Source organism: Pristiophorus japonicus, chromosome 16 (assembly GCF_044704955.1).
Source record: "Pristiophorus japonicus isolate sPriJap1 chromosome 16, sPriJap1.hap1, whole genome shotgun sequence".
NCBI lineage: Eukaryota > Metazoa > Chordata > Chondrichthyes > Pristiophoridae > Pristiophorus > Pristiophorus japonicus.
The window spans coordinates 107,918,757-108,062,935 of NC_091992.1; the positions used below are offsets into that span (position 1 = coordinate 107,918,757).

The following is a 144,179-nucleotide window of genomic DNA, read 5'->3' on the forward strand; positions in this document are numbered from 1 at the left end:
GAGAAAGTCGATAAAGGAAAGCTAAGGCGAAAACGGGCAAACGGTCTTGTGACATTCAGTGCATTTTATTGTGCCCGGAAAGATGAGGAATTAATGAGGCAGGAGGCCAGGGTGATACAAGATTTAAAAGAATTGCAAGTAAAAGAAATTCAACTAAAAGAAAGAGACGGAAGGTATAAAACAACAAAAGGAAGAAGGCCTCCAACTTGTGAAGCAGTTAAAAGAGGGAGAAATACAGCAATTAAGACTAGAAATTGGTCGATTAAACCAAAGTATTAAGCAATTAGAAAGAGGGCTGAACAGGCAGCTTCATTGCTACAACAACAAAGTCTCTCAAATGCCACAGCAGCCATTGTTGAAGCAAATGAAATCAAATTAGAGTTAAAAAAATATAAATTGGAAAACTTGAGGCTACAGCAAGAGATAGAAGATGCTAGGGGAGCATTAAGGGAAGTAATTAAGAAGCCACATAGGGAGACAGATCACTCCCAATGCCAACTAGAAATAGCGAGGCTAAAAAGTAAGTTAGGGGAGCAGCAGGCCCTGGTATCCGCAGTAACACGGGGAGCCATAACAGAGACAGCAGAAGGGGACAAGGGGGAGACAGATTGGGAAAAGGAAGGCAGTCAGTATAATTCCCAGGAGGGTGGTGTAGGATTGGATATCTTGGAGACGCAAGAGCCAATCGTAGCCGTAGTAACCATTTCTTTACGACCTAATACGCACTGTCACATCACCAGTAACCATACCAACTCATGGCCCATATCTGGTGCTAATGCCATGGGGTCCATTAATGATGGGGACAACCCACTGAAAGTTAACAGGAGGTGGGCAAATTTCAGGAGGGGTCACCCCGAGTTGGAAGAAAGAGATTTAACACGAGACCTCCTCTTGGCCTGTTCCACATCCCTAAAAGATAATCTGCCAGACGCAGTCCTCCAGCCTGGCACAGCGGCCGATGCAGTCATGACCGAGATCCTAAACCATATTGGGATCCAAAACTTGAACTTAGTGGCTCAGACCAAGCAACACCCAGAAGAGACCCCTGGAGCCTTCAGTAATCGCCTGTACGATATCTATCAACGTAACCAGAACCAGGCACCCGCAAATGCTACAGTAGGAAAGAATCAGGAATAATTTAAATCGATGTTCCTGACCCAACTCCACCCTTTAGTTAAAACCACCCTCGGCATAGCCATGAGGCCCACCAATCAGTGGAGAGATATAGAGACCAGCGCTCAAATAGCCTGGAAGATGGTAAAAGACCAGTTAAAGGTGAAGTCACCACCCACTGCAAATAAACTAGTGTCAATGGTGGAGGAATCTCGAAACTACCCCTTTAAGGGACAGTGCTTTAATTGCAAGAAGATAGGCTACCTAGCAAAAGACAGCAGCAGACCCAGATCAGCACCGAACCATGATGCAACATAGATACCTCCCGAGGGACAAATCCGAGCCATCTGGAACAGATCAACGATTGGACCAGTTAATAACCCTCATACAAACCCAAATTGCCACGGGGAGGATGCAGAATCATTTACCGGTGCACACAATTGCCGATGCACACTCATTAGGGAGACCCATTCAAGGATCGACCGTATGACAGGGTCCGGCCCCCAAAGATTGGTCGGAAGTGGGGTTCCGACGTGATGGTAGTGAGAGATCAGTAGTCCTTGTTGTCTTAAAAGAGGGCAGGCAGCAGATTATGCTTATCGATACTGGTTCAGCCGTTACCATCATCCACACCCCATACCTTGAACGCTACGCAGCGGCGGGCAAGCATTGTATGACCCTTAAAGGGTTTAACGGTGATACAACCACCACATATACAGGGAAGGCCACTGAACTTCAGTTGGTCCCAGCGCCGATGCTGATGACCACCCCCGACGGTAGGGGAATTTTAGGGACTGATGTGTTGGATCAGTATGGCGCGGTGATAGATTATAATCATGACTGTGTTTGGATGGGATTGAGAGATAAGGCAGGACTGATAAAAATTTCAGATGTTCACTCGGTTTTTGCCATCTGAGTATGACCCTCCAGGGAGCGAAAATGAAGCTGCGGCAAAACCACTTCAGGAACACCTAGCGGTGTTTGCCACATGCAAGCACGACTGGAAAAATGACAAGCGAGGAATCTATTGAGGGACCCTCCCACTCATTCACTAAACAGTACCCCATCCCTTACATCCGAGACACCATAAAATCCCTAGTCGAGCAGGGTGTTATTAGGACAGGCACTTTCACAACCAATTCACCCACATGGCCGGTTAAAAAGCTTGATAGCAGCTGGTGACTGACTATTGATTACAGAAAGTTAAATTCCGTAACACCAACCTGCTCACTGGTAGTAAGAAAAACTCCCACCATATTATCTCAAATTCTTGCTGGTTCCGAGTACTTCTCGACCCTCGACATCGCCAATGGATTCTGGAGTATCCCTGTTAAGAGGGAAGACCAGTACAAATTTGCGTTCACATTTGAGGACCAGAGCTATACCTGCCTGCCTCAGGGGTTCCACAATGCCCCCACGATATTCCACAAATGAATGGCTGCAATTTTAAAAGACTTTTCCCGCCCTACCTGCTTGCTACAGAACGTAGACGACCTACTGCTGGCAACCAACGGTATTGAGGAGCATCTGTCCCTTTTGCATAAACTTTTGACATTGTTGGCTCAGGCGGGACTAAAGGTGAATCCCCGTAAGGCTCAATTAGTAAAAGAACGGATCACCTTTCTAGGAGTCTCCATTTCTCCAGAGGGATCATCCCCCGAATCTCACAAGGTGGAGATAATATAGCGACTGCCATTACCCACTTCCAAAACAGCCCTACGATCATTTTTGGGTTTGGTGGGGTACCAAAGGAACTTTATCCCAGGCTTTGCAGAGTGTGCAAAGCCCCTGTATGATTTAATAAAACTGCAGGGTGATGACATACACCTGGCATGGACTGATGCCCACACCCAGTCCGTGGCTAAATTAAAAACTGCAGTGATACAGGCCACATGTCTGGTCCGTCCTGATCCCACGCAGCCCTTCCATTTGGAAGTTGGGGCCACAGAGCAAAGCCTCACTGCAGTTCTGTGCCAAATGCGAGCTGATCGACTATAGCACATTGCATATGCGTCTCGAGTCTTGCAGGGGGCAGAAAAGACGTATACCGCATGCAAGCGCCACCTACTGGACATCTTCTGGTCGTTTCATCACTTTACCTTTATTTCTGAGTTACAGGCGACAATCCTGCACAGCAGACACACACCTCTGAAGCTACCGATGAAACCTGGAGATTCGCTATTTTCCTCGCAGCGCCTCAGCAAATGGATATTGGAATTTATGGAAAGAGACATTGATACCGTTTCCGAACCCACCACTTTGTTGCCACAATTTCTGATCTATGAGGGGACCCACATGAATGTCCGCTACCCCCGATTAACTTTGAGACCCATCCTGTGCAGAAAGAGCCCGGACAGGGTGCCCCAGATCTCTACATCGATGGGTCCTCATATCACATTGAAGGATCCCCTCACACCGGGTATACTGTGGTATTGCCAGAAAGAGCCATCCAGCGAAGATGCAACAGACAGTCTTCACAATACGCAGAAATCGCCACACTTCAAACTGCTGTGAAGGAAACCTCAGACCCGTGAATATTTTGTCCGATAGTACCTATGTTATAAACACCATGCTCTCCCTGCCCCTACACCACAAAAATGATTACTGTACAATAGACGGTAAGGCCCTGGTCACGTCTGCTCTGGTCATACCTTAAACAGCGATCCCAGCCCTGCTTCATAGGAAAGGGCGTCCACATAGTGAGGGAAATTCCAAGCAGACAAAAACATAGAAACATAGATACATAGAAAATAGATGCAGGAGTAGGCCATTCGGCCCTTCGAGCCTGCACCGCCATTCAATAAGATCATGGCTGATCATTCACCTCAGTACCCTTTTCCTGCTTTCTCTCCATACCCCTTGATCCCTTTAGCCATAAGGGCCAATTCTAATTCCCTCTTGAATATATCCAATGAACTGGCATCAACAACTCTCTGCGGTAGGGAATTCCACAGGTTAACAACTCTCTGAGTGAAGATGTTTCTCCTCATCTCAGTCCTAAATGGCTTACCCCTTATCCTTAGACTATGTCCCCTGGTTCTGGACTTCCCCAACATCGGGAACATTCTTCCTGCAACTAGCTTGTCCGGTCCCGTCAGAATTTTATATGTTTCTATGAGATCCCCTCTCATCCTTCTAAACTCCAGTGAATACAAGCCCAGTCGATCCAGTCTCTCCTCATATGTCAGTCCTGCCATCCCGGGAATCAGTCTGGTGAACCTTCGCTGCACGCCCTCAATAGCAAGAATGCCCTTCCACAGATTAGGAGATCAAAACTGAACACAATATTCCAGGTGAGGCCTCACTAAGGCCCTGCACAAGTGCAGGAAGACCTCCCTGCTCCTATACTCAAATCCCCTAGCTATGAGGGCCAACATACCATTTGCCTTCCTCACCGCCTGCTGTACCTACATGCCAACTGTCAATGACTGATGTACGATGACACCCAGGTCTCGTTGCACCTCCCCTTTTCCTAATCTGCCACCATTCAGATAATATTCTGCCTTCGTGTTTTTGCCACCAAAGTGGATAACCTCACATTTATCCACATTATACTGCACCTGCCACGCATTTGCCCACTCACCTAACCTGTCCAAGTCACCCTGCAGCCTTTTAACGTCCTTCTCACAGCTCACACCACCACCCAGCTTAGTGTCACCTGCAAACTTGGAGATATTACACTCAATTCCCTCATCCAAATCATTAATGTATATTGTAAATAGCTGGGGTCCCAGCACTGAGCCCTGCGGCACCCCACTAGTCATTGCCTGCCATTCTGAAAAGGACCCGTTTATCCCGACTCTCTGCTTTCTGTCTGCCAACCAGTTCTCTATCCACGTCAGTACATTACCCCCAATACCATGTGTTTTAATTTTGCACACTAATCTCTTGTGTGGGACCTTGTCAAAAGCCTTTTGAAAGTCCAAATACACCACATCCACTGGTTCTCCCTTGTCCACCAAATTAGTTACATCCTCAAAAAATTCCAGAAGAGTTGTCAAGCAGGATTTCCCTTTCATAAATCCATGCTGACTTGGACTGATCCTGTCACTGCTTTCCAAATGTGCTGCTATTTCATCTTTAATAATTGATTCCAACATTTTCCCCACTACTGATGTCAGGCTAACCGGTCTATAATTACCCGTTTTTTCTCTCCATCCTTTCTTAAAAAGTGGTGTTACATTAGCTACTCTCCAGTCCATAGGAATCGATCCAGAGTTGATCAACTGTTGGAAAATGATCACCAATGCATCCACTATTTCTAGAGCTACTTCCTTAAGTACTCTGGGATGCAGACTATCAGGCCCCGGGGATTTATCAGCTTTCAATCCCATCAATTTCCCTAACACAATTTCCCACCTAATAAGGATTTCCTTAAGTTCCTCCTTCTCACTAGGCCCACTGTCCCCTAGTATTTCCAGAAGGTTATTTGTGTCTTTCTTCGTGAAAACAGAACCAGAGCAGCCAAGAACGCTGCGATTGATGGGGAGATAGAGGGTATAGTTGTTGAGCCTGCAATGCTGTTAGCAAGGCCTCCCCAAAAGATCACCTAGACTTAAAATCCCTGCAGCAGCAATACTGGTCATATGCTGTTGTAAGCGCCTGGCACGAGAAAGGCAGACCCCTTCCTCAACTAACAGCCTGGGCTCCCAATACCATACTAGCCACTGACCCTGATTCCGATGAGCAGTTGCTGGGACCAGTACAAACCGGACGGTCTGCACCTGGGCAGGACCGGAACCAATGTCCTAGGGGGAGTGTTTGCTAGTGCTGTTGGGGAGGAGTTAAACTAATATGGCAGGGGGATGGGAACCAATGCAGGGAGACAGAGGGAAACAAAAAGGAGACAAAAGCAAAAGACAGAAAGGAGATGAGTAAAAGTGGAGGCAGAGAAACCCAAGGCAAAAAACAAAAAAGGTCACTGAATATAAAGGGGCTGCAGGAGGGGTCAAAACTAAAAATCATGGTTTAAAAACTAGTATTAAAACACTCTACCTAAATGCACGCAGCATTCAAAATAAAGTAAATGAGTTGACGCCACAAATCATTATAAATGGGTATGATTGGTGGCCATTACAGAAACATGGTTGCAGGGTGGCCAAGACTAGGAATTAAACATACAAGGGTATCTGACGATTCGGAAAGATAAACAAGAAGGGAAAGGAAGTGGGGTAGCTCTGTTAATAAAGGATGATATCAGGGCAGTTGTGAGAGACGATATTGGCTCGAATGAACAAAATGTTGAATCATTGTGGGTGGAGATTAGAGATGGTAAGGGGAAAAAGTCACTGGTGGGCGTAGTTTGTAGGCCCCCAAATAATAACTTCACGGTAGGGCGGACAATAATCAAGGGAATAATGGAGGCATGTGAAAAAGGAATGGCAGTAATCATGGGGGATTTTAACCTACATATCGATTGGTCAAATCAAATCGCACGGGGTAGCCTGGAGGAGGAATTCATAGAATGCATATGGGATTGTTTCTTAGAACAGTATGTTACAGAACCTACAAGGGAGCAAGCTATCTTAGATCTGGTCCTGTGTAATGAGACAGGAAAAATAAATGATCTCCTAGTAAAAGATCCTCTCGGAATGAGTGATCACAGTATGGTTGAATTTGTAATACAGATTGAGGGTGAGGAAGTTGTGTCAGAAACGAGCGTACTATGCTTAAACAAAGGGGACTACAGTGGGATGAGGGCAGAGTTGGCTAAAGTAGACTGGAAACACAGACTAAACGGTGGCACAATTGAGGAACAGTGGAGGACTTTTAAGGAGCTCTTTCATAGTGCTCAACAAAAATATATTCCAACAAAAAAAAGAAGGGCGGTAAGAGAAGGGATAACCAGCCGTGGATAACCAAGGAAATAAAGGAGAGTATCAAATTAAAGACCAATGCGTATAAGGTGGCCAAGGTTAGTGGGAAACTAGAAGATTGGGAAAATTTTAAATGACAGCAAAGAATGACTAAGAAAGCAATAAAGAAAGGAAAGATAGATTACGAAGGTAAACTTGCGCAAAACATAAAAACAGATAGTAAAAGCTTTTACAGATATATAAAATGGAAAAGAGTGACTAAAGTAAATGTTGGTCCCTTAGAAGATGAGAAGGGGGATTTAATAATGGGAAATGTGGAAATGGCTGAGACCTTAAACAATTATTTTGCTTCGGTCTTCACAGTGGAAGACACAAAAACCATGCCAAAAATTTCTGGTCACAGGAATGTGGGAAGGGAGGACCTTGAGACAATCACTATCACTAGGGGGGTAGTGCTGGACAGGCTAATGGGACTCAAGGTAGACAAGTCCCCTGGTCCTGAGGAAATGCATCCCAGGGTATTAAAAGAGATGGCGGAAGTTATAGCAGATGCATTCGTTATAATCTACCAAAATTCTCTGGACTCTGGGGAGGTACCAGCGGATTGGAAAGCAGCTATTGTAACGCCTCTGTTTAAAAAGGGGGGCAGACAAAAGGCAAGTAACTATAGGTCGGTTAGTTTAACATCTGTAGTGGGGAAAATGCTTGAAACTATCATTAAGGAAGAAATAGCGGGACATCTAGATAGGAATAGTGCAATCAAGCAGACGCAGCATGGATTCATGAAGGGGAAATCATGTTTAACTAATTTACTGGAATTCTTTGAGGATATAACGAGCATGATGGATAGAGGTGTACCGATGGATGTGGTGTATTTAGATTTCCAAAAGGCATTCGCTAAGGTGCCACACAAAAGGTTACTGCAGAAGATAGAGGTATGCGGTGTCAGAGGAAATGTAATAGCATGGATAGAGAATTGGCTGGCGAACAGAAAGCAGAGAGTCGGGATAAATGGGTCCATTTCGGTTGGAAATCGGTGGTTAGTGGTGTGCCACAGGGATCGGTGCTGGGACCACAACTATTTACAATATACATAGATGACCTGGAAGAGGGGACAGAGTGTAGTGTCACAAAATTTGCAGATGACACAAAAATTAGTAGGAAAGCAGGTTGTGTAGAGGACACAGAGAGGCTGCAAAGAGATTTGGATAGGTTAAGCGAATGGGCTAAGGTTTGGCAGATGGAATACAATGTCGGAAAGTGTGAGGTCATCCATCTTGGGAAAAAAACAGTAAAAGGGAATATTATTTGAATGGGGAGAAATTACAAGATGCTGTGGTGCAGAGGGACCTGGGGGTCCTTGTGCATGAATCCCAAAAAGTTAGTTTGCAGGTGCAGCAGGTAATCAGGAAGGCGAATGGAATGTTGGCCTTCATTGCAAGAGGGATGGAGTACAAAAGCAGGGAGGTCCTGCTGCAACTGTATAGGGTATTGGTGAGGCCGCACCTGGAGTACTGCGTGCAGTTTTGGTCACCTTACTTAAGGAAGGATATACTGGTTTTGGAGGGGGTACAGAGACGATTCAGTAGGCTGATTCCGGAGATGAGGGGGTTACCTTATGATGATAGATTGAGTAGACTGGGTCTTTACTCGTTGGAGTTCAGAAGGATGAGGGGATCTTGTAGAAACATTTAAAATAATGAAAGGGATCGACAAGATAGAGGCAGAGAGGTTGTTTCCACTGGTAGGGGAGACTAGAACTAGGGGGCACAGCCTCAAAATACAGGGGAGCCATTTTAAAACCGAGTTGAGAAGGAATTTCTTCTCCCAGAGGGTTGTGGATCTGTGGAATTCTCTGCCCAAGGAAGCAGTTGAGGCTAGCTCATTGAATGTATTCAAGTCACAGATAGATAGATTTTTAACCAATAAGGGAATTAAGGGTTACGGGGAGCGGGCGGGTAAGTGGAGCTGAGTCCACGACCAGATCAGCCATGATCTTATTGAATGGCGGAGCAGGCTCGAGGGCCTACTCCTGTTCCTAATTCTTATGTTCTTATGTTCTTATATTCAAAAGAAAGCCAAACGCCTGCCCGGTGGTGTGTGTTCCACCAGAGGTGGGTCAGGAACTGCTCTCCCTCTTTCACTCCCACTCCACAGCAGGGCAGTATTCAGCCCTGGTAACCTTCTATAAGGTAGCATCCACAGCTTGGTGACCTTCCATGAGGGAAACAATCAACCAATATGCAGCATGATGCCTACTGTACCTGCAACACAATCCTCCCGCATGCACTAACCGAGCCTTGCTTCAAAGCGCACCCCCACCTCAAGGGCCATGGACTCGCCTCTAGATAGACTTCATTGGGCCACTTCCACAGGTGCAAGGCAATTTTCAGCATGGCCTAGTGGTGGTGGATCAATTCACTAAATGGATCGAAGCATTCCCCTGCCACTCCAACACCACAATCACAACAGCCAAAACACTATTGAATCATGTGTTTTGTAGGTGGGGAATAGCAGTACAAGTGGACAGCGATCAACGTTCACACTTTACCGGTAAAATTTTTACCTACCTGCAGGAAATGTTGAGGATAAAACACAAATTACATATTGATCACCATCCCCAGTCGAAAGGGGGAACAGGACCCTCAAGTTAATGTTAAAAAAATTGTGTGTGGATCACCCCACTCAATGGGCTAACATGCTGCCAATGTGCTTAATGGTAATGAGGACCACACCTCATAAAACAACAGGGGTCTCCCCATATCAGGCCATGACGGGGAGGCTCGTGAGAACACCAGGCTAGCTAACACTAACAGGGATGAGTCCCCTGACAATGAAACCATGTAGTTCCAAGTGGCTGAAACAAGTGGTAAATCACACCAATCAGATCAATCGATTTGTGGCCACCAAAGTGGGGAAGTCAAGAAGACAAATTAAAAGGTACTTTGACAAGAAAGTACGTCCCTTTGAATACGAGGTAGGAGACTCAGTAATGATTCCAAATTATGGGAAAAAGAAGCTGCCTTTGAGCCCAGGTGGTGGGGACCACATACGATTATAGACCGATTGAACCCCGCGGTTTATTTGATTCCATTACCGGGGAAAAAGGGCGTTAAGTACAAGAAGTGGTTTCACATTAATCAGTTAAAAACTGCCAAAGAGTAAATACTGCACTGATCTTGTTTCCCACAGACCATGTTACGGATCCTCACGATTGTCAGGATGATACTGGTCACGGCCGAAGCCGAGGGAAGATGGAGAAGCGGGAGCTGCAGCATGACTCACGAACATCAGCAATCATCAATGTACTTTGAGAAGCGACGGTGCACTGAAGATACAGGAAGGGAAACGTCTCCGCTGGATATGTTATTGTGCTATAGTAAATCCCCTATGTGTGGCATACACCTTATGAGGTGGGGTGGGGCCAAGTCAGGCCATCCACTTTTCTCTCTCTCTCTAAGTTTAAAACCCATAAAGAGCAGAACTATCAGAACCCTCTCAATGTTTATGATATGTAATCCCTGAGGAGATAAACCATATGAGGGGTCAATAGGGATATTTCCCCGTCAAGGTGGGAGTTTGTAAGAATAAAAGTGTTTAGTAATAAAATTGATTCTGTGTATGTATAAATGTTGAAAGTGTAGACTATTCGAAAAAACAGTTGAAAGATTCAAAATGAAAACTCACAGACCTTCAGCATGGTGTTTGTGTATTGTGTTAATTGGAAAGCCATTAACCTAATCAAGGAATGCATCCAGACAGACACATGGGTGAGGAGAGCCAATGAGGAACAATGGCTTTGAGAGGTATAAGAACTCAAGCCAAAGGTTTTTCTCGCTCTGCTCCTTGTCTCCTGAGCACACGGCAGACCTCCTGTTGAAGACCAGCCGAAACAGCAGGCCGTGTGCTCAGCCAGCCAACCAGAGGAAAGTGACGTATAGCTTTTTATAAATCATTATTGTAAGATTGTACCTGTTGTAACTAGTAACTGACGACTGCTGATGGATGTGCATGTGTGTATGTTTAATAAACTATTCCAAATTGTTTTAAAAGAATCAGTCTCACTGTCAATTTAATGCCAGAGATTTAGAAATCTTAAAATGATACAGGATTTCTAATATCTCATTCCCAGCTTATAGTTATTGAATTTATGCACAGTCTGCTTTTGCAGTTAATAATTTTATATTTACAAATCATCTGTTCAAGATCTTTAGTATTGCCTACCAGAATGGACATGTCAGTAGCTTAAAGTGAAAGCTTAATAGCAATGGCCACTCAGTATTTATCATGCTGGTGTGTTAAGCGGTACTTTTCCGATTTCCTGCCCCCAGCAGGTAACCTGGCCTGCTGCAAGCACAGAATGGAAAGTCAAGCGCACAATCCGCACAATTCTCTGACCATGAATAGTTGTGAAATTACGCACAGCATGCCTGAGTGTTTCTGGTGGGCAAGGCTCCGCACTCCGAGGCCGCGATCTTGCCAATCGTGGCCAGTCCGGAGCGGCCAGGGTTGGTGGTGGTAAGCGACCCCGCTCCTGACTCCAGCCCGCACTGTGTGAAGAATCTTCTGCTGATGGGGCTTGTTAAGCCCACCCTGCGAGGTTCCTGGTCAATTGAAAGGAAGAGGATCTGATGATGCCATTTGATGATGATGTCATCAGCCGGTTTCCTTAAAGGGACCATGGCCACATTGATTTTGACGGTTCTTCTGTCGGTGTTCTGCAGCAATGAGATGCTGCAAACACTGACAAGCACAGCACAAAGGTGCACGGCTGCGTCCAGGCTCTCCCATAACTCCCTCCAGATGCTTATGGAGGGAGTCACAGCACACAGGGACGTTCTCTTCCCTTCCAATGAGACCTACCCAGGACACCAATGCAGCCTGGTTGCACAGTTCACATGCGGGCACAAACAGGGATGTCGTCAGGATGACCTGGCTGCAGTGGAGCAAACCTTTCAATGATCTCAGTAGATCATGAAATGTTACTATAAAGCCAGACTCAACCTCATCCTGCTGTGTCACTCATCACATCCCCATCACTCTGCTTTCCCTACCCTACTCCTGCACATCCTTACTTGCACCAACTTAGCTTGCACCTCCACCCATCCCTCTCTCTCTATCTACATTATCACATCCCCATCTCACTAGCCACCCCTCACACTCACTCTCATCCTTGTCAAATCATACCAACTAACAACACACAAGGTTAGGCACTCAGGTCTTTTAGCCATTGGTCATGTAGAGTTTCTGCCAATGTGTTGTCAAACATTGAAATCTTTATTGTGAATACCTTGCGTTCTTGGACAGATTTGTGTGAACCTTTGAATGGTGAGATATAATTGATTTTGACAGTTGTTCTGTCAGTGTCCTGCAGCATTGAGTTGCTGCAAACACTGACACACACTGCACAAAGGTGCACGGCTACATCCAGGCTCTCCCATGAGCCCCTCCCGATGCAATGGTGATGAATGTGAAAGGAATGGCTTGGGCATTGCAGGGATGCATTATGGTGCTGGTGTGGGTGGTGCCAACCTAGCACATGTGGCAGCCAGGGTGTACAGCATCAAGTGAAGTAAATCTGGCCATGGTGAAGCCATTCCTGGCATCCCAAGCAGCAATGTGGTCGGGTGCTGATGTCCTGTGCAGCATCAGGTGATTGTGGAGAAGTTTGGTGTCGTTGGTGATGATACTGGTGTGTTCAGTGATGTTGGTGTTGGGCTGATCATTGTGGGATTCTGAGGACCAAGGTGAGATTTTTTTCAATGATACCAATGCTGTTGGAATTGATGGCAGGTGAAGTAGGGATGACAGACGCGATCTGTCAATGGTCAGTGAGGTTGCTCCAAGGAGGTAACACTGGATACAGAGTTCACTACAAACACTTCCAACCTGCATAAAGCTCAAAAGTGTCTTCCAAATCCTGAAGGCTTCTGAAATTGGAAAGTGAACCACTGTGAAATGGTAGCTTTTATACAACTTCTGCAGCTGTTGCCTAGTCAAAGCAATGGAGAGTCTTTGAGAACCCAACACACTTGCCTGACGTGTTCCCCGAGCAACGGGAAATTCCTGAAAAAGTTGGAAAAATGTGAGGTACCTGGTAAAATTCTTTTAAAATACCCTTAAAGTACCTCTTAATGTAAAATGGATGGCCCGTCACTTAGTGTCGGGTCTGTGAACCACAGCCAGAATCAGCACTTTGGAAACTGACACGGAGACGGGTTCAAAGTGGGATCTTGCCCCACTGTCAATCAGTGCCATTTTGACAGCGGGCCCGCCTCCAAACCCTCACTCGCAGGGCTGGTAAGATGCCGGCTAGAGTGTGGTCCAAAAATGACCCCTTTAATCTGTGCAATAAGACATCTTTGAAAAAGGAAGCACTGCCAAATGACAGATGTTGATAAATGTTATACCGCTGTTCGAGAGAATACAGAATAAAGCCAAGAAATTATACGCCAGTTAGTTACCTCAATTGTGAATAAACATATGATCAAAGGATTCCTTTTTAATCGCACAAGACTTCACCAAGGCTTCCACTTCATGCACTGGTGGCACAGAAGGAAGGCAAGTGAGAGCAGAAGGAGGTGAGCCTGGAATTTCTCAGATGCCGACCTACAGATCCTCTTGGATGGGATCTGCCAAAAGAGAGATTGCTTGCAAGAAAGGATGTCACCAGAATTATGTTGAGGGAGATGGAAGTGGCAGTGGCACAAATATAAGGGAGCTCAATGATTTTGAGGAGCAGGCTATCGAGACCCTGAGAGGCAAGCCAACTTGGCAGTCGACAGGTCAGTGCCAGCTGCAGGTGAGTGGATGCAAGGCAGAACCTGTACCTGCGAGGGCACTTTAAAGATCCTAACTGCCTTGAACTCCAGAGCCATCACTTTTTCTTGTCACCCTGCACACTCATTCGGTCCTCATTTCTTTTTCTGTTTGGGGAAGCTGGAGCAGAAGAGAAGGAAGATAATGAGGATGAGGAGGAATAGGAGCAAAGAGATGAACTAACCATTGGAAGATTTTGATAAGGATAACGACGACGACCATCCCAGTAGTCTGAGGTGCCCCTGAACACCTTCCCTTGATTTTACCTTTAACCTTTGTCACCTGCCTTTTCTATCCTATGCACCACCTCAGAGACCATCACCTGGGAGGGGGCTCTAAATGGTGGGGATGAGGCAAGTACACATGGGAGCACAGGGGTAATTGAAGGAGTGAGGAATGGATGAGGACTCATCCCTTCCCCAGTGGAGATGCTTCCATTGGAGATGAGGTCATGAACCTTCCGTGAAAATGAGGATGTTCAATGACCTATGCGTGATCTAAAAGGAAGCTTTTCTTCATTGCAGCACGTGGCAGCGACACTAGAATCTGCGACTGCTCCCCATGGTACCTGTATTGAGAAGCCCACTTGTTCACACAACTAGTGCTATTCATGGCACATTAACTTAGTGAATTTCTCCGTTAGCTGCACTATTCAAGCTGAATTACTAGCCGGTTATCTATACCTAGAAGAACATCCATGGAATTGATCACAGACCAGATTATCTTTCTCATCAAGGAGGATATTATGGAGGTAGGAGGTTAAGTGGAAGAGAAATTTGATAGCAAAGACTAAAATGTCTTTTAAAGTCATAAATGATGATCTCCTCAGTGCCCTATCATACCCTTTCTTTGCAAACTACTCACCAATCCCACAATGGGCTGCAAAGCCTTTGTCGTAGACTCTAGTGTGCATCGTCCTGTGCAACCAAACATATGGAAGAGATTGGATCTAAATGACTACCAATTATCTCAAAGTTATATGCCAATCCCTTGTATATGTATTCAGTAATCAGCATTCAAAGTTAATAATTTGACTTACTCTCTTTCACAAAAGATATAGATGTTCAATAGCTTTCTCTTGTCCATCAACAAATGGATATGTATACACCCCTTCTAGAACATTCATCATACAACAACAACTTTTATTTATATAGAGCCTTTAATGTAGTAAAACATCCCAAGGCGCTTCACAACAGTGTTATAAGACAAATTTGACACCGAGCCACATAAGAAGAAATTACGGCAGGTCACCAAAAGCTTTGTTAAAGAGGTAGGTTTTAAGGAGCGTCTTCAAGATGGAAAAAGGGATAGAGAGGCGAAGAGGTTTAGGGAGTTCCAAAGCTTGGGGCCCAAGCAGCTGAAGGCATAGCCACCAATGGTTGAGCGATTATAATCAGAGATGCTCAAGAGGGCAGAATACAGTGCAGAGATTGCCTTTCTCTTGGCCATTGAAGAGTAATGTATTCAAAATCAATTGGATACTTCAGAATTCTCTGTATTTAACCCTATGCAACCATTCTATTAGATTGCCACTTCACAAACTCAAGTGACTCAGCTGTTTTGACTCCAGTGCTGTACACGTATGACAAGCAATGGAGTCATCTGGCCTTTCGGGACATTTGCTGAGCTTTCAAGAACGTCCAATTCAACATTTTGATTGGCATTCGGTAGATCATAATAATCAATTTTATATTAATTTTTTGCTCTATTGGCATCCCATCTATGAACATTCTTCTCAATTTTTGTGGGCATCTCCAGAAATTCTTGAATTTTGAAAAGCCATGAGAAGCTCAATCTGTAAAGTTGTATTCTACCCTCTGGAATTCTTTCCCTAAATCCTTTGCTATGCGGCTTCCTATCCCACCCTTGAAAGCCTCCTCTTTTCATCCATCCCTCTTAATTTACTTGAACGCAGTCCTCTCCCTACTAGGAGTTTTTATTGCAGTACAGGCATTACGTGAATGCATTGTGTTATTATTATTTGTATTCTTTTACTTGCATGTGACATCAAGAATGCATTTATTTCTCTCTTCCAACTTACCATGCCTTTCTGGTTGTGAGGGCAGTTTCTGTTTCTTACAAGAGACTGATGATCTCTTCACTTTCCCATTCCTTGCCCGAGTGATTCTACCAATTTCCGTCATGGCTGCTTCGCTTACAGCAATTGTTAACTAAGGCAGCTCCTGTTCCGTATATTTGTAATGACCAGCCACAGCTGTGAAGCAGCTACAAAGGTTATGATGTATAAATTAGTCTGAGCGAAAGGCCTGTGTTCACATGACTGTAAACTCATTTTCACCCACATTTTAATTATAGTTGCTTTCAGTACCAATGACCCCTGGAAATTCTTTTGCGGGGGGTGGGGGGGGTGCGGGAACTGAAAGATTTTTATAAACTGTTGTGAAGAAAGTGCAGATGTTCAGTTACAGAACAGGCTGCAATGAGTTTAATGACAGTGTTTTCATCTGCAATTTGCAAACTAGTTTTGAAGGATTAGAGAAGGCATACAGATTTCACTGTAATCTATACATTACAAAGCTAGGCAGATTTGTTTTATATGCGAGAGTCCTTGACCGAGCACAAGAGTGAATTGATTAGGATCATTATAGAAATACAGGAATTTACTGCATCAGAAACTGCCGTTGCAGTCCATCTGGCCAGTCCTAGTGTTCAGGAGCTATATCCCGTGATGCTCCTCTATTAGATTTTACCATCACCTATTCAATACTCTCTTCGACTTACTGATACAGTCAGCCACCACTGCCACCATAGGCAGTCCTCTAGTCTCTGCATAACATAGTTAATTTAAACTGACTTTTCAGCCTCCATCTTTCAAGTTTGAGGCCATGCCCTCTTGTAGAGAATAACTATGTTAATATTTATCTTGTCCATACAATTTAATATCTTGACTACTTAATAAGATTACCGATAAACCTTTTCTCTCCAATGTAAACATTCGCAGCTTCCGCAGCCTCTCCTCATAACTCAGGTGCCTAAACCCAACTAGAAATGCAGTTGCTCTGTGCTGTGCTCTCGCCAATGCATGGATATCTTTCTCAGAATACTGTGACCAGAGTTGCGCACAGTATTCCAGGTGGGCCCAGACCTGCACTGTCTGTACAAACGCAGAATCGCTTCCTAAGATTTATGGTTTATTCTTCTAATTGTACAGCTCAAGCTCCTATTTGCTGCCTTTCCTGCTGCCACACACTGTGCGGGCAGCTTCAGTGATCTATCTAACAGTCTCCCCACAGCCCTCTCCCTGGATGCTGGGAACGAGGTGAGTTGGCAACTCACCCGCTGCGAGAGAAATCAGGTCCGGCCTACTTAAACTCCTGGGCCTAATTAACAGGCTGCCGGTCCACTTCCCACCCAGGTGGGGAGCGGCTGCTGCCTCGGGGAAATCAGGTGGTCTATGGTCACTGGCATTCAGGTGAGGGTGAAGAGGAAGGGGGAGGGGAATCCGGAAGGGAAGCCTAAACTAGGAGGAGCAGGAGTGCTCCTCGACGCCCCACAAAAGGAAAGTAAAAATCTTACTTGTTTGGGTCTCTGTATCTTCCTGGTAGGCATTCCCACTCAGGCCCGAGATAAAATTACAGTCTATGTCAGCCACGGCTCAGTGGGTAGCACCCTCGCCTCTGAGTCAGAAGGTTGTAGAAACATAGAAACATAGAAACATAGAAAATAGGTGCAGGAGCAGGCCATTCAGTCCTTCTAGCCTGCACCGCCATTCAATGAGTTCATGGCTGAACATGCAACTTCAGTACCCCCTTCCTGCTTTCTCGCCATAACCCTTGATCCCCCGAGTAGTAAGGACTTCATCTAACTCCCTTTTGAATATATTTAGTGAATTGGCCTCAACTACTTTCTGTGGTAGAGAATTCCACAGGTTCACCACTCTCTGGATGAAGAAGTTTCTCCTCATCTCGGTCCTAAATGGCTTACCCCTTATCCTCAGACTGTGACCCCTGGTTCTGGACTTCCCCAACATTGGGAACATTCTTCCTGCATCTAACCTGTCTAAACCCGTCAGAATTTTAAACGTTTCCATGAGGTCCCCTCTCATTCTTCTGAACTCCAGTGAATACAAGCCAAGTTGATCCAGTCTTTCTTGATAGGTCAGTCCCGCCATCCCGGGAATCAGTCTGGTGAATCTTCGCTGCACTCCCTCAATAGCAAGAATGTCCTTCCTCAAGTTAGGAGAACAAAACTGTACACAATACTCCAGGTGTGGCCTCACCAAGGCCCTGTACAACTGTAGCAACACCTCCCTGCCCCTGTATTCAAATCCCCTCGCTATGAAGGCCAACATGCCATTTGCTTTCTTAACCGCCTGCTGTACCTGCATGCTAACCTTCAATGACTGATGTACCATGACACCCAGGTCTCGTTGCACCTTCCCTTTTCCTAATCTGTCACCATTCAGATAATAGTCTGTCTCTCTGTTTTTACCACCAAAGTGGATAACCTCACATTTATCCACATTATACTTCATCTGCCATGCATTTGCCCACTCACCTAACCTATCCAAGTCACTTTGCAGCCTAATAGCATCCTCCTCGCAGCTCACACTGCCACCCAACTTAGTGTCATCTGCAAATTTGGAGATACTGCATTTAATCCCCTCGTCTAAATCATTAATGTACAATGTAAACAGCTGGGGCCCCAGCACAGAACCTTGCGGCACCCCACTAGTCACTGCCTGCCATTCTGAAAAGTACCCATTTACTCCTACTCTTTGCTTCCTGTCTGACAACCAGTTCTCAATCCACGTCAGCACACTACCCCCAATCCCATGTGCTTTAACTTTGCATATTAATCTCTTGTGTGGGACCTTGTCGAAAGCCTTCTGAAAGTCCAAATATACCACATCAACTGGTTCTCCTTTGTCCACTTTACTGGAAACATCCTCAAAAAATTCTAGAAGATTTGTCAAGCATGATTTCCCTTTCACAAATCCATGCTGACTTGGACCTATCATGTCACCATTTTCCAGATGCACTGCTATGACATCCTTAATAATTGATTCCATCATTTTACCCACTACTGAGGTCAGGCTGACCGGTCTATAATTCCCTGTTTTCTCTCTCCCTCCTTTTTTAAAAAGTGGGGTTACATTGGCTACCCTCCACTCCATAGGAACTGATCCAGAGTCAATGGAATGTTGGAAAATGACTGTCAATGCATCCGCTATTTCCAAGGCCACCTCCTTAAGTACTCTGGGATGCAGTCCATCAGGCCCTGGGGATTTATCGGCCTTCAATCCCATCAATTTCCCCAACACAATTTCCCGACTAATAAAGATTTCCCTCAGTTTCCCCTCCTTACTAGACCCTCTGACCCCTTTTATATCCGGAAGGTTGTTTGTATCCTCCTTAGTGAATACCGAACCAAAGTACTTGTTCAATTGGTCTGCCATTTCTTTGTTCCCCGTTATGACTTCCCCTGATTCTGACTGCAGGGGACCTACGTTTGTCTTTACTAACCTTTTTTTCTTTACAGACCTATAGAAACTTTTGCAATCCGCCTTAATGTTCCCTGCAAGCTTCTTCTCGTACTCCATTTTCCCTGCCCTAATCAAACCCTTTGTCCTCCTCTGCTGAGTTCTAAATTTCTCCCAGTCCCCAGGTTCGCTGCTATTTCTGGCCAATTTGTATGCCACTTCCTTGGCTTTAATACTATCACTGATTTCCCTAGATAGCCACAGTTGAGCCACCTTCCCTTTTTTATTTTTACGCCAGACAGGAATGTACAATTGTTGTAATTCATCCATGCGGTCTCTAAATGTCTGCCATTGCCCATCCACAGTCAACCCCCTAAGTATCATTCGCCAATCTATCCTAGCCAATTCACGCCTCATACCTTCAAAGTTACCCTTCTTTAAGTTCTGGACCATGGTCTCTGAATTTACTGTTTCATTCTCCATCCTAATGCAGAATTCCACCATATTATGGTCACTCTTCCCCAAGGGGCCTCGCACAATGAGATTGCTAATTAATCCTCTCTCATTACACAACACCCAGTCTAAGATGGCCTCCCCCCTAGTTGGTTCCTCAACATATTGGTCTAGAAAACCATCCCGTATGCACTCCAGGAAATCCTCCTCCACCGTATTGCTTCCAGTTTGGCTAGCCCAATCTATGTGCATATTAAAGTCACCCATTATAACTGCTACACCTTTATTGCATGCACCCCTAATTTCCTGTTTGATGCCCTCCCCAACATCCCTATTACTGTTTGGAGGTCTGTACACAACTCCTACTAACGTTTTTTGCCCTTTGGTGTTCTGCAGCTCTACCCATATAGATTCCACATCATCCAAGCTAATGTCTTTCCTAACTATTGCATTAATCTCCTCTTTAACCAGCAATGCTACCCCACCTCCTTTTCCTTTTATTCTATCCTTCCTGAATGTTGAATACCCCTGAATGTTGAGTTCCCAGCCCTGATCATCCTGGAGCCACGTCTCCGTAATCCCAATCACATCATATTTGTTAACATCTATTTGCACAATTAATTCATCCACCTTATTGCGGATACTCCTTGCATTAAGACACAAAGCCTTCAGGCTTGTTTTTTTAACACCCTTTGTCCTTTTAGAATTTTGCTGTACAGTGGCCCTTTTTGTTCTTTGCCTTGGGTTTCTCTGCCCTCCACTTTTCCTCATCTCCTTTCTCTCTTTTGCTTTTGCCTCCTTTTTGTTTCCCTCTGTCTCTCTGCATTGGTTCCCATCCCCCTGCCATATTAGTTTAAATCCTCCCCAACAGCACTAGCAAACACTCCCCCTAGGACATTGGTTCCGGTCCTGCCCAGGTGCAGACCGTCTGGTTTGTACTGGTCCCACCTCCCCCAGAACCGGTCCCAAAGCCCCAGGAATTTGAATCCCTCCCTGCTGCACCACTGCTCAAGCCACGTATTCATCTGCGCTATCCTGCGATTCCTACTCTGACTATCACGTGGCACTGGTAGCAATCCCGAGATTGTAGGTTCAAGTCCCACTCCAGAGACTTGAGTACAAAAATCTAGGCTGACACTCCAGTGAGGAAGTGCTGCACAGAGTGCTGTCTTTCTCTCAGGTGGACGTAAAAGATCCTACGGCACTAATTCAAAGAATAGCAGGGGAGTTGTCCCCAGTGTCCTGGCCAATATTTAACCTTCAATCAACATCACTAAAACAGACGACCTGGTCACATTATCACATCTGTGGAAACTTTCTGAGCACTTCCTATATTACAACAGTGTCTACACTTCAAAAGTACTTACGGTAATTGGCTGCAAAGTGCTTTGGGATGTCATGAAAGGCGCTATATAAATGCAAGTCTTTCTTTCTTTTCGATGACATCATTGGACTCCAATCTGTATATTTAAAGAACTCCACCAGCTTTGGAGGGGGGAGGGGGGCATAGCCCTCTGTCCAGAAGCCATATTAAACAGCATCAATGTTGCTAAACATGTAAAATAGTGAGTTATTACAGGAAAACAAGATATAGGTGACAGTAATATGACAGAACAAGGGAGCTAAGCCTTGCTCCAAGCCTGAAAGTACAATATCTACACAGGAACAGAAGCACAACTTGGAAAAAGGATAAAAGAAGAAACTGCAGGTCCAAATTGCAATACATTCTGAGACATTAAATTAACCACAAGTGCACCAAAAGTATATCCTGCTATTTTTTCCATACATTACTAGTAACGGAGTCTAGAGTTTTTCCAATTATAGTTTGCAATCAAAAGACATAAATAACTTTAAAAAAAATGAAAACAGTGCAGTCATATCTCTCAATCCACTGACAATAATGATTTAAATGTTTTTAGTATATTATTTGCTAGATAGCTATATAGTTGCAGCATCTACATATGCCATACTACTACAGATACAGGTCTATTGCTTTATACAATACCTGCAATGAAGCTGGACTGATGCCAGTATGGACTACTCTTTCTACTTCAGATCTAAAGAAGAACTTCTAAAGATTCTTCTCCAAATAAATATTCAGTCTGGTGTCCTGCAGCTAACGGTGTGACACATGACAGTATAGTTGGGACTCTGCAGTAATCACTGACTCTTAAGGTAACTTATTATACTTCACTTAGAAACTGGTATATTTCCCACAGCGTTGCTTGCAGGCTGAAGAGAGGAGGGCCATGAGCTTATGACCGTCAACATAGAAACATAGAAACATAGAAAACAGGTGCAGGAGTAGGTCATTCGGCCCTTCGAGCCTGCTCCGCCATTCAATGAGTTCATGGCTGAACATGCAACTTCAGTACCCCATTCCTGCTTTCTCGCCATACCCCTTGATCCCCCTAGTAGTAAGGACTACATCTAACTCCTTTTTGAATATATTTAGTGAATTGGCCTCAACAACTTTCTGTGGTAGAGAATTCCACAGGTTCACCACTCTCTGGATGAAGAAGTTTCTCCTCATCTCGGTCCTAAATGGCTTACCCCTTATCCTTAGACTGTGACCCCTGGTTCTGGACTTCCCCAACATTGGGAGCATTCTTCCTGCATCTAACCTGTCTAAACCCATCAGAATTTTAAACGTTTCTATGAGATCCCCTCTCATTCTTCTGAACTCCAGTGAATACAAGCCCAGTTGATCCAGTCTTTCTTGATATGTCAGTCCCACCATCCCAGGAATCAGTCTGGTGAACCTTCGCTGCACTCCCTCAATAGCAAGAATGTCCTTCCTCAAGTTAGGAGACCAAAACTGTACACAATACTCCAGGTGTGGCCTCACCAAGGCCCTGTACAACTGTAGTAACGCCTCCCTGCCCTTGTACCCAAATCCCCTCGCTATGAAGGCCAACATGCCATTTGCTTTCTTAACCGCCTGCTGTACCTGCATGCCAACCTTCAATGACTGATGTACCATGACACCCAGGTCTCGTTGCACCTCCCCTTTTCCTAATCTGTCACCATTCAGATAATAGTCTGTCTCTCTGTTTTTACCACCAAAGTGGATAACCTCACATTTATCCACATTATACTTCATCTGCCACGCATTTGCCCACTCACCTAACCTATCCAAGTCACTCTGCAGCCTCATAGCATCCTCCTCGCAGCTCACACTGCCACCCAACTTAGTGTCATCCGCAAATTTGGAGATACTACATTTAATCCCCTCGTCTAAATCATTAATGTACAGTGTAAACAGCTGGGGCCCCAGCACAGTATCTTGCGGTACCCCACTAGTCAGCCTATGATCAGTCATTACAGATGCAAACAATATTATATAGACAGAGAATTCATGAATTATCACTAGGTTGCCAGATATCACAGACTATTGCTATAATATTGGCATCTGCAGCAGTGCAGTTTCCACATCAGCAAGCACCCGAGCCTCTGCAGTAAAATGCCTGCACCAGTACAGGTCCCATATTTTTCTTGTCCATCACTATACAGCTTCACTTTGCATCTCTTCAGCCCCACCCATTCCATGTTAACACCATAGATGAGCTCAGCCATCCTGGGTACATGATTACTGTTGAGCACAAGTTAATACTGAGAAGGATATGCTGATCGGGTTAGATGAAGAGGGGTGGGAGGAGACATGGGTGAAGCATAAATGCTGACATGGACCAGTTAGACCGAATGGCCTGTGTCTGTGCTGTGACTCGATGGAATACCATACAGATGAAAACACGGCTATGATTCTGTGACACTCCATTTGAAAATGTACAGCAGTTCTGGAACAGAATTAAAGAACAACTCTAGGTTCTCACTTGTGTAGCTGTAATTGGAAATTCAATCAGCAGTCAAAGCCCCTCCATATAGTCACTGCTCCAACTCTGGATCGAATCCGGATTAGCAATCATGACTCTTTATAAAAAAACTTGTAGTTCACACTGCAAACAACTTTGCATTCCCTCAACTGAAAAATATTCAATCCTACAACAGCATGGAAATTTTAGCAGTAATCCGACTGTGGTTTAATTATTTGTTGGGTCTCTGAAATGTACAGTTAGAGACCTGTTGGTCTTTGAAGGACAAAAACGTTCTACTAAGCATTTGAACTTTGTTATGGAAACTGCCATTAAGTCACTGACTATGTCGAAATACACCAAATGTAATCTGATTACAACACGGAATTGAAAGCCCACCAAAATTAAAATGACTTTCCTTTGTTGTACGACCTTGACTCTCTGACCTCATCACAACTACAGACTGGTAGTTCTGCCAAACCAGTTTAAATCAGTGTTGCAATTGCAGAGCAATCCGGCAGAGGGAACCATTTCACGGAGGCAAACTGTTAACACATTCAGGTGGTGGAGCAGTATCGCATTGGCCGGCGTTAAAAGATAAAATGTAAACGATGGAGGAATGATTGGATGTTAAAAGTAGTCATTTTAAAAGATTGCTACATCTGGCGCCTTATAAAATTAACTGACCCAGGATAGAATAAAACTACCTCCACTAAATCGCGTAAATACTATTTTTAGAAAAACAAATACACAGGAGCGATTTCAAGGATGTTATTTTACCTTGGGGTTCACATAACAATTAATAAGCTGCTCAATATTTGCACTTGTTATTTATGAAGCCATGTGAACAGTTCGCTGAGATTATTGACTTGTAACCACTATGGACTAGACACTAATCACTGTTTTTTTTTAAATCAGAAACATTACACACAACAGCCACTTTTATTATACCCTTCTGAGATTCATGCGATGTTATTCTTTCTGGAAGTCGGATTTAGTTATCGTGCACTTTTATAAGCATCAACAATGCTGCCAACTAGCATTCACATTCTCTTCACAGTACGTAGCTTCCTCGGTGGCACAGCTTGACAACATCTGATTCTAATTTAACTTTTCTCTATTTAACAGCATAGTTGGGATATATTAGAGAAAGTGCTGTGCTAAAAGTTCATCAAACTTGAAGTTCTGCAGAAATTTAAACAATTACATGGTTTAAAGAAAAGAAAGACTTGCATTTATATAGCACCTTTCAATACCTCAGGACGTCCTAAAGCGCTTTACAGACAATGAAGTGCTTTTTGAAGTGTAGTCACTGTTGTAATGTGGGAAACGCAGCAGCCAATTTGCGCACAGCAAGCTCCCACAAACAGCAATGTGATAATGACCAGATAATCTGTTTTAATGATGTTGATTGAGCCCACAGACACTGGGGAGAACTCCCCTGGTCTTCTTCAAAATAGTGCCATTGGATCTTTTATGTCCACCGTAGAAAACGGACGGGGCCTCGGTTTAACCTCTCATCCGAAAGACGGTTTAGATCAGAAGCCTTTGAATCAGACATGCGAGAAGGGGCTAACAAAGTCTCAGCCCCGTTTTCCATGTCCCTCTACATTAGGATTGCCAATTCTCCAAGATTGACCTGCAGTCTCCCCTGGGCACTGCTGCAACCCAGGAGAAAAGTCATAGGTGGAGTAAAAGGAAGTGTGCTTTTTTCCCCATTTTCTTTGAACCCTCTCGTTTAGTAATTATAAAAAGAGTGGAGATGGGGGAAAACGGCTCTTTGATTGGGTGGGGCTGTCGGAGGCAAGAGGTCACGTGACAAAACCACCAGGACTTCGACCAAACAGCATTGTTAATCCGACTCTATCGACATCCACTCTTTCACCAGCAGCGCATCTAAGTATCACCAACATTATTTGCTTTAATGCAATTGTTTCTCCGCAATGTATTCCAGCGTCTGTGTAATGTGTTTTGTATTTATTTTCCAAAGCAATTATCAGGAAAGTGTTTAGAATGTTATGCTACTTCCCATGAAGAACTAGGCCAATGGGTCCATGAGGCCGACTGAACAAGAGTTGGCAGGTTTACCAGCTGCCTTGCACCAGACCCATCAGTTGACGATGACCTGTTCAAGTGGAACTGATAGAACAGCTTGAAACTTTCAGATTGAATACACAGACATTGCCACTGTTCTCATTTAGAGCACTACACAACAGTATAGAGTAGGTTGGTTCCAGGCTCGAGCCTTTGCAATGTGTTGACTGAGTCAGCTGACATCAGCCAGTCCCACAGCAAGAGTGTTACAACTGGCCCCAGGGTCCCTGGCTAGGAGGGGGAAGAGGAAGAAACTCTCCCCCCCACCCACCCACCCCCTAAACTCTCTTCCCCCTCCCCACAGAGCCTGTTTCTTTCTTTTTTTCTCCTTTTCTCTAATGGCAGTTGGTCATTATCCCACCATTCACACCCTATCCTGACTAATGTTTTCTAACTCCTGGCATTACCATTTGAATTTGGGCCACCATCCCTTTTGTCTCTCTAATCTCTCCTGTCTTCCAACCTATCACAGACCTTCCCTTTTGTTCTTTCTTCCCCTCCCCCTTTCAGTGCTTGTTAAGAATCTGTCCTTTCCGAACACTCTCCAGTTCTGACAAAGGGTCATCGACCCAAAACGTTAACTCTACTTTCTCTCCACAGATGCTGCCTGACCCGCTGAGATTTCCAGCCTTTTCTGTTTTTATTCCAGATTCCAGCATCTGCAGTGTTTTCCTTTTGAAGAAACTAAATCTGCTGGGGCTCCCACTCTGGGTCTCATTGCAGTGACCTCCTGTACTGCATGTGTGGGAGTTGGACCAGGTTTATGTATGACAAGGTGTACTATCTACTGCTTGGTAATGCACACCAACGCAGCATGAATGGGCATTTAGGTGAAGTACCAGAGGGCTGTAAGTGCTCATGGAACTGACCTCCTGGACTGCATGTGTGGGAGTTGGACGAGGACAGGTTTATGCATGACTAGGTGTACCATCTACAGCATAGATGATTGTTATAAAAATAACCGAGTTGTTTTATGTCGAGATCCACTGCGAATGATCAAAGATGACTGTGAATATGACCAAATTGACAGGTGCATGGGACTATGGGCCCAAGTTTCCACACGCGCCTAGAACAGCGCAGTCCCAACCTGGACGCCCGTTTTTCGCGCCACAAATTGTGCCTAAAAAAATCCTCCGTATTCTCCACCTACCTGCAGGTCTTCTGGCCCTCGGCGCAGCCAGCACGAGATGTGGGGGGGGCGGAGCCAGGTCCCTGCGCTGAAAACAGTGCCGGAACCTCTGCACATGCGCGCTACAGTGGGCACGCAAGTGCAGTAGCTCCAGGCGCCCGAAGCACGCAGCCCCTAGCCCTGGCCGAATGGCCTCACTGGGGCTGCGTGAATAAGGCTCCTCCCACGGCTAGCTCCTGCTTCCCCCCCGACCAGACCCGACCCCCGCTCCCCCCCCCGCGCCCCTGCCTCCGGACCCGACCCGACCCGCGCTCCTGCTCCCGATCCCCCGCTCCCCCGACTGGACCCGGCCCGCGCTCCTTCTCCCGCCCCCCCCGACTGGACCCGACCCGCGCTCCTGCTCCCGCCCCCCCGACTGGACCCGACCCGACCCCCGCCCCCCCCGACTGGACCCGACCCGCGCTCCTGCTCCCGCTCCCCCCCCAACTGGACCCGACCCGCGCTCCTGCTCCCGCTCCCCCCCCCGACTGGACCCGACCCGACCCGACCCGCGCTCCCGCCCCCCGACCCGACCCGCGCTTCTGCTCCCGCTCCCCCCCGACTGGATCCGACCTGACCTCCCCCTCCCCGACCTGACCTCCCCCTCCCCGACCTGACCTTCCCCATCCTCTCTCTTCCCCCCCCTCTCTCTCTCTCTCCCTCCGTCCCCCCCCTCTCTCTCCCTCCCCCCGACCCGAACCGAACCGAACCTCCCCGACCCGACCTACCTGTAAATCTGATGCTGGGGACGGGCCCTGCCCGAAGTCTCGGGCCGGCCCGTTCAGCCTTCGGTCCCGAAAGGCCTGCCTGAAGCACTTTCACACAGGTAGGAAGATGGTTTATTTAATCTTTTCTTTGCTTATAAATGTTTATTCAGGTTGGATTTATTTGTATAATATTTGTATAAGTATAAATAAGGATTTATTATAGAATTTAATGAGTTCCCTTCCCCCCCCCCCACCTCGTTCTGGACGCCTGATTTTTTTTATGTGTAGAACAGGTTTTTTCAGTTCTACAAAAATCTTCACTTACTCCATTCTACTTTAGTTTGGAGTATGTTTTCACTGTGAAAACTTTGAAATTAGGCGTCAGTGGCCAGACACGCCCCCTTTTGAAGAAAAAATTCTGTTCCAAAGTAGAACTGTTCTACCTGACTAGAACTGCAGAAAAAAAAATGTGGAGAATTGCGATTTCTAAGATAGTCCGTTCTCCACCAGTTGCACCTAAAAATCAGACGCAAATCACGAGGAAACTTGGGCCCTATGAAACTACCGCTGTTCCACGAGGAAATGGGGAATGGTGTCTGAGCACCACGGCGACTGAGATGACGGTCACAAATAAAGGAGGAGATACTTCATGCTCCATCATGCATACTGACTTCTGCTTTACCCCACTTGACGAGACACATTTAAATGGATACGTTATAAACCCTGAACTGAAAGAGGAAACCATCAATGAGAAAATGATAGGCACTATCCGAGAAGGATATGAGAAGGCCATCAGGCCGCAAGGAAAACCGATACTCGAACTGAAAGAGGAACAAACTCGACTGGAGCAGTGAATTGTACACAATGAAAGAGAATATCCGAAGCAACATAGAGAAGACCCCAGGTGGGGGATGATCAGGAAAGATAGAAGAAACAGAGGATACCCCAGGCGGGGCAGAATTCAAACACTTGAAAAATGTTGGCTAGCCAGGCATGGTACACAAAATTGTGGAACGCTGGGCTCAATGTGCAAGTGCATCCGTGGATACGGATGGTGTCACATGTACTGGTTGTAGTGCAAGGGATCATATTGGTCATCTTGCTATTTTTAGCCTGTAAAAAGTGTAACCGATGTAAGAGACAGGCCATAGCCCGAACTATAGTTAAAACATTGAATAGAGGGAATATAGACAATCCGGCAGAAAGGACTTATTTAGTATAACCTTGATGAGAAAGCCAACAGGTGGGTCCTGCAGTTCGGGAAGTAGCACTACCCAAGCGAAAGGACAACCCTGGAGGCTCACCCATGAGGAATTAACTGGGAAATGGCCTATCTTGGACATATAGCCAAGGGCCATAAGGGAGGATTGTAAAGGGATAAAAAGTACACTTGAGTAAGAAGCATAAAGGAATGGCATGGAATCAGGTTAAAGGGAATCAGGTTAATAGGAATAGCTTTGCTTGTGTGTTTATCTTTAAAAAATACAGACCAAGCTGAAAAAGCCAGAGCAAGGTTAAGACTGTGGAACAACACATTCCAACAGACTGAGATGCTATGGGAGATGGGCAGGTTGGGAAACCACTCAGCAGCCAGTCTGATAAGGGTCAACGAATCAATGAAGCTCTGCTGATAAGCTGTCGGCCAACCGGTGGTCATAGAAGTTTCGTAGGAGGGTCACGCACCTCGAAAAATCATACAACTGTACATGTAGAATTCTTGTACTTTGAAATGTTCATCGGAACCTTTCCCCTGCATGCTTGAATAAAAAATGGTTGAACCAAGGTTTCGTCCGAGTGATTCCGTGATCCGCTATACGGGCGGGGATATGGGCAGGTGTCGATTCCTTATATCAGGGAGTTCACCTTGAAGAAGGGAAGTCTTCTTTTTACCCTAACAGTAATGCACAACTAACACAGCAATAATGGGCTTTTAGATGACGTACCAGAGGGCTGTCAGTGCTCATGGAACTGTACTCAAACAGGAGTCAGTGCCTTCAGCCGAAAAGGAGAGAATTACTGGGAAGCCAAATGAAAACACAGCAATGAAATGACCACCCAGTAGCACGAAGAACCATGCAGCTTTGCAAAGAATTCAATCAGGCTCAGCTATTACCAGAAGTGAGAAAGGGTTAAAACACACATCAGTTAATGAGCCACAAAAAGGCACTTTAGCTTTCGTTCGCCCCTTGAATGAGATGCATCTCTGGCTGGCTGGGTGGGACGTTTGTTCAACCCCTGACCCAACCTCCATTTCTGGCTCCGAGGTCATTTGCGCAAGAGGAGAGCCTGCACCTGACAGTCACTCCAGCCTGGGGGGACGGAGAATTAATTTGGCAGGCCTCAGAAGTGGTGGACAAAGGCGATTGGCAGGCAGTCTGTTTAAGAACGGCATTTTGTTCCCCACCAAAAAATGTCGAATTTCACTAATGCATTCGAACACTTGAGAACATCAGCTAGGAAAAGACCAGCTGGTCTAACTAGCCTGTCCCATACAGTTGTGACACCTGATGCATCAGTTCAGGAGACCCTTTACCCCCTGGGAGCCATGTTGTTTCCTGGGAGAAGCAAACAAAATAAAACAGACCAAAGACACAAGGTCGATCGAGGGAGAAAAATATCTGGAAAGCTTTTCTCTGATCTCTCTACGTGATCAAAACTAGTCCAGGAGGCCACACAACATATTATTTGGTACCTACCTCTAGTACGACATAATCTCTGCCCCAGTCAGGAAGCGATTCAGCTTTCTCAAAAAGTAGATAGTGAATCAGCACCTACCACACAAGCCACCAACTCGTTCCATAGGTCTGTTATTTTCTGAGAAAAGAACCATCTAACATTTACCCTATCTCTTCCCATCCGTAATTTATACATACAAGAACATAAGAATTAGGAGCAGCCTGCTTCGCCATAGAATAAAATCATGGCTGAACTTCTACATCAACTCCACTATCCCACCCTCGCCCCATATCCTTTGATTCCCTTAGTGCCCCAAAATCTATCGATCTCAGCCTTGAATATACTCACCGACTGAGCAGCCACAGCTCTCTGGGATAGAGAATTCCAAAGATTCACAATGCTTTGTGTGAAGAAATTTCTCTTTGGTTCGGTGTTAAATGGTTGGCCCCTTATCCGGAGTCTAAGACCCCTAGTTCTAGACTCTCCAGCCAGGGGAAACAATCTCTCAGCATCTACCCTGTCAAGCCATCCAATATTTTTATCTGTTTCAATGAGATCACCTCTCATTCTTCTAAACTCCAAAAAGTATAGGCCCAATCTATTCAATCTCTCCTCATAGGACAGCCCTTTCATCCCAGGAATCAATTTAGTGAACCTTCATTGCGCTGCCTCTAAGGCAAGTATAACCTTCCTTGCTCAGGAGACCAAACTGTACACAGTACTCCAGGTGTGGTCTCACCAAAGCCCTATATAATTGCAGCAAGGCTTCCTTACTCTTATACCCCAACCCTCTTGCATTAAAGGCTAACATACCATTTGCGTTCCTAATTGCTTGCTGTACCCGCATGTTAACTTTCTGTGATTCACATGACACCCCCAGTCCTCCCCAGATGTGGTTGGCAAACTGTGGTGCACAGGCGCTCTTCCAGTTTTTGCTGTGGAATCCCCTCCGCCAATCTCGGAACACTGGAGGTTTTGACCGACAGGCAGCCCCTGTATCCAACCATCCACAGGGATGAATAGCAGGAAACACTGGCCATATATAATCGGGCACAGTTTGTCCCAGCGGGACGAGCCTTAGAGAACAGCAGGCAAGCTGACATGCAGAGGAGCATATCCACTGTGTCGGCTGTGGCTCTATGGGTAGCACTCTCGCCTGGGTCAGAAGGTTGTGGGTTCAAGTCCCACTCAGATTTGAGCACAAACATCTAGGCTGGTACTCCAGTGCAGTGCTGAAAGAGTGCTGCATTGTTGGTGCTGTCTTTCAGATGAGACATTAAACCGGGGCACGGTCTATTCTCTCAGGTGGACGTGAAAGATCCCACAGCACTATTTTGAAGAAGAGCAAGGGAATTAACCTCGGTGTCCTGGCCAATATTTATTCCTCAATCAACATCGCTCAAACAGATTATCTGGTCATTATCACATTGCTGCTTGTGGGAGCTTGCTGTATGAAAGTTGGCTGTTGTGTTTCCTACACTTCCAAAGTACTTCATGGGCTCTAAAGCACTTTGAAACATCCTGAGATCGTGAAATGCGCTATATAAATGTAGGATACGTTTATTTGTACTGCCAAAATGGCCACCGTGTCTCTGATTGGCTCTCCATTATCACATGACCTATTGTTAATTGGAGGATAAGCAACACCCTGAAGTTCCCCTGGAATATGTAACTGGAACCGCCCAGCCCAAGTTCTGACTGACTTTCCAATTTGTAATTCAATCCATTTTGACTTCAGAAGCCACAGAGGATAAATCTCCCCAAAAGCCACCAAATTTCAGCTGAAGTCCCTTACCCCAGCGCATGTCCATGATATTAATTCCCCCCCCCCCCCACCCCGCCCACTGCCTACCCGTCATTGATTGGGCATTATGTGTGGGTCACAGATTGTTAACAGGTTTATTGGGTGTGAAGTGAACAGTGACAGCGTTGTGACTTCTGGATTTCATGCACTCCCACGATGTCCCTTGTAACACAAGCTTTCCGAAAATTGGGTGTGGGTGTAAAGGGGGATTGGAAGAACGTGATCCGTCTTCCTTGAGTTCCCTCTCTCTCTTCTTCTCCACCACAGCCCCCCCGCACCCCACCCCACCCTCACGGCACGGCTCTCTCTCCCACCCGGCTCTCTCTTTCCCCCCAGTCTCTCTCTCTCTCCCATCCTGCCCCCCGCCCCCCCAGCTCTCCCTCCTCTGGCTCTCTCTCTTTCCCCCCAGTCTTACTCGCCCCCCACCCCCAGCTCGCTCACTCTTCCCCCCGCCCCCCCAGGCTCTCTCTCCCCCCAGCTCTCTCTCTCTCTCTCTTCCCCGCCCCTCAGCTCTCTCTTCCCCCCCCACCCCCAGCTCTCTCTCTCTTCCCCCCCCCCGCAGCTCTCTCTCTCTTCCCCCCCCAGCTCTCTCTCTCTCTTCCCCGCCCCCTAGCTCTCTCTTCCCCCCCACCCCCAGCTCTCTCTCTCTCTCTCTTCCCCCCCCCTCCCCTTGCTCTCTCTTCTGCCTCCGGCTCCCTCTCTCCCTCCCCCTCCCCCCGCCAGCTCTCTCTCTCTCTTTCGCCCCAGACTTTCTCTTCCCTGCCCCCCCCCCTCCCGGCTCTCTTTCCCCCCCCCCTCCCTCCCTGGCTCTCTCTCCCCCAACCAAACCTCTCCACCCCAGAGTCTCTCCGATCCCCCCCTCCGCTCTCTCTCTCTTCCCCCCTCCCCGCTCGTGCCCTCTCCTCCGAGGCTCTCTTCCCCCTCACCCCACTCTCTTTTCCTTCCTCCCTCCCCACTCTATTTCTCTCGATCCGCCCCACTGCTTCCCTCCCCCACTCCTCTCCTGGCAGTCTCTCTCGCCACCACTCTCGCTTCTCTCCCCACCCTCCCCGTTTCTCTCCCCCCTCCCTCCTCTCCCTGCAGTCTCTCTTCCCACCCACCCCCCTGCTGCTTCTCTCCCCCCCGCTCCTCTCCCCGCCCACTCCGCCTCTCTCCCCGCCCCCCCGCTTCTCTTCCCCGCCCCCCCTCCTGGCAATCTCTCTCACCTGCCCTCACCCCCCCCCACCTGCTTCTTTCCCCACCCCTCCTGCTCCTCTCCCTGCAGTCTCTCTGCCCACCCACCCTGCTTCTCTCCCCCCACTCCTCTCCCTGCAGTCTCTCTCCCCGCCCCCCCCCCCTCTCCTCCCTCCCGGCTTCATTCCCCGCCTCTCTCTTCGCGACCCGCTGTACCTCGCCGCTTCTCTGCCCACCGCCCACAGCCTCTGAGGAACAACGTGGTCGGACTGATTGTGGGGCCCCACTTCCGGTTCCAGGTGGGAGGCAAGGGGCAGAGTTGAGAGGATGCAGGCGCAGAAGGACAGAAAAAGGGCAGTACAAATAGCCAGTCCCATAAGTCTTCAAGTCTATCTTTTTTGCGCCTACAACCACCCAGCTTTCCTGAACAATGGGCGGGGGGTGGGGATTGGGGGGTGGGGGGAACCTAGGTCCATGTTGCAGAGGCGTTACCCGGGGACTTAACACTCCAGCATTACTGCATAAAAAGAACTCCCTGGCTGCACTGACAATAGCGATGCAAATTCCGGAAGGAATACCTCTCCAAGCTTCATTTAAAAAAAAAAAAATTTTCCATTCTGAAGAATTTAATTTCCATTAAGTATTAATATATCAACATTTTTGCTCTTCCAAAAGCTACTTCATATTAAAACAAATTCGTCGCCATCATTTATGTTTCTGTAGGGTCAATTTGTATGCTTGCTGATTGGTTCAAAATATGGCTTGTTGATGGTCAACCAATAAGATGCCACAAAGGAATAAGGAAGGGGGAGAGGGGAAAGCTGCCAAATAAATACTTTCAGCTGCCATTTTATTGCCCTGCCTCCACTGGAAGAATCCATAGCACGAGCAACTAATAGATTTCAGACAGAAAGATATTAAACTTGAAGGATTTATAGACTGGAAAACCTCTCATTGAAGTCCGTGTGATCTTAAATAGAATTACTGCTGGAAGTGTACCTTGCGATGCTTTTCTACATTAAAGGCACTATTGAAACCTAGCTCTTTCACCAAACTTTTCATCATCTGCCCTAATATCTGCTTATGTGACTTGGGCAGTGTAAAATAATGCTCTTGTGAAGCGCCTTGCGACATTTTACGACATTAAAGGCGCTATATAAATACAAGTTGTAAATGCAAATTGTTGATGCTGTTTGAAGAAGCACAGGATTTGATTTATAATCAACCCCATGAAGGAGTAAGGTGCACTCAGTGTTTGTGTTTACTTTCACATGTTGTCTGTGAGTAATGTGATGGAAGGGCCACTCCTATTTAGATTTGGGGCCACTCCTATTTAGCGCGGAGGCCCCGGCCTGCGAGGGAACGTCAGCAGCAGGTCGGGGCCATAAAAGGAGCGGTGGGCAGCGGCCATGGGCAACGTGGAGGCCACTTCAAGGTACAGCGCGAACTGGTGCAGGAAGGCGACGGCAGCGAAGAGTGACGTCATCAAGATCCAGGTCGGTGATTGGAGCGTGGGCAGCGAGATCGGGGTGAAGGAGCGGCGAGAGACTGTGGAGGGCCGTGATCGGGGCTCAGGGGAGGTGTATGTTCAGGGCCCAGGGGCAGCACGGGCCAGCCCACGCTGCAATACGTGCGCGCACTAGGTCCGTGCAGCAGAGCTGGTCTCCAGTTGTCTTGGGTAATCCTTGCCACTGGACCAAGACCTAGCTCTGTCAAGCCCATGTGGTGGCTGGTGTGCAACGGCCACAAACACGTAAAAAAAATCCACACACAGGCATCTTCCACCCTTCAACATGTGGTTCGGTTCCTTCATTGAAACACCTGTAAACCCGTCCTTTTTTTGGCATGGGAAGCAAGTCATGCCAAGTCGTTTCGAGGAACTGCCTATGATGATGATGACGATTTAGATTTATTTTTAAAATCTCTGCATACTAACCGGGTTAGGATGGCCACACACAAAGAATTGTATTCCAAAGTTGTTTTATTTAACGCGTCACTCACCTCCTTAGGATAGGAATTTTAAATTTAAAAAACCTTCAGCGCGAGGAAATTAATTCAAAAAGAATATCAAAGATCGCTGTCACTAACCAGGAGCGAGTCACTGAAGTAAGGACTATCTGCAACAATGCACGAGGCACATGATTCACAAGAGCAGGAAAAGATTGAGGTTTGGGGTGCTTTGTTTTCCTGGCCTCACAAAAGCAGTCACAGGAAGCCAATACAGGTCAACTGGCTACTGGAATTTTCCCGTTATAAACACACAAATACAAACCAATACAGGACTTTGGATTTATTATCTTTCAAACAGCAATAGATGGACACTACTGTACATCACCTCTTCAGTCTGGTTGTGTGTAATTTAGTCTTAACCTTCCCCATGCTGACTGAGGTACTGAAAAACTTGCCGGAGTCACCGGCTGAACAAGAAACTCCACCTGACAGGACTTTCCCACTGGAGCATTGTGAAGCTGCAAATGCACCACACGGTAAAGGTTTGCACTTGTTCGACCTACGTGAATCATCTCAGAGTCCGCAACCTTTCGGTTTTTGTGGTAGTATAGTCCTCGACAGTATATCTTGAAGTAACTCGCTGTGTTTGGAGGATAAGCCCACTGCAGTGTGGCACTTAGGTTCAGCTGGTCTGTAGCTTTAGGGACCCTTTTCCACAAAATATTGAAGACAGTAAGTTTTTCAACTGAATTCTGTTCCACACTCAGTCTTGCAGCATCCAGAATCTTAAACAAAGCACATCATTCACATGAATTACTGAATACTTTTTTTTTTACAACTGCAAAATAGGCATATTTTCTATTATGAACAACTGCAAGAATGGTGTGAATCATCCTTAATCTATTTATATTTTCATCCCATCTCCATTTACAATCTAAGGGCCGGATTTTCGCCTTTTGGGGTTTTTCGGCAAAAACGGTAGCGATACGTGAAACTTACTGTTTTCACTGCGTTACCGTTTTTAGCCCGAACTTTCGGCCTTTACGTCTGCGCCAGGGGGGCATTGGTAAGGGAGACGTTGCACAAGCATTCACGGCGCAAAACGCGAGTTTCGGCAACTTTAGTCCGGGACCGGGAGTGCTCTGAGAGAAGCCTTGGGAGGGGGGGGGGGACAGAAAAAGAAAGCTCAAAAAACATTCCAAAAACATTTACAAGACCCGTAACTATCTAATGGCTGCAAAAAAATGAAAAAATAAAAACTTTAACTTACCTTTTTTGCAGGTTTTCATACTTACCGCTGCCGGCAGAGCTACACCGACAGGCTTGACCCTGTCGTTATTCTGTCGCGCGAACAGGGTCGGGAGAGTGTCGAAAGTCCGACGCAAACGCAATCTGCATCGTCGCACGTCAGCGCACCTCTCCCCAGCGGTACTTGGAAGCACCGCCGCAAACAGGATCCCGCCCAGACTTTCGCCGCGGAGGTTCAAATCGTGGTGAACACTCGGTCGCAAACCTGCCGAAAATCCGGCCCAATATTCTTTACAAATCACTGCTTAGGCCTCAGCTGGAGTACAATGTACAATTCTGGGCACCACAATTTAGGAAGGATGTCAAGGGTCTTGGGGAGGGTACAGAGGCGGGTTACCAGGATGCTACTAGGGATGAGGGATTTCAGTTGTGTGGAGAGATTGGAGAAGCTGGGATTGTTCTCCTTAGAGCAGAGAATGTGAAGGGGAGATCCAATAGATATATTTATATGAGGGGTTTAGATTGTTTCTCTCTACTTGCTCTGTTTCCTCTGGCAAGTTGGTCAGTAACCAGAGGTCATAGATTTAAAATAATTGACAAAAGAACTAGAGGGGAAATGGAGAGAAATGTCTTCACATAGAGGGTTAAGATCTGGAAAGCACTACCTGAACGGGTGGTGGAATCTATGTAAATAAAATATATGCTATGTACAGAATTGCACAATGGCCGGAGTTAGTTACAAGGCTGTAATCACTTGGAATTTGCTTTTTGAGTTTATAACACAATGCCGCATTACAATTGCTTATTCTTTATAATCTCAGAAATGTATATACTTTCTTGTGCACGAAGTCTAGGCTGATACTCCAGTGCAGCACTGAGGGAGTGCTGCACTGTTGCAGATGCCACCTTTCAGATGAGGTATTAAACCGAGGGGCCTCATCTTCCCTCTTAAGTGAGTGTAAAAAATCCCATGGCACTATTTCGAAGATCAGCTGGGCCAATATTTGTTCCTCAACCAACATCACTAAAACAGATCATCTGGTCATTATCTCATTGCTGTTTGTGGGAGCTGGCCATGTGCAAATTGGCTGCCACATTTCCCTACATTACAACAGTGACTATACTTACAAAGTACTTGTGCTATATAAATACATGTCATCTTTTCTTTTTGTGGTGCTGCTCAGGGCAAGTCGGAGGATGTCCTGTTTGACAAGGACAACAATATTATACTATGTATTGCAAAATAAATTAGTCTGGTGCTAAAGTGCATGTATCTGAGTGTGTCCCTTTTGGCCACAAGCTGTAATTGTCTGTCTTTCTGTAATTAATTAGAGGCTAACTGGTCTTGGGTAGGTCCTTGGATCAGAGGTCAGACTGCCTTTCTGCTCTTTATTTATTTATTGTGTAAAAATCCTGAAATTTAGATTTTTTGATGTTGGTGAGCTTCATTTACAAATCGGAAATGAACTGGCTTTCTTCTCGATAGTTAAAAAATGTATAACAGAAATTTGCATATGCGGCACCCATAATGTGACATATTCATCTTTTCTGTTGACCTCCTATGGCATTGCTCATTGAGAGACAGATGCTACGCTGTTTTTTAAGGACTGGGGCATTGTATCATGTAATGCACAATGCATTATTCTGTTACTAAAGTGAAGGCATGTTCCTTTAAAGCTACGCATTCTAATTGCTGTGAAGTAAACACTGAATGAAGGCAGTTCTCAATTGGTCTTCAGGTTACAAAAAAGAACCCAGACTCTCTTTCTTTAAGTGTTACTGGCAAGGCTGGTCAAAGATCATGCCAAAAAACACACACGCGCAGCCTTATTCACTGGCCAGTATTAGAAGAGACAATTGTCCTTTCAGCTCGTTTCTAACATTAGAAACGCAAGACGGCCCAGCAAACTTCCCCTTCAGGTAAAAAGCAAGCCACCTGGCCTCAGTTGATCATCGCTGGGTCAATAGCCTGGCCAGTTTAAAAAATCACACACAAATAACACATACTCTGGTCTAACATCAATCTGCATCTCGAGACAGTGGGTGATAAAAAGCTGCACCACACTAATCGTCGGCAAGGACTATAGCAGTTGGGAAGAATTGCAGGCTGTATCAGATAAAAGATAGGTATGGGCATGCTCACTGTGCAATATGCTCAGATGTGGATGACTATGCAAACTGCTTGAGTTTTGCTTTTGCAGTTTACGATGCTATCTGAACCTCTCGAGTGCATCACAGGTTTGTACCACATTTCCAGCCAGCTGTTAGTCTATACCCAGTTACACTTCATCACATCCATAATAGTTCAGTGTAGTGTAGGATCCAGATAAATGTATGCTACATTTCCCCAAATTCATTCGTACAGCAGCCTGTTTTATGCAAAATAAGTAAATAACAACCATATAATTCGGATTTTCATTTTTAATATTGAAAATGTGTTATTCATCTAATCCAAAAATCATACTCAAGACTCTTTGACCAATCCCAAGCTTGTTTTAAAAAGAAAACAAAACTTTCCCCCCGCCCCCACAAGTTATACATCATTTATATTTTTGTATGATTACACACACTTATAAAAAGAAAAATATATAGTTTTACAAGTGTGAGCAGTCAGTATCGAGTTATACTGTCCTCTTAGGCGGTCGCTCAAATCAAGGATGACTTGCTTCCACGCCAAAAAGGGATGAGTTCAAAGAGTTCACAGGTGTTTCAATGCAGGACCGAATATTTCAGGTCCGGAACTGCATATTGAAGGGTGGAAGATGCCCGTGTGTGGATTTTTTTAACGTGTGGTGACCAGCCACCACACGGGCTCGACAGAGCTAGGTCTTTATCCAGTGGCAGGGATTAGCCAAGTCGACCGGAGACCTGCTCTGCTGCACGGACCTAGTGCGCACACATATCGCAGTGTGGGCTGGCCCGTGCTGCCCCTGGGCCCTCGCCTCTCCTGAGCCCCGATCACATCGCCCTGCAATCTCTCGCCGCTCCTTCGCCCCGACCTTGTTACTCCTGGTGTACCTGCCCACGCTCCAATCACTGACCTAGATTATAGTGATGTCCAATCCAGTCGCTCTCTTCACAGCCATCGGCCTCCTGCACCAGCTCGTACTGCTCCCTGGAGTGGTATGCCGCCACGCTGTCCAGGGCTGCCACGCTGCTCCAGGGCCGCCGCACACTGCTCCTTTTATGGCCCCGACCTGCCGCTGATGTTCCCTCACAGGTCGGGGCCACGACACACCGCATCACTCTCAAATCAGGGGAAAGCAGAGCTCTGCATATGCATTCTTTAGCACATGCACAGAGCTCTAATCATCGGCCAATAACATTTTTAATATTAGAGAAGAGTCAACTGTCCTTTCAGCTCTTTTCTAACATTAGAAATTTAAAGGAAGATTTCCCCTGGTGAAGACTTTGAGCAGCCAGTTGGGAGAGGGCACCTGGCAATCAGCCGTTAGACCCAGCAGAAGGCCAGGTCCATTTGAGGGCCGGGCCTCATTAGCATTCAGCCAGCGGACAGTAAATGAGCAGTGTGTCGGCTCTGTGAGGCTGCTATATGGGGCTAGCCACCTCTGGGCTGGTAACCAGTAGGGTGGGTTTGGGGGGCTGCGGGACCCATGCTCCTCCCAGCCCCACCAAAATACAACTTACCTTTGGGCTCCTGTTCGACTGGATCACCAGCTGATACTAGGTGGAGTCTGTGTGGTGCACACTCCAAAATTGTCCTAAAATGGCAAACAGGATAGTGATCAGCTTATTGAAAGGGCCTACCGTCTAACTCCGGTGGGCACGCAGGCCTCCCAACTGTAGGCCCGGGGGAAGATTGTGGTGGCCATGACGATGGCGGGAACATGGCAGTAAGTCATTCCCCATCATTTTCCAGGTGATACTGCCCTGTTTCCAACGGGAAAGAGGCCTCATAATCCCCTATAGGCAATCTAGCAAAGTCAAATATGAAGCAGGTCATCTGGGCTTAGTTCACCATCGCTGGGTCGGTATACTGGTATTCTCTACCTAATACCATTGAGGGAGTACCATTGCCATAAGGACTGCAGCAGTTCAAAGAGAAGACCAACCACCATCACCTTCTCACAGCAAACAGGGATGGGCAATATAATGCGGCCGTGCCAATGTTGACAGAGAATAATTTTTTTTTAATTTATACTTTAAAGTATATCTTCCTCAAGCTGGGCTCATCCTTAATGCAAAAAAATGGATATTGGTTTGTTTGCTGTTGCACAGTTCGCCTTGTGTAACTGAAGCAGGAAACACCGTGCATGCAGTAGCACTGCACCATGAGAGAGGCACTGAAGGGAAGGCAAAAACATCATAATCAGTGTCTCCATCAAGGTAAAAAGAAGCCGAGTGGTGTAAGCCAATCTGTATCTTTAAAATGAGCAGCTAAGGCAGAGGGACAAATTCCACGCTGGCTATTACCACACCCCTGTCAATTGGTGACACTGTGGCAGCTAAAAGAGCTCTAAGAATCCCAAAGAACTTTATTCCAAGGACGCAGTGTATTGGAACAATAAAGATAGTTTCAATTGACCAATTTGAAAAAAAAAAGTAAAATGGTGACTTTATTTCTTTGAAAAAATAAATATGAAATTTTTAAAAATACTAAAATTTACCTCAAGAGCAAATCTGCTTTAGTGATTCTCCCCCCCACCCCCCGCTCCCTGCCACTTTCCCTCCATTAAAATGCATATATATTCAAAAGAACCATTTAGGGAAGGAATAAAACCAGTTGGACACCTTCAATTAATCAGATAGAAAAAGTACAGCAGGCCAGTTAGCATTGCAAAGGAAAAGTCAGTTCAACATTTCTGGAGTTCCAGTGAAGGAGGTGTCTACTGTGCATTTCCGGTTTTTCCTATTAATTTCAGATTGGTAGTATACACAGCTTTTCATTTTATCTCGGCCCTCTAATACACAATTTTTAAGTACACAATTGCGTGCACAATTCTAAAAGTAAAATGCACATTGGAAACAGTTGCGTTGATTTTGCAAACTGTATGAGAGTTGTGCAGACTGTGCAGAACAAGTTGGAAATAAATTATTTGCTAGGAGCCGATTCCCACAGAAACCTGTTTAAATGGAGTTAAATTGCCTGGTTGTCATATGATGATGTAATCAAATGATCCGCTCCATATACCTTCCCAAAGTGTCACATTTGATCAATAGAATGTTTAACATTTTCAATCTTCCTCAGCGTTTGCAAAGTACCTTCCTTCCCTCAAGCACTACACGAGTCAGACAGTATGAAATTACACTCTGACGCACATGCCTTCTTGTATTGCGCGGAGGAAAACAAATGAGGACTTAAATCAGACCACTGACATGACCGTAATTTGAAACCTTGTGATTTTGCAGACGGTTTAAAAAACAGGCATGAGGAGATGGAACTGTTATTCTCTCATATTTATGCAGTGCACTTTAATTGACAACAGCTACAAAGATCAAACTCCCATGGCTGCTGTGGAAACAGGATCTGCAAAGTCAATGGGGCCGAACTTGGTGGACTTGGTGAACTTGCTGCCGCCGAGTTTTCTGGGCGGTCCCCCCTCCGAGCGAGTTTGGTGGATGCCTCCCACCGGCAGGGAGGGAAGACCGCTGGAGACCGCCCGCTGGCACGCAACGCATGCAAGTGTCCTCCCGCCCGCCGAGCTGGCAGTTTGGTCTGGGCGGGAGTCCGCTGCAGCAGGGGGAAGGGCCGCCACTTGGGGGCAGGTCTAACCTCAACGGTAAGTATGAAGACCTGCAAAAAAAGGTTAGTACACTTCTTTTCTTTATTTTTTTTCCAGCGATTCAGGTGGATGGGGGTCTCCTGAAGGTTTTCTAGTGTGTAGTTTTTTATTTTTTGGAAATTTTTAATTTTATCTGTTCAGCCCCTCCCTGGGCCCGACTCAATTCTCGGCAGTACTTTGCCGAGGATTGCATTTGCCGCCAAGAATGGGAGCTGCCGCCCAGATTCAGGGCACAAGTCCTTTTTTTGCCGCCGGGCGGTCTTTCCAGGACTTTTTCATGAAACTTCCACCCAAAATACCGTCCGGTATCACAGCGGTCCTTTGGGGGGCACTTGGGCGAAAATTAGCTTCCACCAAGTTCGGAGCCAATGGCTCTCAAGTACAGGTATCCTCGCAGCTAACAAAACACCATCGAACAGCACTAATATACAGATATGGCAATTCTTCATGAGCATTTAATTGTGATTTACTGGAATTTATTTTAAACTTTAGCAAATGTCCCAAAGTTACCTTGATTTCTCCAATTTTGAATTTAAACTCTACGTCCTGTTCATCCTTCAGTTCATGAGTAACGTTGACAGAGATATCCTGGAGAATGCAATCACTCAGCTCCAAGACAAAGAAGCTGAAAAATAGGAATACTGTTATTAACTGCAACAAAGAATAGTTTCGGTAAAGCTACAATATAGCAAAGTGATCAAAAAATGTGTGCAATGAACCAATCTCAGCCAAGACAATATTCTTGACTTGTGTGCGGATACTGGAAGACAAGGGGATTAAATGCATTCTGTAATGCACTCCACTTCAGGTTCACAAATAAAGTATGGCCGCTCGGGCGAGGAGCCTGAAGGTTGCCACCACCTGTGCACTTGTATCAAAGTCATTACTGCCTTCACAGGAGGAATAAGGGAATAAAATGATCGGGAAAAATGGCAGCAGCAAAGAAAAGAACTTGTGTTGATATAGTGTCAGCTGTGGCTCAGTGGGTAGCACTCTCGCCTCTGTGTCAGGAGGTCATGGGTTCAAGCCCCACTCCAGAACTTAAGCACATAATCTAGGCTGACATTCCATTGCAGAACTGAGAGTGCGCTATATTGTCAGGGGTGCTGCCTGTCGGATGAGATGTTAAACCGAGTTCCAGTCTCAGGTGGATGTAAATGATCCGATAGCACTATGTGAATAAGAGCAAGGGAGTTATTCCGGTATCCTGGCCAATATTTATCCCTCAACCAACATCACTAAAACAGTGGCTCATTGCAATTTGTGGAATCTTGTGTACAAATTGGCTGCGGTGTTGCCCTACACTTCAAAAGTAATTAATTGGCTGTGAAGCGCTTTGGGATATCCTGAAGTTGTGAAAGGTGCTATATAATGCAAGTTCTTTGTTTTTTTTTTACTATAGTTTATCTACAAGTAGTCATCTTTGATGTATGTTATTTTTAACTCTGGATTATGAGAGTGTGCAGACATGATGGCTGAATAGCTGCTTGCGCTGTATAGTGTAGTTCTCCTGCCTCGATTTCAAAATTCTCATCCTTGTTTACAAATCACTCCATGGCCTTGCCCCTCCCTCTCTCTAATCTTTTTCAGCCTCACAACCTCACAAGATGTCTGCGCTCTTCAAATTTTGACCTCTTGAACATCCCCCATTATAACTGCTCAAGCATCGGTGGGCGCGCCTTCAGCTGCCTGGGCCCTAAGCTCTGGAACTCCCTCCCTAAACCTCTACGCCTCTCTACCTCTCTTTCCTCCTTTAAGACGCTCGTTAAAACCTACCTCTTTAAACAAGCTTTTGATCATCTGCCTTAATTTCTTCTGTAACTCGATGTCAAATTTATCTGTTTGTCTGTAACACTGTTGTGAAGCACCTTGGGACATTTTACTATGTTAAAGGTGCTATATAAATAAAAGTTATTATTACTATTATTTTCCTCAAAGTACTTAAAGTGGGAATTAATGTTCAGTTGATTTTAATTGTAATTATGTTGACATTTGTTCAAGAAAAGAATGACGTGCATTAATTAGGTCATTAAGAAAGTGTAAATTACACCCAATGACCTCTGTAGGACTTTGATATATGGCACCAATGGGAGTTCATACGAACTCGACTGAAACAATGCTGCCAGCTACCTTAAGGTGACTTCGACTGTGATATTATTTCTGTAACTTTTAACAACACATAACAAAAGCTCCATTGGCATTAAAAAGAAAGTACATTATGCAAATCCTTGCATTTTAATAATTAAATAGGTTTTAATAAGCTACAAAGTCAGAAGGTTTAACCAGCTCCATAGCGTGAGCTTTGGGAAAAATCCTTTAGGCTGATCCAGGCTTATGGAAACACACTCTAATGTAATTCTACCCACAGGAGCACATCAAAAGCAATTTAGCAAAGTATTTCAATATGATGTTGTGTGGAATAACCCAGGTTATTTATTAAAAAAGGATCTTTGCAAAATTCTCTTAATGCTCAATGCAGGTCCTGGCTATCTGGGCAGTACGGGGTTAAAACCCCAAGATCATTTTCAATGGCTGTGAAATGCAATCAGTCAGACATTTGCTGATGTAACGAGCCTAAAATTGTGGTCGGAGGCTTCCTTTGTACGAATGCCTCTGACCCGAATAAAATCTACGAAAGTACCTAGTGGTCCCGGAGGAACGTAAGACCCCGGTCGGAGGCCTAAATTCGCTATGCAGCGCACGGGGAGATGCCTTTCAGGTACATAAGTCAAGTGGGCCTGGCCAACCAATCACAATGCAGCATTCTCATTGATAAAAATGGGAACTCCATTTGTACGAGTTCCCATTACTATCAATGAGAAAACCTCTAAAACACCCAAACACAGAATAAATAAAACACCTCACATATTTAAAATTAATGAAATTAAATGTAATTAAATGTTTTAGAAAAAAATATATATTTGTTGGAATTTAAAAAAAAATGTTTTAATAGTTTTAAAAATAAACTTACCTTAATGGACAGGATTTTTACTATAAAAATGTGTATTTAAATTTAATTTTATATGTTTTAAAACTCTTATGCTGATACAAGTAGTCTATAAGTTTGAAGGACATTCACTGGCAAATAGCCCAATCCCTGCCGCGCGGAGGTCCTTCTCCCAGGGATGCCAAGGATCTGTCAAGAGAAATCTTTGACAGGTTGGAAAAGTCCGTTTTTGGCACATGCGCATCGCGCCCCGAAAATTGGCTTTTGTGAGGCCTCGGTGGGTCTGTGCGCACTCCGTATGGACCAGGTGAGGCCGGAATTTTAGGCCCAATAATGAACAAAATTGCATTTTTATAGCACCTTTCATGTCCTCAAGACTTCCCAAAGCACTTCACAGCGAATTAATTAATCTGAAATGCGGTCACTGCTGGTTTGAAGGAAAGCACAACAGCCAATTTGCAAACAGCAAGCTCCCGCAAAAGCAATGAGATCAATTCTCGTGGGGTTGGCTGCATAGTGGTTATGCGCTGGACCAGTAACCCAGCATGGCTGTTTGTGAATTTGAATTCAGTTAATTAAAATAAATCTGGAATCAAATGGTGACCATGATGCTATCGGATTGTCGTAAAAACCCAACTGGTTCACTAATGTCCTTTCAGGATGGAAACCTGCCACCCTTACCCAGTCTGACTCCAGACCCACAGCAATGTGGTTGGTTCTTAACTGCCCTGTGAAATGGCTGAGCACATCACTCAGTTGTAACAAACTGCTACAAAAAAAAGTATCAGAAGAATAAAATCGGACGCCCACCCGGCACTGACCTCGGCTTTGGAGTCGGACGCGTCACAAAGTCCTCACCAGTAACGTCTGGAGACTTGTGCTAAAATTGGGAGAGCTGTCCCACAGTCTAGTCAACCAACAGCCCGACATAGTTATGTTCACAGAATCATATCTGTTAGCAAACGTCCCAGACACCTCCAGCACCATTCCTGGGTATGTCCTATTCCAGATCCACCAGGTGGGGGGTGGGGGGGGGGGGGCACAGTCGTATTCAGTCGGCAGGGAGTGGCTCTAGGAGTTTTCAACATTGACCGCGGGCCCCATTAAAGTCGCATATCCCACACTCTACCATTACCATCAAGCCAGGCGATCAACCCTGGGTTCAATGGGTGTAGAACAGCATGCCAGGAGCAGTACCAGGCATATCTAAAAATTAGATGCCAACCTGGTGAAGCTGCAACACAGGACTACATGCATGCTTAAACAGTGGAAGCAGCATGCTGTAGACAGAGCTAAGCAATCGCACAACCAACAGATCAGATCAAAGCTCTGCAGTCCTGCCACACCCAGTCGTAAATGGTGGTGGAAAATTCAACAATTAACAGGAGGAGGAGCCTCTCTAAACATCCCCATCCTCACGATGGCGGAGCCCAGCACATGTGCAAAAGACAAGGCTGTAGTGTTCGCAACTATCTTCAGCTAGATGTGCCAAGTGGATGATACATTTCGGCCACCTCCTTCCTGTGGTCACCACCATCACAGAAGCCAGTCTTCAGCCAATTCGATTCACATCACTCCACCAATAACCTTCTCACAGAAGCTCAGTTTGGTTTCCGCTCACCTCCAGACCTCATTACAGCCTTGGTCCAAACATGGACAAAAGAGTTGAATTCCAGAGGTGAGGCGTGAGTGACTGCCCGCGACATTAAGGGAGCATTTGACCGAGTATGGCATCAAGGAGACCTAGTAAAATTGAAGTCAATGGAAATCAGGGGGCAAACTCTCCACTGGCTGGAATCATCCCTAGCACAAAGGAAAATGGTTGTGGTTGTTGGATGCCACTCATCTCAGCCCCAGGACATCACTGCAGGAGTTCCCAAGGGCAGTGTCGTAGGCCCAACCATCTTCAGCTGCTTCATCAATGACCTTCCTCCATCATTAGGTCAGAAGTGAGGATGTTCACTGATAATTGCACAGTGTTCAGTTCCATTCACAACTCCTCAGATAATGGAGTAGTCAGTGGCAGCATACAGCAAGACCTGGACAACATCTAGGCATGTAACATTTAAGCCACATAGGTGCCACGCAATGACCATTACCAACAAGAGAGAGTCTAACCAGCGCCCTGGCATTCCATGGCATTATCATCGAATCGCCCACTTTCAACATCCTGGGAGTCACCATTGGCCAGAAACTTAACTAGACCAGCTATATAAATACTGTGGCTGCAAGAACAGGTCAGTGGCTGGGTATTCTGCATCGTGTCTCACCTTCTGACTCCCCAAAGCCTTGTCACCACCTAAAAGGCACAAGTCAAGAGTGTGATGGAATACTCTCCACTTGCCTGGATGAGTGCAGCTCCAACAACACTGAAGAAGCTCAACTCTATCCAGGACAAAGCAGCTCACTTGATTGGCACCCCATCCACCATCTTAAACATTCACTCCCTCCACTACCGGTACAACATGGCTGCAGTATGTACCATCTACAAGATGCACTGCAGCAACATGCCAAGGCTTCTCCAACAGCACCTCCCAAACCCCAACCTCCACCACCTCGAAGGATGAGGGCAGTATGGCAACACCACCACCTCCAGTTCTCCTCCAATCAGAAACCATCCTGACCTGGAAATATATCGCTGTTCCTTAATCGTCACTGGGTCAAAATCCTGGAACTGCCACACTAAAGCATTGTGGGAGTACCTTCGCCACATGGACTGTAGCGGTTCAAGAAGGTGACTTACCACTACCTTCTCAAGGGCAATTAAGAATGGGCAATAAATGCTGGGCTTGCCAGCGACACCCACATCCTGTGAATGAATTAATAAAAATTTAAAAATGACCAATCTAGTGTTTTTTTTTAAGATGTTGGTTAAGGGATAATTGTTGGTCAGGGAGCTAGGAGAACTCACTTTGTATAGTGCCATGAAGTATATTGCATCCACCTAAAAAGGCAGATGGGACCTCAGTTTAACGTTTCAGCAGAAAGGCAGCATTTTGGACAGTCTGGCACTCACTGCGCACTGCTCTCAAGTGTTAGCTTAGATTATGTGCTCATGTCCTATAGTGGGGCTTGAGCCCACAACCATCTGACTCAGGGGAGAGAGTGTTACTTTATAAAGGCAGTGCTCTTTAAAAGTAAAATCCTGCTGTACAATTTAAACATTTAAAATTCTAAAATTCCTAAAGATTTGCGGAGGGGGGGGGGGGGGAATCGATAGGTAATTATTGCATGACAAGTTTACATAGAAATATGGAATTTTTACTGAAAAAAGTTCATCGGAAATGCATAGAACATAAGAACATAGAAATTTACAGCACAGAAGGAGGCCATTTCGGCCCATCGTTTCCACACCGGCCGACAAAGATGGCCCTCGGTCAGCAGCCATGAAGGTTACATGTAAACCTATGAACAGTGAACAATGGCGGAAAGGTAAAGAGCATCCAGCTCAACCAGTCTGCCCCACACAACTGCGACACCCAATGCATCGCAACATTTTACACTCCACCCCAACCGGAGTCATGCGGTCTCTTGGGAGAGGCAAAAAACAGATAAAAAGATTTTTAATATATTAACAGATAAACATGGCTTGCAGAGAGAACTTTATTCAAAATAATTACAAATTGTGTTTCAACAAAAAAAGGTGACATATAACTACTCAGTGCAATCGAGCTTGAACAATAACCGGTTTGTGGTTATAAAAGTGATGGACAACACATTATAATTATGCATGCCGACAATCGCACCTTTTCTAGAACAGTATTTTTGAGGCCTATTTGAGGGCCCATTTAACACACCAGTTCATATTGGACAATCTGCCTTCCCATTTTGACACATTGTGTTAAATGGGCCCTCATCTCCTATCTAAACATTATAGGCAAGACCACTATTTACAATGATTCAATAAATCAAATTCAGTGTTTGCCTCATGGGAATCCTGCCATTGCTTTGGGAACCAATCGTGTGATTCTGTCAATTTTTCTGTGAAAACTGAAAACCAGTGGTCTTGATTACAGAACTTTAAAACAATGAAGAAAATGAACTGTATCAAAATTCAAACATTTTCTGGAGCATCTGGACCACAGCTCCACCCCAAGAATCAAGTTTGGACAATTTGGTGTCAGGATGACTATCACTAAAATTTCTTTTCACACACACATAAAAGGTGACTGCACAAGATAAAAGTTCACGGGGTTGGGAGTAATATATTAGCATGGATAGAGGATTGGCTAACTAATAGAAATCAGAGAATCGGGATAAATGGGTCATTTTCCATTTGGCAAACAGTAACTAGTGGGGTGCCGCAGGGATCGGTGCTGGGTCCTCAACTATTTACAATCTAGTGTAACATAGCCACGTTTGCTGATGATACAAAGATGGGTGGGAAAGCAAATTGTGAGGACACAAAAAACCTGCAAAGGGATATAGACAGGCTAAGTGAGTGGGCAAACATTTAGCAGATGGAGTATAAGGTGGGAAAATGTAAGGTTATCCACTTTGGCAGAAAAAATAGAAAAGCAAATTATAATTTAAATGGAGAAAAATTGCAAAGTGCTGCAGTACAGATTGACCTGGGGGCCCTTGTGTATGAAACACAAAAAGTTAGTCTGCAGGTATAGCAAGTAATTAGGAAGGCAAATGGAAGGTTGGCCTTTCTTGCAAGGGGGATAGAGTAAAAAGCAGAGCAGTCCTGCTAAAACTGTACAGGGTATTGATGAGGCCACACCTGGAGTACTGCGTCCAGTTTTGGTCTCCGTATTTAAGGAAGGGTATACTTGCAATGGAGGCTGTTCAGAGAAGGTTCATTAGGTTGATTCTGGAGATGAGGGGGTTGACTTATGAAGATAGGTTGAGTAAGTTGAGCCTATACTCACTGGAGTTCAGAAGAATGAGAGGTAATCTTATCGAAATATATAGGATAATGAGGGGGCTCGACAAGATGGATGCAGAGAGGATATTTCCACATAGGGGAAACTAAAACTAGGGGGCATAGTCTTAGAAAAAGGGGTTGCCCAGTTAAAACTGAGATGAGGAGAAATTTCTTCTCAGAAGGTTGTAAATCTGTCGAATTCTCTGCCCCAGAGAGCTGTGGAGGCTGGGTCATTGAATATATTTAAGGAGGAAATAGACAGATTTTTGAGGGATAAGGGAATAAAGGGTTATGGGGAGCAGGCAGGGAAGTGGAGCTGAATCCATGAGCAGATCAGCCATGATCTTATTAAATGGCAGAGCAGGCTCGAGGGGCCAAATGGCCTACTCCTGCTTCTAGTTCTTATACCTTTGCTCTTCAGTCAATCGGTTCAGTGTTTCACTCTAAGGGTGATGTGTACAATGTATAATAATTGATAAATGACAGGGGAAGTTACATATTATGGTCATTACCATTGGACATTATGTGCCCTCTCCATTTTCCCTCCCCCTCCACAAATATATTGCTGGCACTTAAGACTCACCAAGTTGTCCATCGCTCACGGCTACAAGGAACACAGTTCTGAGTAAACTTCTGAACAAGGGCATTATCCTCTGGCAGGGGTAATGGTTTCAGTACTGCAAGAACACAGAACACAAGAAACAACAATTAATGAAGAACCTATTATATGAACCTCTGACTGATGAGTTTGTGCAAAGACTAATTTGAAGCAAGTCTGGTCAACTGGCTACCAAAGACCAATTGTCCAATACCACAATATTGGGTCCATTTATAACAGTGGCAGGATGGGTTGACTTGCCTAGATTGTTGTGGAATAGATGGCAGAAGATGCAAGAATACTCGAGCATATTTATGGATCACAAGCAATCTGACATTTCAACGCCATCAGCACTTTAAACTGTCGTCTGGCACCAACTGACACTGCCGCAATGTCAAACATGCAGTCTAACCGCAGTGTACTCATTACTGTAACAAGAGCAGATCCAATTTGTCCTGAATTCCGACCTCTAATTCGGACAAAGAAAATGACCTGAACATTTTAGTTCAGAATCAGCACTGAAACAAGGTCCACACCTCGATAAATTCCAATATTTTAAATTCCAGTAACCCTGCAGACATCTGCCAGTGTAAGCTAGCAGTCCTATCAATAACCCAAATATCCAACTTCTTGTGCTGCTGTTTCCATCCCTCCCATAATGGCTAAAATTAAATATGCATCCAACACCCAGCACATACGGTCTACACACACAGTTTAGTTTCATGCACAGTTTCTATTTTCCGAGCAGAAATGCTGAATAGAGCTGCTCACCAAATCGACAATCGAGTGCTGAATCTGGGTTACAGCAATTGGATCTGAACACAAACACAGTATGTTACAGTCAACTTCTTTAATGGGCCAGTTTTAATCTTATTGTTTGTTTTTTTGGGGGGTGGGAGGATTCGTCTGGTAAACCTGCACAGAACTCTGCCGTAGCTATTAGTCACACAGACTTTTCAACATCTACTTTAGATGTTACATTCAACATTATATAAGTGGCAGACACGGCCCAACAAGAAGATAAACCCAGATTTTGCGGTAAGAATAATGGTGGGAATTTCAGTGCTCACCGCAATTAAGGAGTAAATCGGTCAGCAACTTCCGGCATCCACAGTTAAGCACGGAAATTGTGAAATCACTGTCCGAGTTGCCCCGCTCCTCCACAAGTTTCACTCTAACGGTATCTCGTCGAGAGACCCGGCATTCACATACATGGAAGAGAGTGAATTTACGGTACTTATCCACTTGATACCCACTAAGCAGGGCTGAAAAAGATAGGGCTTGTCCATTCAAGTGTAATTGGATTTTTAACGGAGTGATAAGTCTTAATTACTGCCAAACAACCTCTCTAGCACTGAAAATTTACTTTTACATGTGTGGAGAGTCATTCCTTCAGGTTTTTATTATTATTGGAGGGTTTTTAAAAATTAAAACATTAAAATAAACTCTCTTAATCCCATCTTTCTTTCCCTCTCTTTATTTTGCTTTCTGTACAAGATTTTACATTGAATTCAACATTCTAACTGGTTTAGACGCTGCGTGTCTCAGTGAGGATTCTTCAATCTGATTGGCTATGGAGACACGCCATTGCTTGTCCTGTTCGCACAGGTCCTAGATCCCCTGTAGAGGGCGCAGCAGTGTTTAGGCTCGCGACTGCAAATCACAGTGTAAAGGCCCACAGTCTGCGGGCAAGTGAGAGTGAAATGGGCAAGTGAGAGTGAAATGGACAGCGAGTGCCACTTGTTTGCCGCTGACTACATACTCTGGGCCATGATCATTTTTTTTGGACATCCAATACCCAGTTTGAATCAACACGCTCCAGAATTCTTTTTTAAATAATTAGCAGTTAGTAGTCGATCAGACAGCCTGTTATTGTGATTTGGACCTTGTCAGGCTCCTGAAGCTAATGGGAAAAAGATGAAGTGGAATCACGATTGCCAAGAAACTGTGTGCTTGGATCAAGCCTTCTGCACAGGGAATTAATAGAATCACTAAACAGGATCTCTATGCTTGGATCAAATGTGTGTTTGTCCAGACTGCTGCACATTTAAATTATAAATGTTAGAACTGCCAATTGTGTGGCAACAAAAAAAAAAGGCCAAGCGGTCTGTGTGTATTGGAGCCATCTCTGTACAGTAAACACAGCAGCTCACCATACAGCAGATTATATCCCAATAACATCCATGCTTCCCCCAAAATACTAATGAAAGTTTAGTCTGATATTTACAATGCTGAGTTATGGAGCAAGTACAACAGATATTAATTGGTAATAACTTAAGAAATAAGGTTATATTGAGGTAACAAACAGATTTGATTGAATTCTGTTTTCTTTCTTCGGAGGATGGGTAAAATAAGCCAATTTAGATGTTGCAAAAATCGCTATAATTATTTGCATGAACAACTTTGCGGCCTTTTGCGCATGCACGCGGTAAACAGGGGCCGCGCAGACGCAGTACCCAACAGTTGCCGCCTACACTGTAGGCCACACTTTCCTCAGCTCCATAAGGAGGTCACTGGATCTGTTGGGTGGGAGGGGGGCGATGGGGGGAGAAAGAGAGAGGATCGAAAGGGGAGAGAGGGGGTTAATCAAAGGTGGAGGAGAGAGAGGGGGAGAGCAGAGGAGGGGAGAGAGAGAGAAAGAAAGAAAGAAAGAATTGCATTTATATAGCACCTTTCACGACCACCGGACGTCTCAAAGCGCTTTTCAGCCAATGAAGTACTTTTTGAACTGTAGTCACTTTTGTAATGTAGGAAACGTTATTTGTGCACAGCAACCAATTTGTGCACAGCAAGTTCCCACAAACAATCTGTTTTTGTTATGTTAATTGAGGGATAAATATTGTCTAGGACACCGGGGATAACTCCCCTGCTCTTCTTCGAAATAGTGCCATGGGATCTTTAATGTCCACCTGAGAGAGCAGACGTGACCTCGGTTTAATGGTTCATCCGAAAGATGGCACCTCCGACAGTGAAGCATTCCCTTAGTACAGCATTGGAGTACAGATTGTTGTGCTCAAGTCCTTGGAGAGAGAGAGAGATGGGGAGAGGAAGAGGGGGAGAGGAGGGAGGGGGAGAGAGAGGGGGGGGAGAGAGTGGAGGGAAGAGAGAGGAGGGGGAGGAGAGAGGGGGGGGAGAGGGGGGAAGAGAGATGGGGGAGAGATGGGGGGAAGAGAGAGGGGGAGGAGAGAGGGGGAGGAGAGAGGGGGAGGAGAGAGGGGGAGGAGAGAGGGGGAGGAGAGAGGGGGAGGAGAGAGGGGGAGGAGAGAGGGGAAGGAGAGAGGGGGAGGAGAGAGGGGGAGGAGAGAGGGGGAGGAGAGAGGGGGAGGAGAGAGGGGGAGGAGAGAGGGGGGGGTGGGAGAAAGGGGGAGAGGAGAAATGGAGAAAGGAAGAGGGGGGAGAGGGGAGAAAGAGAGGGGTGGGAAAGAGGGTTGGGAGAGAGAAGGGGGGGAGAGAAAAGGGGGGGAAGAGAGAAGGGGGGGAGAGAGAAGGGGGGAGAGAGAAGGGGGAGAGAGAAGGGGGGAGAGAGAAGGGGGGAGAGAGAAGGGGGGAGAGAGAAGGGGGGAGAGAGAAGGGGGGAGAGAGAAGGGGGGAGAGAGAAGGGGGGAGAGAGAAGGGGGGAGAGAGAAGGGGGGAGAGAGAAGGGGGGAGAGAGAAGGGGGGAGAGAGAAGGGGGGAGAGAGAAGGGGGAGAGAGAAGGGGGGAGAGAGAAGGGGGGAGAGAGAAGGGGGGAGAGAGAAGGGGGGAGAGAGAAGGGTGGAGAGAGAAGGGGGAGAGAGAAGGGGGGAGAGAGAAGGGGGGAGAGAGAAGGGAGGGGACAGAGAAGGGAGGGGACAGAGAAGGGGGGGAGAGAGAAGGGAGGGGACAGAGAAGGAGGGGGAGAGAGGAAGGGGGGACAGAGAAGGGGGGGACAGAGAAAGAGAGAGAAGGGGGGGGAGAGAGAAGGGGGAGAGAGACAAGGGGGGGAGAGAGACAAGGGGGGGAGAGACAAGGGGGGGAGAGACAAGGGGGGGAGAGACAAGGGGGGGAGAGACAAGGGGGGGAGAGACAAGGGGGGGAGAGACAAGGGGGGGAGAGACAAGGGGGGGAGAGACAAGGGGGGGAGAGACAAGGGGGGGGAGAGACAAGGGGGGGAGAGACAAGGGGGGGAGAGACAAGGGGGGGGAGAGACAAGGGGGGGAGAGACAAGGGGGGGGAGAGACAAGGGGGGGGAGAGACAAGGGGGGGGAGAGACAAGGGGGGGGAGAGACAAGGGGGGGGAGAGACAAGGGGGGGAGAGACAAGGGGGGGGAGAGACAAGGGGGGGGAGAGACAAGGGGGGGGGAAGAGACAAGGGGGGGAGAGACAAGGGGGGGAGAGACAAGGGGGGGGAGAGACAAGGGGGGGAGAGACAAGGGGGGGAGAGACAAGGGGGGGAGAGACAAGGGGGGGAGAGACAAGGGGGGGAGAGACAAGGGGGGGAGAGAGAAGGGGGGGAGAGAGAAGTGGGGGAGAGAGAAGTGGGGGAGAGAGAAGGGGGGGAGAGAGAAGGGGGGGAGAGAGAAGGGGGGGAGAGAGGGGGTGAGAGAGAAGGGGGGGAGAGAGAAGGGGGGAGAGAGAAGGGGGGGAGAGAGAAGGGGGGAGAGAGAAGGGGGGGAGAGAGAAGGGGGGGAGAGAGATGGGGGAAAGAGAAGGGGGGGAGAGAGAAGGGGGGAGAGAGAAGGAAGGGAACAGAGAAGGGGGGAGAGAGAGGGGGGGAAGAGAGAAGGGGGGAGAGAGAAGGGGGGACAGAGAAGGGGGGGACAGAGAAGGGGGGGAGAGAAGGGGGGACAGAGAAGGTGGGGAGAGGAGTGCAGGAACTTGGGAAGGGGGCTGATAATGAGCACAGAGAGCACAGTGGAGATGAGGGAAGAACGTGATCCAGGTCTAAATGCAGTGGAGTGAAAAGGTGATCCAAATGGTAAGACGGACCACATTCTTCCAACCCCACCCCCTTTACACCCACACCACATTCTCCCTCTCCTCCACTTGCACCTGGCTGATTTCTCAGAAAGCTTGGTGCACGTGTGGCAAGTGACATCATTGGACTGGACGAAATCTGGAAGTCATGAGACTGTCACTGTTCACTTCATACCCTATTAACCTGTTAGCCATCCATGACCCACAGGAGGGAGGAAGTCAGAAATTGTGGCAGGGTCAGAAACTTGTTGGGAGGGCAGGGGAGAAGGTCAAGAACTGTTGGGCGAGAAAGGATGAGAAACTCGGGGTGGGGGGTGGGCCGGGGGAGGAGGGTCAGGAACTTGCTCTGGGGGGAGGGGGGGGACGGAACTTGTTTGGGGGGGTGGGAGAAGATCTTAACCCGCGAGGGTGTGCAGTGTCTGTTCTATGTGAGCTCTGTTCTGACTGGAGCCTGGCAGTCAGAATGGTTCAAATTACACTTTGCAATGTACTTGATTCCTTCGGCAGGCAGGATCTAATTACACATTGCAGGTTAGCTGCTGGGTGTATCTTGTTCTCCAAGAGGACCAATCAGAAATCAGGTCTTGTACTCCAACGTGATCTGGTGTTGGAAATAAATGCAACGAGAAAAAAAGCCTCTTGGAAGCCTAAAATGATGGCCGTGTCAGTCAGTCATTGAGCAAGACTGGCAATAGCTGCAGAACAGTCCGTGCCCCTCCAACTAATGAAGGGGTTCCGGGGGAAGGATACAAAACAACACACAACAATGGTGCTGAATTCCCTTACAATGAACTCTGGAAGTAGTTTTAATTATGTTCATATAAAGGCTTCAGATTTCTTCATGAAATGAATCCTCTGTTATCAGGTTAGCATTTTACAGACACATTCATTCCCAATTCACTTACCATCAACTGTAGAAGTCTCGACCGAATCGTACTGCGAGAGGGGACTGGTCGTCAGCTCTGGCCTCACACCAACTTTGGTGCCATCTTCTAACTTATAAACAAAGGTAACAAAAACTTTGGGTGGACTCTGGACCTGCAAACGAAATAACCTGTGGAGACAAAGTTGTGTAAATGAATAATAAAGCATACTTACACAAAGGCGGCGATGGTTATGGGGAACGTTGTCACAGAGTTAATTCCTCAAAATATAAATCACCTTGTGAGCATTATTATATTCAAATTAACCTTGCTGTTTCATAGTTCAGAGAATGTATTAATCTAATTTTACTCTTATAATATAGTTTCAGAAATTTCTAGCAATCATCTTTTGTACATTTTTGAATGACGGGAAAAAATAATTGCTGAAAGCCATGAAGTAAATTAAAGTATTCGCTACAGGGACTTCCGTCATGGTTTGCACACTTCAATCCATATCAGCGTATCCAACAATAAGACAGTGCCATTGCAATGGCTACCTTTAGCCCAGATAATCCCTGTTCACTTTCAGGCTTTAATGGAACAAATGAATTCTAGGTTAGCGTTACAAATTAACGTCCGCACTAGATATTCTCTCAAGTTCAGCACCACCAGTTTCTCCTGTATGTGGACCCCACATCCCTTATGATCAGGAGTTTGCCCTCGCTGTCCAGTATCTAGTCATATTAGGCAAGACCCAGAGCTAGGGGTGTCAAAATTGAAACCCCTCAGTACGTGAACCAGATATCGGCCCCAAAGTGGTTTCTTCTGACTTCCAAAAGGTGGACTGATGAACACTTCAGTAAGGCTATTTATAAACCAAAGGCTGATTTTTTTTTTTACAAATGACGTGAATGATCAGAGTAACATATGCAGTAAATTATAACTTATTTCCTAACACGCCTTATAATATAGTAAATAATAATGCTCTTAGCAGACTAAATACACTTTTTGACCATTATTTTTTCTGAAATTGGTCATGTCTAAGCTTAAAGAGCGAGCCCACACTCTTTGTGGCTGCCATCCTTACTAGATCCAACAACCGTCCCTGTATGTTTTCTTCACTGGACAAGCAACGGCTTGACCTCTGACCTGCTCAGTGTGGAGGGATTGGCCAATTGAGCTGCCACTCAAACTGACTACCACCCTCCTGGGTGAGAAATTCCTTGGAAATGAACCCCTTCTCGGCTCAAATAAATGGGCCCGTTACAACATATCTTGTTAATGTTTCTGGGTGTGTTGGAATGTGTTAACAACTCCCCCATTGTCTCAAACTGATATGGATAACAGTTTGAGTGCTGTCACTTTCCTTTTGGGAGAGCTTATTGTCTCGAGTTATGAATTAATCCTTGCAGTACTAAATCTGACTTCATCTCAAAGACATTGTTACCGACGCGGACACGATGGGCCGAAATGGCCTCTTTCCATGCTGTAAATTTCTATGCGTCTATGACATGTTAAATCAAAAATCCCTTCTAAGCCAAATGGTCAAAAATGTCAAAATACAACAGATAAGAAGATCGGCTCATGATTTTCAACTGCTGCATGCCCATTTCCCACCTGAAAAACGGGTGACCAGAAGAGGACTGTGATGGGCACCTTGGACACCCCTTTGATGCCCAAGGCCTAACCCAATCTCCTTTAAATTGGCACCTAGCACCTCTACCCAAAGCAGGCAGGAGACTATTTAAATAGGCAAATTGGGGTTTGACGCCGACTGTAGGTCCCCGATTGCCATTTCCAGGTAGAAATGAGCAGTGTGTGCACCGAGCATGCTCGGCCTTGTTTCACGGCCTGACCAGTGGTGCTTAAAGGTCCAAAAATGGCCTGGGACACTTGGGCGGGGAGTGGGGGGGGGGGGTATTTTTGTGGGGCCTGTTGCTGTCAGTCTGTTCTCTCTTTCCCCCAACAGGTCGGACCTGTGGGCTGCTCCGTGCAGAAGGTGGACAATTTTCTGCCTTCCCAAATCAGCGAGGTGCAGCAGTGTGCCCGGTTAGAACCAGGAGCCCACTGGCTAAATTCAAATGATGCCTGAACCAGAAAGTGGTTCGAGCTTCCCAACAGCATCTTTGGGTGAGCAAGGCAGACGTACGGGCGACTTCGCACCCGTTTTGAGCTGGTTAAATATTACCCCCTTAAAATCTTTTTTGTATCTGATTATGGATTTTTTTTATTTCAATATATTTTTTACCCCAAAAGAAACCCCCCCATAAAAATATAATAAGAACATAAGAAATAGGAGCAGGAGTAGGCCATACGGCCCCTCCAGCCTGCTCCACCATTCAATAAGATCATGGCTGATCTGATCACGGACTCAGGTCCACTTCCCTGCCCGCTGCCCATAACCCCTTATCACCTTATCGTTTAAGAAACTGTCTATTTCTGTTTTAAATGTATTTAATGTCCCAGCTTCCACAGCTCTCTGAGGCAGCGAATTCCTGACAATTGACTCAATCCTAATATGGGCAGAATCACAGAATGCTGAGGTTCCTTTCTGTCCCATTGAACAGAGGAGAAAGACTCATCTTCAGCTACAATTGAATCTTCAACATAGATTCGTATGTTGAGATATCAAACAGTTCTTTTCACTGGTGGAAGGGGATACAACGGGATTCTAATCCCACTGTGACTGGATAGCACTTTCTTCAAGACGCTGTAACCTCAGATGTCTTAACATAGAAACATAGAAACAGCTGAAGATGTTTAACCATCTTCTCTAGACCACTGAGCCGGATCGTGTAACTGAAATTCCAGTGAGCTGGCATGCTTACAAATAGTACCGCAGAGCCAATAACATTACTTCAGAAGATATGACTGGAATTTTTCTGTTTTGATGTCAGATTGAAATATTTCAGTAAAGGTGTTCTGTATTTAATAAAATGGGTGTGGGGGAGAAGTTAATATATAAAGACAATTTTAAATCATATTCAAAATCTGCTTGTGATAGTCACTAACAGATTAGCTCTCCTTACTCGGAATAAGGGATAGTGGCCCATGTGTATCCTCCGCATAGTTAACAGTGATTAAAAATAATTCCAAGAAAGAACTTTTATGTTATTTGCTTATAGATGTGAAGTCTGAGAAACAAATAATTTCCTATAATGGAGCTTGGCGACTGAATAGAGGAAGATTATACATCCAGTCTGAATAAAAACACAAAACACTACACTTAGAGAAATATTTACCATGACACTGATCCAGTATCAACAAGTTTCTGTGCTACACGACTTGATGACAAATCACAGGCGGGCAATTAGTTTTGGAATTTCACAAATCCAGAAAATGTAACACCTAGTCAGAACTGCTCAATATATAATGAAGCAATCGAACAGCATAGCCTACCCTCTGTCACCAACCAGTTTTATTCACAAAGCAGCTGCAATCAAAATAGTCAGCATGAAACCTGTTGTTTCAGGATATATATAATGAGGCAGGTCAGTGTTGGGCAGATAAGTGGTTACCAGCTCATCAAAAATAATTCAGAGCAACTCCTCGTTATAATTTAAGCTTTCTCATACCCGACATAATGGTCCTCTTCCACAGGCAAGCCCTCGCTCCCTCTGAACCAAAATATGGCCTTATGCACAAACAAGTGTGAGATAGCAGGGTGAATAATGAACTCTTTTTAGTGCTAAGGTATGCACTAGCAGTGGTACAGGATCACAATGTACACTCCCAACTAAAGGACAAATAACACAGTCACAAACCATATGACTTTGGTTAAGAAACTAGAAATCAAGATTACTAAAAAATAAGATTAGTAATATTAAGGAAAACAGCAGACATGCTCATTTAGCGTCAAAACGACAAACATCTAAAAACTCTTCCATTTTTTAATAATAACCAAATGAGTTTGGACCAGGCATCTGTGAGGAGAGGTCTTATGTGAGACTGTACTTCCATGGAGCTCTGAGTGTAGTGGTACAGAGAGAAGTGGATTGGTGATCATACCTGGTGTCAGGCAGCTGCTGGCTGCAAAATTCTCAAATCAAAACCAAACCCACCCAGGTGGTCCCTTGTCCCCTCAAAAGCCTGACTCCAGCTATTCCCCTACTTCCAAGATAAAGCAGAGCTGAGAGTCTGATCAATAAGATCCCTTAATAGGACCAATATCACAGCGCCAGTCTCTTCAAAAAGCCTGGTAAAAGAGTAAATGAAACAGATTATAAATATGAGAAGGTCACAGGAAGACCATCCGTATTGATTTTTCAATCATCTGAGTAGGCTGGGGGTCTTCTCCCAGTGGTTGAACAATTGGACAAGAGAATTTCAATTTCTCAAAGCGAACCCTCAAATATAATCAGACATTAAAAAAAAAGGAACTCATAGACACACTCCTTACACAGCTATAAGCCACAGACAGTGCAGTCCTGGTCCAGATAACATGTATTCATCGAGACAGGCTGCTCCCAACAAGCAATAACCATTTTAAGATGGCCACAATATTGGCAAAGCTACAAATTCCTTCCTTTTACCAAAGAAAATGCATGTATAAGGTGGAGATTCAGATGATGATGATAAACAGAGCTCCAATCTGTTGCAGTCATTAATGGGCTTGGTGAAAATTCGATAACTTGCTTTGAGTTACTGAGGAAGTTAGTGTTTGCAGAAGGAATGGTTAAGGACACCTTAATGGAACCAAGAGGAAACAATTTCACTGAATGGTTTGGTAAAAATGTTAATTTCTGAGGTGTTGCGCCATGACTGACAGAGTGACACGCAGCACTGCAACTCTATCTGAATGGTGTCGCAGCAGCATTTAAAAAATCCTTAAAACATTGGGGTGGGGGGGGGGGGGGAACACGGGGATAAACCCACATCAAAGGAAGAGGTGTTTCTCAGAAATAAACTTGGGCTTAGGTAGGAACGTAAAGAACAAAAAAATATATTTATACACACACTAACCTCACAGACACATTTGACTTGGTACCAGGGATTCGACCTGTAATTGCTAAACAGCATCCTCCATTCCAGGCATCTTCTGAACACCCATGGGTCTTCACAAAACCATTGGCTGGATCTGGCTGCTGGTCTACAAACAAAGGCTGAATTTCCTGTGCGCTCAGATTAAGCCAACTCCCGGTCATCTCCACCTGCAGGAAGCAATACCACAGTGCTGGTAATTAACTGGAACTGGATTCAACAACGTTCCCGATTGTTGGCAGGAAATGTTAGATGAAGATCAGTATTTTATTTAGATTCTAATTTATATTGATTGTACTCAAAACATCAATAATAAATTTCTAATTCGCTGTACTTTTAATCCCAGCTGATGTATACGTTCTCCAAATGATTAATCAAAAATACCAATAGCTGAGCATAATAATCATGAATGTGGCAATGATCAAAAAAAAACTAACTAGCATTTATATAGTGCCTTTCACAACCTCAAGATGTCCAAAAGCGCTTTACGGCCAATTAGGTATTTTTGAGGTGTAGCCAATGTTGTAATGCAAGAAACGCAGCAGCCACTATCTTGTGCACAGCAACGCACCAGCAACTGATTACATGACCAGATAATCTGTTTTAGTAATGTGGATTGAGGGCAAATATTGGCCAGGATACCGGGGAGAACGCCCCTGCTCTTCTTCGAAATATTGCTACGAGATCTTTTAACGTCCACTTGAGAGGGCAGATGGAGCTTCGGTTTAATGTCTCATCTGACTCCTGCAATACTGCACTGGGAGTGTCAACCTAGATTTCTGTGCTCAGGTCTCTGGGGCAGGACTTAAACCCACAACCTTCTAACTTAAGAGGCGAGAGTGCGACCCACTGAGCAACTGCTGACACTTAAAAGGTTATTCTTCTCCCCCGCCGCTGTCTTGAGGTGAAATCAGGCCATGAACTGAGCAGACTCAGTGTGCCAAGCATCACAGTCATGGGGAAGTGGTTATGCTTGGATCTCAAGTCTGCACTTTGTCTTTTACAGCTATTAAACTGCTCACAGATACTGTATCACATCACTTACACCACTGCACTGTCTAATAGTGAACATTTCTATAAAGAATAGATAGCAAGGACTGACTGACTACAAGTCTGTAATCTAATCAAAAGGTTCAGATTCTTTGGACTGACCCTTTATTACGTTATCCGAACTCAAAGATTAGATTACGGCTTTGAACTCGCTCCCCGTTATCTGCGGCAATATATATGGGAATTCTGGATCATTACATTAGTAAGTCTTAATGTTCTTGGCTGTGGCTCTGTCTGCAGGTTGTAGAGGTTAGTATTAATATGCTCTGTGATTTGGTGCATTGCATAATCAACAAAAGACTTCTTTAAAAAAGTGACAATCACAGCAACTGTTGGCAATAACATTTCTGAATGAAGAAAATATCTAAAACTGAAGGCTTTTAATTCGACATTTTAACAGAGGCCTTAGCTTCTGTCACACACAACTCAGATTCTCTTTGCAGTCTGCTCACGGTGAGTCAGAGTGGCCAATTCCACTTTGGTGCTAGCAGTTTCCCTTGTTTGACAAATATTCAACCTCACCATAGGCAGCGCATAGTTTCTCCAGAAACACTATTAACAGCAACAACTTGTATGCCTAGAATGCCTATAAAGTACAAAACACATCCCAGTAGAATGAGATCTGTTTGAACGCACATGAAAACTGAAAAAGGAGCTCAAACATTGGGGCCGAAACTATCCCTTTCCGAAAGACCCAATAGCATCTCTAAGTGGCGCTAACAGGGCGATAAGGAGTTTTCGCCCGGGGGGGCAGGTGGCAGAAGCAATACCCGGCTAGAATTGCCCCCAGGGTGGCGGTGGCGAAAACGGGTTTGTGCCGCGCCCCTTACTTTTCGCCCCAGGCGGCGGCGCACACATCGATGACATCAACGCCAACGCGGCGTCTCCTTATCGGCCCGTGCCGTCCCTTTATGCCCCGCGGGAGCGAGGCTGGCGCAGGGCGATGCCACGGACAGCTTTGCGGGTCGCACAGCTGTGGTGGTTGGGGCGCCCCGTCCGCCCTTAAAAGGGGAAGGGCCTAGCGCCGCGGCCGCCATATTTTATTCTGCCGGCCGACTTTGCAGTTGGCGCGACAGTGGTAGATGCCCAGTGGGAGCCCCGGAATTGGCTGCAGAGTTGGCAGCGGTCCTCCCCTTTAAGAGAAGGGGTGGGATGTTGCCACGTATCAGCGCGACGCAGCACGTCCGTGCAGCACTGGTGGTATCAGCGCAGCACTGACTCACAGCCCCCTCCCGCCCCGAGAGCGCCAAGATGATTTTTTCATGTTAAAGTGCCCAATTCGGGTCGCTTACATCCACCTACCACCGGGCGGAAAAAAAATCACCTAATTCGAATTAAGTGCCCCAAACAGAGCACAGGGCAATTTCACCCTCACTGTGTTGATTGCGTCACTTCTGTTATTGAACATAGATTTCTAACTTAGCAGTAACTGTTTGGGATCAGTTCTAATCGGAGTAATAAATGGAGAGGGAAGGGGAAGAGATAGTAGTTGCTTTATATAGCAGGCAATAGAAATATTCAGGTAGGTACATTGCTGAGGAATACTGTCAGAAACTGAGCGTGGCTTTTTTTCCTCAGCACTGAACAGGTATTATTGTTCGTAGAGCATTTATGTCGTTAAAGCCCCACTCTGTGTGAAATGGAGTTTGCAGAAGATTGTTTACAAATCGGCATTAAAGACAGTCATTAAAAAAAAGGTTCACAGATAAATAAAAGATGGATGTCCAATATATTTTCATGTAATATTACATGGAGTCACAGAACATTTATTTAATGCGGTACTCTGAATAAATAGCAAATTTTATTTTGGTGCTGAAATGCAGCATCAGTCCTCAAACAGCAGAAGCATCAAGAACTCTATATGAATGATTGAGGAGCGGCCGGAGGAACTTCCCTCAACATCAAGGCCAGCAGTTCAGTCGAGTATAGGTCAGTAAGCATCGAGGAAAACCTTCCAGTGGCTGGGGTCATGGCCGAGATGTAGGAGGATGGTCATGATTGTCAGAGGCCAATCACTGTACCCCGAGGATGTTTCCTCAGGGAAACCTCCTGAGCCATTCATCTTCAGCTCTTTTATAAATGACCTTTCATCCATCATGGGGTCAGGAGCGAAGCTGGTCACTGGTGATTCTACCGTGTTCAGCTCCATTCACGATTCCTCTAATATTCCAGCCTACAGCAGGACCTGAACAAATCTAGGCCTGGGCTGATAAGTAGCGGGTAGCATTCACTGTATATGGTCCATGTCTCTGAGCCATACAGGAGGGCGGGTATCACTACAGCCTTGTAGACCATCAGCTTGGTGCCAGATTTAAGGTCCTGGTCTTTGAACACTCTCAAAGCACTGGAGAAGTACCACCAACGCTGCCTCCAAAAGATCCTGCAAATCCATTGGGAGGATAGACACACCAACGTCAGTGTTCTCGATCAGGCCAACATCCCCAGCATCGAAGCACTGACCACATTCGACCAGCTCTGTTGGGCGGGCCACATCGTTCGCATGCCCAACACAAGACTCCCAAAGCAAGCGCTCTACTCGGAACTCCTACACGGCAAGTGAGTCCCAGGTGGGCAGAGGAAACGCTTCAAGGACACCCTCAAAGGGCAACATCCCCACCGGCACCTCGGAATCCCTGGCCCAAGACCGCCCTAAGTAGAGGAAGAGCATCCAGGAGGGCGCTGAGCACCTCGAGTCTCGTCGCCGAGAGCATGCAGAGGACAAGCACAGGCACCAGAAGGGGCATGTGGCAAACCAGACTCCCCACCCACCCTTTCCTTCGACCACTGTCTGTCCCACCTGTGACAGAGACTGTAATTGCCGTTTTGGACTCTACAGTCACCTGAGAACTCATTTTTGGAGTGGAAGCAAGTCTTCCTCGATTTTGAGGGACTTCCTATGAGGATGATGATGGTAACATTCAGCCACTTAAGTGTAAGGTAATGACCATCTCCGCATCATCAACCTTCGACAGCACAGTTATCAACAAATCTCCCACCACCAACACACTGGGGTAGGGTGGTCACCATTGACCAGATGATATCAGCACAGTGACTACAAGAGCAGGGCAGAGACGGTGTACTCTGTGAAAGGTGGCTCACTTTCTGAACCCCCTCAAGCCTCTCCACCATCTCTACAAGGCCCAAGTCAGGAATGTGGTTAGAGTATGCGTGACTCATCTAGATGGGCATAGTCCAACAACACTAAAGAAGCTCGTCACCATCAAGAACAGAACAACCCACTTGATGGGCGCCTCTGCCACTGGACTCAATGTCCACCCCCTGCACTATCAGCACGCCGTGGCAAGATGCAGCAACTCACCAAGGTTACATCAATTGCACCTCCTAGCCCTTTGACCTTTACCACCGAGAAGGGCAAGAACAGCAAGATCATGGGAACACCATCCTCTCCTGGTCACACGTCATTCTGACTCAAATGTATACTGCCATCCCTTCAATGCTGCTGCATTAACAGCTTGGAAATCCTTACCTAACACTGTCGTGGGAGTGGCGTCAGCACAGGGACTGCGGTAGTTCAAGGAGATGAACCACCATCACCTTCACAGGAGAATTAAGGGCAATAGAAATGTTGCTTTGCCAGCATCACCCACATGCTAAGAACATTAAAAAAAATAACAGAAGGCGGCGAATCAGGAGTGGGTTCAGTCCGACCGCTGCAGCGATTTTGACAAAGTTACAAAATTGAACGTGTTCAACGGGGTTTTACAAATGATTAAACTCAAAACTACGTTCCTCCTCATGTCCTCCCCCACATGTATGGGGATTGAGGAGGTGGGAGGGTGCAGTTAAAGGTGTACTGTTAAGCAATTTATTCACATCCTACCTTTCCATTCCTATAAAGATTCTTCCCAAAGCCTTGGCAGAAAGAGGTGGTGAAGGGCAGAGTGCTGATGCTGTGACTGGGCAAATACTCGATCAGCAAGTTCCAGAACCTAGAGAGGCAATAAATTATTCAACAATCATCATCAAGAATGTTGACCCTTAACAACAACTTGCATTTATATAGCACCTTTAACACAGTAAAACCTCCCAAGGCTCTTTATAGGAGCGTTTTCAAACAAAATGTGACACCGATCCACAAAGAGATATGACAGGTGAATAAGGTAGGTTTTAAGATGTGTCTTAAAGGAGGAGAGAGAGGGGGTTAACCAGAGAGGTTTAGGGAAGGAATTCCAGAGCAGCCCTTTTAAATTTCCTTCCAACCCCAAATAACTGGCCACTGCCTATTTCCACAATGCCTGCTCTTCAGTTGGGCAATGAGAGTGACCTGTTCCCGAGACTTTCATCACAGGTTGCAATCTATACCTATAGGTGTGTGTTACCCAAGTCTCCTCAGCTACTGGATCTAGGAAATCCTGGCAACATTATGCTCAGGTTGCAGCTAGTTGGGCAAGGCCTTCATGCCAGGAGCCAGCGTCATTGGTGCAGACTTTGTGAGGTCACTGATCACCCGCGATACAGGATAAATGACACATGTGGAGATGGCGGGATATTCTGTAGTTAGAAGGCTCAGTGACTTACATGTGTTGGTTTTGATGGAATTTTTCCTTTTCCAAAGTCTCGTAGACCCAGCCAGGAGCAAATATAGCTCCTGAGAAGTTGTACTTCCGGATCAACTCGAAAGACTGGAATACAACACAAGTTACTTTGAAGATGCAATATTGGAAATGAAAAAATCTGCGTGATTAGATGCTTTCAATGAAGAGATGATAATATCTTTGCACGCTCATTCAGAAATTGTCCTTAGCTCTGGGTATCCGCAAAACTAAAACAGTCTTAATCAGGGGTTTGCAAAAGTTGCCAAAATAAGCAGTACTTAGAGAACGAATTTTCATTAGTAAAGTACCAAATCACCTCTCATTGTGAAGTGCCTCACAGGCAAGGAATTGCTTTGAAGTGGAGGTGAATATGGCAGCCATCTTCACACTGCAATGTCCCACATACAGCAGTGAGATGGCCAGCTAACCAGATTTATTTCTGATAGTGTTGGTCAAGGGGAGAAGATTGGCCAAATACTGGAGAACTCCCTGCTTTTCTTCAAATGGTGCCATATAATCTTTAACATCCACCTGAACCACAGGAACAGGCAGACAGGACCTGCGTTTAATATTGCATTTGAAGAGCTGAATATTTATGAAGCTTTTACTTTCAAGTCCACAGAAATCATTTGAATTACTAATTTTAGCATTGTTCCAATATCAACAACAGCAATTACTGGCATTTATATAGTGTCTTTCATGTAGATAAACGTCCTACTTCACAAAGACGGAATCAAAAATGAAACTCAGCATACACACCAGCAAACTGCAGCTTCTCATATTCATACTGAATGTTTCATTGCCTCCTGGTCTGTCGCTTTGCTTAATTAGCATCACGGGATATAAGGAATGATCTAAAACAGTGTCACTCTCTGAGCCTCCCCTGCAGATTCCCTGATCTTTATAATCAGTGTGTTTTTTATACAAAATGCCAAAGGAAAGTTACAGTCAATGCAGCAAGTAGCAGGAAATCTGATAGTCGCCCATCAAGCAACATCTGTGGCATTTATACCTGACAAAGAGTTGCTTGTGCACACACAAACTGTGTCACCAATTCATTCTTTCCTCTTTCAATTTAACTTATAAGGTGCATCACGCTCCATGGTTTACCCCGCAAAAAACTATTCCAGACTATTTGAACTAGCAGAACCCATTCCCCACAAATGTCCGTTCAATATTGGTTTATTCTATGAAATCACAGAGCCCTATATTTCTACAGATTTTAGCTGTTATATAACAGCTGCAAAAACATATTTCATGGCCATTTCCAAATTCTTGCCTCAAACTTTCAACTTGGAGAATTTAAGCAACGTTCAGCAGTGGTTTGTTATTATCATTAAGAGCAGCTTCAAAGGATCCTGCTGTGAAGTTGAGTTCGATCAAACGTGGATTGCGGAGGGCGTGAATACAATGGATCAACAGCAGAGGGCAGCAAAAGGACCAACATGAAACTCGGAAACAAAATCGTCCACTGTCACTTTATTGTTTTGACAGACAGCCCACAACCATATGACTACAGGAGAACGATTGGATTCGGTGTGGAACCAATCACAACTGTACGTCCTCTGCGGATATTAAAATGACAGCACTGTGCCAGCAGTAGAAGAGAGCTCTTACTCCGCCAACACCACATTTAGTTCTTCCCTCTTAATAAAATGTCCTAGGTTAGATAGTCAAACAAAGTTCCTGCAATAAAACCATCACAGTCCAGAAGATCAAAGCTATGAATTCTGCAACAAAAACTGCCCATTACTTTACCCACAATAAAACTGTGCCACTAGACTGCTGATTGGTGAACAGATTGCTGCACAGATTGTCTGTGCTGTGTGCCGAACTACAACAGAATATCCAGCTGAAGCAAGCACTTTAAAACGTCAAACAATACAAGGCCATTGTGACAGGTTCCTCCGATTTACAGGATGAGTCCATTGCCAAAAATGCATTCAACTGGCGAATGCACACTAATAAAATAGATTTTCTCGGTGAGGCATTAAGTACAGTAATCTGAGCCAATGTTAACCACTGGAATTCAACTCAAAATAAGCTTTACCAGATTGGTTTCAAACTCTCCTCCTACAACATCGCCTCGGCCAAACACATCGACTCCAACATAGATATCAGCACGGCGCCCCTCCACCAACATCGCCATTCGTTCAAGATGTTCCTCATTCCAGTTATAGTTTAGAAAAATACCATCGCAGGAGTCAAAGAAAACTCTGCAAGGAAGAAATGAAGACGCTGGAGCAACAATAATTAAAACACACAAGATAAAATTCACTGGTTCAAAGTAAAGTGAGTGGCAACAAGATCACACATCACATCAGCAACATAGGGCACCGGCCAAACACACAGTCATTACCAACATCGAGTTCAACAATTTCAGACCATAACCTTTGACCATATTTTGTTCCCTTTACTCCCTTTTTTTTAATACTACCTCCAACCTCCCCCCTGTTTCCCCCTTTTATTTTTATTTTTTTTCTGTTTCCCGTGGCAGCTGGTAATTATTCTGCCATTCACACCCTATCTAGACTCATCTTTTGTTTCCTAACTTGTGCCATTACCATCTCAATTTGGCCCAGCATCCCTTTTGTCTCTCAAATCTCTTCTGCCTTCCACCCTATCACGGACCTTCCCTTTTGTTCTTTCCTCCCCTCCCTCTCACAGTGCCCCTTGCACTTCCTTAAGAATCTGTTATATTTCGAACTTTAGCCAGTTCTGACAAAAGGTCATCGACCCGAAACGTTAACTCTGTTTCTCTCCACATGTGCTGCCTGACCTGCTGAGATTTCCAGCAATTTCTGGGTTTTTTCCCAGATTCCAGCATCCGCAGTATTTTGCTTTTGTCATTACTATGTGTTATGGGTTGTGGGTTCAAATCCCACTCCAGGGATTTGAGCACATAAATCTAGGCTGACACTCCAGTGCAGTACTAAGGGAGCGCTGCACTGTCGGAGGTGCCGTCTTTCAGATGAGACGTTAAACCGAGGCCCCATCTGCTCTCAAGTGGACATAAAAGATCCCATGGCACTATTTCAAAGAAGAGCAGGGGAGTTATCCCCGGTGTCCCCGGCCAATATTTATCCCACAATCAACATAGCAAAATAGATTATCTCGTCATTATTACATTGCTGTTTGTGCGCAAATTGGCTGCTGCGTTTCCCACATTACAACAGTAATTACACTCCAAAAGTACTTCATTGGCTGTAAAGTGCTTTGAGACGTGCGGTGGTCGTGAAAGGTGCTATATAAATCCAAGTCTTTCTTTCTTTGTGAAACTCACACAATTGATTAACTAACATTTATTTGTTGAAATGTAATCCCATTTGGAATTAACCCATTTGGCCTCAATCTACAAGTTAACAATGATCTATTTTATCAGATTAGTGCGGCAACACAATCTTTTACTTCCTATGGATTCTAGCGAATCATTCTTCGAGCCCATTTTAAACATTCTGCTCAACATTAATAATAATTTTACCTTTGGTATCATGATCACATCCTCCTCTTTCTCAATTGGTAATAAGAACATAACATAAGAACATAAGAATTAGGAACTGGAGTAGGTCATCTAGCCCCTCGAGCCTGCTCCGCCATTCAAAAAGATCATGGCTGATCTGGCCGTGGACTCAGCTCCACTTACCCGCCCGCTCCCCGTAACCCTTAATTCCCTTATTGGTTAAAAATGTATCTATCTGTAATTTGACTACATTCAATGAGCTAGCCTCAACTGCTTCCCTGGGCAGAGAATTCCACAGATTCATAACCCTCTGGGAGAAGAAATTCCTTCTCAACTCGGTTTTATTCATATGGATTTACTCATATGGATTATTGTTTTATGTTACAGGCAGGTTACAGAAAGCGATGGGCGATTCACAGCAGCGACTGTTGCAATTCTAGACAAGCTCTCAGAGACCCACAAGAGCACAGCCATCACTAAAAGGTTGTTGTGACATCCCCCATTCTCACCGTCTCAATCATCACACTTGGCCCTCAAGAGCTCTAAATTCTGTCTGCAAGAAATCAGTTCTTGCAAAGGTGAAGAAGCTGAACAAAATATTGCTCTTAAACCACACTGTGTCACAGGGAGCATTTTAAGCACTAGTTTTTAAAAAATAGCCTTTCCAAAATGTTACTTTTGGGAGGCCCAAAAACGTTCAGAAATGATAAAAGCTAAGAGATGCTATTAAAGGAGAAGATCCTTGAGCAAGTACTTTACACCCAAATGGTTTCAGTAGTAATTTATGAAATATGTGTGGAGCTACGTTTATCCTCATTTCATCCAAAAGTGTCACACACCCCACAGACATACGTCTTGAGTCCTATATTCCCTAGAGTTTAGAAGAATGAGGGGTGAACTCATTGAAACATATAAAACACAGGGCTTGACAGGGTTAATGCTGGGAAAATGGCTTGGGAATCTGGAACACGGGGTCACAGTGTCAAAGTAAGGAGGTGGCCATTTAGGACTGAGATGAGGAGAAATTTCGTCACTCAAAGGGTTGTGAATCTTTGGAATTCTCTACCCCAGAGAGCATATTCAAAACAGAGGTCAATAATCTTTTGGGAACTAAGGTAATTGGGGGATATGGGGATGGTGCGGGAAGCTGGAGTTGAGGTAGAAGATCAGCCATGACCTTGTTAAATAGCGGAGCATGCTCGAAGGGCCAAATGACCTACTCCTGCTATTTCTTATGTTCTTAAGTCTTATGAAATAGATGCACTAATGTTATAATAAATGTTACAGAGCAGGTGCTTGATATCATCCACTCTAGTGTTTGGTGGATGAAATGCAGTAGCCCTACAAATAATTCAGAACAGCTTAAAAAAGTCACAACAAACAAATGTGGTCAATGGTTAGCAAATGCTTGCTAACAGCGCTATTTACTCGAAGTTATAGTCTCCTTTAGTGACGTAGCTGTAAGTGAATGTTAAGCAGGCGTTTTCTGTTGAAGCAGTTGGTCTGTTTAAACCACAGTATAATGACCATGGCATGACGAGTTCAATCCAAGCAGCACATCCAACAGGTTCTTCTTCGAAAGCCAAATTTTAGTCATTCTAACCGGGATATTGTTCCAAAAGACAATTTTCCCCCATACTACTTAAGTATAAATAGGTTGCAGGCAAGATAACAAATAGGCCAAAGCATATTATAAAGCAACACACATAAGAGAAATGGGTGATGGGGCAGGCAAAGGCAGATCGTGTCAGCATCTTATCGAGATAATATGTGCAGATAGTATTTAACGGAAGTTATATTCTATTCTCTAAATTCTTCCCGCTACCCTTGCCCCTCCTCCCAACAGGAGGCTCCCCACTATTGAGTTCTCTTTAAGCTGCGCAGCACTCCAGGGTACTCGTGCAGCCAACTTTTCAATGCAAAAACCGCGCATGCGCATTAATTTGAAGGGCAGCACGGCACCAAGAAAAATTCCAAGGAACATCGGTCACATGGTCTGAAATCTTATTGTGCTGCGTTATTCAAACTGCAGAGACATCAGTCTTCACCTCACGACACATCATAGGGGGCTGATATGCCCTGTACAGATTATAACCCAACCAGCACTTAAACTGAAGTGATAGCCAGAATCAAAGTTATAGCAACTGATAACACACAGGGCAGCCATTATATAAAATAACACGCTTGATAATCACTTACTTGTTGTGCTCATTCAGTTCATTCTGCCAGTCCAGATCTCCATTATCCAGCACACTGTCGTACCAGATAACCAGACTGTGAGGGACAGCTTGCTGCATCCTGGTACGGAAGTAACTAAGAAACTCAGGCATATTCTTAACCGCATTGGGCTGCAATAAAACAAGACAAAAATAAACAAATGTTATACACATTAAAAATGGAAGGCAATCTGTAAATAAGAACATAAGAAATAGAAGCAGGAGTAGGCCATTTGGCCCCTCGAGCCTGCTCCGCCATTCAATAAGATCATGGCTGATCTGATCATACACTTAGCTCCACTTCCCTGCCCGCTCCCCATAACCCTTCACTCCCTTATCACTCAAAAATCTATCCCTCTCCACCGTAAATATATTCAATGACCCAGCCTCCACAGCTCTCTGGGGCAGGGAATTCCACAGATTTACGACCCTCTGAGAGAAGAAATTCCTCCTCATCTCAGTTCTAAATGGGCATCCCCTTATTCTAAAACTATGCCCCCTACTTCCAGATTCACCCATGAGTGTGTTGTAGAGAGTCGAAAGATATATATAGACTTAGGCATTAGGCACCTGCTGGATATTTAGAACTCACATAAGCTTAAATGGACACACACATAAAATGGCTGCCCAGGCATTATGGGAAATCAGGTAGTCAAACTGTGAACTGTTGAACGTTCACTGACCGAGCAATAACCCTGTGAGGCCCACTATAGGAATGCCTGGGAAGGCAGAGATAAGAAGGAAGCCATCTCCTGTGAACAAGGCCATAAACCAATTAATTCCCCAGGAAGAAAGATAAGAGGGAAACCATTTGCTGTAAACAAGGCTACAAACCAATTATTTCTCCCAGATGAAAGAACTAGGGAGAGAACATATAAAGTCATCGATCAACCCAAATTGACAATGGTTCCCTGGTTACTAGGAGAATTCTATTGGATTAAAAAACCTATATGTAATCTATAATCGTTATGATTGGCTTGTGTCCAGCCGTGATGAGCTGTGTAACTGCAGTAAGCTGTTTTTTAACTGTTGTAAAACATATAAAGGTACATGTAACTCTTTGTTCTGTGAAGAGAAACCTGGATACGGTCCTGAGTTTTTCCTTCCCGCTGAGCGTAATAAAGCTGCTTCAGCATTGGAACCGACCCTGAGTGTTGAGTGATTCTTCAGAGAAAACACTAACGCTAACAATGGCGTAGTCGGCAGGATTTCCCGGAGTCGCTGGACGCCCTTGGAAAAAAACCCGGGTGAGTATAAAAAACAATTTTTAAGTATAAAGGGTGCGGAAGGTGGAAGCTGGTTGATCGACATGAGGAGACGGTCTAATATCTCAAACGCCTAGCCTGAGCCTGAATTAAGAGGACTTTTGTCCCACGTGACGGCCAGGAACCAAGTAGGCGTAGGGAACACACTTAGACCGTGGGATCGTGATACCGAGAGACATCTTCCGGACCCAGTAGTGTAATTTGAAATACCCCGGGATAGAACCAAGCGGTGTACAGCGGCTAACGGAATCCAAACCTGTGAACAGGGTCGGACCAACAGGCTGAGCGGTGGTAGGTAGTCGTTAAGGATACGTAGAGCACTGCGGGAATTGCTTAAACGCGTTTTTAAGAATTGTATAAGTTTGTGTAACAGCAGAACTTGTGACCTGACAGTAGCCAAGAGACAGTTTACTACAAGTCGCGCTAGAAAGAAAGCGGACCGCTGAGAGTAGATTCCTAACGATACCAGTCCTACCCAGGAATGGCCATGAAAACAAGTAAACTCGAGTGGGGACCAGAAGGGTCGCTTACCCGCCACCTGGCGGAAAAACAAAAGAAGCTAATTGAAAAAATGATTAAAGCAGGGTGGAATCCTCAGGAATTAGTTATGTGAGGAATTATTTAGATAAAACTACGAATTCCCTGAAAGGTCATGGATCCAAAAATAGAGCCGGCCAAAACAAGAAGAGAGACTGTTGTAAATGTCTGATCGTTGAGTGAGAAGTGTCTGTGTGATTTTTGACTGCAGAATGAATTTTTGTTTTATGTTTTCATGTTCCGAAAGCCTGGTTGGAAGAGGAATGCAAGTGTCTGTTTATTTTAGAAACAGAGTGAAAGTCTTTTTTTTTAAACCCTTTGTAATGTTGTCCTGTATGTGGGAAGTTTTAAGACATTTAAGTTAGAAACGCAGGTGTGGATTTATTCGGATGATAAGTTACGGAGCTAGGAGAATAAACAAATAAAGAATAGGTTTGTTGAGCAAAATATTTATTTGACATGCTCACTTACTTGCCGAAAGAAAACATGCAATGATTGATTGGGTTGAAAGACATAAATTTAGTCTCGGAATGAGATAAAGAATGCTTTAAGAAAAAAGAGCTTCTAAAAAAAAAAGTTTCAAATAAAGATTGAAATTACAAAGTTTGAATTGGGATTTTGAGATATTCAGAGAAGGCACAGGAAATACTGAGGTGGATTTAAAAAAAAAAGATTAAATTAAATCTGATCAGGTCAAACTCCTGGGCAAGTGGCGAGCTATCTGCGAAGGTGTAAAAGGAACTTTTGGAAAATGTTAAAAAACAGCAAGCTTTAGTAACGGCTTTGAAACTGGAGCATTTTGAGATAACGAAAGGCAGCACTCAAACTCTCAAAGCTGGTCTCCATTCCAGTTATGGAGAAAAAGAAAAAGATAAAGACGCCACTTTGAAAGTAAACAAATTAACAACTTTATGGAGTTACGAACCCTCCGTGTAAAATACAAAACCTAATTTGAAGAAAGAAAAAAAAAAAGATGTAACGGACTAAATGGAAAAAGACATAACTTACTAAATACTAGTTGATGTTTGCTGTGAAAAAGATATTGGTTTAATTAGAAGAGGAAAAAAAAAAAAAAATTGGAATAAGTAAAAAACACTCTACATGGATTCGAATTTTCAATTATGAAAAAGTTTCAATGCAGTTTGAAAAGATTTCCAAAATGTCCCGAACAGTCTAAACAAGCAGGAGGGTTTTGAAGATAACGAGGAGAAAGAGAGAAATAAAAAAAAAACAGAATTGAATTTCAGTAAACAAAATTGCTATTGTATGTGTGGTCTTGTTTTAAAACAATTTAAAAAAAAAATTCTTTGGCAAGTACTTGAATTAGAAGTTAAGAAAACATTGGAGTTTACTCTAATGATTTATGCTGTTTAACGGATTCCTAATTTCGAAGCCAGTTTTGAAGGCACAAAGACTTTTTTTTCAGATGATTACGTGAAGTCACGTAATGACATCAGGTCTTCTTACAAACCTGGAAAGGAGTTAACCCTTTCCATTGACAGCCGTTTTATACTGAACATTATTAATTTGGATTTCTTAATAGGGAAAAAAAAAGGACTCACCTAACTGAGGAAACAAAAATAAAAACAGAACTAGCTTATGTAATAATACTTGCCTGATACAATAAAGAAATAGATATTCAATAAAACAAATTGAAGAGTTAAAAGCTAAGATAAACAGGCTGGAAGAGATAACGGGACTAGACGGATAGTGCAGTGTGCAGCCATAGCACCATCACCTCTGGCAATAGAGCCAATGTACCCCACGGTGGGTAGGTGTAGTCCACAAACCCAACCTAACGGTAAAGCAGACAGCGATGTTTGGAGGAATAGCTTTGGCCTTGGTCATAATAGGAGTTTGGGTAATATTTAAGTGGGTAAAGACACGGGCGCACGCCCTACAGATTCAGCTCGAAATGGTTCGATTATAACCTTGTCCTTCTGATTTTGCAGGGTGACAGGGACACTCGTAGAGCAAAAAAACTTAACCCCTGGTGACGACCAGGCCGTCTGTTTAAAATTACAGATAATACTTACCGGAATGGGAATACGAAAGGCGCTACTCGTAATATGGATAGCCCTGCGACATGCACGTACCCTGGGCAACACCGACGGACAGCAGAGCACGCTGGAAATAAACAACTATATGAACTATGGAGTCTTGTTTAATTTAACGGACGGAATGTGCATCCCAGCAACCAAGGACTGGAGCAAGGACAGGACTTATTTTAATGCATGGTTACAAGTGAATCCTAATAAGAATCCTAATAAGAATAAGAGTATGTGTACAGTGCTCCACGGGTATAAGGAGCAGATGCATTAAACGGAGGGATGTCAAAGGGCCTGATGAATGTACTTTCGGCATAATTTGCGCGCCTCCGGGACAATCCCAGCAATCAGTCATCCGCAAGAAGGGAATGGGGCTGTGTGGGTATTACGAGGAGGCGGGGGCGGCTGCAATATAATTGTATGTATGTTTCTCACCCCCTCCGACACCGCGCCCCATAAGAATCACTACATTGCCCGAAGAACTGCCTTGTCCCATAACTACTAAGGGACCAGAAAATGGGATTGCAATGTACAACGAAGGGGAATTATTGTATGATAATGTTAAACATGAAATTGTGCCTGTTCTGATCAATATTTCAGGCATCCAGATGCCGGAATATTGTACCGAACAGTCAAGGAAGATGTACAATGTATTAAGTAAAGTCGTAATGCAGCAGGCTGCCGATGCCATGGGTGCCAGTAAGTTCCGGGGACAGGGGTTAGCACCCAGGGTGAAGAGGGAAATAGTAAATGATGTTGCTACCGTTTTCAATACAGGAACCTCCGTAGTGAACTCGATAGACATACAAGGGCTAAATGAGAGGGTAGAACAGCTTAAAGGGGTGATGAAGGGGTTATTGGAGAGGGTGGAGCAAAACCAGGAAGACCAGGCCAACCTAGGAAAGGAGGGGGCCGAAATCCAGTTGGATGGCATCTCAGTCCTGGAAGCTCACGCTAAAACCATCAATCACCTCATTGATAGAGAACAAGAAGATACAATAAAGCAAAGACAGGGGCAACTCTGTCATGCTTATGGTCTGTGGATGGTGGGACAGATCCGCCACAACCTCAACCAGATCCAACGCGGGGAGGTATCCGATTGGATAGACAGTTCACATTTAGCTCAGTTGGCGAACCAAAGGGGGACACTGGATAATTGTACTCTGAAGGGACTGACCCGAGTATACCCCGCAATTCCAGATTGCCAGATGGGTAGGACTACCGGGATAGGGATAGTCCTGTTGATCCCCATAGCAACGCCGGACTCAGGGCCGTTCCCCTTATACCAACTAGAGAATATCGGAGTAATACGGGAAAATGTCTCCATACGCTACTACCTGACCACCACCTCTGCCGTTCGTCGAAACAACATACTTACCGGGATTTCCCTAGCAGATTGCAAGCAAAGGGGGGAAATCACAGTATGCCCTCACCCGGTGGGCCGAGGCGAACTAGACGAGTGCGGGTTTAACCGAACCAATGGGTGTGTACTAGAAATAGTGCCCGCACACATGCACTTCGCGAGGGCAGGCTACGGAGGGAGGGGAAGATACTGCGTCTCTACTACTGAGCGTTCATACCAGTATAATGACCTGCAGTGCCCTATACCGCAGCCAAACTTTTGCTTTACACCACTACGACCTGTCGCGATCGGGCAAGCGCATATCACCCAGGTTAGGCGCCGGAAGTCCGAAGTTATTGAAGTAACTGATCAGCTCCATGATCATTTGCAGGATTATGACGAGCCAGAGCAGGTCCCTATCCCACATCTAACCGAAGTATTACGGGAGTTGAGGCTCAGAGTGGGTCAATCTGTAAAACTCTATCACCAGCTACAAACTAAAATCAAAGAAGATACCGAGGTAGACTTACAAAGTCAGAGTTGGTGGAGAAAGGTCTGGGACTGGGGAATAAATGTGAACATCCACCCATGGATTCGAATTATTTCACACACACTGGTCGGAATACAATTAATCTTAGCAATAACATGGGGCGTGATGGCCTGCCAGGTATGCAGGCGCCACAAACGGCAGAAACGGACCAATCACCGTTCCCTGGATATTAAACAAGTCTGTTTGATAAGGGGACGGGAGGAGCTAGCCTTTGTTAATTTGATTTGAGCAACCGGAACTCCTGAAACCGCGTGACTGGCCAGCACGTTGAGGCAAGGAATACCGGGCCGTGCACAAATATCAGATAAAGGCAGTATTTCGGTTAAAAGGGGACTAGGGCTAGTCCCTTTACCGAAAGGGGGAATTGTTGTAGAGAGTCGAAAGATATATATAGACTTAGGCATTAGGCACCTGCTGGATATTTAGAACTCACATAAGCTTAAATGGACACACACATAAAATGGCTGCCCAGGCATTATGGGAAATCAGGTAGTCAAACTGTGAACTGTTGAACGTTCACTGACCGAGCAATAACCCTGTGAGGCCCACTATAGGAATGCCTGGGAAGGCAGAGATAAGAAGGAAGCCATCTCCTGTGAACAAGGCCATAAACCAATTAATTCCCCAGGAAGAAAGATAAGAGGGAAACCATTTGCTGTAAACAAGGCTACAAACCAATTATTTCTCCCAGATGAAAGAACTAGGGAGAGAACATATAAAGTCATCGATCAACCCAAATTGACAATGGTTCCCTGGTTACTAGGAGAATTCTATTGGATTAAAAAACCTATATGTAATCTATAATCGTTATGATTGGCTTGTGTCCAGCCGTGATGAGCTGTGTAACTGCAGTAAGCTGTTTTTTAACTGTTGTAAAACATATAAAGGTACATGTAACTCTTTGTTCTGTGAAGAGAAACCTGGATACGGTCCTGAGTTTTTCCTTCCCGCTGAGCGTAATAAAGCTGCTTCAGCATTGGAACCGACCCTGAGTGTTGAGTGATTCTTCAGAGAAAACACTAACGCTAACAAGTGGAAACATCCTCTCTGCATCTACCTTGTCAAGTCCCCTCAGTATCTTATATATTTGAATAAGATCACCTCTCATTCTTCTAAACTCCAATGAATATAGGTCCAACCTTTCTTCATAAGTCAACCCCTTCATCTCAGAAATCAACCTAGTGAACCTTCTCTGAACTGCCTGCAATGCAAGTATATCCCTCCTTAAGCGCTAGATTTTTCCCAACTCCTTTTTTTGGTGCATTCAGCCCCGATGCGTCAACTGTGTGCACTCAAAACGGCACCAAAAAACTTAGAGTATCCTGGCCCCTCTGCCGAGTGCCCCGGGTCCTGGTGTGGCGTCCATGGTGAAGTGGGGGGGGGGGGGCGGAGCTATAGCCCTGCGCCGAAAACACTGCCGGCAGCTGTCCGCACGTGCAGTGGAGTCTGCGCGCATGCTCCTCGCCAACCCAGCGTGTCCTGCAAGCTGTCAGCAGGACCCGACGCACGTCACCCCTATCCCTGGCTGAAGGGACGCCGCCATGTTCGCCTCCCCTATCCCTGGCCGAATGGTCTCCCGCACTGGCCCGCGAGCAACTTGTTTCTGCCGATTTGAGCCCCTGAAAGGAGTTGATCCCAAGTTTCTGAGGAACATGCGGTTTGCCAAGAAGCACAACAAGAAAGGAATGAGGAAGGTTGAAGGAAAAAAATAAAAAGGGACAAACCATTTTGATGAGCTAACATCTACTGTCCTTGAGAATGGCAGCCCTGTGATATATTGTATTCCAAATTGTTTATTTTGAATAAAACCCAAGTGGTTGGACTTAAAAAAAAACTTGTTTCTGGCATAAAGGTTGGACTTCTATTTTTTATTTGTTATTGATTGATTGCTTATTACTTTTTGCGCTTTGTTTAGTGTTTTGTAAGTCTTGGTGCTTTAAATGTACTAACCTGCACCGATTTCTTAACTGCCAGCAAGGTTTTTCAGAGCTGGCCACGTACGCTGACCTAAGTCGATTTGGAGTAAGTTTTAGCTGGCCAAAGTAGCATAAATGGCCAAAACTGACGTTAAGTGGCTCGAAACGCCCCCCTTTAAAAAAAAAACTCAACTAAAAAAAAATCATACCCGAGTTACTCTGGAGCAAGTTGATTGGGGAAAATGGCGTTTTTTTAAACTTACGCCAGAAAAACCAACTTACTCCAAAAAAATTGGAGCAAGTCATGGCCAAAATTGAGCCCAATAAGGAAACCAAATGTTACTTACTTGGGCATCTATAGAAATTAAAATTCTAGGATCCTGATCTCTGCCTGGCCCATGAGCCTTGCAAGACCCACTACAGCCCTTCCTGCAGGATGGCACTTTGAGGTGCCTGTTTGCACCAAGAATAGCTTTGTAAGACTTCCTCTCACACTTTTGAACTGCAAAGCATCATCTGGAGATTTTAAAAGTGTATTGAGAGGGTGAACAGAGAAAAATATTTCCCTCTGGTTGGCGAGTCAGTGACAAGGGTCATCAATTTAACATTGTCATTAAGGGAGTATGCCCTCCATCTGGTCGCCATATTATAAAAAGGATATAGTGGCACTGGAGTGGGTGCAGAGAGGATTTACAAGGATGATACCAGAAAGGCAAGGTTATACCCATCAGGAAAGGATGAACAGGCTGGGTCTCTTTTCTCTTGAAAAGAGAAGGCTGAGGGATGATCTAATAGAGGTTTTTACAATTATGAAAAGTTTTGATTGAGTAGACACAGAGAGAGTGTTTCCACTTGTGGGGAAGAGCATAACTAGAGGCCATCAATATAAGATAGTCACCAAGAAATCAAATGGGGAATTCAAAAGATGATAATGTGGATCTCGCCACCACAGGGAGTGGTTGAAGTGAATAGTATAAATGCATTTAAGGGGCAGTTAGATAAGCTTATGAGGGAGAAGGGAATATAGGGTTATGCTGATAGTTAGATGAGGAAAGACGGGAGGAGGCTCGAGTGGAGCATAAATGTATGGGCCGATAGGCTGAATGGCCTATTTCTGTGCTGCATATCCTATGTAATTCTGTAAGACAAGCTTCTATGGTTCTAAATAGGCAAGGAGTTAAGCGAGGGGAGTTCCCAGTATGGATAGAAATGCTTTCCAATAACTGCTTTTATGTTGAGCATTAGTCGTTGGCTCCCACAACACAGGTCTTGCACAGCCCGAGACTACATTAATATAAATCTGCTAGATTTTGTAGACCAAAGGCTAGGGGGAAAAAAAATCTGTAATACCCGCTGCTGGTTTTCCTGAGGCTAGTAAGCCAGTTGCCCCAGTATCAGCAACAGGCACAGTGGTGGCATCATCACATCATTCGGTAAGCATGTCACTATTCTCTCCGTAGTGACCTCGTGGCCTCACCACTCTTCCTGTTGCACTGCACAAAACGGTCATTGGAATGCTTTTGTAAAAATACCAGTGTGTTAAAGGGGAAAGTGTGTTCAAAGTGCTTCCCCAATCTTTAATCCCCCTCCCCCCCCGAAAAAATAATAAAAATATCGATGACCCATTTTGTTGGTAATCAAGCCTCCTACAGCAATGCTGCTCCCCATAATGTCCTGGAGAGGCTTCACTCATTTTATCACAACTTTGGACGCACCTGCAGCCTAATCTGGAGCCCAGCAAACTCAGGAACGTGTGCTGCAGGCAGAGTGCAGCGTATGCAGCAGGCGCAACCTGTAATGATATTTCCTGGAGTCTGGCAGCTTCAGGTGATCTCTTTATTGACCATCCCTCTCCAAGGCTTACTGTCCCTCGAAAGGGGAGATCCTTTGGACTCCAACAATAGCTTCTAGACATTCAAGAGTGTCTGCAATTAGATGAGAGCACCAGGACTTTTCAAATAAATGAGATCTCTGGTAAATAATCAATGCTGAGCTGGCTGTGACACGATTGTTAAAAGATAACCTCTGGTTGTTAAATTGTAATTGTGTCTTCTGTACTCCTTCTGTGTAAAGATTCTACTCATAGCAGTTATGACTGTCTGTGTGATTGGAGATGCCATTTAATATCCATTTATTCAGTATTTTTATTTTATTGGAGCACATTACAATAACGCCAGTCATTGCTCAGTAAGGGGAGGAATTGCAATCATGAACTTCAGGGCATGCATTTTAATACCAACAGAAACCAGTAATGCTGTAAAACTCAACTGGAGTTCAAGATTGCCTGGAGATTATTAGTTTAGAGAAAAGAAAAATTCCCAATATTAAGGGCTCACCCCAGGAGTTGCCCCGCTTTTTTTGGAGTAACTTAAAAATCGCAAATTTCCCCATTTAACTTGCTCCAGTATAAGTCAGTTAGTTAGTTTTTTTTTAGTTTCGTTTTTTTTTCTCCAAAAGGAGGCGATACCAGCCATTTACGCCTCTTTTGGCCATGGAAACAAATTTGGCCAGCTAAAAGTTACTCCAAACTAGTGTATGTGGCCACTTTTGTTGGCACAGAAAAACCTTACCTACATTTAAGAAATCAGCGTAGGTAGCCGGGGGCGGGGGAGTGGGGAGGGTGAGTTAGAGGATTTTAAAGCACCAAACACCTTCACAGCATCAGCACAACATCACAACATCTTCAGCAGAACATCTTCACAACATCATCAAAAATAAAGGAAAGATAAATCAGCTCCTAAAAATAGAGCAGTCCTGCCTTGCTGACTGCAGACTGCACCGGCTAGCCCTTCGGCTAGGTCTAGGGCCGGCAGGCTGTAGCTTGAGGGATATATATATTTTTTTAAACAGTTGTTCCTAAATGTTGTGTGGTGATAACATGATTTCAGCCTTAATGCAAAATGTCTTTTATTGGAAAGTTTACAATGCATTTCAACAACAACAACAACAGCAAAGAAAGGCTCCACCCATCTCTCACCCACATATCGGGGAATGTGCACTTCCTCATAGGGGCGGATGATAGTGGTGGTGGGGGGGGGGGGGGTTGGGGGACAGGCTTGGGTCTCAACAGAGGCTGATGCGGAGATTGCAGTGGGAGTGGCATTTGAGTATCCGGCCTTTGTGCCCTTATTGCAACAGCTAGCTCCCTCATGGCCTCTACCATCGTTTGCACTCCCTCTGACATGCCCGCCCTCAGTTCTTGTCTCAGTGCTGACATTTCTCCCGACAGTGTCGCAACCTCATCACGCACCCCACTGACGGTGGCCATGAGTGATCGGGTGAGGGCATTGGTCTCCTCACTCAATGACATAACCTGATGCACGTCTGCCGAGCGGCACCCCTCCAGTGCAAGGTGCAGGCTGGGATGGTGGGGCCCTGGGTATTCCGACCTGCATTTCAGCACCGCCACTGGGACCCGCAACCTCGGAAGGTGTGAAACCAAGGAATGTTATGGCAGAGCTTATGGAGGTGTCTGGCAAAATGATGCCCTGTACCATGGACTGATCCATATCACGATCAGCATTCTCCCGTGAACACAGATCCATAGGCCCCTCCTTTCCCCACCCGCCATGGTCTGGAGCGGACGCATCTGGATCTTCTTGTTGATCTTCAGGATATTCAGGATTGTCTTCTTGTTCTGCAAAATAGAACAGATCAGTCAAATGGTTAGCAGCACAGGAGGGGGCAGGATGGGTGGAATGAGTAGTCTCACGCGTAGCAGGCCAGTCAGCAGGTTGATTTGAAGGGCAACGATGCATTTTCATGATTGACCCTCACCCTCGCGTGTGGGCCCAGTTTGTGCAGAGCTGATTCTTTTTCTGCCGGTGCGACTCAGAAAGGCAGCGACCCTCTGTTCCAGGGGTGATAGTTGGTGCAGATTTGGCGACCCTCCTCCTGTTCTAATTCTTTCCCTTTTGTTGTGGGCCAATTTCTTCTGCAAGGATGAAAATATAATTTTTGACACATGGTGAACTTCTGATGGGTGGGACATATACAGATGGTCACAGTAACAATTGCATTTCCAGTTAAAAATCAAGATAATACTTACATTCACTACATGACCAACGTCCTGCCATTTCTTTTTGCACTGGCTTCCAGTTCTTGCGGTATTCACCCCTGCGGAAAATTCTTCTGCAACTAGGTTCCAGTGTCTCCTCAGTTCTTTGGGTGGAACTTTTGTGGGACCACTCTTACTGATATCCAGCTCCTGCCACCTGTCCTCAATAACAGTGACTAGTTTCTCCAGCTCCTCATGCAAGAAGTTCTTCGTCCTTGTTGCACGCTCTTGTGTCATTGGTGTATTGGATTTACACTCAGGTGATCTTGAAAACACACAATTCTCATCTTTCGTGCACCTATGCAGCACTCCTTTCCACTCCCTCAGCCACCCAAAAATCACAATTCACACCTTACCTTCTAATATGGCCCACTGCCAATGCTGCTGAGGCACTGAGGACGCTCTCCCTTTAAATGGCCGACTGCCAAGGTACCTGCCCCACTGCACATGCGCGCACACACAAACGGCCATGCGCTCCCCTGCTGGCACTCGAGGACACGCTGGGCCCAAGCCCCGCCCCCTGCACGTTTCTCAGCGCCACGCCACGGGACCACAGGGATCCAAGGAACGGCCAAATTATCCCGGTAAGTTTTCGACGCGTTTTTTCCCCTACGAAGTCGGCGTACCACGGCTAACTACACCGCTCTAAGTGGCTGGGGAAATTTGGGCCCCAAGGACTCTGAGCAACAAACAATTTTATACGGTTTCACAACCTACAATTCTGCAGTGCAATTGCCATGAACTCACGGAAGCAACAGACAACTGAAAATAGGATCAGGATGATTACTCAAGTCATATAAAAATAAAATACCCATATCAATATTCAAATAAACAGATATGTAGTACCACCATATGTGAGATTATAGCTAATTTCCTTATTAATCAACTCACTAATTTGCTCATGAATACTTACTTTATATAAACACAATTAGAATTAGTTTACAAAGCAAAGTAACCAATCACAACCAGCTTGCAACAAGGGTAGATGGGAAAATAAACCTGACTGACTTTAACAAAGCAGCAGTGACAATAGAGCATTCAAACTAAAAGCAATGAAGTCACAGACCTTGAAAAGATGGGAGTTATAATAACTTGAGGGGAAAACCAGATGCAGCTAATGCTGAAATCTATGCAACCATAGAAACCAGGCTGATAAGGTAGCAAAACAGACAGATAAGGGTCTGCATAAGACTTTAAAAATAAATGTTTTATGCTTTGTTTCTTTAAATAATAACTTAGTAGGAAAACACACAACAATGAATCTGGGTAAGATCAGGTGAAACAGGAAACTCTATGCAAATAAAGAGAAGGTTTGGGCTGGATTTTCGGTTTGTTGCCGCCTGTTTTCGCCCCGGAGAGGCGGTAATGGTGGCAGCAAGCTATTCCGGGCGGACGGCCAGCTTCCAGCACCCCGCCAGGATTTTGGGGGCCAGTTTCGGCGGGGCAATCCGTAGTGGCTGCAGTGAGATAAATAATATCGACCTCAGGTAAGTGTGATTGTTTTTTATTTTATTTTTCTGCGATTTATGTTGTGGTGGCGTGAGTTATTTATTGGGAATGTTTTTGGTGGTATTTTTCATGTTTTTTTCCTCCCTAGGCTTCTCTTAAAGCCTCCGAGGCCAGCTGTTTAGCTCGGGATTTTCACTTGCTCAGCTGGCCTAGCGCCCCAGAGAGGTGTGCAACACCTCCCTTAGCACGCCGCCCCACACTCAGGGCCCAGCTGCCGAATTGTGCTGACTGAGGCGCAAACAGTTCCCGGGCGCAAACTTTAATGCCCCGCCACCATTACTGCCCCAAATGAGCAGAGCCAAAAATCCAGCCTTTAAGTGTAAGTCAGTAATTGGTTCAGTAAGACTCCATGGGCTAGAACCTCCAATCTTGTGGTTATCGCCCAAAAAATGGTGATATTTCCGGCCTGGGCAGTAAAAAAGGGTTTTCAAATCGCCGGCTTCTCGCCCATTCTCAAATGACCTAGTCTCCATTTTTGAAAATGGGCGTTACCCCGAGCGATATAAAATGGGCGGTAGCGTTACAATTTTTTGACCTTCTGCCGTAAAGTATGGCCGTCCTTAGCAACGGCATGGCAACACTCGATTCCCGCGATTCTGGAGGTCAACGGTTACCATGACATGCGCAGAAGAGGAGACAGAGAGGGAGCTCAGAGAGACTGAAGGCGTGGCTGGGTGTGGTGTGGCTGCTTTGGGAGGAAGGAGGGAGAATTTAGAGCTTCACAGCAAATAGGCAATCAAATAGTAGGTGTTACCCGCCACATATTTGACCAAATTTGGCCTATAATGGAGAGAGAGGAGGAGGCATCACAACACGCTGTGGAGACTGACGCTGGAGAGAGCAGTGAGCTGGGAGAGGAGCACATGGGAGGGCGCAAAAGAGCCAGGAGGTTCTCGGACGAGGTAAATGTCTCCCTCCTGCAGGAGGTCGAGTTACGCTGGGGTGATTTGACACAGGGAGGGCGTGGGAAGCCTACACCAAAGGCCTACCAGAAGATATGGACCGAGATAGCAGAGGTGGTCTGATCGGCGACCAACGAGGTGTGTGAGGGCAACCAATGCCGCAAATGATGGAACGACCTGTGGGATCCGTAAGAGTAAGTATTACATTGATTTACATGTACTTATGTGTTTATATAATTTGATTTGTAACAGTCATGAGTGACTATCAGCAGATGAGGTTTTGCACTTTTGCCGGGAATGTTTCACTCAAAGCCTGCGGTCACGGTGCACATCTTTAGGTAAAGAATGATAATTATCATAATAATCATGATTACATCTGTCGGTTATGTGTTGTATCAGTCTCTGTGACAGTACCTAGCAATGATATCACGCAATGATTTCATGCCATGTCGTCCTGTCACCTTTTACAGAAGAAGCTATTGACGATGAGGTCCATGCAGAGGCGAACAGATGGGGGGGGGGCGCCACCAGCCCCAGTGACATCACTGACATGGAGGAGCGAGTGCTCGCACTCGTGGGGAAGCACCCCCAGACAGCCACGGGCGCATCTGAAGTGATGCCACGTGAGTAAAGCTTACACCACTGCGTCATGTAAAGTCTATAGATGCCACACCCACTCATATCTGAACAATCATATATGATAGATGATTTTTAAAACTGCATAGAAATAATGCAGGACTAATGAAAATCATTGTAATGCACATTGATGGTCTTGAAATGTGATGTCTGTGATGATTTTGATACCAGTGGTGCTTTTGTTGTGCATATGCTGTGTGTAGCGCTGGACTCACCTTGTCACCCTAGCACCCACTTCTCCTCTAACAACCTCATTTGTGTTTTGCAGCTCAGCCAGCAGCGTGGCCCCAGGCAAGACCACAGAGGCCAGAAGGTGGGGGCGCAGGGCAGGAGTCGGCGGACGATTCTACTACATCTGGTGCTGAGGAGTTCCAATTGTCACCCGTCAATCCGCTGGGTCTGTTCTCCACGGATGAGAGCGCGGACTTCGAAGAACCTGCATCGCCACGCTCCAGAAGCCATTCCACCCCAAGGCCATCTATTGGTCCTCCGGTCATTCCCGTCTCCACTCTGGAGGTACCAGCCCCAAGCACCTCGCGCCACAGGGCACCCCAGGACGGCGTCGACCCCACGGAGGTCTCGTGGACGCGGCAGGTCTGTTCCACAAGCACGACATGAGAGCGGAGAGATGGTACAGTTGTCCAGGAGGACTGTAGACATTAGTGACCAGCTCATCGAAGCATTGGGGGGCATATACCAACAGCTGGTCACCATGACCGAGTACATTCCGCGCATGGCGGAGGCCCTGGATGCGATAGCTAGGAACACTGCTGCCACAGCCCTCCCAGTGGTCCCTGAGCGCGGCACTCCACCCCTAGGTTCCGTACCACCACTGCAAACGACAGATGAGAGCAAGGACCAAGATCCTGCTTCAGAGAATGTTGCCCCCTCGGCACCCCCCCCCCCCCCCACTCCCGTACAACCACCGCATCTGCCTTCATCCCCCTCCCAATGAGGCACCGCCTGAGGAGCTCCTCGGCCAGGCGCCGTGGAGTGAGGAGGTGAAGGGATCGAGGTGGGGAGAATAAGGAATAAGGGAAGGGGGAAAGGAAAGTGAGGTGCATGTGTGCAGGTGATGGCTGTGTTATATCTCCATCTGGGTGAATGCAATTTGTTGCAATGTATGGGGGTAGGGGACCACGCTCCTGCCTTGCCTTTGTATTCTGTGTTGCTGGACATGTTGAACATGTGATTTATGTTAATGGTGGAAAAAATGGGGTGTGGGCAGGGGTTGGATGGTATTGGCTGTGATACTTATGATTTCAGACCAATGTTGGTATTAAATTTTTGTTATTGAACATAACCTTGTTGCGCATTGTCTCAGATAGCTGGATCGTTACACATTGCTGATTCCTTACCACGAAAGGGTTAAAAGAAACTTATCAATCAACGTAAACTTTAACTGGCACCAAGGTGATGGGCACCATTGATGTCTGAGCTGCACACACACAGCAGTGTGTCAACGTTGACACTCACATCAGCGCTCTTTCAGGCAAATCTTTCAGATATCAGTTCCTCACATAAGAGTGAGATTTAACAAATGCCAGCCACACCACTGGCGTTCATTCCAGTTAGTTCCACTTTTTGTGGGCGTTTTTTTGGGTGAGCAATATTGTGGGCGATATGTATGCGAGGTGGTGAAATTGATGCTGGGCGATCTGATGGCCGCTAGTTTGGGTAAATATGCTCTTTACAACAAAAAACAGTGGCCGTGCATTAATATTGAATCTCGGCGTTAATTCCGTGCGGAAATTAACACTGGGTGATATTGTAGGCGTTGATTTCGCCCATTCTGTGGATTCCGCCCAAAAAAAGGAGGGCGGGTGGTAATATTTTTTCCCGGCGTTAAGCACATGGGGAAAGTAACGCTCGCCGGTAAGTTTCCTAAAAATGTCCGTCAGTTTCCATTTTGTGCCAAAATGGGCACTATATGGGCACTATACGTCATTTCAGTGGTAAAGTGGGCATTAAGTGGGCATTAAGCATGCAAAAAAAGGGGAGGTTCTAGCCCCATAGGTTTGAATGGAAAGAAAAAGGTATAAAAAGGAGATCCCAGAAAGGGTTAATTGTAAAATACTGGAGCCTGACACCCGGAGGCGAGGATAGCGGACTCGGGGCATCGTGCTGGACGGTGTGGCGCACCTAGAGACAAGAGTAGCAGGCCCAACCGGGCCGAGGGGCCAAACAACTCCAACCGCGACTTTTACCCAAGGAATAACAGGGTAGTATGACTGTGCTTTCTTACTGCTGCTTCAGACACGGTAAGGGATGTTGATCCTTGATTGTACTAAATAAATTCAAGAAATTAAATTTTAATCTCATCTACCAATTTGGGTCAACGTTGAATCTTTTGGAATAAAATAACTCAAAGAGAATCTTGGATCTGATTCAAGGATGCCCGTGTCCATAAGAAATAGGAGGAGTAGGCCACATGGCCCCTCGAGCCTGCTCTATCAGTCAATAAGATCATGGCTGAACATCTACATCAACTCAACTTTTCTGTCCTATCCCCATTCAGTGCATCGTTTTTAGAAACTCTAATTCTTACACACTGGGGCTCTAGAAACATAGAAAATAGCAGCCGTAGTAGGCCATTCAGTCCTTCGAGTCTGCACCGCCATTCAATATGATCATGGCTGATCCTCTATCTCAACACCATATTCCCGTTTTACCCCATACCCCTTGATGCCTTTTATTTCTAGAAATCTATCTCCTTCTTAAATATATTCAGTGCCTTGGCCTCCACAGCCCTTCTGTGGTAGAGAATTCCACAGGTTCACCATCTTCTGAGTGAAAAAATGTTCTCCTCATCTCGGTCCTAAATATCCTACCCCATATCTTGAGACTGTGACCCCTTGTTCTAGACTTCCCAGCCAGAGGAAATATCCTCCCCGCATCCAGTCTATCCAACCCAGTCAGAATTTTATACGTTTCAGTGAAATCCCCTCTCATTCTTCTAAACTCTAGTGAATACAGGCCTAGTCGAACCAATCTCTCCCCATACGACAGTCCTGCCATCCCAGCACCCAGTCTGGTGAACCTTCGCTGCACTCCCTCTATGGCAAGTATATCCTTTCTTAGGTAAGGAGACCAAAACTCCAGGTGCGATCACACCAAGGTCCTGTATAACTGTAGTAATACATCCTTGCTCCTGTACTCAAATCCTCTTGCAATGAAGGCCAACATACCATTTTCCTTCCTTACTGCTTGCTGCACCTGCGTATTTGCTTTCAATGACTGGTGTACAAGGACACCCAGGTCCCTCTGTACATCGGCACTTTGCAAGCCTGTTAGCAATTCTCTCAAAATTGTACCGAGATTCAAGTTCGAGACCACTAAACTCTTCCCATCCTAATGGCAAACTCAGTCGCGTATTAGAATCAGCATGGCAAGGCAATTACAATTATGCATAACAAAAACTATTGCTTCACCTCTAAAACATGGCACTAAAGGAGAAACTCACATTTATATAGCGCCTTTCACAACCTCAGTACATTCCACAGCAAATCAAGTAATTTTAAAATGTAGTAACTGTTGTAATGTTGGAAGCACAGCAGCCAGTTTTCACACAGCAAGATCCCACAAACAGTAATGAGACAAATGACCGGCTAAATCTGCTTTAAGTGATGTTGGTTGTGAGATAAATATTGGCCAGGACACACGGAACTCCCCTACTCTTCTTCAAAATAGTGCCATCCAAGAGGGCCGACATGTCTCATCCAAAAGATGGCAACATCCGACAGTTCAGCACTGTTGTTTGAATCATCACAGTAAAACACGGTGCGTAGACTGGGAAGCACAAACCAAACAGCAAAATTTAGCAGCTGCAACAACAGCATTTGAACTCACATCAGTTTCACAACGTACACAGTATTTGGGAGCATTGGGCTACTAGCTGTAAATGAAAGTACTGGGTCCTCCCAAACTAATGGCTTTATGAAGCTTCCCTCAATCAAACTGACTGTCAGTTAAAAGGCTGCTCTGTAGTGGGAAGCTTTTAGTTGGCAACCAAGAGAGATGCTTTTACTAAAATCTAGTAATTGAGCGTGTCAAAATACCCCAGCAGAATTTCAACAGACCACTCCAGGCAGGAACAAGACAGAAACCAAATTAACATCTCGTCAGAGCATCATGGCCTTCCACACACACACCCATTCTGCAGATCGCACACTCCATGTCGGCAGCAGCTCCAAATGAAATGCAAGTATTATTTGTTGACAATAAAATGATATTTATAGTCAAATAATGTTAACTGGAAGATTAATGAGCTTTTTTTTAAAAACCCACATTTTAAATTCTGCACTTGGCTGTGAAGCTGGCCGGGCAGCCTACTCTCAATCCGCTAACAATTCTGCACAGCAACTGCCACCAGAAGGCGCACAAGAGCAGCCAAGAAAGACTCGCCTCTTGTTCTCCACCTCCACCCCCACCCCGCCCTCACTGCAGGAGCAATCTGCCTCTGCCCCGCTCACAAGATTGAAATTGTCCACACTCAGTGAGCTTCAACTCATCGAAAGCTCTGCCGTCTGTATCTTATCCTGCACCAAGTCCCCATTTCCCTACATTAGAATTCTCATCCTCGTGTTTATATTCCATCATGGCCTTGACCCTCCCCATCTCTGGAACCTCTTCCAGCCCTGCAAACGCCCAGCCCCCACCCCCTCATAAATCTCTTCTGCCTCCAATTCTGGCCACTTGAGTATCTATCACTCACACCCACACCCACCTCCCCACCCCCCCACCTCTTCATCGGCAGCTGTCCCTTCAGCCACCTAGACTCCACACTCTGGAATTCCCTCCATAAATCTCTCCATTCTCTCTTATCCTTTTAGAACTTCCTGGCCAAGCTTTCGGTTGCCCCTCCTACCTCCTAATAATTCCTTCTTGGGCTTGCCGTCCGTTTTTGTCCCATTACACCTCTATGGACCAGCTTGGGACATGTTTCTACATTAAAGCCACTTAATAAATGCAAGATGTAGTAGTAGTTGTTGTAAACTCACTGATAAACGTTGTAGATAAGAGCCTGTGCCTGACCGATACTTAATCATTTAGTGCCATTGATGCAATTCACCACTTCACCTGGAAAAAGCTTACACAAGTTCTGAAATGCTGTGCAATGTATGCATCTGTGAGTATGCTCACAGGTTTGCAGAGCTGTTGAATTGTGAGTGGCTTAGCCAGTCACGTGATGTTCACAAGACTCAATAAAACCCCAGCCAGTTGGGTGTAGGGGATTCACGATGAGGCACGTGGGTGTGAGCCTGATGGATGAACTGGTAATGTGTAGTGTGATTGTTAAACCTTTGTCAATAAACCAACTAATTCTTAATAGCAATGTGTTGCTACAAATTCTTATGCGAAGAACCCATGAAGCAAATACATTACATGCTGAAACCCCTGCAGCAGAGCATTACGTTCTCCCCCTGCCCAGATGGTGATGACACCTTTGCGAGGTTACTAAGTGCCGATGTACTGCAGATGGCTTTACTCACACTCAACTCATTTTCAATATTAACCAACCACCCGTCGAAATGAAAGCTCTGAGCAATCTGCACAAGTTTATCCGCCATCGTGCAGAATGCCTCCTTGTTCTCCAGGAAGGCCTCACAGATTGTAGCCCCGTCTTTCCACTCTGTGATGAAAGTTCCTGAAACCGGAAACAGGTGAACAAAAAATTAAAATCTTCCACCTATTAAAATAAGTTTGCCTATTTTATAGAAGTGCCCGATAGTGTATCTCTCTGTTATTGCATTAGTCTGAGCACTGAGCTAAGCAGAGAAGCATTCTTATTCTTGCGTGAGAAACATAATGGTTTCTAGAATACACTTTTTCTAAAGTTAGAAAACATAAACTGAATACCCCACAGAAGGAAATCTCAGTACAAATACTTGGAACCATTTAGCAACAGGACACTGGAAATAAACGGAAACTTATAACCCTGTGGTAGCTTTGGAAATGGTTCAGAGATAGTATCTTTGTCCTTTGGGGGGTAGCAATTAAATTCATAGGTTAAAAAAACAAAATGCTTCTGAACCGCTACAGCTGGAACTCTATATATGTCTGCATATCAAAAGTACAGAAAGCTAACCGTATTTTTTGCCAGAGTGAAACGTGGACGTATTTTGTTCCTAAACAAATCATAATTACCTAGAATAACAACACCATGTTTGTGTGCAGCATTGGTCCAGCAGACTGGTGGGATCGTCACCATGCGGTGACTGAAATATACAAAGATGTCTATATATAGCCAATGGTAAAAGACAAACGGATTCTCTTCACACACACCTTGAATGAACCTGAAGACACAAAGCAATAAGTTAGCGCCAAATCTCTTGGAAGCTCACAGAGGAAAGACAAACAGGATTATGTCCACATCCGTCAATACCGAAAGACCGACATTGACAGACCCCAACACTCCTACCCGGACATATCAGATATGATCTCACTTAACCACCTCCTCTTCACAAGTGAGGCAGTCTCTGAGCTAGGTCACCTGCTTTAGCCCTTTAAAAGCTGCGTGCCTTGCTGGAAATCGCCCCCTTCCTCCCTCGCCCCCAAGCCAATGGCACATCCACTTTCACAAGATACTTTAACTTGTGTCAAGCATAAAGGATCGGCTGCAAAGGGAAACCTTTGCTCTCTATGAATCAAAATGTGATGTGATCAAAATGTGTGCCCAGTATGAGCAGTAAACTCCTTATGCAGTTGATAAACTCACTGAAAATAGTACAAGATGGCTCGTACTCTCCTGGTCTCTCCAACTGATGAACAATTAACACTGACACACAATAGATCTTAGGCTATAAGCTACAAGTCGGAGGCAAGAACACAATCCATTTCATAGAAACATAGAAACATAGAAAATAGGTGCAGGAGCAGGCCATTCAGCCCTTCTAGCCTGCACCGCCATTCAATGAGTTCATGGCTGAACATGAAACTTCAGTACCCCCTTCCTGCTTTCTCGCCATAACCCTTGATCCCCCGAGTAGTAAGGACTTCATCTAACTCCCTTTTGAATATATTTAGTGAATTGGCCTCAACTACTTTCTGTGGTAGAGAATTCCACAGGTTCACCACTCTCTGGGTGAAGAAGTTTCTCCTCATCTCGGTCCTAAATGGCTTACCCCTTATCCTCAGACTGTGACCCCTGGTTCTGGACTTCCCCAACATTGGGAACATTCTTTCTGCATCTAACCTGTCTAAACCCGTCAGAATTTTAAACGTTTCTATGAGGTCCCCTCTCATTCTTCTGAACTCCAGTGAATACAAGCCCAGTTGATCCAATCTTTCTTGATAGGTCAGTCCCGCCATCCCGGGAATCAGTCTGGTGAACCTTCGCTGCACTCCCTCAATAGCAAGAATGTCCTTCCTCAAGTTAGGAGACCAAAACTGTACACAATACTCCAGGTGTGGCCTCACCAAGGCCCTGTACAACTGTAGCAACACCTCCCTGCCCCTGTATTCAAATCCCCTCGCTATGAAGGCCAACATGCCATTTGCTTTCTTAACCGCCTGCTGTACCTGCATGCTAACCTTCAATGACTGATGTACCATGACACCCAGGTCTCGTTGCACCTTCCCTTTTCCTAATCTGTCACCATTCAGATAATAGTCTGTCTCTCTGTTTTTACCACCAAAGTGGATAACCTCACATTTATCCACATTATACTTCATCTGCCATGCATTTGCCCACTCACCTAACCTATCCAAGTCACTCTGCAGCCTAATAGCATCCTCCTCGCAGCTCACACTGCCACCCAACTTAGTGTCATCCGCAAATTTGGAGATACTGCATTTAATCCCCTCGTCTAAATCATTAATGTACAATGTAAACAGCTGGGGCCCCAGCACAGAACCTTGCGGCACTCCACTAGTCACTGCCTGCCATTCTGAAAAGTACCCGTTTACTCCTACTCTTTGCTTCCTGTCTGACAACCAGTTCTCAATCCACGTCAGCACACTACCCCCAATCCCATGTGCTTTAACTTTGCACATTAATCTCTTGTGTGGGACCTTGTCGAAAGCCTTCTGAAAGTCCAAATATACCACATCAACTGGTTCTCCTTTGTCCACTTTACTGGAAACATCCTCAAAAAATTCCAGAAGATTTGTCAAGCATGATTTCCCTTTCACAAATCCATGCTGACTTGGACCTATCATGTCACCATTTTCCAGATGCACTGCTATGACATCCTTAATAATTGATTCCATCATTTTACCCACTACTGAGGTCAGGCTGACCGGTCTATAATTCCCTGTTTTCTCTCTCCCTCCTTTTTTAAAAAGTGGGGTTACATTGGCTACCCTCCACTCCATAGGAACTGATCCAGAGTCAATGGAATGTTGGAAAATGACTGTCAATGCATCCGCTATTTCCAAGGCCACCTCCTTAAGTACTCTAGGATGCAGTCCATCAGGCCCTGGGGATTTATCGGCCTTCAATCCCATCAATTTCCCCAACACAATTTCCCGACTAATAAAGATTTCCCTCAGTTCCCCCTCCTTACTAGACCCTCTGACCCCTTTTATATCCGGAAGGTTGTTTGTATCCTCCTTAGTGAATACCGAACCAAAGTACTTGTTCAATTGGTCTGCCATTTCTTTGTTCCCCGTTATGACTTCCCCTGATTCTGACTGCAGAGGACCTACGTTTGTCTTCACCAACCTTTTTCTCTTTACATACCTATAGAAACTTTTGCAATCCGCCTTAATGTTCCCTGCAAGCTTCTTCTCGTACTCCATTTTCCCTGCCCTAATCAAACCCTTTGTCCTCCTCTGCTGAGTTCTAAATTTCTCCCAGTCCCCAGGTTCGCTGCTATTTCTGGCCAATTTGTATGCCACTTCCTTGGCTTTAATACTATCCCTGATTTCCCTAGATAGCCACGGTTGAGCCACCTTCCCTTTTTTATTTTTATGCCAGACAGGAATGTACAATTGTTGTAATTCATCCATGCGGTCTCTAAATGTCTGCCATTGCCCATCCACAGTCAACCCCCTAAGTATCATTCGCCAATCTATCCTAGCCAATTCACGCCTCATACCTTCAAAGTTACCCTTCTTTAAGTTCTGGACCATGGTCTCTGAAATTACTGTTTCATTCTCCATCCTAATGCAGAATTCCACCATATTATGGTCACTCTTCCCCAAGGGGCCTCGCACAATGAGATTGCTAATTAATCCTCTCTCATTACACAACACCCAGTCTAAGATGGCCTCCCCCCTAGTTGGTTCCTCAACATATTGGTCTAGAAAAACATCCCTTATGCACTCCAGGAAATCCTCCTCCACCGTATTGCTTCCAGTTTGGCTAGCCCAATCTATGTGCATATTAAAGTCACCCATTATAACTGCTACACCTTTATTGCATGCACCCCTAATTTCCTGTTTGATGCCCTCCCCAACATCCCTATTACTGTTTGGAGGTCTGTACACAACTCCTACTAACGTTTTTTGCCCTTTGGTGTTCTGCAGCTCTACCCATATAGATTCCACATCATCCAAGCTACTGTCTTTCCTAACTATTTCACTTGATGATAATTGACGTATCCTCTCAGTTTCTCTTTCAAAACAATAAAAGTTAAGGAGACTCTCGCAGGTCACTGCAAGACTTTAAACAACTTGGAGGTCCTTATAGTTCTCCAGTTACCTCCACCCAAGGGCCTAACCAGGGGAAAAGCATGTCCTATTTACACTAAGATCAGGCAGCTTCTGGCTAAAAAGCTGTCAATCAAAAATAGACTTCAAAAGTACCAGTGAGATACCCTCAAGAGTCTATTTCCAGTTCTTCGTTCCTTTCTAGGGCCAAGTCAAGTTGTGTGCCTGATGGACCGGACCCTCCTGTTCCGATAGATATTAAAGCGACAAAACCCTTGGTAGAATAGCCCATGAAATAGACTGTAAGCGTGGAACAGATCAGAGCCCCAGTCATTGACATTAATTACTACTATCACTTGGGTGAACTTGTACGTCTTCTCTCACTGGCTGATCAGTAGGGTGATAAAACTTCAATTCTAGCCATCAACATATTTCCATGCGTATAATTGACAACAAAAGGAATTTAAAAGTCATCTAGTTACATACCTATGAGCCAGGAAATGCACATATTCCACTTGGCCAGTTTCTGTTATCAGAGATGTAGCCAAATTTGAAAACTGCTGCAATGCATACCAGCCACAAAATCTTAAAAATATTCAAACTCAGCTTATGATGATTTGAAACTTGAAATCTTCAAAACCCACAGACCAATTTTTTTATCCAATAAAATGGCGGCACTGTAAACATTGCCTCGGTTACTTTTCAGTCTTTGGCACATTTTAAAGCCTCAGACAGCATCGCCTGCAGGTCAGGTGATCTTATTGTCTTTTCCAGCAGTGCAGTTCCACCTCAATAAGATCATTCACTCGTGGCACACAAGAACATAAGAAATAGGAGCAGGAGTAGGCCATACAGCCCCTCAAGCCTGCTTCGCCATTCAATAAGATCATGGCTGATTTTCTATCTCAACACTTTCCTGCACTATCCCCATTTCCTTTGATTCCCTCAGTATCCAGAAATCTATCTATCACTGTCTTGAATATACTCAGCAACTGAGCATCCACAGCCCTCTGGGGTACATAAATGCTCTCTAGGTCACAGAAAGGGTTAATAAGATTTCATAGCAATTTGCTGTGCTGTAATGTGTACTTTATGTCTTACGTTAATGTAGGATCAAAATACGAATGTAAAGATATATGTAACAAACATAGTGCATTTGTAATTACATAAAAAGAAATGTTGCACATTGTGCTAAATATATAGAAATGAATAATGTAAAAGCATTAATGGCTAGATCAGCACCATTATAACAATCCAAGTTCCTAAGTTAACCAAATTGTGTAAAGGCGCAGAAGGTCCTTGCCAAGTTTGATGAGTTCTATAAAAGACAGAAATGTGAATCGCTCATATCATTTTTCTTTTCCACTGAGACTCGCATCACACTACAAGTAAAACTGTAAGGAGATCGATCAGCCATGTTATCCCTTATCCCTAGAAAGCGCACCTGTCATTCAAGTAGCCGCCAGCCATATCATGACAGACCAGTGTCCTTGGCCGATTACACTGCAGAGGTGGCTGTCGTGGAGCTAAGGGGATAACAGCTTTGTTGAAATGTTCTTCTTGAATAAAAGGCTGCCATGATTCCAGTTCCTCAAGTGACGAGATGTAAAAGCTGATTGGTTCGCTGGTGTCAGGGTCGTAGCATCGGCCTGCATTTAACAAAGAACCAAAAACAACTAACAGTCTTATCGCCCATATACACGTGTCACTGAACCTTAAAAAACACAATAATGATTTCTAAAAATTCACCAACAATACATCAAGGTTTGGATGAGGTAGCTGGCTAGCACATTGTCCTTGAATCAGGGTTCAGATCTCGCCCAGACCAGGTGAAAGTCTCTCTCTATTGGATATGATGCCACTTTATAAAAAGAGTTGAGCAGATTCAACTAAAAAAAAATTACGCACACACACTCAATCTTCCACAACTTTTAATTGCACTTAAAAATTCAGGAACTATTTAGTAATTCAAACGTGGGCAGCACAGCAATCTACAATACAGGAAAATTCATTCCAATCACTGCATCTCTTCGGTTCCAACTAATTATTCCAGTTTCTGTCCCTCTGATCAGAGAATGCTGCCCTCAATTACTTGGGCTATAGCGGCTGCTGTAATGTTTACATTCAGGCAAGATTTGTAAGCAAACGCCTTTAACATGGTCAACCACACCTCTCCTCCACTGTCCAGCTCAGTGGGACTGCCCTCGTTTGTTCCCAATCTTACCTATCCAATCGCAGCCAGATCAATTGCAGCCAGATCATCTCCAGCAATGGTTTCTCTTCCCACTCCTGCATCATTACCTCCGGAGTCACCTCAGGATCTTCCCTGGGCACCCTCCTCTTCATGCGACTCATTGGCGACATCATCCACAAATATGCTGATGACACCCAGCTGTACCTCTCCACCTGCTCCCTCGACCCCTTCACTCAGTATTGTCAGACAGCTTTTGTGACATTCAGTCCTAGATAAGCTGCAATTTCTTCCAGTAAAACACTGGGAAGACCAAAATAATCGTCTTCAGTCCCTGCCATAAACTTGATACACGCCACCGATTCCATCCTCCTCCCCTGCCACTGTGTTAGGCTAAATTAGACTGCTCGCAACCTGGGAGTCCTATTCAACCCCGAGCTGAGTCTCTGACACCATGTCCTCTCCATCACAAACACCACTTACTTCTACCTCTGCAACAAGACCCATTTCCTCCTTTACCTCAACCCATTTACCACTGACTTTGTCTTCCTCCATGACGGTCACCTCTAGGCTCAATTATTGCAATGACCTCCTGGCCAGCCTCCTATCTTCCATAAACTTCATCTCATGCAAAACTCGACTGCTCACAGCCTATCCTGCACCAAGTCCTGGTCACCTGTCACCCTTGTCCTTGCTGACGTACATTGGCTTCCAGTCTCCCAATGTTTCCAATTCTCAACCTTACGTTTAAATCACTTCCTGGCCTTTCCTCTCCCCATCATGTAACCTTCTGCAGCCCGACAACCACCATCCCAAAACTCTCTGTTCCTCCAAATCTGCCCCTTTCTGCCTCTCCCTTTGCCCCATATGCTTCACACTCTGGAATTCCTAGCCTCCACCCCTCTGCCTCTCCACCTCTCTCTGCTTCTCAAAGATCTTCCCTAACACCCACCTGGTTGACCAAGCTTTTGGTCAACCCTCTTAATCTCTACGTTTTTGACTCAACATCCATTTATTTCTGATTACGTCTCTGTGAAGCTGCTTGGTACAATTTTCTACGTTAAAGGCACTGTACGTATGCAAGTAGTTGTCCTTGTCTGCAAAATATTAGATTAGAAAGAACATCGTTTCTTGAAATAGGAACAGAAAATGCTGGAGCCGCTCAGCAGGTCAGGCAGCATCTGTGGAGAAACAGGTTGGTGACCTTTTGTCAAAACTGGAAAAAGTTAGAGATGTAACAGATGTTATGCAAGCACAGAAGCAGGGAAAACGTGGGGGAAGGAAAGAACAAAAGGGAAGGTCTGTGATAGAGTGGAAGATAGGAGAGATTAAAGAGTCAAAAGGGATGATGGTGCACGGTGAAAGTGGGTGGTGATGGGACAAGTAAAGAAACAAAAGATGGGTCTACAGGAGCTGTAAATGGCAACAGCAGAATTATTACCAGCACCCGCTGGCCAAAGAAATGGGAGCAGTGTTTATGATCTGAAACTTTTGAACTCAATGTAGAGTCCAGGAGATTGTAAAGTGCCCAATCGAAAGATGAAGTGCTCATCCTTGAGGTTCCATTAAGCTTCATTGGAACAGTGTAGGAGGCAGAGGACAGAGAGGTCAGAGTGGGAGTGGGGCAGAGAATTAAGCTGCCAAGCAACACGAAGCTCGGGGTCATGCTTGCGGACTGAACGGAGGTGTTCAGCAAAGCGATCACCCAACCTGCGTTTGGTCTCCCTAATGTAGAGGAGACCGCATCGTGAGCAGCGAATACAGTATGATAAATTGAAATAAGTACAAGTAAATCGCTCTTTCACCTGGAAGGTGTGTTTGGGGCCCTGGACGGTGGGAAGGGAGAAGGTGAAAGGGCAGGTGTTGCACCTCCTGCGCTTGCACGGGAAGGTGCCGTGAGGAAGGGGAGCTGGTGTTGGGGGTGATGGTATAGTGGACCAGGGTATCATGGAGGGAACGATCCCTTCAAAATGCTGAAAGGTGAGAAGAAGATGTGTTTGCTGGTGGCATCACGTGGGAGGTGGCAGAAATGGTGGCAGATGACTCGTTGAATGTGGAGGTTGGTGGGGTGGAAGGTAAGAAGGGGAACCCTATCGTGATTCTGGGAGCGGCAAGTTGTACTTCCCAGCCCCATCCCAGAGAACAGTCAATGATGTACATCTATCATCTGTACAGTTAAGTCCTGCATTTAGCATATATTCATTACATCATACCTGCAAATGTGGCCTCGGAAGGCTCAAACCTTAAAGTGTCACACTTCTTTAGGGCGAAAATGAGTGATTAGCTGATATAAGCATTTATCTCTCAGGTATTGACAAAACATGAATAAATCTAAAAGTACCAAGGAGGTCTACGTAATAGAAAACCAATCGAGTACCTAAACAAAATGTCAAAGTACCATCCGCTATCAACATGCACCAATCACAAAATCAAATTCCTCAGCTAACTTCTTCACACTATTTTCATCTGCCATTTTCCTTCTTCACACAGGTAGTGTATACAGTTAGAAATAACTTCACATATACAAGATTACTAAATAAAGTCACTAAGCCTCCCCACAAGATTGGTTATTTAATGTTAGAATTGCCTGCAAGTAGCATAGAAACACAGAAACATAGAAAATAGGTGCAGGAGTAGGCCATTCAGCCCTTCGAGCCTGCACCACCATTCAATAAGATCATGGCTGATCATTCACCTCAGTACCCCTTTCCTGCTTTCTCTCCATACCCCTTGATCCCTTTAGCCACAAGGGCCATATCTAACTCCCTCTTGAATATATCTAACGAACTGGCATCAACAAATATCTGCGGTAGAGAATTCCACAGGTTAACAACTCTCTGAGTGAAGAAGTTTCTCCTCATCTCGGTCTTAAATGGCTTACCCCTTATCCTTAGACTGTGACCCCTGGTTCTGGACTTCCCCAACATCAGGAACATTCTTCCTGCATCTAACCTGTCCAGTCACGTCAAAATTTTATGTGTTTCTATGAGATCCCCTCTCATTCTTCTAAACTCCAGTGAATACAGGCCCAGTTGATCCAATCTCCCCTCATATGTCAGTCCTGACATCCCAGAAATCAGTCTGGTGAATCTTCGCTGCAATCCCTCAATAGCAATAATGTCCTTCCTCAGATTAGGAGACCAAAGCTGAACACAATATTCCAGGTGAGGCCTCACCAAGACCCTGTACAACTGCAGTAAGACCTCCCTGCTCCTATACTCAAATCCCCTAGCTATGAAGGCCAACATGCCATTTGCCTTCTTCACCACCTGCTGTACCTGCATGCTAGCTTTCAATGACTGATGTACCATGACACCCAGGTCTCATTGCACCTCCCCTTTTCCTAATCTGCCGCCATTTAGATAATATTGTGCCTTCGTGTTTTTGCCACTAAAATGGATAACCTCACATTTATCCACATTATACTGCATCTGCCATGCATTTGCCCACTCACTTAACCTGTCCAAGCTTCCTCCATATAGACATCCCCCCTTTAGTTTGGAGCTTGGGGTTTGAGTTGAAAATTTCGTCTGGACCTAAGTGCTTGAAATTTCCAGCTGCTGTTCACAATTTGCATGACTGTGCGGCAGCAAGAAAGACAGTGCGCAAGTGAGAGATAGAGGAGAAAAAGAGAGAAAGAAAAAAAGAATGAATTTCTACTACAGATCTTATTTTTCAGCCATCATTTAGACACCTCCATTCCCACTCCAGTCACACCATTGAATAAAATAGGTAAAATACTAAAAGCCTTAAAAGGTATGGGGCTGGAATTTGGTCAAAAACCGCCACCACCGGATTACCACCGAAAAAAATTGCTATGATTATTTAATTAAAAATCCATCCGGCGGAAAAAAATTGGTGTTCCACGTAGATTCTCGGCGGAAAACACGATCCTGGTCAAATTCAGTCATATTTTAGTAAATTTTAGTCCGAGGCTGCGAGTTGGGCCTAGGAGGGGGGAAAACACAAAAAATATTTTAAGAAAACAACAAATAAAAAAATAAAAATCGGAAAACATTCACAGGACCCTTTTCCACTGAATAGCGGCAAAAGATTTTTTTTTAAACTTTAACTTACCTTTTTCTTGCAGGGTTTCATACCTACCGCTGATCGAACTGCTGCTCCAGCTAGTTTCTCCACAGCGGTTTTTTTCTCCTCAACTACGGGTCACTGCCACCACCAAACTTGGACGGAAGCGGTTTTTTCAATGTTCCACGCCGCAGTCCGCTCCCCAGCGGTATTTCGAAACCGTCGGCGGAACACTTTGATCAAACTCGCACCAGATGATTTACCAGTGAAAAACGCAGCGGAAATGCTGACCAAATTCCAGCCCGAGGTACGTTAAGATGGAACGATATAAAGTTCTTACAGTGTCTTGCTAATACGGATACAAGTGAAATGCGTAGACGTTCTGGGGGCATTTCAATTCAAACAGCACATTCACCACACCTCGAACATTAATGAGATATTTGAGAATACATCAGGTACCTTCTTTATAAGCTGCAACATAAAAAAATTAACGCAACAGATTGGAAGGTCTAACAGTTCCTTCACTCCAGCCAATGCTTAAGAATAAGATGCATCGTATCTCCAGTTGGTTCTGGATGTTAAAAACACACAACAGTAACAAAACTCTTGAAAATGTTTCAGCATTAACATTTGATGCATGTAAAATGATTGCAGTCTCACTAGGTCTATTATTTGCTGAAGTAAAATTACAAATACTCACCGGAGAGTTGAGGTGCATCATAATGAACCAGGTGATCAACTTGATGCTCCGCTGGGCTGCCCTGACCAAGAGCAAGACTGTAAAATAGACATCCATGCATGACAAGATATAACCTTATAATCCTACACAATGTACTGAAAGCTGTAATCAAATATGGCACTTGAATAATAAGCAAACTGCCAGCTGTTTTTCATAGAAACATAGAAACATAGAAACTAGGTGCAGGAGTAGGCCATTCGGCCCTTCGAGCCTGCACCGCCATTCAATAAGATCATGGCTGATCATTCCTTCAGTAACCCTTTCCTGCTTTCTCTCCATACCCCTTGATCCCCTTAACCGTAAGGGTCATATCCAACTCCCTCTTGAATATATCCAGTGAACTGGCATCAACAACTCTCTGCGGCAGGGAATTCCACAGGTTAACAACTCTCTGAGTGAAGAAGTTTCTCCTCATCTCAGTCCTAAATGGCCTACCCCTTATCCTAAGACTATGTCCCCTGGTTCTGAACTTCCCCAACATCGGGAACATTCTTCCGGCATTTATCCTGTCCAGTCCCGTCAGAATCTTATTATGTTTCTATGAGATCCCCTCTCATCCTTCTAAACTCCAGTGAATAAAGGCCCAGTTGATCCAGTCTCTCCTCATATGACATAGTGTGCAATGTGCATAATTAACTTGCATGTTGCATTACTGAATGAAAGTGTGGATGAAGGAGAGTGATTATGAGAGAAACAACCTCATTGCGGGGTTCTGATGATGTCAAATTATAAGAGCAAAGTTCGAGCAAAATGTTTCTTGGACCCAAGATCAAATTTTTTCCTTCATTACCCAGTTCTTTTTAAAATATATCAATGATGTGATATCAAACAATAATTTATAGTATAGTCATTATTGCATATTCAGAAGTGAATTACTGTGGTACAAAACTGCAGTTTATATTATACACCAACATCTGGGCTGCAATAAAAAGCACACTAACATAAAACAAAGTGCTTTATTAATGCAACATGACAAAGAAGGTTCCAGGTTTGATCCCCATTCTGCACTGCATTGGCTGATCTTAAGTTAGGTTGGTTTTAGAGGCACAACAATTGCTCGGGAGGGACCCCCATTGCAAAGTTAATTTATGTTGATGTCAAACAAAGGCACAACTGGGCTTGCCCATGATGTCCCTCATAGTTGGCCAATGTTTGCTGTCTAGATTCACAGATGAAGAATGGCCATTTGGACAAGACACCAGAGGGCAGCCTTTGCCCATGGAATTACTGCAGCATTTCAGAGAAGGCGGTGGCAGGGTGTTATATACTGGAAAGTACAGGTTAGGCCTATAGTGCAACAATACACAATGATTATCAAAAGTAACTCATTACTGCTTTCCACTGTATTCATATTGCATCAAAACAACTGGAACTAAAACTGATTTAAGCAATGAAAGTGATAATATGGAGTTTCAAACGGAACCCATCTGCCTTAATTATACAAGTCCAGGAAGAGGTGGGGACAACTGAACTTTTAGAGGTGCATCTTGACTACTCACTACCAGGAATGTTCTATGACTGCTGGATCTCCTGTGGCTTTGTTGCTGCTGATGGAGAGTTGGTGGATATGCTGTTTTAGAATAATAGAAGCATTATACCACGTCATGCAAAATCTATTTCCTCTCTGTGGATTATTAGAAAATCCTGTATCGGGTGTGCACTTCCTGCTGTCGCGATGGGGTTCTCTGCCGACATTTGGAAATTGCTGCATGGGCATTGTAAACCAGTTTGATTGCGGCGGACAGGCAAGGTGCGAATAGGTGCAAGGGGACAGTGTGACATAAGAGGACAGTGGGACAGGACAGGAAGTGCACACACAAGGCAATCCTGTTGTCTCTGGACAAGATCCTGGCACAGCGTCTGGCTGGGCTGCTGCCCGCTCCCCGCACTGACTTCACTCACTCTCTGCTCCTCGGGCTCTTCCTGGTGCCGGCGCCCGTCACTCGCTCCCTCTCGAACCTCTTCCTCTTACTTTGCTCCATCTTCTGCAGCTCCAAGCCCGGTCTGTCGCCCTCCCCTGCAATGTTACCGCAGCTCTTTGAGCACAAACTGCACCAGACAACCTCGAAACGCGTTGCTGAAAACACAAAAACACAAACCCTAACTCAAGTCCGGGAGCTGCCTGAAAGAAATCTCTTTGTGTGGGGCTGGGCTGGTTTAATGTTGCGCTGCGTTTTCTTTATAAGCTTGTTTTATTTCCCCCGTTTGTTTTTGGCACAATGAAGGAAAGTGAGAGGTAAAAGGTTAATTTTTATATCTCTTTTTTTGTTGCAATTAGTATTCGACGCAGTGGGAATTGGGGGCGTCTTATAGTATTTTGCATTGGTTGGTCTTGGATCACGATTTAGCAGCAAGCGCTATTTGTGCCGTTTTAAGTTTTGCAACTTTCTGCAGCTGCAGAGTGTTCCGGCCTTTGAATTCTGCAAATCCGACCATCTGTGAGCCTGTCCACTGGCAGCAGCCAATTCAAGGTGCTCACAAGCACTCCGCCTCTTTGCTGTTATTTACGCCCCGAGCAAGGAAACTGAAGTAAAAAATGCATATTGACAGAGATGCATATTTAGGGGGTACCTACCCTCCAGGGCTATCCTGGAGTCTGCAGGAATGATAGATTCATCTCTAGGGCAGGTGGAGGCCTCTTAAAGAAAGGATTGCACATTTTGCTGCACATAGAGTTCATCATGTGAGTAGAGTAACCTGTTGGTTATGGTAGTGGGCTAGGCACCCTGAGGTTATAAATTCACAATCAAATTGGGCCATATTTTGCAGTCCCTACGGGTGCATATGAGGTGCGTACACACCTGTAGGGGCCATGCAAGATCGGGTTTTCGCGCATGCACAAATACCAAGAATTGCGATTTGTCAAGAATCTTCTTGACAGATCCATCGCATCCCCAGGAGAGGGCATCCATGGGTGGAGAGTTGGGCTATTTGCCCAAATTCTCCCCAGTGAATGCCTGTGAAATTCTTAAGCTTGAGCACAAGAGTTTAAATGAGCATAAAAATAAAAAAAAGTCAATCATTTAAACATTAAAAAACCTCTTCAATAAAGTATTTAGCCCCTTTAGAACATTTAAATTTATTTGTCAAAAAATTAAATTTTTGTTTTAAATATTTAATGGCATTTTAAATATGTAATTTTAAATATGTATTGGCACAAAAACAGGCGATTTGCCCCAATTGGTTATGCTCCACACACTCTACTTCATCTAATCCTATCAGCTTATACTTCTATTCCTTTCCGCCTCCTGTACTTACTTAGCTTCCCCTTAAATGCATCTATGCTATTCACCTCAACTACACCCTCTGCTATCAAGTTCCACATTCTAACCACTCTGGGAAATGACGTTTCTCCTGTTTTTCAACTGGATTCATTGGTGACTATCTTGTGTTTATGGCCCCTAGTTTTGGACTTCCCACTTACCAGTCCTGCGGGTGAGGCTTTGGAGGGGAGTACACTGTCAAAATGGCTGTGATTGACAGTGGGGCAGGAACCCACTCTGAACCCACCTCCTTGTCAGTTTCCAAAGCACCGGGTCTGGCTGTGGTTCACAGACCTGACACACAATGGGGTGAGGTGGCCTGAACACATCGAAACTGGTAGGGGCGCCTTGTTTAGGGCAGTGGGCAATTTCAGCCCCAAAGTATTCAAAACAAATATTTCAATGTTTGACAACACATTAGCAGAAGCTCTACATGAACATTGGCTAAAAGACCCAAGTGCCTGCCCCTGTGTTGTGTTAGTTGGTATGATTGGACAAGGATGAGGGTGAGCGTGAGGGGTGACTAGTGAGATGGGAATGTGATAATGTAGTTACAGAGAGAGAGGGACAGGAGGAGATGCAAGGTAGTATGTTGGTGTGAGTAAGGATGTGCAGGAGTAGGGTAGGGAAGGCAGAGTGATGGGGATGAGATGAGTGGCACAGCAGAATGAGGTTGAGTGTAACTTTGCAGTAACATTTCGTGATCGACTGAGAGGTTTGCGCTACTGCAGCCAGGTCCTCCTGACGACATCCCTGCTTGCACTGCGTTGGTGTTCTGGGGAGGGCTCTTCCGCCCATTGGAAGAGAAGAGAACCTCCCTGTGTGTTGTGACTCCCTCCATAAGCATCTGGAGGGAGTCATGGGGGAGGGAGTCATGGGAGAGCCTGGGTGCAGCCGTGCACCTTTGTGTAGTGCTTGTCGGTGTTTGCAGGGCCTCAATGCTCGGGAAGATTCACAGTGCGGGTTGGAGCCAGGAGTGGGGTCGCAACCCGCCACCGACCCCGGCCTCCCCAAACCCACCACTGTTGGCGAAATCGTGCACTCAATCTCTACATCTATCGTGGACGTATAGTCCATACTGCATCTTGCAGTGTATTCTAAAAGCAGCTTTACAATAAGTGTTCTTCCTCTCCTCAACGATATTTGGCTAATTCTCTCTTCAAGGATATTTGGCTTTTGCTTGCTGGAGAGGAGAAAAACCCAGAGGAGTCTAAAGATGCAGCCCTCTCCCAGCATCCACAGGGCAAGTGAAAGAGCTGCATTAAAACTAAAAGCCCTCTTTTCTTAACAGTCTTTGTACTCGTACTGCGTCCATAGCATTCTCTTGCATAGAAAAGAATTCCATGGGTTGCCAAAGTGATTATTTTTCAGGAGTGAGCCTAACTGTGAGTGTTGATGGAAAATTCAACTGTAAAGAGCATCAAAATTGAGCATGATCTAGTCCTCAGCCAACATCCACATCCATACTTCCAGCAGGGGTCAATAGATAACAGCAGAAGTAAAAAGCATGGCTACTTTTTCTCGCTACAGGCCAGAGAGAGCTAAGTCCAACTGTAGTGCAGTCACAGCATCTAAGAATGGCAAAGATAGCACCTCCTGGCCCATATGGTCTAGCACTAGATCCACTGGCATAACCTGACAAACTTATATTTTCATTTTACAAAATGACATGCTGAAATCAAAATGTTTTTGATTCAGTTTTACACACCTGATCAAATAGCTTTGTTGGCATAATACGTTAAAAAAAATTGTATTTGAATCAATTCATTCCTTCTTTACACACTAGAAAACCCATTTACTTCCTCAATTACTGTAGTCTGACTGTTAATTGAACTGAGTCTAGCTCTATTCAAATTATGTGTGTTATTTACTCTTGGCAAATTATGTTTGCTGTTGCCAAGGAAGGTAATGATCTTCAATATATCCTGTTGAACACATCAATAGTATTGCTTGTAAAATAAAAAGTTATTAACAGGGCAAATATTCTAAATGTATATATATAATTTAAAATATGTTCTTCTGTTAAGTTAGTTGCACAATATCATTATCTGTACTATTTACCCACGTACAATGTTCTGTCATATTGGAAACAGTAATTGGAGCTCTGTAACAAAAACAGAAACACACAGCAGATCCGGCAGCATTGTAGAGAGAATAGACACATTTATGTTTCAGCTGCGGACTTGCAACTTTTTAATGGGATTTTACAGTCATATTTGCTTCATTCTGTCATACTTTGCTGTACCACACTCACTTTGTTCTGTAATGGTAAAGATCATTTTTTAATCATATATAAAATTTTACATATTTTAAATTATATATCTACATTTAGAATATTTACTCTATTAACAACTTTTTATTTTACAAGCAGTAATCATTTCCTGCAATTTAACAACGGAATTATATATCATAACCAGATACAATTCTGATAAGGTTGTTTAAAGTTCAATGCAAAATCCCAATTCTTTTTTGAATTTCTCCTTGTACTTTGTAGTGATGGTTTATTGATTTTGCCACAAGTCTACAAGTAACTTTAGCAATCAGACCTTTGGATTGTTTTATAGTGAAACAGATTTACATCTAGATACAATGATCTATACCTATTATAAAGATAGTACTGGAAGTGGTTTATTTGAAAACATTTTCAAGGTTCCAAACTCAACATAAACTGCTAAGTTCATTTGTCCAATGCAATGGAATGGAAAATGGTAATTATGTAAATGTAAGTTTTAAACATGGTTCTTGCCATGTGCAAGTCAGATTACATACGTTTGACTTACTAAAGAGAAGAGAATGTAATTTAAAATAGGTATCGGTTTAGGTTTGTTTGGAGCACTCACATCTGAGTCAGAATGTTATCAGTTCACGCCCCACTCTAGGATTCGGCTATATGATTTAGGCTGGCACTTCAGTGCAGTACTGAGGGATTTCTGCTCTGTTGTAGGCACTGTCTTTCAGGTGAGACATTAAACTCAGCCCTTGTCTGCCTGTTTAGATGGATGTAAAAGATCCAGTGGTACTATTTAAAGTGCGCCAAGATTCATCCCTCAACACCATCAAAACAAATTATTTCATTTGTTCTTTATGGGACCTTGCTGTACACTAACAGTTGCCTGTTCCCTTTATTACAGTAACTACAATTAAAAACGTAAATAATTCACTGGCTGTGAAGTGCTTTTGTGATATCCCAAGAGACAAGAAAAGTGCTATAGGAATGCAGGTTATCTTTATAAGATGAATCCAACATTCCTTACTGCTTTACTTCATTCTGGTGTCAACACATGTGCTTCTATGTTCCTCAATTGCTAACTTCCAGTTTACATCGTAGCTTAATTTTATCAGTTTGGTTGCAAAGTTAGTAGTCAGGCCAGAAATTATTAAGCATGTTTTAGGTTCACTGTTTTAGTTTGTTGACAGCCATTGATAATTCAGAGCGTTACAGAATAACCCTAACTTCTCCCATTTTACCTTCCTCTCTTTAATTCCTCCTGGCCTCTGATTCCTTTAATGTCCTCCAACTCTAGTACTGAAGATGTGTGCACTAAAGCTAGCAGCTCCCCTAGCCAAGCTGTTGCACTACAGCTGTGACACCGACACCTACCTGACATTGTGGAAACTTGCCCAGGTACGCCCTATCCTCAAAAAACAGGACAAATTTAACCTGGCCAATTATGGCCCAATCAGCATCCTCCCAAGCAGTACCTGTAGTAAACTAATGGAAGGAGTCAACAACAGTACCATTACTCACCAATGAACTGCTCACCAATGCTTAGTTCAGGTTCTGCCGGACCACTTAGCTCCAGACTTTATCTCAGCTGTGATCCAGTCATGGATGTAAGAGCTGAATGCCAGAGGAAAGGCGAGAGTAGCTGCCCTCGACATCAAGGCAGTATTCAACCAAGTATGGCACCAAGGAACCCAAGCAAAACTGGTCCAGTGGCTGGAGTCATACCCGATGCAAAGGAAGAGGGTTATGATTATCGGAGGTCAGTCATTACAGTCCTAGGACATCCTTCATGTGTTTCTTAGGAAGTGTCCTCCGCCCAGCCATCTTCAGCTGTTCCATAAAAGGCCTACCCTCCATCATAAGTTCAAAAATGGGCTGTTTGCTGATGATTCCGCAGTATTGAGATCAATTTACAATCCCTCCAATAATGAAACAGCCTATGGCAGCTTACAACAGAACTTGGAAAACATCTAGACTTGGGCTGACAAGTGGCAGCTAACATTTGCGTCATATAATTCCAGCTAATATCCATCTTGAAAGAGAGAAAGCCAGGTCATCTCCCCTCCCCCAACAGAATCTTACTGGTCACCACTGAGTAGAAGCTAAACTGATTCAACCCCACAGAACAAAAAATAAAGGTTCATCCAGATCCTTAGAAAGGGAAGGGAACAATTCTTGTACTTTGTTTCATAAGTCGTGATTTTCTGTTCAGTTATCCACTTTAACATACCTCTGGTTGCTGTTGGACTCATAAAATTTTGCGCGCTCAGAATCTTTCCTTTTCCTGGTAGAAGCAGAGGCAGCAGACCGAGTGGGACCTGAGCGGAAGCAAGAACAATATAAAGAGCGTGGCACAGCAGAGAAGGCTCGAGAGCAGAGGCAGCGGACCTGAGCTAGGAGCGGAGCAACTCAACACAGGCATAATTTGAGAGAGTGACATCAGAGTAAAAGACCTAAAGTGATATCGGCACAAGGGAAGGAACTGATTGGTGTGTAGCTGGTAAGTGTTTTTTTGTTTTAAGTTTATTTCTGCTATGTAACATCATAGTCGATTAAATAGAGGCATGGCAGGGCAGCTCAGTCTCGTGGAATGTGCATCCTGTGCCATGTGGGAACTCCAGGACATGTCCCGTGTCCTGGACAACCACATGTGCAGGAAGTGTCGTCACCTGGAGGAGCTCGAGCTCCGGGTTTCAGAGCTAGAGCAGCAGCTGGCATCACTGCAGTGCAACCGTGAGGCTGAGAGCTTTGTGGATAGCACGTTTCAGGAGGTGGTCACCCCACAGTTTAAGAGTGTGCAACCAGAGTGGGAATGGGTGACCACCAGACAGAAGAGGAGGGCCAGGGAGGTAGTGCAGGAGTCCCGTGAGTGCATCTCGCTCTCCAATCAGTATTCTGTTCTGAGTACTGATGAGGGTAATGGTTCCTCTGGGGAGTACAGACAGAGCCAAGTCCACAGGACCAAGGTTGGCTCAGCTGTACAGGGGAGGAGAAAGAAAAGTGAGAGAACAATAGTGGTAGGGGATTCAATAGTTAGGGGAGCAGACAACTGTTTCTGCGGCGGCAGACATGACTCGGGGATGGTATATTGCCTCCCTAGTACCAGGGTTAAGGATGTCTCTGAATGGCTGTAGAACATTCTGAGGGGGCAGGGTGAACAGCCAGAAGTTTTGGTCCATATGGGTACCAATGACATAGGTAGAAAGAGGGATGAGGTCCTGCAGGCAGATTTTAGGGAGCTAGGAAAGAGATTAAAAAGCAAGACCTCAAAGTTAGTAATCTCCGGATTATTCCCGGTGCCACGCGCGAGAGAGTAGAGAAATAGCAGAATAGAGCAGATGAATTTGTGGCTGGGAAGATGGTGCAGGAGGGAGGGCTCAGATTTCTGGGGCATTGGGACCAGTTCTGGGGGAGATGCAACCTATACAGGCTGGACGGGTTGCACCTCAACAGGGCCGGAACCAATATCCTCGTGGTGAAGGTTGCTAGTGCTGTTGGGGAGGATTTAAACTAATTTGGCAGGGGGTGGAGACCAGGATGTAACATTAGAAAGGGGAAATAAAGTGCTCAAAGGATTGGGAGAGGCAGAGAGCACTAAAGTAAGAAATAGTAAGGTATTAGCTTGGACCAAACTCAGAGAGAATACAGGATGGTTTAAGATGGGTTTACAGTGTATCTATGTGAATGCACAAAGCATAGTAAACAAGGTAAGTGAGCTGCAGGCACAAATAACCACATGGGAATATGATGTGGCAATAACTGAGACTTGGCTCAAAAAAGGGCAGGATTGGGTATTAAATATTCTTGGTTATAAGGTGTTAAGGAAAGATAGGAGGTGGTGGCGGTATTGATTAAGGAGAATGTTATCGTGGGAGGATGCCTTGGAGGGGTCAAGGGCAGAATCTATATGGCTAGCGTTCAGAAATAATAGAGGTGCCAATACACTATAGACCTCCAAATAGTGGGAAAGATATGGAGGAGCAAATTGGCAGAGAAATTACAGAGAGGTGCAAGAACTATAGAGTAGTAATATTGGGGGAATTCAACTATCCTAATATAGACTGGGATAGTAATAGTGTTAAGGGCAGAGAAGGGGAAGAATTTCTGAAGTGTGTTCAGGAGAACTTTCTTGATCAGTATGTTTCTGGCCCGACAAGGGAGCAGGCATTGCTGAATGAGGTCGGTCAAGTAGAGCAAGTGTCAGTAAGCGAACATTTAGGGAACAGTGATCATAATTTAGATTAGCTATGGCAAAGTACAGGGAGCAATCTAGAGTAAAAATGTTTAACTGGGGGAAAGCCAATTTCAGTGGAATGAAAACTGGAATCAAAGATTGGCAGGCAAAACTGTAATGGAACAATGGGCTGCCTTTACAGAGGAAATAGTTCGGGTGTGGTTAAGGTACATTCCCACTGAGAGGAAAGGTAGGGCAACTAAAGTCAGGGCTCCCTGGATGATGATACAGATAGAGAATATGATGAAGCAGAAAAAGAGTGCGTATGACAGATGTCAGGTTGCAAATACATCTGAGAATCAGGCTGTATATAGAAAGGTTAGATGAGAAGTGAAAAAGAAAATAAGAGGGGCAAAGAGATGGTTTGAGAATAGAATGGCAAACATAAAAGGTAACCTAAAAGGCTTCTGTAAGCATATAAATAGTAAAAGGGTAGTAAGAGGAGGGATGGGGACAAAAAGGAGACCTATGCATGGAGGCAGAGGGCATGGCTGAGGTACTAAATGAGTACTTTGCATCTGTCTTCACCAAGGAAGAGGATGTTGCCATAGACATAGTGAAGGAGGAGGTAGTGGAGACACTTGATGGGAGACAAGTTGATAAAGAAGAAGTATTAGAAAGAATGACTACTTAAAATAGATAAATCACCAGGAGTGGATGGGATGCTGAGGAAATTGAGGGCGTAAATCACGGAGGTACTGGCCGTAATATTCCAATCCTCCTTAGATACAGGGTGGTGCCAGAGGACTGGAGAATTGCAAATGTTACACTATTGTTCAAAAAAAGGGGTAAAGATAAACCCAGCAACTATAGGCCAGTCAATTTAACCTTGGTAGTTGGGAAGCTTTTAGAAACAGTAATCAGGGACAAAATTAACAGTCACTTGGATAAATGTGGATAAATTAAACCGTGTTTAACCAACTTGATCGAGTCTTTTGATGAGGTAACAGAGAGGATTGATGAGGTTAATGCGGTTGACATAGTGTACAGGGATTTCCAAAAGGTGTTCGAAAAAGTGCCACATAATAGGCTTGCCAGCAATGTTGAAGCCCATGGAATAAAAGAGACAGTGGCAGCATGGATACGAAATTGGCCAAGTGACAGGAAACAGAGAGTAGCGATGAACTGTTGTTTTTTGGACTGGCGGAAGGTATACAGTGATGTTCCCCAGGGGTTGATTCTAGGACCACTGCTTTTCTTGATATATATTAATGACTTGCACGTGGGTGTACAAGGCACAATTTCAAAATTTGATGATGACACAAAACTTGGAAGTATAGTGGAAGCACAGCGCGTCGGAGAGGCGGGAGTGTGAGCAGCAGGGAGTCCGAGGAGTCGGTGAGGCCTAGAAGGGGCCCAGCGCGTCGGAGAGGCGGGAGTGCGAGCAGCAGGGAGTCCGAGGAGTCGGTGAGGCCTCGAAGGGGCCCAGCGCGTCGGAGAGGCGGGATTGCGAGCAGCAGGGAGTCCGGGGAGTCGGTGAGGCCTACAAGAGGCCCAGCACGTCGGAGAGGCGGGAGTGCGAGCAGCAGGGAGTCCGGGGAGTCGGTGAGGCCTACAAGAGGCCCAGCACGTCGGAGAGGCCAGCCGGTGCAGCTGCAGGGAGAGAAGGCAAAAAAGAAGTAGAAAAGAAATCGAAAGTTGACACCACAACCAAGGGGGTAAGTGTTTGGATGGTGATTGGTAAGTAGTTTTTCTTTTTCTTTTCTTTATCAATAAGTAACCTTTTAGCCTTGTTGTTGCCAAATTGTTTATCTAGGGTTAAGTTATGGCAGGAGAGCTCAGACACATGTTATGCTCATCCAGTACTATGTGAGAAGTCAGGGACGCGTCCAGTGTCCCTGACGACTACGTGTGCGGGAAGTGTGTCCGGCTGCAGCTCCTGACGGACCGCATTGCGGCGCTGGAGCTGCGGGTGTATCACTCTGGAGCAAGCACGATGCTGAGAATGACGTGAATAGCACGTTTAGTGAGTTGGTCTTACCGCAGGAAAAGGGTACACAGCCAGATAGGGAATGGATGACCAACAGGAAGAGCAGTGCAAGGAAGGTAGTGCAGGGGTCCCCTGCGGTCATCCCCCTGCAAAACAGATACACCGCTTTGCATATTGTTGGGGGGGGGGATGACTCATCAGGGGAGGACAGCAGCCCCAGCCAAGTTCATGGCACCGTGGATGGCTCTGCTGCACAGGAGGGCAGGAAAAAGAGTGGGAGAGCTATAGTGATAGGGGATTCAATTGTAAGGGGATTAGATAGGCATTTCTGCGGCCGCAACCAAGACTCCAGGATGGTATGTTGCCTCCCTGATGCAAAGGTCAAGGATGTCTCGGAGCGGGTGCAGGGCATTCAGTTTTCGTGTATATAGGTACCAATGGTATAGGTAAAAAACGGGATGAGGGCCTATAAGACGAATTTAGGGAGTTAGGAGCTAAATTATAAAGTAGGACCTCAAAAGTAGTAATCTCAGGATTGCTACCAGTGCCAAGTGCTAGTCAGAGTAGGAATCGCAGGATAGCTCAGATGAATACATGGCTTGAGGAGTGATGCAGCAGGGAGGGATTCAAATTCCTGGGACATTGGAACCGGTTCTGGGGGAGGTGGGACCAGTACAAACTGGATGGTCTGCACCTGGGCAGGACCGGAACCAATTTTCTAGGGGGAATGTTTGCTAGTGCTGTTGGGGAGGAGTTAAACTAATATGGCAGAGGGATGGGAACCTATGCAGGGGACAGAGGGAAGTAGAATGGGGGCAGAAGCAAAAGATAGAAAGAAGAAAAGTAAAAGTGGAGGGCAGAGAAATCTAAGGAAAAAGCAAAAAGGGCCACATTGCAGCAAAATTCTAAAGGGGCAAAGTGTGTTAGAAAGACAAGCCTGAAGGCTCTGTGCCTCAATGCGAGGAGTATTCGGAATAAGGTGGACGAATTAACTGCGCAGATAGCAGTTAATGGGTACAATGTAATTGGCATCACGGAGACATGGCTCCAGGGTGAACAAGGCTGGGAACTCAACATCCAGGGGTATTCAACATTTAGGAAGGATAGACAGAAAGGAAAATGAGGCGGGGTGGCATTGCTGGTTAAAGAGGAAATTAATGCAATAGTAAGAAAGGACATTAGCTTGGATGATGTGGAATCGGTATGGGTGGAGCTGCGGAATACTAAGGGGCAGAAAACGCTAGTGGGAGTTGTGTACAGGCCACCAAACAGTACTAGTAAGGTTGGGAACAGCATCAAACCAGAAAGTAGGGATGCATGCAATAAAGGTACAGCAGTTATCATGGGTGACTTTAATCTACATATTGATTGGGCTAACCAAACTGGTAGCAATGCAGTGGAGGAGGATTTCCTGGAGTGTATTAGGGATGGTTTTCTCGACCAATATGTCAAGGAACCAACCAGGGAGCTGGCCATTCTAGACTGGGTGATGTGTAATGAGAAAGGACTAATTAGCAATCTTGTTGGGGAAGAGTGACCATAATATGGTAGAATTCTTTATGAGGATGGAGAGTGACACAGTTAATTCAGAAATTAGGGTCCTGAACTTGAGGAAAGGTGACTTTGATGGTTTGAAGCGTGAATTGGCTAGAATAGTCTGGCAAATGATACTTAAAGGGTTGACGGTGGATAGGCAATGGCAAATATTTAAAGATCACATGGATGAACTTCAGCAATTGTACATCCCTGTCTGGAGTAAAAAATAAAATGGGGAAGGTGGCTCAACCGTGGCTAACAAGGGAAATTAAGGATAGTGTTAAATCCAAGGAAGAGGCATATAAATTGGCCATAAAAAACAGCAGACCTGAGGACTGGGAGAAATTTAGAATTCAGCAGAGGAGGACAAAAGGTTTAATGAAGAGGGGGAAAATAGAGTACGAGAAGAAGCTTGCCGTGAACATAAAAACTGACTGCAAAAGCTTCTATAGATATATGAAAAGAAAAAGATTAGTGAAGACAAACGTAGGTCCCTTGCAGTCAGATTCAGGTGAATTTATAATGGGAACAAAGAAATGGCAGACCAATTGGACAAATACTTTGGTTCTGTCTTCACAAAGGAAGACACAAGTAACCTTCCAGAAGTACTAGTGGACCGAGGGTCTAGTGAGAAGGAGGAACTGAGGGATATCCTTATTGGCGGGAAATTGTGTTAGGGAAATTGATGGGATTGAAGGCCGATAAATCTCCGGGGCCTGATAGTCTGCATCCCAGAGTACTTAAGGAAGTGGCCCTAGAAATAGTGGATGCATTGGTGATCATTTTCCTACAGTCTATCGACTCTGGATCAGTTCCTATGGACTGGAGGGTAGCTAATGTAACACCACTTTTTAAAAAGGGAGGGAGAGAGAAAGCAGGTAATTATAGACCGGTTAGTCTGATATCAGTGGTGGGGAAAATATTGGAATCAATTATTAAAGATGAAATAGCAACGCATTTGGACAGCAGTGACAGGATCAGTCCAAGTCAGCATGGATTTATGAAAGGGAAATTGTTGTGTATCTGTAAAGCATGCACTCCCATGTTCCGCCACCAGTGAGTGCATCCACTGAAGTCCCAAGGGATCCCAGCATCCCTTGGGAGCACTGTATATAAGCCGGTCCCTAAGTCCTGTTCCTCACTCTGGAAGGTCTTAGTAAAGACTGAGGTCACTGTTACTTTAACCTCCCTATGTGCAATCTCATCTGTGTTAGGAACACAATAACTGGCGATGAGTATATGAATCCAACGCAAAGATGCAGCAAACTGTGGGCATCCTGGAAAAGTTCTCAGAGGGTGAGGACTGGGAAGCCTATGTCAAACGGCTAGACCATTACTTTGTAGCCAAAGAGCTGGATGGAGAAGGAAGTGCTGCAAAAAGGAGAGCGGTCCTCCTCACGTTCTGCGGGGCACCGACCTACAGCCTCATGAAGAATCTTCTGGCTCCGGTGAAACCCACAGATAAGTCATATGAGGAGCTGTGTACACTGGTTCGGGAGCATTTTAACCCAAGGGGGAGAGCGTGCTGATGGCGAGGTATCGGTTCTAAACGTACCAGCGATCTCAAGGTCAGGAAATGGCGAGCTACGTTGTCGAGCTAAGGCGACTTGCAGGACAATGTGAGTTTGATGGCTACCTGGAGCAAATGCTCAGAGACTTTTTTGTACTGGACATTGGCCACGAGACCATCCTACGAAAACTTTTGACTGTAGAGACACCGACCCTCAGTAAGGCCATTGCGATAACACCAAACAAATCTCTCAGCACACAAGTGCTAGCAGTGTTCATAAATTAACTGGAACTGTGTTTGCAAGCAGAAATGTACAGGGCAGAAACCACAAGTCTGCAACTGCCAGCGGGCCTCAGGTGACCCAGATGACTCAGAGTCCGCAAAAAAGGATGAATGCAAGGCAATTCACACCTTGTTGGTGTTGTAGAGGCTTCCATTCAGCCTATTCATGCCGCTTCAAAGGGTATGTTTGCAAGAGCTGTGGAACAATGGGGCACCTCCAATGAGCTTGCAGTCGAGCTGCAAGCTCTGCAAAACCTGCTAACCACCACGTGGCAGAGGAAGACCGGTCCATGGTGGACCAAAGCAATTTCGAGCCTCAGAGAGAGGAGGCAGATGCTGAAGTACACGGGGTGCACACATTTTCGACAAAATGTCCACCTATAATGCTAAATATAAAATTGAATGGCTTACCCGTAGCCATGGAACTGGACACTGGTGCTAGTCAATCCATCATGAGTAAAAAGATGTTTAAGAGACTGTGGCGCAACAAGGCACTCAGACCAGCCTTGAGCCCCATCCACACGAAACTGAGAACGTACACCAAAGAGCTTATCACTGTCCTGAGCAGCGCCATGGTCAAGGTCACCTACGAGGGCACGGTGCATGAACTGCCACTCTGGATTGTCCCGGTCGATGGCCCCACACTGCTTGGAAGGAGCTGGCTGGGTAAAATCCGCTGGAACTGGGATGACATCCAAGCACTATCACATGTCGATGAGGCCTCATGTACCCAGGTTCTGAACAAATTTCCTTCTCTTTTTGAGCCAGGCATTGGAAACTTTTCCAGGGCGAAGGTGAGGATCCACTTGGTCCCAGAGGCATGACTCATTCACCACAAGGCACGAGCGGTACCTCACATGGTGAGGGAGAGAGTGGAAATCAAGCTGGACAGGCTGCAACACGAGGGCATCATCTCCCCAGTGAAATTCAGCAAGTGGGCCAGCCCCATTGTTCCAGTACTCAAAAGTGATGGCACGGTCAGGATTTGCGATGATTATAAAGTAACCATTAATCGTTTCTCGCGACAGGACCAATACCCGCTACCTAAGGCAGACGACCTATTTGCGACGTGACAGGAGGCAAGACGCTCACCAAGCTTGATCTGATTTCGGCCTACATGACGCAGGAGCTGGAGGAGTCTTCAAAGGATATCATCTGCATCAACACGCACATGGGACTGTTCATCTTCAACAGATGCCCGTTTGGAATTCGGTCAGCTGCAGCGATCTTCCAGAGAAACATGGAGAGCCTACTCAAGTCGGTACCACGCACAGTGGATTTTCAGGATGACATATTGGTCACGGGTCGGAACACCGTTGAGCACCTACAAACCTGGAGGAGGTCCTCCAGCAACTGGATCGCGTAGGGCTGTGGCTGAAGAGGTCGAAATGCGTCTTCATGGCAACAGAAGTGGGTTTTTTGGGGAGAAAGATCACGGCGGATGGTAGAGGCTATCAGGAATGCTCCCAGGCCACAGAACGTCACGGAGCTGTGGTCGTTCCTGGGACTCCTCAACTATTTTGGTACCTTCCTACCGGTGTTAAGCACCCTCTTAGAGCCCCTACATGTGTTATTCAAATAAAGGTGAGAACTGGGTATGGGGAAAAAACAAGTAATTGCTTTTGAGAAAGCCAGAAACATTTTATGCTCCAACAAGCTGCTTGTATTGTATAACCCGTGTAAAAGACTTGTGCTAGCATGTGATGCGTCGTTGTACGGAGTTGGGTGTGTATTACAACAAACTAACGTTGCGGGGAAGTTACAACCTGTCACTATGCCTCCAGGAGCTTGTCTAAGGCTGAGAGGGCCTACAGCATGATTGAGAAAGAGGCATTAGCGTGTGTGTTCGGGGTAAAGAAAATGCATCAGTACCTGTTTGGCCTCAAATTTGAGCTGGTAACCAATCACAAGCCCCTCATATCCCTGTTCGCTGAAAACAAGGGGATAAATACTAATGCCTCAGCCCACATACAAAGGTGGGCACTCGCGCTGTCAGCATATAACTATACCATCCGCCACAGGCCAGGCACCGAGAACTGTGCGGATGCTCGCAGTCGGCTACCATTGCCCACCACGGGGGAGGAAATGGCGCAGCCTGCAAACTTGGTGGCACAGCCCGCAGACTTGTTGATGGCCATGGAAGCATTTGAAAATGATAAATCACCTGTCACGGCCCGCCAGATTAGGACTTGGACCAGCCAAGATCCTCTGCTGTCCCTAGTAAAAAAACTGTGTACTATATGGGAGCTGGGCCAGCATCCCCGTTGAAATGCAAGAGCTAATCAAGCCGTTCCAGCGGCGAAAGGATGAGCTGTCCATTCAGGCAGACTGCCTGTTGTAGTGCTACCCAAAAAGGGCAGGGAGACATTCATCTCGGATCTTCACAGCACACACCCGGGTTTGGTAATGATGAAAGCGATAGCCAGATCCCACATGTAGTGGCCCAGTATCCACTCTGACTTAGAGTCCTGTGTATGGCAATGCAGCGTGTGTGCTCAGTTGAGCAACGCACCCAGTGAGGCACCACTAAGTTTGTAGTCCTGGCGCTCCAGGCCATGGTCGAGGATCCATGTCGACTATGCGGGCCCGTTTTTCGGTAAAATGTTCCTATTGGTGGTGGATGCTTTTTCAAAATGGATTGAATGTGAAATAATGTCAGGAAGCACCACCACCGCCACCATTGAAAGCTTGAGGGCCATGTTTGCCACCCACAGCCTGCCTGACATACTGGTCAGTGACAACGGGCCATGTTTCACCAGTGCCGAATTTAAATAATTCATGACCCGCAATGGGATCAAACATGTCACCTCGGCCCCGTTTAAACCAGCCTCCAATGGGCAGGCAGAGCGGGCAGTACAAACAATCAAACAGCCTTAAACGAGTCACAGAAGGCTCACTCCAGACCCGCCTGTCCCAAGTACTGCTCAGCTACCGCACGAGACCCCAGTCACTCACAGGGCTGCCCCCGGTTGAGCTACTCATGAAAAGGACACTTAAAACCAGACTCTCGTTGATTCACCCCAACCTGCATGATCAGGTAGAGAGCAGGCGGCAGCAACAAAATGTAAACAATGGTCGCGCCACTGTGTCACGGGAAATTGATCTGAATGACCCTGTGTATATGCTAAACTATAGACATGGTCCCAAGTGGATTGCGGGCATGGTGATAGCTAAAAAAGGGAGTAGGGTGTTTGTAGTCAAACTAGACAATGGACAAATTTGCAGAAAGCACCTGGACCAAACGAGACTGCGGTTCACAGACTGCCCTGAACAACCCAGAGCAGACACAACCTATTTCGAGCCCACAACACACACCCAAAGGATCAACGACACCACGCCGGACCAGGAAATCGAACCCATCACGCCAAACAGCCCAGCAAGGCCAGGCTCACCCAGCAGCTCTGCAGGGCCAACAACACGCCAGCCCAGCGAAGGCACAGCCAACACACCAGAACAGACATTTGTACCGAGGCGGTCCACCAGGGAAAGAAAGGCTCCGGACCGCCTCACCTTGTAAATAGTTTTCACTTTGACTTTGCGGGGGAGTGATGTTGTGTATCTGTAAAGCATGCACTCCCATGTTCCGCCACCAGGGAATGCATCCCCTGAAGTCCCAAGGGATCCCAGCATTCATTGGGAGCACTGTATATAAGCCGGCCCCTAAGGCCTGTTCCTCACTCTAGAGTGTCTTAATAAAGATTGAGGTCACTGTTACTTTAACCTCCCTGTGTGCAGTCTCATCTATGTTAGGAACACAATAGAAATCATGCTTGACAAATCTTCTGGAATTTTTTGAGGATGTAACTAGTAGAGTGGACAAGGGAGAACCAGTGGATGTGGTGTATTTGGACTTTCAAAAGGCTTTTGACAAGGTCCCACACAAGAGATTGGTGTGCAAAATCAAAGCACATGGTATTGGGGGTAATATACTGACGTGGATAGAGAACTGGTTGGTAGACAGGAAGCAGAGAGTCAGGATAAACAGGTCCTTTTCAGAATGGCAGGCAGTGACTAGTGGAGTGCCGCAGGGCTCAGTGCTGGAACCCCAGCTCTTTACAATATACATCAATGATTTGGATGAAGGAATTGAGTGTAATATCTCCAAGTTTGTAGATGACACTAAACTGGGTGGCGGTGTGAGCTGTGAGGGGGACGCTAAGAGGCTGCAGTGTGACTTGGACAGGTTAGGTAAGTGGACAAATGCATGGCAGATGCAGTATAATGTGGATAAATGTGAGGTTATCCACTTTGGGGGCAAAAACGCAAAGACAGAATATTATCTGAATGGCGGCAGATTAGGAAAAGGGGAGGTGCAACGAGACCTGGGTTCATCAGTCATTGAAAGTTGGCATATAGGTACAGCAGACGGTAAAGAAGGCAAATGGTATGTTGGCCTTCATAGCTAGGGGATTTGAGTATAGGAGCAGGGCGGTCTTACTGCAGTTGTACAGGGCCCTGGTGAGGCCTCGACTGGAATATTGTGTTCAGTTTTGGTCTCCTAATCTGAGGAAGGACGTTCTTGCTATTGAGTGAGTGCAGCGAAGGTTCACCAGACTGATTCCCGGGATGGCTGGACTGACATATGAGGAGAGACTGGGTCAACTGGGCCTTTATACATTGGAGTTTAGAAGGATGAGAGGGGATCTCATAGAAACATACAAGATTCTGATGGGAAGGGACAGATTAGATGCGGGTAGATTATTCCCAATGTTGGGGAAGTCCAGAACCAGGGGACACAGTCTTAGGATAAGGGGTAGGCCATTTAGGACTGAGATGAGGAGAAACTTCTTCACTCAGAGAGTTGTTAACCTGTGGAATTCCCTACCGCAGAGAGTTGTTGATGCCAGTTCATTGGATATATTCAAGAGGGAGTTAGATGTGGCCCTTACGGCTAAGGGGATCGAGGGGTATGGAGAGAAAGCAGGAAAGGGGTACCGAGGGAATGATCAGCCATGATTTTATCGAATGATGGTGCAGGCTCGAAGGGCCGAATGGCCTACTCCTGCACCTATTTTCTATGTTTCTATGTCTATGAACAGTGAGGAGGAGCGTGATAGACTTCAGGAAGACATAGGCTGGTGAAATGGGCAGGCATGTGGCAGATGAAATTTAACGCAGAAAAGTGTGAAGTGATACATTTTGGTAGAAAGAATGAGGAGAGGCAATATGAACTAAAGGGTACAATCGTAAAGGGGATTCACGAACAGAGAGACCTGGGGGTATGTGTGCACAATTATTTGAAGTTGGCAGGGCAGGTTGAGAAAGCAATTAAAAAGGCTTATGGGATAACTAGAGATAAAGAGTACAAAAGTGTGGAAATTATGATGAACCTATATAAAACACTGGTTCGGCCCCAACTGGAGTTGTGTGTCCAATTCTGGGCACCATACTTTAGGAAGGATGTGAAGGCCTTAGAGAAGGTGCAGAAAAGCTTTACAAGAATGATTCGAGGAATGAGGGACTTCAGTTACATTGATAGACTGGAGAAGCTGGAATTGTTCTCCTTGGAGCTGAGAAGATTGAGAGGAGATTTGATAGAGGTGTTCAAAATCATGAGGGATCGGGACAGAGTAGATAGAGAGAAACTGTTCCTATTGGCAGAAGGGTCGATAACCAGAGGACACAGATTTAAGGTGATTGGCAAAAGAACCAAAGGCGATGTAAGAAAAAACTTTTTACACAGCAAGTGATTGGGATCTGCAATACACTGCCTGAAAGGGTGGTGGAGGCAGACTCAATCTTATCTTTCAAAAGGGAGTTGGATAGGTGTCTGAAGGAAAAATATTTGCAGGGCTACGGGGAAAGGGCGGGGGAGTGGGACCAGCTGGGAGTCAACACGGGCTCGACAGGCCGAATGGCCTTCATCCATGCTGTAACATCATCCATTTTATGATATCATTCTATGGTAAGTCTTTATAATTGCTGACAGTGGATTAGCTTGTCCTACAGCAGTGTCTGCCTTGCCTCCTTTTACTTGTGCATCATTGTTTTTTTCTGAGGACTACAACAGTTCTTTAATTGGACGTTGCTAGATTTCTTCTTCTTCAGATGTTGCCTCTGACCCAAAGGCTGGCAACTTAAACAGCAAACATCTTTCAATCCCAGGCCATCTGTACAATCTAACTTAACCACCTGGACTTCAATCTATTCCTTGACGTCATCCAACTAAGTCTCTTTGAGCTGCTGATCTCAGTGGCTCTATCTTTCTTACCTCAATGTCAGTACCTGATTGTTCTTCATGCTCTGCACTTAGTTGGTGCAGGGTATTCGATGTTCACCAGTCTTCTACATTTCATTGCTTCAAAAGTCTAGGTTTCACACCTCTATAAAGCCAGCAATCCAAAGTGACACTTGCATTATCTTGATGCCTATTGTCAGGCTGAGCTGTTGGTGATTGATGCATGTTATTAGACACTCGTTGTCACAATTACTATACTGACTGATTTTACAAAAATTAGTCAACATTTCCAATCACAGTGCCATCCACTGTTATGATAGTTTTTAGCATTTCAGCTCCACTTCAGTTTTGTTTGATGATGATCAATGTTTTCATTTACTTGGCATTGATTTTTCGGCCGTGTTGGAAGCTCTTATTGTTTATTGATTGTACCATCTATCATATACTGACTCCATGGAAGGTAGCATGTGGCTTTTGGGAGCTTATTCTTTGGCTTAGCTGAAAATATAACTTTTTTAATTGGATACGTGGAACGTCAGCTTAGATTTACTGATTTGTTTTACGAATAACTCTTTATTAAATTACCTACACAGAACAGACACACACAGTTGTTAATTTACAACAGTGGAACTCCCTCCTGTTACAGTTGCATTATGCGTTTATGGAATCCGGGTGTCAACCTGGTTCAGTTGGTAGCATTGTTACCTCTACATATGGGGACAGTGCAGGACAGTGGAGTGGAGTAGAAGATCAGCCATGATCTCATTGAATGGCGGAGCAGGCTCAAGGGACCGAATGGCCTACTCCTGCTACTAATTCTTATGTTAGAACATAAGAACATAAGAAATAGGAGTAGGAGTAGGTCATACGGCCCCTCGAGCCTGCTCCGCCATTTAATACGATCATGGCTGATCCGATCATGGACTTAGGTCCACTTCCCTGCCCAGTCCCCATAACCCCTTATCCCCTTATCGTTTAAGAAACTGTCCATTTTTGTATTAAATTTATTCAATGTCCCAGCTTCCACAGCTCTCTGAGGCAGCAAATTCCACAGATTCACAACCCTCTGAGAGAAGAAATTTCTCCTCATCTCAGTTTTAAATGGGCGGCCCCTTATTCTAAGATTATGCCCTCTAGTTCTAGTTTCCCCTATCAGTGAAAACATCCTCTCTGCATCCACCTTGTCAAGTCCTCTCATAATCTTATACGTTTCGATAAGATCACCTCTCATTCTTCTGAATTCCAATGAGTAGAGGCCCAACCTACTCAACCTTTCCTCATCAGTCAACCCCCTCATCCCCGGAATCAACCTAGTGAACCTTCTCTGAACTGCCTCCAAAGCAAATATATCCTTTCATAAATATGGAAACCAAAACTGCACACAGTATTCCAGGTGTGGCTTCACCAATACCCTGTATAACTGTAGCAAGACTACCCTGCGTTTATACTCCATCCCCTTTGCAATAAAGGCCAAGATTCCTGATCACTTGCTGTGCCTGCATTCTATCCTTTTGTGTTTCATGCACAAGTACCCCCAGGTCCCGCTGTACTGCAGCACTTTGCAATCTTTCTCCCTTTAAATAATAACTTGCTCTTTGATCTTGTTCTTATGTTCTCTGAAGCCAAATGTTGTGGGTTTGAGCCCTGCACCAGGATTGAATGCATAAACTAGGCTGATGCTTCATTGATGCATCAATGGGATGAAACATTTAACTGAGATCATGCCTGCCTGTTCAGGTCCAGTGGATACAGTGGTACTTTACAAAAAGCAAGTGTTTCTACTGATGTTCCACCGAGATGCCCCACTCAGCCAATACCACCAAATACATCCTGGGGACATGGCAAACCCGCAATATCCAAAACTATTACATTTTCAGGGGCTTTACCCAAGTTCCCACTACTGAAGAGCCTCTCTGCCCACCACCCGCCTCCCCTCGCCCCACAGACTCTATATGGCCTGGGGAGGTGCTTCTTCTGAACTCCTCAAACTATCACATCCCAACTCTAATTTTATTGGGAATGTAAATCTCAGTATTTTAACATTTTCAGCCTTGATAGTACTAGAATATTACAACTAGGCCTGAATGACTGAATTCATTTTCGTAAAATATATTTATAATCCTACATATGTACCTGCAAAGACAAAGCTACTTATCTGAAAGTCTTTATCATCATTGTTCTCCTTGCCCTCCATTATCTACAAGATAAATGCCTGTTCAATAAATATCACTTGTTCACCTGTAACCTGAAGTCACTGTTACATTATTCCTGCCTTAAGGTGTGGCTCTAAACTTGCAATTCTTTTAGATGAAGATTAGCATTGATCTTTGATCATCCAGTATCATCGTATGAAGCAAACTGAACTTTGAGCTGTCAGTTTATCAGTGTCTGGCGTTTGCCAGCCCTGCCACAATCTCTCGATAAGATAGATTTATTTTTGCCGTTAGTTAGAAGTTAGTACATGTTTTATATGAACAGACTGTTATTATAAGTTGATCAACACTATTTTTCAAGCAAATAATCAGCCATAGTCACTCATTGTGATAGACTCTACCATAGTTTAAGATATATATAAAGTAAAAACAAAAAGTGCTGGAAATACAACACGAGCATCTGTAAAGAGGTCCGGGTTGGACACGGCCCCTGGGAGTGGTCACTCGGACTACCTGACTCTTTTCCACGGCTTTGTGCGCACTTGGGTGACATTGGAGAAGGAGTGCACGGTGTCCAGCGGTTCACTGAGACCTTTTGCAACCAGTGGGCACCACATGGACTGGAGCGCACAATATTATTATTTCGCTAAGCTCCCTTTGTTTTGTATGGTTTGGGATTCTATTAGTTGTGCCCCTCTTAGAAAGGGGACCCTTTTGTTAGATTTTTTCTGTTTGTGTTGCTGACGCGACACTGGGGCAACCCAGTGCCTCCTTATGGGTGCACAGAAAAGGCATCTCAAAAGAGAGCAGTTCAGTTAGCCAGTTCTGCCTTTTCTCTTTTCAGATACTAACAGACTTGCTGTGTATTTCCAACATTTGCTGCGTTTTTTTCCCTGGTTTCCAACATTTAAAAAAAACTGTTGCCCAGTTTTCTGTAACCACTTAGTTATACTTTAATTGTTACAAGACGAAGATCATCATTGCAAAGTTGTTTCAAGTTTCACTGTTCACAATACACTTTGATCCTTCACTTTCCTCAGGTTCAGGAATTGGAGATATGGGGGCCGAAATTCAGCCTCCCGAAAAGGCCTCTTACTGCTGGAAAGCAGCAGCCAAGCGGCGGAGTCCAATGGCCACCGATTTGCGGTTGAATGGCCACCGCCAGCGAAATTCACCTTGGTGGAATTTCCGGCAGTTCCCATTTCCGCCCCGCTGTTGCCGACCGGTCCTAAGTGCGTAATCAAAGCACGCACCGCCGATCTCCCGCACCTTCAGCCAAATTCAGCGTGAAAAATCTCTGATCTGCCACGCGGTGCCCCCATCAGCATTTTCTGTTGCGGCACCTTCTTTTCTGTGTATGGGACTTGGCTGCGTGGCGACCATTAAAGGCAAGGGCCCACTGCCGCAGCCGCCATATTTTTTTGTGTGTTGGCCGACTGCCAGGTCGGGCCGACAATTATGCCCCTGGGTTGGGCCGGGACCCCAACAGGCCGAACCTGTTGGCCCGGCCAAAACCCTCCCTGGTGGCCCAGTGGACTGAAGTTTTAAAATGGCGAAGGCTCTCCCCTTTAAATGAAGGGGAGAGATGTGGTGATGCACATGCATCATAACATCATCATCACTCCGCTGATGATTGATGTCCCGCCTCCACTTCCGGCCCTCTGATGACCGATCTTCTGCTTACCATTCCACTTCCGTCCCCATTATAACTGACTTATGGTCCGGCTGAAAAAAAATGACAAAGAGCTAAATTTGGCGAAAGAGGCCACCTCATCCAGCGCAGCAGAAAAAATACTTTAAAAACGGTAGGTACGCCAGGTTTCTGGCGGGCCTGAATTTCTACCCTATGTAAGTGGTTTTGCCATTGGTGGTTTCAAATCACCCCCCCACCCCTTACAACAGTTCTAGACCTGGAATTATAGTGGTGAACAGAATACACAGTTATAGACAGATCTTCTGATCTCAACCATCACAATGCTTTTATTCAAGTTAAAGCACACACCTGCTTCCAGTAAAACACACCTTGGTGGTACGAAACAAAAAAAACACAGTACAACACACGATACTGCCCGTCTGAACAGGCCCTATCATAAGTACCCACAATTAAAGCACCCCTGCTTGGCTTAATAGGTCACCCACCAAATCTGTCCAACAGACTGTGCGTATGCCTATGATCTGCGCAGAAACCTCCCCACTAAACCGCTAAGGCTTCGTTGGGACACACGACATCCCTTCACACTATGCGGTGGTCTTAATAATGTGTGGACTGGGATAATGCTCACCAGTTACCTCTCTGGCTTGCTCGCTCCTTCTCCTGATGAGCGAGGCTCTCTTTGCTCATCGATGGTGGTTTCTTTTCTCTGTCCCAGATGGAGTGCTCGGTCCTTGAGTGCATTGAACAAAGCAAGCAAACGTAGAAGAGGCGAGAGAGAGAGAGAGAGAGATGGCTGCAACTGCCGTTTCTCTTATACCTGAAAATGCTTCTGAATTCTTCACGCCAAAAACCAGTCCTTTGCCTGAGGCAGTCCAACTGAAAGCAATGAATCCTGTGCCTTTGTTACTGGGCTGTTCTGGGGATAAAGGCTCCAATGAGTCTGGGTGGCCAAATGGCTTCCTTTGTCCTGTGGTTCCCGCACTCCGGGGCTCTCAGGCATTTTGATGGCTTGAGCACTGACCAATTTACTTGATCTCTCACTAATGGGTTCCCATTACATGACAAAAGGTCCTTCATCAGCCATCTTCCTGTGATTTCAGCCATTGACCCATCCCCGCCCACCTGATATGAACTCCTGTGGAACATGTCTGGACCAATCCCAAGTCATGCTGTCTGCTCTTCTGCAGTAACAGAAAATATGGAAAAGCATTGTCCAAAACTTAAAGTCCAAAATGCGCTGCAGTCTGTTGATGTTTATGTCGATTCTTACACCCATGGTGTCAAATTCTGCAAGCATAAGAACATAAGAAATAGGCACAAGAGTAGGCCATACAGCCCCTCAAGCCACCTGTGCCATTCAGTAAGATCATGGCTGATCTTCTACCTCAACTCAACTTTCCCACCCTCTCCCCATATCCCTTGATTCGCTTAGTGTCCAAAAATGTATCAATCTCAGACTTGAATATAATTAGCGACTGAGCATCCTCAGCCCTCTGAGGTAGATATAATAGCATCTTCAGCAAAAACTGAGATAAAGCATCTATTCGGGTTACTTGCCATTTTAGAATCATCTCTTGTGGATTTATCTTGCTCATTCCTTATTGGCCCGATCCCTATCTTAATTTTCCTTTTGTTACTTATGCACCTATAGGATACTTTACTATTTCTTTTTATTTCTTTTAAACCAATTCTTTAATATTTTAATTTCATGTTTTCTCTTTGCCTTCCTAATCATCATTTTTTATCAACCAACAAAAAGAGGCTTCAAATTTTGAGCCTCAGCATCGCTGGCAGTGGCTCCCAGGTAGGTTGTTAAAGGGAAGGTGATCGGGAGGGGGTCAACCCAATGGCGATCATGGGGGGAGGGAGGCACGGGCACTCTGGGCGGAGGGTGGTGGCAGCAATCGGGGGGATGGGTCGAGGTTGTGATCGGAGTGGGATGGGGGGTGCGGGGGTTGTGAGCGATGGCCAGAGGTTTTAATGTGGGGTCGGAAAGCACATTCCTGCTCCTCCCAGCCCCACATTCAGGGACAGTCTTCAGTGGTCCCTATAAAGAGCTCCAGTTAGGCTGCTTGTAGACATGGGTTTCCTGAATGCAGCCAGTGCCAGCTGCCACAAGGCAAACCAATATTTGCATCTGCAAAGGGTCTAAAAGAAGGAAAGAAAGAAAGACTTGGATTTATATAGTGCCTTTCACAACCACCAGACATTTCAAAGCACAGTGCTGAGGGAGCACTGCACTGTCAGCTTAGATTACAGTGATAGAAGTTCCTGGAGTGAGACTTGAACCCACATCCTTCTGACTCAGAGGCGAGCATGCTACCCAGTGAGCCACAGCTAATATTTGTTTCAGGCATGGATTTTGGACGCCTATTTTGTCTACACCAATATGACCACCGTCGCACTTAGAACATAAGAAATAGGAGCAGGAGTAGGCCATTTGACCCCTCGGGCCTGCTCCACCATTCAATAAGATTATGGCTAATCTGATCATGGACTCAGCTCCACTTCCCTGCCCGCTCCCCAAAACCCTTTACTCCCTTATCGCTCAAAAATCTGTCTATCTCTGCCTTAAATATATTCAATGACCCAGCCTCCACAGCTCTCTGGGGCAGAGAATTCCATAGATTTACAACCCTCTGAGAGAAGAAATTCCTCCTCATCTTAGTTTTAAATGGGCGACCCCTTATTCTAAGACTATGTCCCTTAGTTTTAGTTTCCCCTATGAGTGGAAATATCCTCTCTGCATCCACCTTGTTGAGCCCCCTCATTATCTTATAAGTTTCAATAAGATCACCTCGCATCCTTCTGAACTCCAATGAGTATAGGTCCAACCTACTCAACCTATCTTCATTCATAAATCAACCCCTTCATCTCCGGAATCAACCTAGTGAACCTTCTCTGAACAGCCTCCAATGCAAGTATATCCTTCCTTAAATACGGAGACTTCTGGCTCATAATGAGCATATGCTTCCTGCCTGCCATATTGGAGGCTTAGGGCCCTCTCTCCCTGAAAAATGCCCATTTTTCAGGGAGAGGGGGCCCTAAGCCTCCAATATGGGGCTGAATGTGGCCCCAATATGGGGCTGAATGTGGGGCTGGGAGGACCAGGTCATTGGTCTCGTTCTTGACTAGTTCTTATTTTTTAGTGTAATTTATTTCTCATGAACTCTATCGATCTCTCCTTTAAATATTGCCCATGGTTGTTCTACCTCTTTGTCAATATGTTTTTCCAGTTTACCTCCCCTAGCTCCAGCTTCATTCTATCATAATTGGCTTTTTTACAGTTTATTACTTTGATCTTTGCACTATCTATATTTCTCAATCATTAGCTTAAACTTTATTATATTGTGATCATTATTCCCTAAATGTGCTCCCATGCTTACTACTTTTATCTGCCACAGTTCATTTTCCATTACTAGATCCAACAGTACTTCCTACCCTGTTGGGCTTCTTACATATGAGGTCAGAAAAGAATCTTGTACATACTGTAAGGATAGTTGAAATCCCCCATGATTATGATTCGGTATTTTTTATATGGACTTATTTCCATATTTCTCCTTCCACTTCCATTCTACTTTAATGGTATGTGGTATAGCTCTAATAGTGTGACTAATGCCTCCCCGTCCTTTATCTCAATCTATATGGATTTTGTTTCTATCTTGTTGTGAGTTATATCCCTTCGTGCTACTGTTATTTCTGATTAACACAGCTACCCCACCATCTCCTCTTCCTTCCCTATCTTTTCTAAATACATTATCGTAAGAACATAAGAATTAGGAGCAGGAGTAGGCTCCTCGAGCCTGCTCCGCCATTCAATAAGATCATGGCTAATCTTCTACCTCAACTCCACTTTCCTGCACTGTTCCCATATCCCTTGATTCCCTCAAGATCTCTGTCTTGAATATACTCAAAGACTGAGCCTCCACAGCCCCCTGGGGTAGAGAATTCCAAAGATATATCATCCTCTGAGTGAAGAAGTTTCTCCTCATCTCAGTCTTAAATGGCCGACCCTTTATTCTGAGACTGTGACCCCAGGTTCTAGACTCCCCAACCAGGAGAAATATCCTCCCTGTCAAGCCCTGTAAGAATTTTGTATGTTTCAATGAGATCACCTCTCATTCTTCTAAACTCGAGAGAATATAGGCCTAGTCTACTCAATCTCTCCTCATAGGACAATCCCCCCATCCCAGGAATCAGTCTGGTGAACCTTCGTTGCACTCCCTCAATGGCAAATATATCCTTCCTTAGGTAAGGAGACCAAAACTGTCCACAATATTCCAGGTGCAGCCTCATCAGGGCCCTATATAATTGCAGTAAGACGTCTTTACTCTTATACTCAAATCCTCTTGTAATAAAGGCCAACATACCTTTTGCTTTTTTAATTGCTTGCTGTACCTGCATGTTAACTTTCAGTGATTCGTGTACAAGGACACCGAGATCTCTGAACGCCAACATTTCCCAATCTCTCAGCATTTAGAAAATACTCTGCTTTTCTATTTTTCCTACCAAAATGGATAATTTTACATTTATCCACATTATATTCCATTTGCCATGTTCTTGCCAATTCACTTAGCCTGTCTATATCCCCTGGAAGTCTCTTTGCATTCTCCTCACAACTTACATTCCGATCTAATTTTGTATCATCAGTAAACTTGGATATATTACATTTGGTCCCCTCATCCAAATCATTGATATAGATTGTGAATAGTTGGGGCCCAAGCACCGATCCTTGCGGCACCCCCACTAGTTACAGCCTGCCAACCCGAAAATGACCCGTTTATTCCTACTCTCTGTTTTCTGTCAGTTAACCAATCCTCAATCCATGCGAGTATATTACCCCCAATCCCATGAGCCTAATTATGTTTAATAACCTCTTGTGTGGCACCTTATCGAATGTCTTCTGAAAATCCAAATACACCACATCCACTGGTTCCCCCCCTTATCTATTCTACTAGTTACAACCTCAAAAAACCCTAACAGATTTGTCAAACATGATTTCCCTTTCATAATTCCGTGTAGACTCTGCCAAATTCTATTATTATTTTCTAAGTTTGCTGTTACCAAGTCCTTAATAATAGATTCTAGCATTTCCCCTACGACTGATGTCAGGCTAACTGGTCTGTAGTTCCCCGTTTTCTCTCTCCTTTCTTAATGTCTGCCATATTTAACTGCAAATCCTGTCCTGTTTGCAGCCATGGGGGGAATTTTTACTTCCGGACGTGCTGGGTGCTGGGGGGGGGGGGGGGGGGGGGCGAGGGGGGGGGAGGTGGGTGGGGGTTCTGGTAGCGCACAGGAAAGACGCAAGTCTGGGTTCCCCCGCATGCTGTGGAGATTTAACTCCACAGCATGCGGCTTAAGTCATTGATAGGTTCCTCACCCGAAAGTCAGTCTGATTGACAGACGTAGCTTCCAGCCGAACGAGGAACACTCTGGAGTAGGCCACAGGACCAGGTAGCTTTGTTCCCAGACCCCCGGGGGAGGGAGCAATCCCTGTCCAGAGGGAGTTCAATCCCGGTGAGATGGAGGGATTGTTTGGAGGTTTGGGTCAGTGGTAGGGGAGCTTGGGGGGCTGGGAGGGAGCACTCTCGCTCCTCCTGGCCCACTTACCTTCTCCCTGAGACTATCATCGTCTCGCTGCAGCTACCAGGTGTAAAATCCTTACCCAATACCACAAATCCACATTCTATGGACAAGGTCACTCTGTGACCTGCACCTTTATTCACAGGACCAAGAAGTGATGACCCTGCGTGGGACCTCCCTTTATATACCTGGATGACCAGGTGATGAGTGTCTCCCACAAGTTCACCCCCTGGGCTCAATGTGTGCATTTCTCAATTTTATACAGTATTGCAGTGTTGTTACATGACATCACCTCCCCCCCCAACGTCTTATTGGGATCACAGGTTAAGTCTTTCGGGTGGTCTGCGCTCCCTCGTGGAGCGCCGCAGTTGGAGCTCTGGCTGTTGAGCCTTGGCCTGTGTGTCTGTCCCCTGTGGTGATTCCGGCTTGTCCGGGCTGGCCGCAGGGACTGTGCATGCTGCTGAATGTTCTTGTTGCTCGTTCACTGGCGGTGGTGTGAATACCATCTCATGATCTTCCTCAGGTTCCTCAGATTCCATGCTGAACCTTTTTTTTACTTGGTCCAGATGCTTGCGGCATATCTGCCCATTGTTAAGTATAACCACGATGACCCTATTCCCTTCTGTCTATTACAGTATCTTCAAGCCATTTGGGCCCCAAAGCGTGATTGAGAACAAATACGGGATCACCAATTTCTACACATCTCCCCCTTGAATTACGGTCATCGTACTCATTTTTGTACTGGCGCTTGCCTTCAACAATATCGGACAAGACAGGATGAATGAGGGACAGCCGAGTTTTGAGTGTACGTTTCATAAGGAGCTCCGCGGGCGGGACCCCCGTGAGCGAGTGCAGTCGGGACCTATAGGCCAGCAGGAGGCGCGATAGGCGGCATTGAAGGGAGGGACCTTGAATCCTGAGCATGCCTTGTTTTATGATTTGGACCGCACGTTCCGCCTGGCCATTGGAGGCCGGCTTGAACGGTGCTGTCCTGACATGGTTGATGCCATTACCCGACATGAACTCCTGGAATTCGTAGCTAGTGAAACATGGGCCATTATCGCTAACAAGGATGTCCGGCAAACCGTAGATCGCAAAGACCGCACGTAGACTCTCCACAGTGGTGGATGTCATGCACGAATTCAAAATGATGCACTCGATCCATTTCGAGTACGCATCAACCACAATGAGAACTATTTCCCCCATGAACGGACCCGCGTAGTCTACGTGAATGTGTGACCATGGCCTGGTGGGCCAGGGCCACGGGCTGAGCGGGGCCTCCCTGGGGGAATTTCCCAGCTGAGCACACGTCGTGCACCTGCAAACACAGTGTTCCAGGTCTGAATCAATTCCCGGCCACCAAACGTGTAACCAGACAATGACCTTCATCAACATGATGCCTGGGTGCTCGCTGTGGAGTTCCCTGATGAAAGCTTCCTTGCCCTTCTGGGGCATGACTGCCCGGCTGCCCCATAGTAGGCAGTCGGCTTGGATGAAGAGCTCATCCATCCGCCTGTGAAACGGTCTGACCTCCTCAGGGCATGCTCTGTGTGCGGGCGCCCAATCCCCAGTCAGGACACAATTCTTAATCAAGGATAGGAGGAGATCTCTGTTGGTCCAGATTTTGATCTGGCGGGCTGTGATGGGAGAGCCTGCGCTGTCAAAGGCATGAACGGCCATGACCATCTCAGCGCTTTGCTCCGCTGCCCCCTCAGTGGTGGCCAGTGGAAGCCTGCTGAGCGCGTCAGCGCAATTTTCGGTGCCCAGCTGGTGCCGGATGGTGTAGTCATACGCAGCGAGCGTGAGGACCCATCGCTGTATGCGAGCTGATGCGTTGGCATTGATAGCTTTGCTGTCTGACAACAGGGATGTTAACGGCTTGTAGTCCGTTTCTAATTCGAACCTCCTGCCAAAAAGGTACTGATGCATCTTTTTCACCCCATAGACACATGCGAGTGCTTCCTTCTCAACCATCCCATATCCACGTTCTGCTTCAGAGAGCGACCTGGAGTCATGAGCCACAGGTTGGAGTTGCCCCTCAGCATTGTACTGCTGCAACACGCACACAACCCCATAGGACGATGCATCACATGTCAGAACCAATTTCTTACAGGGGTTGTACAGGGTCAACAACTTATTTGAACAGAGTAGGTTACGCGCCTGATTGAAAGCCCGTTCTTGACAGTCCCCCCAAAACCAATGGCAACCCTTACGCATGAGCACATGTAGCGGCTCCAACAATGTGCTTAAGTTCGTCAGAAAGTTCCCGAAATAGTTCAAGAGTCCCAGAAATGAACGCAACTCCGATGTGTTGCAGGGCCTGGGCGCTCGTCGAATCGCCTCTGTTTTGGATTCGGTAGGCCAAATCCCATCTGCAACAACCCTCCTGCCCAGAAACTCAACCTCGGGAGCCAAAAACACACACTTAGGTTTCTTGAGTCGCAGGCCTACCCGGTCCAGTCGGTGTAGCACCTCTTCCAGGTAGTGGAGGTGTTCCTCGGTGTCCCGACCCGTGATGAGGATATCATCCTGGAATACGATCGTTCCAGGAATGGATTTGAGCAGGCTCTCCATGTTTCTTTGAAAGATCGCGGCCGCTGATCGAATGCCAAACGGGCACCTGTTGTAAACAAACAGTCCCTTGTGCGTGGTGATTATGGTCAGTAGTTTGGATTCGTCGGCCAGTTCTTGGGTCATGTAGGCTGAAGCGAGGTCCAACTTGGTGAACAGCTTGCCGCCTGCCAGCGTGGCAAAAAGATCCTCTGCTCTCGGAAGCGGGTATTGGTCTTGTAGGGACACCCGGTTGATGGTGGTCTTGTAGTCGCCACAGATCCTGGCCGAGCCATCCGTTTTTAGGGCGGGAACAATGGGGCTCGCCCAGTCGCTGAATTCAACGGGCATGCCCTCTCTCAGCAAACGGTCCAATTCGCTTTCAATTTTCTCCCGCATCACATACGGCACAGCTCTGGCTTTGTGGTGCACTGGTCTGGCGTCCGAGGTGATGCAAATCACTACTTTGGTACCTTTGAACGTCCCAACGCCAAGTTGGAATAGCGACTCAAATTGCTGTAGGACCTGTGAGCATGAACTTCGCTCCACAGATGATACTGCGTGCACATCCCCCCATTTCCAATTCATCTCAGCTAACCAGCTCCTCCCCAACAGTGCGGGACCATTGCCCGAGACAATCCAGAGCGGCAGCTGGTTCACTGATCCATTGTGTGTGACAGCTAACATTGCACTGCCTAGCACTGGAATGATTTATTTTATGTACATCCGTAATTGAGTCTCAAAGCGTTCTAGTTTGGGTCTGCTGGCTTTGAGTGGCCATAGCTTTTCAAATTGTTGAACGCTCATGAGTGACTGGCTGGCCCCCGTGTCCAGCTCCAAGCGTACCGGGATGCCGTTTAATAGGATCTTCATCATCATAGGTGGCGTTTTGGTATATGAGCTGTGAATGTTTGCCACATGAACCCGCTGAACTTCAGTGTCCATTGAATTGCCCACGCGTCATCCTGCCTCGCAGACCCCTCTTCTGGTCCATCCGCCTCATAAATTAGCCTGGTCGCAGGCTTCTTGCACATTCTGGGTAAATGGCCAGTGAGGTTACAATTTCTGCAGGCGACCTGTTGAAACCTGCAAGTCCTGGCAGCATGTCTGCCCCCACACCTCCAGCATAAACTGAGATTCCCATTGTTGTGAACAAAAGAGCTGTTACCAGGCATTCCTCGCTGATTGTCCCTTTGACTGCTGTTGAGCACCCTGTTAGTGGGTGTCAGTGGCCCCATCCCAGAACTCATTGTCCACTGGGATGGCGTAAATGTCCGTTCAGCCTGCCGTTGGCTGTGTTGAAAACCTGTTCTGGGGTCTATTGCTGCCTGGGGTGTGTCGAACTGCCCTTGCCTGCCTGATGGGCTCTGAGTCGCATTGATGATATTGACCCCCTGATCCATCGCCACGTTGGGCTCAGGGTTGCGCGCGTATATTATCTTGGTTTCCTCCTCCCCCGCCATAAAAGTCTGAGCCAGCAACGCTGCCGCTTCCAAGGTCAAGTCCTTGGTCTCGATTAACTTTCTGAAAATCCCGGCATGACCGAGGCCCTCAATAAAGAAATCCCTTCGCATCTCCCCCCTGCAGGCGTCTGTGAACTTACAGAGACTGGCCAAGCGCCGGAGGTCCGGTATGCTCTGTCCTTCCCGATGTCGGTGGGTATAAAATCTGTGTCAGGCCATGTGTATGCTGCTCGCCGGTTTGAGGTGCTCACTGATTAGCTTGCTGAGCTCTTCAAGGTTTTGTCCGCCGGCTTCTCGGGTGCAAGCAGGTCTTTCATGAGCGCGTAAGTCTTAGATCCACAGCTGGTCAGTAGATGAGCCCTTCACTTGTCGGCCGCTGCATCTCCCAGCCAGTCCTTCGTGACAAAGCTCTGCTGAAGCCTCTCAATGAAATCGTCCCAGTCCTCACCAACACAGTACCGTTCCTCTGTGCTACCGGTGGCCATTCTCGTGGGTCATTGATTCCCATTTCTCGTCGCCAATGTAAAGTCCTTACAGAATACCAGAAATCCACACGAGGCACGTTCTATGGACAAGGTCACTCTGTGACCTGCACCTTTATTCACAGGACCAAGAAGTGATGACCCTGCGTGGGACCTCCCTTTATATACCTGGATGACCAGGTGAGAAGTGTCTCCCACAAGTTCACCCCCTGTGGTCAATGTGTGCATTTCTCAAGTATATACAGTATTGCAGTGTTGTTACATGAAGGTTACATACATGACACCGGGAATCCCTGAGGTCCAGGAAACCCGACCAGCCACAGTAAAACCTGCAAAGCTGGTTAAATACGAGTATTCCAGCCTCACTAACATCCTTTAAATGCTAACATGCCTCGTATCAGCAGGTCGGCCGCCTAGCCCGAGTATCACTTCAGTAAAACCCAGAAGTCGGCGGATCGGAACCAGCTTCCCAACGTGCTTGCAATTTTTGGCCATTTAAGTCCCCACCCACATCCATTTCCACACGCTCAGCCATGCTGAAATTCCCCCATGTTTCTGCTGCCTGTTTTCTCACTTCCAATTATTGCCTCCAATTCCGCTGTTTTGTTGCTGATGCTCTGTACATTGCTATAAAGACAATATGCTTTTAGTTTTCATTACTCCTCCTTTATCGTTAACTGATATTGGTCCTGATTCTGCGGTCGGAGGCTTCCCACAGGGAAACGCAAATAAAACGCCCGCGTACCTGCTGGTCCGGGAGGTACGGAGAATCGCGGTCCTGGGCCACTCTGGGTACCCGATCGAAGAGACCCATTTTTCTCAGGGGTGCAGGCAGTTCACAAACGCCCCTGGGATCATGTGGGCCGGCCCAACCAATAAAAGAAGGGGAACCCCATTCATGCTTATGGGGATTCAGTATGTACGGAAACCCCATAAGTATGAATGGGAATACCCCAAAAAATACATCTACACTTCAAATAAATAAAAAAAACATTACACATTTAAAATTAATTAAATGGCATTTATTTAAATATTTAAAACACAAATTTAGATTTTTGAAAAATAAATTTACATGTTTTAACAGGGCTAAAAATAAACTTAGCTTATTGAACAGGGTTTTTAATGTATAAGTGATTGATAAAATGTTATTTTAATATTTTTTTACAGTAGTTGGGCAAATAGCCCATGGCTTCGCTTTTCCCGGGGATGCTTTGGAAAATACTTGACAGATCGCAAGTTCCGGGCTTTTGCGCATGCACTTCGCAAGCGAAAACCCGGAACCTGCGCGGCCCACTCCGGGCGCATGCACACCTCGTACACGTTATATTATTACTTCCCTATAACATTTTCTGCTCCCTGAGAATTTGTTATCTTTATTTATTTTTGTATTCTGACCTTATTTCGCAACCCTTTTTCTTTTCTTTAGATTACTATTACCTAAGTCCCAGCCTAGTTCAGGTGCAGCCCGCCCCAGCATTACAGCTCCGTCTGTGTGGCTCAACTCCTCACTGCCTTAAACATTTGATCTATTGTGGGAGCTCTACCTGGTGGGTCTACAGGGCTGTAGTAATACCCGCCCTCCTGTATGGCTCAGAGACATGGATCATGTGCAGTAGACACCTCAAGTCGCTGGAGAAATGCCACAAACGATGTTTCCACAAGATCCTACAAATCCCCTGGGAGGACAGACACACCAACATTAGCGTCCTCGACCAGGCCAACATCCCCAGCATTGAAGCACTGACCACACTTGATCAGCTCCGCTGGGCAGGCCACATTGTTCGCATGCCAGACACAAGACTCCCAAAGCAAGCGCTCTACTCGGAACTCCTTCACGGCAACCGAGCCAAAGGTGGGCAGGGGAAACATTACAAGGACACCCTCAAAGTCTTCCTGATAAAGTGCAACATCCCCACTGACACCTGGGAGTCCCTGGCCAAAGACCACCCTAAGTGGAGGAAGTGCATCCGGGAGGGCGCTGAGCACCTCGAGTCTCATCGCCGAGAGCATGCAGAAATCAAGCGCAGGCAGTGGAAAGAGCATGCGGCAAACCAGTCCCACCCACCCCTTCCCTCAACGACTATCTGTCCCACCTGTGACAGAGACTGTGGCTCTCATATTTGACTGTTCAGCCACCTAAGAATTCATTTTAAGAGTGGAAGCAAGTCTTCCTCGATTCCGAGGGACTGCCTATGATGATGATGTGACCAGTTATGCTGACAGCCCGGCAGCCATGCTCTTTCACACTCTACAAGCCAATGTTCTCATATCTCCTGCTGCATGATAGAAACTCCTTCGAAAACATTAACTGCCAAATTTTAGGAACTACCAAATGGAAGCCAAAAATAGTCTCAACCATACTCCCCTGTTTATTTGTACAAAATGTGCTAGCTGTTAACATTTTTTGTATTGAAATGGGTCGCAACACAAGCCAATTTTAAATTTACTTCAGTATCACATTTGGAAGATTGTCCATTTTCAGTTGCGCCAATACCGAAAGCACAATTGTAGCACCACAAGTATTTTCACATGATCACTCCTTGCCACGGGGAAGCCAAACAGTAATCGGCAGCAGGCATTAGCAATTTATTTATGCAATCAACTCCGAACACAAATCAGATGGACAAAGTTTACGGGAACCAGTGACTGAAGGTTAGATCATGTAAGTGTTGAAAGGGGGAGCAGGGATGGGGAGGGTTCAAACTAGGTGATTAACAGCTTCAAATGACAGAATCAATTCTGATCCGACACTGTGTGAAGGGGTTCCAGTGCATATTGAATTGCCCTTCCGGTGTGATCAGATGAGATGCCTGTTAGCCAAATGTCTGTGGTTTGTGATTTTCGCCCAGGCTCTAGCAGCAGCTGCTGGAGAGAACAGTGACATCATTCAGAACGAAGGCTGATTTCCCAAAAGATGTCTAAAGCTGGAAAGGAATCTGAAAACATCGGGATAGCTGAGGTGCTTGAAACCAGCCCAAAGCTGGAAATCGAGTAGACTAAACTTAGAGAAAATGTATGTACAATGGCTTGAGATAAATCACGCACAATCCAGGCTTCTAAGCTGGGAATATTTCAGTACATTGTAAACATTACGCAATGTTTTTCAATTGAGCCCAAGGATACAAAGTAGTGCAAAATATTACAAAAGTATATTATCAACTGTGGCAGCTTGGCTCACGTTTTTGCACTCTTACTTCTGAGTCAGAAGGTTGTGGGTTCAAGTCCCACTCTTTAACTTAAGAACAGAATCTAGGCTCGCACTTCAGAGTGGTACTGAGGGAGTGCTGCGCTGTTGGAGATGCCATCCTTTAGCTGAAATCTTAATCTGAGGTCTCATCTGCCGGTTCAGGTGAATGTTAAAGATCTTGTGGCACTGTATGAAAAAGAACAGAGAATTCTCCCAGTGTCCTGCTCCCTCAGCCAAAAAAAAATGAACTAGTTCCTCGATGGTTTCACTGGTCTTCATAACTTCGGCAGATCAGCTGAATGCCCTCGGAAATGGTGGAGATCCGGTTACACGGATGTCCATTGTTTCTTGGGGTTTTTCAATTGCCTTGCAAGGGGTGGAACTTCTGTCCACCCTTACAAGGCAAACCACTGGCCTGAACTGGAACAGTCGCTCCTGAGCCTCAGTCGGGACGCAGCACAGTAATGGCAGCCGGTGTGCCCAGGACATACGGACCTCTACAAGGGCACATGTGGGCCCCACCAGTGGGGTCCAGACCTGGCAAGCGGAGCTGATCGGAGCAGTGCCATGCTCGGAGGGAACCTGCGCAACCGTCCCCCTTACCAAGGGTGGCCAACCGATTGAGTTCCCACTGGCATAGGGTAGGAGGGCACCAAAGATGCACCCAAATTGCTTGATCCATGCAAATCAGGTGTCCATCCATCTACCTCTGGCACTGTAGGGCACCATTGGGTACCTTCCCAGTGCAACCCATATGGCTGCTCATAGAGTTTCATGGCCAATGTCTTTAACACAGAAAAAGTCCCCCAAAAACCCAGAAACAAAATCACAGAGAAAGAAAGGAATGGATACCCAGCCTTTGTAGGGTAGTTCATGGTTTTTAGAAGGCTTTTAAAAGCAGTAAGCAAAATAGAGGTGGAGGGTGTTAGGGAAGAGAGTGCCACAGAGTAGGGCCAAAATGGCTGAAAGCTCTGCCATGGGTGATAGGGCAGGGGGAGCTGGAAAATGTATAGAAAGAAATAACTTGCATTTATATAGTGCCTTTCATGCCCTATAAGTGCAGTCATTATTGTTATGTAGGCAAACATAGGGGCCAATTTGTGCACAGCAAGGTGCCACAAACATCAAATAAGTGAATGAATCATCAGAAGGCCAGTGTTGGAAGGCACGGAAGGGGACAAGGCCTTGGAGAGATTTCTATATGAGGACAAATAATTTAAATTTGATGCATTGAGAGCTAGACCAGAAGTCACTTCGGTGGAATTCGAACCAGGAGTTGTGGGTTAGGTGAGCACACTTAGCTGGGAAATGATAATGCATTCATGGACCTTAGAGAGGAAAGGTAGGTTAGAGATGAGTGAAAAAGAAAATGAGTGGTAGTTGAAGAGGATGGACAGGTAAAGGGTGGGCTTGTTGAGAAGGGGTGATGATGGCAGTTTTGAAAAGGAGAAACAGTACCTAAAGGGGGATGTTGGTAAGGTAGGTAAGTGAGAGTTGGGTCAAGAGGGGATTGAGGGGGCAAGCTGTGGGCCACATGGAAGCTTGGAGTCGGGTGGAAGATGAAAAAGTTGAAAAGTGACAGGGGCCAAGGTTAGGTGGGGTGCAACACACACAAATTTATTTTGGCAGAGAACTTAATTTTGTTGTTGAATTTTTGCTTATGTGGCGTGGGGCTGTGCATAAGCATGTGCTTTGGGGGAGGGAGAAGAGAGGGGAGCTGTCAAAGCTGTTTGTGTTCAAAACAGATGGTTATGCGAGCTGTAAGTACAGCATCCACACTATTTAGCAGTAGTTTTATTGTCATTTATTCCGGGAAACTATTTCTTTGTGCTGTTGTGTGGTGTGTCTGCATCGTTGAGGGAAGAGGTCAACAGTCACTGCGCAAGCTTTCAGCCGACAGCTGTTTCTATCAACACAGCTTCCCAGAATGTTTAACAAAATATTGTGCTTGTTTCATGGAACCTGAAGAACAAGAATTTTGTTTTGTTTTGGGAAAGAATAGGGTGTGATACTGTCAGCATTCTGTAGTCTGATTTAAATACAACTGAACTAAAAACATTTAGTAATAGTATACATACTAAGGCCCCAATTTTAACTCCCCACGCTTGTCGAGACTGAGGTTAAAATAGGGGCAGTG

At 45.5% G+C, this 144,179-nt stretch overlaps 1 protein-coding gene across 2 annotated transcripts; it reads right to left on the reverse strand.

Annotated features, from left to right (window-relative positions):
- Positions 1 to 35,353: 35,353 nt before the first annotated feature.
- engase (endo-beta-N-acetylglucosaminidase) lies at positions 35,354 to 105,817 on the reverse strand. Of its 2 annotated transcripts, none has more exons than XM_070857654.1 (14): positions 105,713 to 105,817; positions 103,772 to 103,848; positions 98,296 to 98,500; positions 93,405 to 93,553; positions 92,750 to 92,904; positions 72,479 to 72,627; positions 68,870 to 69,035; positions 66,803 to 66,906; positions 66,105 to 66,213; positions 61,196 to 61,383; positions 56,276 to 56,424; positions 50,421 to 50,514; positions 42,531 to 42,645; positions 35,354 to 35,813 (listed from the first exon to the last, which is right to left on the reverse strand). In XM_070857654.1, exons 1-14 carry the CDS (start codon positions 105,790 to 105,792, stop codon positions 35,418 to 35,420), a joined length of 2,136 nt encoding a protein of 711 aa, XP_070713755.1. In that variant the 5' UTR covers positions 105,793 to 105,817; the 3' UTR covers positions 35,354 to 35,417. The 2 variants fall into 2 exon arrangements, with proteins under 2 accessions (XP_070713755.1, XP_070713754.1); XM_070857653.1 differs by lacking the exon at positions 105,713 to 105,817 and adding an exon at positions 105,310 to 105,692.
- Between the last annotated feature and the right edge of the window lie 38,362 nt (positions 105,818 to 144,179).

Excerpts from the sequence above, each read along its gene's own strand:
- engase (XM_070857653.1), bottom strand. The coding sequence starts at position 105,527 with ATGCCCATGCAGCAATTTCCAAATGTCGGCAGAGAACCCCATCGCGAC. Across the intron at positions 98,501-103,771 it reads TGATGCACCTCAACTCTCCG|GCCGATGCTACGACCCTGAC; the intron begins GTGAGTATTTGT and ends TGTTAAATGCAG. Across the intron at positions 66,907-68,869 it reads GAGAGTTTGAAACCAATCTG|TCTTTCGAGTTGATCCGGAA; the intron begins GTAAAGCTTATT and ends GTTGTATTCCAG.